The sequence below is a fragment of the Meles meles genome, chromosome 12 (assembly GCF_922984935.1).
Source record: "Meles meles chromosome 12, mMelMel3.1 paternal haplotype, whole genome shotgun sequence".
Taxonomy (NCBI): Eukaryota; Metazoa; Chordata; class Mammalia; order Carnivora; family Mustelidae; genus Meles; species Meles meles.
Window position 1 is genome coordinate 49,369,367 of NC_060077.1, and position 144,179 is coordinate 49,513,545.

At 43.6% G+C, this 144,179-nt stretch overlaps 1 pseudogene; it reads right to left on the reverse strand.

Moving 5' to 3' along the window:
• Positions 1–55,152: 55,152 nt before the first annotated feature.
• On the reverse strand, positions 55,153–55,880 carry LOC123954534 (annotated as a pseudogene).
• Positions 55,881–144,179: the final 88,299 nt, after the last annotated feature.

Genomic DNA, 144,179 nt, shown 5'->3' on the forward strand with positions numbered 1-144,179 from the left:
TGCAAAATCCAGCCTAGAAGCACAGATGAGCTCTGTGTTCTGGGGTGCTCCTGAAGAGATTAGCACTGTTGTCCGTCACAGGCATCATGATCGAATCTGGGGAACTTTGGGGAAGGCGCAGGGGAGGGCCAGCTGGCTCAAGCAAACCCCTTCTGCCTACTGCCGGCTGCCTCCGAGGGAAGATTTCAGGTGGCTTATCGGAGCTGGCTCGCAGAAACACGGCCCTTCCAGGTCGGCGGCGGAATGTGGGGTCAGGAACCATAAACTGCCGTGTGAGATGAGGGCTGTCAGCTCAGCGGAAGGCAGAGAGCATCCATCATTTTTATGAGGTGCTCTGACCTTGTGGGATAGCCAAAACAACTTTGCAGACCCCCAGAACGTTCTTTACTTACTTATCATCATTCTCATAATTATTCGGCATGTACCAAGCTCTTTTGCTGAAATACATCCTGGATGGTCTTTTATTAGTTACCACACTTAATCATTTCCATTCGGCAGTGGAGTTTAATCTTAATTAATTTGAAAACCTTTGTTAAACACATGTTCCAGCAACGCACTAGGAGCTCTGCTTTGGAGTTGAATAGGAAAGGCCTCTGTCTCCAGGAGTTTACAATCTTATTAGATTTCCCCGTCAAATCCTCTGTGGCCCTCATCGTAAGTACGGAGAAGTTTCACAGATTTCAGAAGAAAGGTGTCCAGAAAAGACAGCAAAATTTGGGGAAGAATGGCGTGAATGTAAGTCAGGGGATGAGCATAGAGGAGAGGGGAGTGGCTGCGAAGTGCCTGGGCAGTGGCTTGCACTGTGATATGAAGCAAATCTCATTTCTCCAAGATCGATGGAGAGCCTAGATCCAGATCCTCTGATCCTTGGCTACAGCTGTTTCAGAATGTTCTGTGGCAGCTGAATTCCCAGACACAGGGAACATCTAATGGATGCAAACAGAAACATACCAGCAATAATTTTGCTTTTGCTTGATATTTTCTATGTACAAGAGAGATTTGCTAAGTATTCGCGTGTCAGTGGATCTCTTGGCCTGTGTGCTCTAAACAATAAGGATCTTGTTCAATCAGGTCATCATGAAGACAAATGAGTCCATTACAAACTTAGTTTTCTCCTTGTTCTATCTACTCTTTTCTATTTGCTAGGATCCTTCAAGGTCAATATCCAATGCCTTTCCCTCCTGAAAGTTTCTGAAATCCTTTCCTGGGAACCCACATTACTTTGTCTTTTTATTACAACAATTATTTCTTTCTATCTTATATTTCATCCTAGATTTTCAGGAACCAGATGGATTAAGTCATATAAATCACCGAATCTGACAAAAATTCTAATGTTTTCCAGCATCTACACTTCTCAGGCTTCCTCTTTCAGCCAGAAATAAAACAAAACTGTCAATAAATGGTTTTTGCTTCTCATAAAACTGTTTCATTTAGATTCCAAGAAAACTGAAGTGGAAAGAAGAGGTGACCCCAAGTTAATCTGTCCAGTCATGAACTGGGAACCCCAAGTCTCTGGCTCCAGCCAACAGGAGCTTTAGACAAGGGCAGGTGGATCCCTCAGGCCACCATGTTTCCCCACAGGGGCGGCCAGCACAAGTGGGGTCCTGTTGCCCCTGGGGTGAAGGTATACAGATCCAGGATCCTGAGGGACGTGGACAAGTGGATGGACCCTCCTATTTGGGCTTTCTATTTAGAGTCTATAATCTATATTTGTAGATATTTCCAAATGTTTCCACTTTTAATTATAACTTTCAAGAGGTGATAGGATTTCACATCTTTTATTTCCTCCCTGTGTGCCTAGCACTTTGCTCTCCCTGCATTTCTTCCTCAGGAAATTTCTGTAATATTGACCGGGGTCTGGTTTATTTCCGTAACTCGTACATTAAACGCACCAAACTCAACAGGGTACACGCAGGAAACAGCTTGCTTTTTCCTCCAGCCTCGCCTCCTGATATCTTCAGGTAAATACCCCTTCCACTGCTTCTTCGCAGGTTCTCTGAGAGATTCTGGGTCCTCAAAGTCACTTTCACAGTTTGGAAAAGTCCCTTTGGTTGGCTAAGATTCACTTTCCGTTATTGAACAGTCCAGTTCATTTATGTTGAAAATTTTGCTTTCACATCTAGTGAAAAACTTCTCCCCTCACCTTGGCTCGGGCCTAACCCGTTTTGGGGGCACCTGCAATGGACCTTTGGGAATTTAGCCTCAAATCTGAGACAACAGAAGTCCCATCCTACATCTTAATATACGATGACCCAGTGGAGAAGGGAGGGACATCTTAGGCACATAATGTACTGCTCTTAGGTCTATTTTCTTCATGTGGGCAAAAACCAAGATGAAGGTTCAGTTTTCAGTATTTTCAACTGTTAAATTCTTCAGGGGTTTATAATGTGCTGATGACTACAGCAACCTTTAAGACTAATCACCCAGGCACCAAATCCAAATATTTTTCCAGCGCAGAGTAGAAGTATTCTTTGCAGAGAAGAGGCTAATAAAACTTTTGCGTTGCATTCTGAATTTAGAATTAGCATCTGACAATCCCCTTGGAATTATAACTCTTGCATTGTTACACACTAAATAGCTACACTTGTCTTGTTAATAAAATCATAGTAATTGAGTAGCATTTTCATTAAGATAGGAGTGTGGTTCATTTTGTAGACAGATGAAAAAACAACCTGAGATTCCACAGAAACTCTCTTTTTCCACTCACGTTTTGCAGAGCCCATATTAGTGGGAAATTGTTTTGAATAAACACATCAGCAAATCACATACCATCGCTCCTTCTGGGGTTGGTGATATGAGTCCCTGCCATGGGGGGTTGTCAGGTGTTCGTCAATTTCTTGGCTCTCTCATTAGCTGGCAAAGTGGTTACACATGGCCATGTTAGAGACCCACTTAATATTCCCCTGGTATATAGGTAAGACTGCCCCCGATCTAACAGTATCTTGGGGTAGAGGTGGACCCAGACAGAGCTTCACGGAAGATGTTCTGCCACTCTCACTGCATAATTTAAGACACCCCACATGTGTACACCATCTAAATTGAATCGTGATCTGATAAAACTCAATGTAGAAACCAGAATCCAGGTTGGGCATAGACTCTTCATCCATGAGAACTGGCAGGATGAGTCAACTGATCTACTGAGATCAGGAGGAGATCACAGCCACCGGGGTGCACCCCAGTACCACCTTCTGAGATGTGCTTGAACTCTGGGTGTATTCTCTGGCCACTTGTGTTGAGGAACAAAACTGAGTCTTACAGCTATGGAGCAGGGTCTGAACAAAGACAGTGGAGCATGCTCGCAAGCCGTCCACATCTGAACAAGGGCTCTCTGGCCAGAAAATGTGGAGAAGGGTCAGGGGTAAACAGTAACTTGGTATCCAAATCAGAGCCCACAGCCCAGAGCCTCAACTTAAAATACTATTAGGCAGATATAAAAGGAAACCAGGTTGTAGGCCAGTCAGTATTTCAAAAAGACTGGAATACCATTCTAGAACTCTATCCCATGCTTCTTTGAGCCGCAGAAGTCATTAGTGCTTTTGGCAGCATGGCTGACCCCAGGTACTCAGCACAGTGTGAAAGCTATAAGGGAGAGGTCACACATGCCTAAGTCATAGTCCCTACCCTGCAGAACTTTCAAATCTCCATTTTAACTATTTCCTTGTCAAATATTTATTTGGTATCATAAGAGGTGCTGAAGGGATAAAGAGAGATAAATCATATTCTGAAGGTACAAAATTCTGGTTCTAAATTCCAGAATAAATCATACAGTGTGGTGACTAGAGTTCACAATCCTATATCATCTATTTTAAAGTTGCTACGAGAGTAGATCTTAAAAGTTCTCATTACAAGAAAAAAAGCTGGGTAAACCGGTGAAGGTTAAATAAACCTAAAGATGCCAACCATTTTGCAGTGTATGTAAATATTGAACTGTCATGTTTTATACCTGGAGCCAATACAATGTTACAGGTTGATTACACCTCAATAAAAAAAGAAGGATATGTGGTCTAGATCCTGCTTTCGCAGTGTGATGGAAGAATTTTGGTATTGGACAGGACAGGATTTAATTGTGTCACTGCACTTACCATGTGTGTGGTTTTTAGTAAATTAGCCACCCTTTCCAGGTCTTAGGTGCTTCAGCTACATTCAAGATGTAGGCTCACCTTCCAAATTTGGTGAGGATTACGTGAGTCTATGCACACCACCAGGTACCTAGCTTTGTGCCCAGCATGTAGAAGGTATATTGTAAGGAGCTCAGATTCTTCAGGAAACAGACGTGAAGATTCCGCCCTTGGCTTGCAGAGGTGTGCTGGGAGTGCTCTCCGGGGAAGCCCTGCTGGGGAGGCAGGGTTGCTTGAGGGAGGAGCTGACCTGTGACAAAGGGCTAGTCCCATCCCTTGGGAAGCTCCAGAGCTGGATGGCCCTTTGGAGACATCCTGAGTCCAGGGTGCCACCCACGTCTTTGTCCTTTGTTCCCTTGCACTGACTTCCTGTCTCCAGGGAGGAGGTGGAAGTGTGGGCGAGGCAGCTTCCAACTGCCAAGGGCAAGTCCGGGGGAGGCCACAGTGGCGGGCTGTTGGCAGGCAGGTCCCCCAGCAGCTGGGAGGATGTGCGAGCTGTCTGCTTGAAGGTGGGATTTTGGTGGAGCACCACGGCATCCTCTCGAGCTAACCCATAAATCTGAGCTCCCTTCACTCTTCTATATAATTCAAGATGTCTACAGCTCAAGGGAGGTGATGAAGCTGAGTAGGAACACTGTGAAGTCCCAAGTACATGTGTCTTAGAAGAAGCTCAGATACATGGGGTGGGGGTTCAGAGAAATGAGACAGGGCTTTTGGTTGGGTCACTCACAGAAGGCTGGAGAGAGATGCTCTGGAAACATAAAAACAAAAACCAAACAAAAGAAACAAAAAACAAAAAACAAACAAACAAAACAAAACCAACCCAAAACTCAAAAAACCAACCAGCCTGAGAAACTCCTTCTTCCTATGTATCACAGACTAGTGATTTCAAAGGAAAAGGGGATCCGGAAAAGTGGGAGAAGTTAGGGAAAGTTTTGTGGCTGTGTGTCTGTGGACCAACTCATGAGACTCCTTGGTCATGCTCACGAGCAAGGAAGATCCCAGGATCCAGTAGCCCATATCTGCATTGGAAATATACACTTTTAAGCTCTTGAGACAATATCCTGATGCACCCCAGAAGTTTGGGGAATCCTGATTTGCAGCTCCTTGTTTGTTCCTTGTCTTCCTAACAGAGCTCTCTGGAAATGGAAGTATAGAGTTGACTATATGAAGTCTAAGTTCACATAGTGAATCCACTGAAGAGTCAGGATAAAAGACCCTCCAGCCAGGTGGGAAAGATTACTTCCTTCTCATCATTTTCTTAAGCTGATGGTACGTTTCCCAGTCTGACTTCCCCACAGATTATATTTTACATAGAGGCCCTGGCAGCATCAGTGTTTCAGACGGTAAAGTACAGTCAGTGAAGAGCGAATTGTGTAGCAAAGGGACCTTCCCCTTCTCAGGAAGGCATTTGTATCTACACTGGGCATGAACACATTCACTCCATGACTGCAAGCTTGTGGAGGGCAGAGAGAGGTTGTGTTTATCTCTGCATGCCCCCCACAACCTGAAAAATATCTATCTCACTCTAGGTGCTCAATAATAATAAGCAAATATTTCACTAACTGGAGTTAGTCCCTGCAGTCAGCTTTACAGAATCAGTGTCTGGAGAGCTGTGGCCAGGTGCCCCTGTCTCTTTGCTCCCCTCAACCCTGTGTGTGGGTCTGAGTAACAACCACGTTAGCTCTGAGATCTGGTGTGGCCCGTCTGAACACTCTGGCATTCCCTAGCACGATCTCCAAGGGAACACTCACCTAAAGAAGAACTTTCTGCTTCCTACATATCGGATCTTGGGATCTTCCTGCCTAAACTTTGGCTGAAGGCTTAGTAGCTGCTCCCTAGAATGGGAGTTCCGTATTCCTTGATCCCTCCCTCACCCCCATTTTCTTTCTTGATTTTGGCCCCCTCTCTTACCTTATATTCTCCTACACATCTATCTCCTTCTTTCTCTTTTTCCCGAGGCCATTTTAGAAAAAGTCAGGTGAGCACTGCCCTTGATGTCTACAAGCTTGAGTGTCCCTCTGTCTCTTCCCTATTGTACATCTATGGGGAAGTTGATTGGCTTTTCTAAGCCTCATTTTCTTCCTCCACTGAATGGGATCATCCATGTTGGTATCCAATTATACCTTCATTATCTACAGAGTGATTGTGAGAGTAAATAAGGTATTTGTGAAACTGTGCAGAGAGGAGGCATGCTATGAAGCATGAAGGATCATTGTCACTTCCTATGTTTATTCTGCCATGTGCTTTTCTCAGAAAGTGTGCTTAAGGATAGTAGAAAAATACACAAAGGAAGGACAGAAATGAGAACATTCACTCCAGAAAATGCTTTGGATCTCAGCAATAGACTCAGCTTCTTTGGCAGGCGGAATCCGAGTAGGATCTTTCCGAAATTTGGTCAAGTGATGCACACTTATTGATGTAACATTAAAAAAAATTATTTATACTCAGTAGCCTAATGTGTCCCATATCTGCAAACTATTAACTTAGTGTAGTTCATAGTATGTCCTGGGAGGTGCAGAAAGGATATAAGGAATATATATATTAGGATATAAGAGAATATATAAGGATATAAGAGAATGGAAGGAAACTGAGAGAGGAAAAGGGAATAGAGGATCATGGATGGTTGATGTGGAAGCAAAAGAGAAAATGAGGGACAAAAGAGATGGGAGGAATGCCACAGGCTCTGTGAGAAGCAGTGGCAGGATTATCAGCCAGTGATTGAGAATGAGTCCTTGGGACTGATAAGAAAACTGACTTAGGGGGCGCCTGGGTGGCTCAGTGGGTTAAGGTCTCTACCTTCGGCTCAGGTCATGATCCCAGAGTCCGGGATCAAGCCCCACATCGGGCTCTCTGCTTGGCGGGGAGCCTGCTTTCCCTTCTCTTCTCTGCCTGCCTCTCTGCCTACTTGTGATCTCTGTCTGTCAAATAAATAAATAAATAAATAAATAAATAAATAAATCTTAAAAAAAAAAAGAAAACTGACTTAGTGTTGGGCAGGGGCATTTGGGCTTATGAAGTATATTAGATAGTCATAGAGTAAAAATCTCCAGACCTTCAGGTCCAGACTTGAAACACCTGGAGGCCTTGTTTTGTTTGAGGCGATGAGAACTGGGCTGAGGGTCAGGTCAGCATTCTCTCTTATAGACAGCTCGGGAGTTGTCTGGGATCTCAGGCCACTGGCGATCCTCCCTCTCCTTTAGGCATTCCTGGAAGAGTTCAAATCAGGGACTTGGAGAATTACTCAGTAAGAGTAAGAGCCTAAGCCAGGGAAAGAGGGATAACACCCCCACTTCATGTATCTGCCGAATGGAATGATTATAAGGCTGCTATTTAGGTGAACAACTCATAATCGTATGAGTTCAAGTCTCAACTCTACCATGTTGCCAGACCTTCAGTGATCCACTTCTCTCAAGGTCTGGGTTTCTCTGTCTCTAGAGTCTCAAGCCTGTGGTTCCCTGCGGTTCTCTGGTCTGGTCTTGGAATTGGTTGTGCCAGTGCTTATGGAGTATGAGATGACCGTGCACTCTGGCTTGTCCCCTCAGTGATAAGAATGATGACTCTACTGATGTCTCAAGGAGAAATGCTTTTGACTGAAGGATTGAGAAAATCCAAAATGTCTTTAGATGTTAGCACATTATCGATGGTTCATTTGTACTATCTCAGGAGTCCGACTAAAAAGAATTTATTAGGTGATGTTGTGTAATACACTGGGATTCCACATTTAAGAGGTGTGGGCAATACATTTATTTCTCTCTATGTGTCTGTCTTCTATGTCTCTATATATCTATCATCAATCTATTCACTCATCTATCATAATCTTGCACTTATTTGTATTATTGTTGTATTACTGTCTGTCTCCCCTACCACATGGTAAACTTCAGGAACCATATCTGTCTCATTCACTCTAACTCAACACTGTCGGGAGCATAATGTTCAGCACAGCACATGCTTATAAAATTTTGTCAAATGAATGAGTGATCTATGGCACCCCATTCCCTATCTTTGTTCACTCTTCATTTCTGATGTCTCCTTGTCTGACCTTCTCCTTGTCTGATCTACCTGTACTGCAATGGCTTTTACATGTTTCATTTTTTATTGGGACATAATTCACATACCATAACATTCACCCATTTAAAATGACAATTCAATGGCTTTCTGTTTATTTACACAGTTGTGCCACCATCTCCACCACCTAATTCTGAAACATTTCCATCACCCCTAAAAGAAACGTTGTAACCATTGGCAGTCACTAACCATTCCTCCTCTCCCCCACCTCTGGTTATCGCTAATCTACTTCCCGTCTCTGTGGATTTGCCTGTTTTGGACATTTCAAACCAGTGGAATCATACAGGATATGGTCTTTTGTGTCTGGCTTCTGTTACTTGGGGTGTTTTCAACGTTCAACTGTGTTGTAGCATGTATCTGTACTCCATTCCCTTTTATCACTGAATAATGATCCATTGTATGAATGTACATATTTCATTCATCTATTCATCAATGGATCGACATCTGGGTTGTTTCTCTTTCTTGGCTCTTGTGTACAATGCACCTATGAACATCCCTCCGCCAGTTTCTGTGGGGACATATGTTTTCAATTCTCTTGAGTATATCCTAAGAGTGGAATTGCTGGGTCATTGTTTCACTTGCTTTTATAGCTGTCACTCTGGTTCTTTATTTGTGTTCACTCTTACTTCTTTCTGTTTTCCCTTGATGAGAACATTTTGTTTTCATTTTGCTGTGGAGAGGAGAATCTCAGTCATCACCTGATTGTGCCTTGCTGTGTGTGTGCGTAGCCGAATTGAGAACATGAACTCACTTAATTATGGAAGTTCTCTTCCACGGGCAGCCACCTATTTCAGTCGGGGCTATACCTGGGTATTGGGAACAACATAGACAAAGGTAGCCATTTCACTCTCTGCCACTTACTCTTACCTCATTTGTTTCCAGAAGGTCCCCAAAGAAGCATCTTGAAGATGGTTCAGAGCACCAAGGCTCCTTGATGGCACATTAAGTTAAAAGCCCATGGACCAGCCTGATTCCACAAGATAAGGCTAGAGATGTTTGCTTTTGCATTGCGAAGAGCTGATCTGGAATCTTGGAACTTCTTGCTCATTAGACCAAGAATGGAGGAAATAAGGGGGGAGTTTGAATGAGTGCACGGACCATCAGAATACATCTTGGCTGTCAGCAAATCCAATGCTGTGCTAGGGAATGATAATGCTTGATGCCCAGCTAAAAGGTTCCAATCAATGACAGGAAACACGTCTATGCAATGGAAAACCTTTCACTGTGTCTGACAGAATCAGGAGTGCAAAGTCATAAAGAAAAGAACAAACATTTGCTTGCCAATTCCCTGAAAGATCCCTTTTAAGCCTTGAGATTTCTAGAGCCAGGGGAGGGGGTAACTCAGATGTCATCAGATAGATTATTAATGTTTCAAGGATTGCAGAATCAGAAAAGTTAAATATGGAGAGCAGCTATTAAGCTTTTCTAATGCCTCAGCTGCCAATAATCTGCTTCTTCCTCCTTCCTCTCCATACATTCAGGTAGGTTGTCGGGTCTGGCTTAAGAGGATACCTACAACTGAGCTTTTTCCTTTGCTCTCAGTATCTCTCATGAGATTTGACAGGAAGTCGGCCAGAGGGTTTTCCTCAATCAGGAAATGAGAGGCGGAAGTGAGAATGTTCTGGTGCAAAGCTCAACAGCAAGGCAGTACCTATTGGGAGAGGAGCAGCTAGAATCTGCTGCTTTGAGAAATCATTAAGGTCAGGCAGAGAACCAGGGTCTTTAATGTATTAGAAGCTGGTCCTAGCATTGGTCATAACTGGAGTGGGTGCCTACCCACAGGGCTTGATTTGAGATATGCCAGGAGGCCTTTCCTTCCTTTCTAGCTTGTGCATAACTATCTGAAACCTACCAGTAGCAATTCTTTCATTTGGGTGAAGATAGGAGTCCCTATTAAAAGGAAAATCCTCCTGAAAAGAAGACCCCCATTGACCCTGATACTCCTTTACCTTGATAGATATTCAAGCAATAGCTTCTTTCTAAATAGCAGCTCTCGAGGACAAACTCGGATGGGACTAGGGTGAGAGCTGGGTAGTACCGTGGAGAGGAAAAGCCAGCTTTGCAGCAGAGGCACATTCTGTGGGAAGCTTGTGTCTCTGGGCAGCAGAAGGTCCTTATGGGGCAGGAAAATTCAACAGTGTCAAGGGCAAGTCTGGTTCACCTTTGGCATCATATTGACTCTAGCCAGTTCTCAGCAACCCCCAAGATCACAGCCACTGCTGCCAGCTGGTACAAGATGTACCCTGAGGCATGTACCAGGGCTCACCCTCCACGGGTCCTTCTCTCCTGACCCCCTGGCCCTCGGCCTAGCGCAGAGCAGTGCAGAGATACTGAAACAACTCTGCACCTCATTTCACTCAGAAGCCTGAGCTAATGTCCAATCGACTTCACACGTCTGACGGTCAGGCAGGACTCTGGGTCTGCAGACTGTCAGAGGCCGCAGGCAGGGTCTTTGTCCCAGTGTGTGACAGGCAGGATGATGGCTGCGGGAAGCTGTCTATGGCATCCTCATCCCTGGAACCCGTGGATAGGCATTTTACACAGCAAAAGGACTCTGCAGATGTAATCAAGTTAAGGATCCTGAGACAGGAGGATTATCTTGGATGGTCTGGGTAGGCCAGTGTCATAAGGGTCTTGAAGAGGAGAGATTTTTTCCCAGCTGTGGTCAGAAAGAGACATGATATGGAAAAATGACTCAGAGAAATGGGAGGCTGATGGCTTTGAAGATGAAGGAAGGGGGCCACGAGCCAAGGAACGTAGCAAAAGGAGCAAAAGGATTCTCCCCTGGAACATTCTAGAAAGGTATGCAGCCCTACCGACACCTTGATTTTAGCCTACTGGAGATTCATGTTGAATTTCCGACCCACTGAACTATGAGATGATATCTCGGAGTTATTTCCAGTCACTAAGTGGGTGGTAGTTTGTAACAGCAGCAATGGAGAACAAAATAGCATTCCAAAGCTCTGGATGAGTTCATCCCTCCTGTTCTCTCCGTCACTTCCAGAATAAAAACCCTCTTGCCATCTCCTCCCTTTTAGCCATTCATTTAGCCCACTTGGATCTCTACTTCCTCACCCAACCCACCCACCCAAACGTTTCTACTCTGTGCCTTGAAACTCTTTTCCATGAATAATAATAGATACCATGGATCAAATACTTATTTTAACATTATTTTACTTATCTTCTGTAGATTATGAAGCACTTGGATCTTACATATATGGAAACTAAGACTGAGGGAGGTAAAGCAGCTTGCCTGAGGCCACTCAGCAGGGGGTGCTGGAAGAGGGGTTCACATCCACATCCAAGGCCGATGTTCTTGGCCTCTACTCCAATGCTTCCCCAAGGGTCTATCATGGAATGATCGTGAAGGGTATATGAATACGCATTGGGAGGAAAGTGGCTTCCACAGCCTGCTGTCCAATGCTGGCTCTCCATTTCCTCCCTGCTGTCAGCTCAGGCCCAAGTCACCTTTCAGGTCCCTATTTTCAGAGTCTTCTCCACCCTGAAACTACTGTGCTCTTGGGGCTTTTATGTCTGTGCAGAGGATTCATCTGATGCCCTTGATTCACAGTCTTCTCCTCTGGCTCCTTCATCTACCACCCACATCCCTAACCTACCCAAGCCAGATCCATTTCTAATATGCCAGCTCCGCTCTCTCACTCCAAACTGTGAAACACAGAGACTCCAAGGGGGTAGGCGGGCACGGCTGTGAAAACCTCCCCAGGGGAGTCTGATGGCGGAGGTGGTTGAGAACCATCGCTCAAGAGTAACCTGGACTCTTGGGGGATCCCCTGAACCTCCCTAAGCCCCGTCTTCTACTGCTTTCTTCCTCTCATATTTTTGCACTGTGGTACCTTGCAAATGCCCTCAAATCTGGGTAAGTCTAACCCTGTCTTCACCCTTGTTTTCATTAGGAGTCTTGGCATAGCAAGGAACAGAAACCATCTTTAGCCAAGCTAAGAAGATTTTAGAAGAAATTTTTTATAAAAGGCTGCAGGGATGCCTAGAAACAGCGGCTGGAGTACTGAAGAAAGTCAAGGTCAAGGCGGGGGTAAGTGGCAGGAACCACCTCCTTGCTAAGGAACTCGTGTCCCCACCTGAGTGGAAGGGATGAGGTAGAGGCAGTTCTCAGGAAACTGTAGGATGGGAGTGAGCACAGCCCAGACAACAGCAGGGTTGCTGACTATCCTGGAGGAAACGTTCCCGAATATGACCCGTGGTACCACGCAGATTTTGTGTCCGTGATAGAGTTCCACGACTCTCTTCTTCACGTGCAGTCAGTTAATTTCTTGGTCATCAAAGCTAATTCCAAGCCTTCCTGTAATCTTTTCTCCTGTCTTACTTTATGGAAAAAGTAGAAACCACTGGACACAAACTCCTCCCAGTTTTTACTGGGTGAGAAAGCAACGCACACCCACACCTTCAGTCTCACGAGCTTTCTCCTGTCCCTTCCTGCTCCCGCAACCAGTCCTCTGTCATGTGTCTTTATCTGCTTGTCCGGCAGCTTCTTCCTCCCCCACCTGGAATTAGAGCCACCCTCTGTCACAGCCTTTCCTGGAAATCTCCCTGGGACCCCAGCTTTCTCATGCTCATCTCACGGACTTCTGCCTTCAGATTTTAATTTCCCATTTCATCCTCCATACACTCAGTCTGGCTTCTGCCTGGCCCACCCCTCCCCACACCAGTGCCCAGCAGCCCCTCCAGCAAAGGTCGCCGATGACCTCCTCATGGCCAGACTCAATGGGTGACGTCCAGCCTTTTTCTTAATGTGCCTTGTTGTTGCCTTTCACACGATCTTCCAAATATGTCTCAAATCATTGCTTTTCTCTCTGGCCAGGCCCTCTTCAATCTTCCCTGAACTCTTGTAATAGCGACCTTAATGTTTTGCCCAACTCTTTCCCACTACAACTAAAGCTATTTTTCTAGAGCAAAATCTGATCAAGCCAGCGTCCCATTAAAAACCCTTCCATTGCTCTGCGTAGCCCACCATATGGGTTCAAAATCCTTCCCAGGGCACGTGAGGCTTTCCATGCCATGGGCCCCACCAACCTATCTGTCACTTGGCCGCTGTGTCTGCACACACCTGGCTGCTGGCAGCTCCCTAAACGAGCCATACTCTGCCCAGGCTCCTCCCTCTGCCCCTGTGCCCTGGCACGATTCTCTATTTTTAATTCTCAGTTCAAAGACCCCCCTCTTTAGTGAAGTCTTTCCTGACTGCCCCAGGCAGAGTTCATTGTTCTCCTCTTCGAGATTCCCATGCCCCTGTCTGTTCCTCCATTGTAGGGCTTCTCGCATTGCATATTTATGATTTCTTGACACGTCAGCTTTTCCCACAAGATCACAAGTTCCTCAAGGGCAAAGGAGGGAGTTTAATCATTCTCAGTCAATAACTAGGCAATAAATGAATAAATAAATGGGAAGAGGGGTATCCATGGAGACTGGGTTGGAAAGCCGAGGCAACAGGAGTTGACCTGGGAGACTGGGCTGCGGATCTGTAGACAGTCGCTACCTCTTGCACTCGATATTCTCTATTTATATTCAACTTGTTGGCTTCTCTTGCGCGGTCCCTGATCCAGGTCCACAGTGCCTCCCTCAAATCGGCATCTGCTTCATTTGGTAGCTCATACCCACATATGACTTGACTCCTTCTTGCCCTCCACCTCTTTACCTTTCTCCTGAAAATCCAATTTCAGAAAGCAAGTCGAGGATTTCCGCCACTGAAAGATGTTCATTGATTTATTCTGCCTTCCTTATTTATTAATGGAACCACTTTCTCCTTGATATTTCTTTTCCCCCCTCAGATGTATTCGTAAAAGCTCTGCTCCTTCCTTTTAACCCCTATGCATTCGCTCACCCCAGGCTTCTCTGGGTTTCCTTCTCTTACCTTTTCGCATCCATCCGCTCTGACTCTAGCTGAGGAAGATCTGTGTCTTGTTCTGGAAATCCCTGTGTCCAGCAAGATTCTCCAGGGATCTTAAGTCTTCCCACTGCTCCCTGAAGAAGTCACACTGCGGACTGTCTCATGGTTTCTCTTTCTTAAGTTTTGGCTCTGGAGGAGTAGAGCGGGGAAGAGCGTGATCTTGGAGCCAGACTGCTGGGGTTCAAATCTCAACTCTACCAGTTACTACGTGTAGGATCTTGCTCAAATTTCTTAAATTATCTTATTTTAAAGATTTTATTGATGGATTGATCGACTGATTTAGAGAGAGTGTGAGAGCAGGGGGAGGGGCAGAAGGCAAGAGAGAATCTCAAGCGGACTCCACACTGAGTGCGGAGCTGGATGCCAGCCTCCATCGCACGACCCTGAGGTCATGACCTGATCCGAAACCAAGAGTCAGACACTCAACCCACTGAACCACCCACGTGCCCCTCAAATTCCTTAAATTCTTTGCACCTTAATTTTCTCTTCTGCAAAAATGGGCTCAATAAGAATACCTACTTCCCGAGGTGGTTGTGACGATTAAGTTCATTGAGGGCTGTAACATATCTAGAAGAGTGCCGGGTACAGAGCGTGCCCCCCACCCCGGGGTGGGGGGCTTTAACGCTCCACTGTTCCACCCCCACCTCCTCGCTCCCTTTCCCGTTGCCGCGCGGAGTGTGTTCTCTGGTTGGTTAACGTGAAGCGTTCCGGTCGACTCCTCTGAGCAGGACATTTTCCTAGGCACTCTGGATAAGGAGCAGGAAAGCCAGAACCTCATTACGGACCTTGGGGATTATAACCATAGAGAACCGGAAGTGACCTTTCATTAAGTGTGACGGGCACTTCATATCGTTCCTGATGTACAAACTGTACAACAGTTTGTTGATGTACAACAAACAACGCACCCCTTGTTTGGGGGGGGGCATCATGATCTCTGGATTGTATAGAGGCAGGAGTTGACCTACAGCGAGGTGAAGGTTCTTGGTCAATGTCACACAGCAGTCGGGGGCAGGAGCAGGGTGGGAAACCAGACTGGGCTGCCCCTAGAGCCCCCACGCTGCACCACATGACTGCACTCTGTTCCAAAGGAAACTGTCATTTTTTTATTCTGGGAGGAGAGGTAAGGGGATTGCAAGAAGGAGGAACCAGGGCCAGGCACGTGCTTGTTCCAGTGAAAGTGTGAGGAGGGAGGCCCTGGAGGTAAGTGTGTAAGTGCCCCAGTGTTTGTTTTGTTTTGCTCAGGACAGGCGGTGCGGCGGGGCACGCTGAGCACGGGGCTGTGATGTTGACTAGCGTCCTGGTGAATGCTAGTGGCATGAAATCATGAATGGAGAGCATGGCCAGGGCAGGGCTGTGACAGTTCCCTGGGATCTCGCTTGGGCTGGTTGTGGGAGGGGAAAGCTGGCAGGAGGTCCCAGGCCCAGTGGTCCTCTGGGTTAGAGCCTGTGCAGGGCACCACGGTGGTGGGGACACCATCAGGGAACAGAGTTGGATGGGACACAAGGTCCAGGGAACCAGTTGGGGGCTGCCTACTGTGACTGGTTGCTTTGGGAATGTTTTGGCTCATTAGGAAAATCTCAGTGAGGCCATATCTTCCCCTTCCTTCCTCGGTGATGGTTGGCCTGGGGTAGCTTTATTTATTCCTGTGTGTGCCCCACGAGGTCTGGAGGGAACGCTGAAGGGCGGGTGGCTGACCTGGGCCAAGCCACATGCGAGAGCACATCTGACCTGTCCAGGATTCAGGGTGACCCGTTGGAGGTGGCCAGGCAATGCAGGGGAGGCCTTGTGGTTAACAAGGGATCCCTTCTGGAATCCACACTCCTTGCTATGACCTGAAGACCAGTCTGGACTCTGACTGGAAACACATACCTCCCCATAAGCCTCCTTTCTGTTCCTCAAGTGAAGCAGCTCATTTTGGCCTCAGGCCTTTACACTTGCAGCTCCGTCTGCTTAAAATTGTTTTCTCTGGCTCCTAGAAGGGCTGGCTCCTTTGTCTAAATCAGTCTGTGGCCCCATAACTCCGCCTCTGGTGGGCTCCCCTCACTGGCCCATCAGATACAATGACCCGCCCAGTATCATTGTTATCATAAGGCTCCATTTCATTTTCACTCATTGCTATTCAAAGAATCTGATTGGTTTGTTCCTTTGCTTAATGGGTCTTCCCTAGGAGTCTGAGTTCTAGGGGAACAGAAGCCTCATCTGATTTGTCCATTGTTAGGGCCCCACTTCTTAGGGAAGTGTGTAGCACAAGGTAGATGCTCAATAAACATCTTTGGAACAAATGAATGAATCTGAGCATCACTTTTAATGTACGAAACTTGGCTTTGCATGAACGCTCAGTCTCTATTACCAGTAAATTTCACTGATTTCTTCAACATACTAGTGCACAGTTTTGTAACTACGAAACCATGGAATTTACTTGAATGCAATGCCAGGAATAGTGTTGGATTTTTGTAAGATCACAAAAGGGAGAATAAACCCAGTGATCTTAAAATACCACAATATGATTTACTGTAAAATGAAAAAAAGCGGGTCACCAAGCAGCATTTTTATAATATTATGTTTTCTTATTTCTCCATTTAATAAAGAGAACAGCCATCGTAATGCTCGTTTGGGGTTCAGCACTTAAAAAGTTCAAAACAGAACCAGTGAGGAAATTCAATCCTGCCTATTCATTTGGAAATGTTCCTCTGGAGAATTTCCTGTTCGTGTTTTTACTGGTTAGAACACACTTTAGCTCTTTCCTGAAGCAGCTTTCCTTTCTCTCTTTTTCCTGATTTTAAGGAAACACAATCAGCCCAGACAGTGTTTCTCTGATGTCTTGGTGGTGTGGTGTCACCAGGAAGGCCTGTTCATAGCTGGTTTTAACCTTCAAACTGCCTCACAGTCCTTCTCTCCCTTATCTTTCCTGCTCTGACTTGCCATTCTTTTCCTAGTCCCCTTTTTTCTCTTGCTTCCAGAACATCTTTATTTCAAGGTCCTGCCTACACTTGAAATTTAGCATGCCAAAGCAGTCCAATATCTAAAGTCCAGAACCAAGAGGTCCTCTCCAATTTCCAAAGGGCCTTCAGAATTTCCACTTGCTGTGTTAACCCCTGAGAAGGGATTACTTTGTACTTCTTTTCCTACAGGAGCATCTTATAAACAGTGTCCACAGTCTCTAGTCTTCTGTGGCAGTCTTTTTTTTTTTAAGTAAACCTGTGTTTTTTTTTTTTTATTAACATAAAATGTATTATTTGCTTCAGGGGTACAGGTCTTACACACTTCACAGCACTCACCATAGCATATACCCTTCCCAGTGTCCATCCCCCAGGCACCCTACCCTCCCAAACTCCATCCCTTCCAGCAACCCCTCAGTTTGTTTCCTGAAACTAAGAGTCTCTTATGGTTTGTCTTCTCCTCTGGTTTCATCTTATTTCATTTTTTCCTCCCTTGCCCATGATCCTCTGTCTTGTTTCTCAAATTCCTCATATCAGGGAGATCATGAGGACCACCTGGTTTTGCTTGGGTCTTGGGCAAGAGGGCAGTGTTTCTAGTGGGGCTACTGATATTCCTGCTATCTCATTCAGTGCCCCTTGGTATCTGCCTCTCTTGTTCACAGAGTGCAGTCAGCCTCTGCATTTGTGTTGGTGGATGAAAATGCGTCTTTTCTCCCATGCCCTTCTGCCCCGACACTGCTCTCCTCAGTAGGAGGGTCTGGTCTTGGCCTCCCAAAGTAGCAGTTCTGCTGTGAATGGAGATGCCAGCCCTAAGATTTCTCAGGAGGCCCCTCCCTGTCTCAGGTGCATGTGTCAGTGACCCCTAGGACAGTGGTTGCCCCTCCCCCAGCACTCACTTTTCCAGGAGCACTCGAAGCCAGATACACACTTGAAACTTATTACTCCCGAAACACTTTGCTTTTAAAACAACTCTTTTAAACAGAACAAGGCTTGCAAAAATTCCTTTAAGATGTGCCACTCTTTAAGAACAATTTCTAGGACAGGATTAGGCAGTTTCTTTCGTTCAAAAATATGTGTTGAAAATCTAGAACATACAGGCACTGAGCTATACCCTTGGCAGTCCAGATGACATGAAGCCCACAACTGTGAGGAAGGCAGGGACTGATGAAACAATCCCCCGAGGATGTATGCTTACCACGGTGGTAAGTGCTAAGAAAGGAAAGAACAGGGTGCTAGGAGAGAAACAACTCTCATGAGTGACCCTGTTTACAGCGTAGAGCCAAGAACTCACCGAGGAAGTGATTTTAACCTGCAACTTGGAAACTGAGTTTCTAGGGGCTAGAGAAGCAAAAGACTGAGATTATGGGGATAAGGCACAAGGTTAGAAAACTACATGCAGAGGATGTGAAGAGGAAGGAGTTTGCTTCTGTGCTGGAATTTAACGAATGCCAGGGCTGGTGGAGAGAAAGTCAGTGCAAATGGGGGATATGAGGTGAGGTGGGAGAGCTTTGTAGGCTGTGTTCAAACTGCACATTTTGGTGTAAAAACAAATGAAATCTATAGATGGAATTTAAGCGAGTAAGTTAACATTGGCAATCTGGAGACTGGATTGGAAGTACAGTGTGGCATTAGGGAGACCAGTTAGAATTTTATTGCAGGGGAGGTGGTAGTGGTGGGGAAATGTGGATTGATTCAAGAGATACTTTGGAGATAACCACGAGGGGCTTCAGTGTCAGATTAAGTGTGTGGCATGTGGTGGGGGAGTGTGTCCAAATAAGCCTTGAATTTCTGTCTTGAGTGCTTGGTTGTGTAGGGATGTTAGTTAAGATCTGGAGAGGAACAGATTTGGGGGCTGGAGGTCAAGACCTGAATTTGGGACAGGTTGGTTTGAGATATCCTAGATATCCAAAGGAGATGTCATGTTGATGGATTGCTATATAGAAATGAGGAGGAAATAAATATTTGGGGATGTTGGCATAATGATGGTAGTTAAAATGACAGGAGTGGATGAGATTGTCTGGTAAGAGAGGAGAGAAAAGAAGGCTCTGAGCACTCAGTTCGCCCTTGTCTGCTTACACTAAATAACTAATCAATTATGTCAATAAATCAACAATTTCTTGTTGAGTTGAAGTGTCTGTTTAACTGGATTGGTCCTTTATGTGCAAACCTTAGGAACCATGATATGGACATGGTCGAATAAATTACCATTTCTTATTCTTTCTTGGGAATCATCTCCCATAGCAACATAGAGAAAGAAAATTAATTCAGCAATTTCTTGCCCTCCTCCTCCCCCACCTTTTGGGTGAAAATGAAAGATAGAAACAGTCTCCGGACTCCAAAATATGTGAAAGCATTTGAAAGGAGCTCATATGTAGCAGAAGCCATGGTTCAGAAAGTGAAGAGAAGAAACACAGCAACTAGAGAGAGAGTGATATCACACTTCAGAAATCTCCAGAAAGAAAATATTTCTCCATGGCAAGAGATTCCTTCCGAGAACATACATCTGTTTTTTTCTCCCTAGACGTGGTTTGGTTCAGAGAAGCAGAGGAAGTGGGACCATACGAAGACTCACACAGACACACCATACTGGCAGGAAACCTCCGTCTCTGTGGCAGTAGAGGAGAGAAATTTCTGGGTTATAAAACCTGTCAACTGGAAGACTACCCTGACTTTTCTCTTATCTCCAGGAAACTCCTGGATAGAGTTGATCCGGGGTAATCTAACTCATTCAATAATGAGCAATAAAAACAAATTAGCACAACGTTGACATAAAGATACTGAAAGAAAACAGAAGAAATGAGTAGCAATAGAAAAAGGACCTACCCAAAATATGTTACTGTAGAGTACATAAAAGTTATGACCAAAACATACAAAATGATTTTTAAATTTTTTTTATTTTTAAAAAATTTTTTCATTTTTTAAAAGATTTTTATTTATTTATTTATATATTTGACAGCCAGAGATCACAAGTAGGCAGAGAGGCAGGCAGAGAGAGGAAGGGAAGCAGGCTCCCTGTTGAGCAGAGAGCCCGATGCGGGGCTTGATCCCAGGACCTTGGGATCATGAGCTGAGCCAAAGGCGGAGGCTTTAGCCCACTGAGCCAACCCACCCCAAATGGCACCCCAAAATGATTTTTCTAAAAGGAAATAATTGCCTTTTAAAAAAAAATTATTTATTTATTTGACAGAGAGAGAGCGAGAGCACAAGCAGGCAGAGTAGCAGGCAGAGGGAGAGAGAGAAGCAGGCTCCCTGCTGAGTAAGGAGTCCAACATGAGGCTTGATCCCAGGACCCTGGGATCATGACCTGATCTGAAGGCAGTTGGTTAACCAACTGAGCCACCCAGGCATCTCAATAATTACCTTTATAAAGGAAGCCCCCCCCCCATCACTAAAATGTAGGAAATCAGGGGAGATAGGGCAAGGAGATGAAGTATGGCTTAGCAGGAAAGAAGTGGAAGAAAAAAGCCAGCATCAACTAAATGAAAGCCAAGTTGAAAGAAGCATAATAATGGACACCAGTGAACACAAAGTAAGGAATCTAAAAAGTAGAAGGGAGAGAAGATAACAAAATAAATGGAAACAGAATGGAAGTTTAAAAGGAATAAAGAGAAAAAAAGATATATGGAAGACAAAAGGCAATCCAAAATTCACAAAATTAGAGTCTCCAAAGACAAAAACCCAAATAACCAAACTCTGAAAAACTGAAAACATAACATAAAATTATATGACAGAACTGAGATTGCTACATCAATCAATATAAATGAGCTTAACTCTCCCACTAAAGGAAAATATTTCCAGCTTTACTTAAAAAGAGAAACCTCACTCTGGACAAGAGCCAACCCTAAAATAAAGTGACTCAGAAAGGTTGCAAATAAACTAATGGGCAAATGAAAACAGTAAGAAAGCAAGCACGAAGACGTGAACATCAGCCAAGGTAGAATGCAAGCCAAAAGGCATTAACTGAGTCAAAGAAGGGATTTATTTATAATACTAAATTATGCAATAATGCACAATGAAGATATCACAGTCATGATAGCTGTACACCAATCCCCATAGTGTTGCTATTCATAAAGCAGAAATAACAGAAAATAAAGGAGAAAAAGAAGGAAATGCAGTAAAATAGGCAACATGAAGGGTTTCTCCATTGGACAAAGGGGCAGCCAAATAGGAGACAGTGCTGAAACACAAAATTAAAAACAAAAAACTTCCATTAGAAATTTTAAAGCTTGCTCTTTGACAGCTCTTGGGTCTATAAGGAAATGAAAATTCCAGCAAGAAAACACTGATAATTGGGGCACCTGGGTGGCTCAGTTTGTTTAGCAGCTGCCTTCGGCTCAGGTCATGATCTCAGAGTCCTAGGATTGAGCCCAGCGTTGGGCTCCCTGCTCAGTGGAGAGTCTGCTCCTCCCTCTCTCTCTGCCCCTCCCCGCACTTGTACTTTCTCTCTTGCTCTCAAATAAATAAAATCTCTTTTTTAAAAAAGAAAACATTGATAATTAAAGCATTCCATTTCAGAGTCTAATGGATACAGCAAAGCAGTGTTCAGAAGAAACTATATATATATTATATATATATATATATATATAATATATATATATATATATAATCAGTCAAAAAGCCAAAGAATAAAATTGAGCCAGTTAGGGAGTGGTATCTGGTGGCCCCGTGAATACACACTCAGTCTTCTTACCAACCAGAATGAAATCCAGTCCACTCGGAGTGTGGAAGTGAGAGCCAATTTTGCTGTCCCAGAGACATTGTCTCAGTGCACAGGTATCCATTTTTCATTTGGAAATATTTGATAGTCTGTCATCCCTTCTTTTTGGAGACATGGACTTAGGATAATATGAGGAGCTAGCTTAGCACTTCTGTCTTCCTTTGTCCCCTGATGAACAGAGATGGAGAGGCAGAGGGATGCTTGCATCAGGAAGGAGATGGAACACAGAAAAAAAGATAATTGGAGGAAAGTTTATTTATACAGATGTGGATAAAGGGCAGTGATTTTCAACCTTGGCTGACATTAGAATCGCCTGGAGAGCTTAAGAAGTATCAGTGTCCCTGGCCTTTCCTTTTGTAGTGCCATATAACAATCTGTGTTTATTTTATCAATGTCTGTCTTCCTCAAGACTTTAAGTTTCATAAGAAGAGAAACCTCTTCCCTTTGGATCCCCAGTGTCTAGTTCAGTGCCTGCTCAGTCATTCCAGAAATTTTGCTTTAATTGCTCTTAGGTAAAGCCCATTCATTTGGAAGAGTGCTCAAGGAGTCCTAGGAGCAGCACGGTTGGGGACTGCGGGTGTCACAGGTCTCTGAGGGAGACTACAGGAACCAGGGCTCCCCGGAAACCAGCTGTTGCTTGTCCTAAAGCTCAGAGGGATTAGCAGAAGCCATGGCTCTTCGATCCTGGACATGTAGACCAGTTCACCCTGAGAAGAGCAGTAACGTTTGATCAAGACACAGAACCAACCCGAGGCAAAGTTGCAGTACTGGAGAATGACGGGCTTCCATCACAGATCACAACATACTTGATTTGCCAACAGTTCAAGGGCCGTGACTGTAGATACACATGCATTTGCCCCCATCAGTTATATACAACATGCACCTATAGGTACAAAGCAATGCCAGCGTTCACTGCCTTGGTCACCTTACAAACACAGCTAAGAAGGACTGAGGCAGTGGTTCTCAGCTGAAGAGTGAGTAGGTCTGGGGCGGGGCCCAAGTTTCCACATCTCTAGTAGGTTTTCAGCGGAGGTAGAAGCTGCTGGTCTGGAGGCCACACGGCTGAAGTGAAGAGACAAATCTTTTCCGGTTTTGGTCTTTGGTCATTCATTCTGTTTGTGTCAACTCTGCTCATTCACACTCTGGCGAGCTACATTACCTTCGTGTGCAAAGTGCAGAACAGCTTCCGTGCCCTTCACAGCCATGACTCTGAGTCAGTCTTTATCATGGGAACTTCTTTTACTCTACATAGTTCTATTCCTATCAGTTTCTTGAAGGTCCATTTGTTGCCAGAAGGTAAAGAAGCGTGACCGTCCCATCCATCACCAAACATTGCCACATGCAACCGTTGGCCATCCGCAGCCTCAATTTTCTCCCCGTACAGCGGCTCTTGGTGGAGCCACGTGTGACATTAGCCTCTGACTGGCCCAGAAGCAGGCTCTGGCTCTACTATTTCCTGCCTATGTAGCATTGGAGAAACGATCTGGACGATTTTCTCATTGGAAAAACGGAGGTTAATACCTTTCAAGAGTTGTCATGAGATCACGAAAGGATAAGATGTACAAGAGAAAAAAAGGTCAGGTTCAATAACAGTAACTGGTGACAGATCATCCAAGATTTTGGCAAGCGAGCCAACAAACGGGAAATTTCAGGATGAATGTTACCTGAAAAAAATGTACTTTTCTGGGGCGCCTGGGTGGCTCAGTGGGTTAAAGCCTCTGCCTTCAGCTCAGGTCATGATCCCAGGGTCCTGGGATCGAGCCCCGCATTGGGCTTTCTGCTCTGCAGGGAGCCTCCTTCCTCCTCTCTCCCTCTGCCTGCCTCTCTGCCTACTTGTGATCTCTGTCTGTCAAATAAATAAATAAAATCTTAAAAAAATTTTTACTTTCCTTCTTACAATTAATTTACTTTTGGACAATGGTTCTCAAACTATGTGGACTTAATGGCTAAGGCCTCACAATCTAAAGTTGGCATTAGAATCCGGGCTCTGGCGTGACTAGCTACACAACCCTGGGGTGTAAGTTACCCTTGGTTTTAGCATCTGTGAAATAAGAATGGGACCACAACCTTCCTCAGAAGGTTATATGAGGATTAATTAACACAACGCATACGTAGGGCTCAGGCCACCCTTGGACATTTCCTAGGCATGTTATAAATGTTAACTATTATTAGGTTTTGGAGAACAATGGAGTCTGATGAACTTGATCTAGATTTTACACTTCAAAAATAATAAAGACAAGTAATAAATAAAAGATTCATAAATAGAAGGTTGTTTTCCTTCATTACATTTTTAATCTTCAGCGATGGCTACAGTTTGTCTTCAGATGCGCTCAGAGGGAAAAGCAGTGCTGATTCTGATGGTTTATTTCCTCAGACTCCCGCACTTGCACAGTGTTTTCTGGGTGAGGTGTGTGGGGAGTTTGACTTTGTTGAGAGAGGCATTGTGCTAAGTATTTCATAAACGCCGTGTTGGGTATATATCACACTTACCCCACGAGGCCAGTATTTCAGGTCGATATTCAAGCTCTACAAGTCTGTGCCTCTATCACCTGTCTTCCAATAAATTGTTCCAATTAATATGATAGAATAAAAAGCTTGAATATTTTGTTGCGTTCACATTTTGTTTTTCTCTCAAATGGGTGAACACACTGAGAATCCTTGTTTGATTACTTCCATGTCATCCTGTTAACAAACCCATCACGGCAATTGAGCCTGAAATTTTGCTATTATATTTTTTTACTTAGCAATGGGACACACACACACATACACACACACACACACACACACACACACACAGAGGAATGTAAATCTCCTAAATCTATTCATAGTGAATGACCAGAAATTTTAGAGGGCTTGAATGAAGGTACTGTTTCCTCTCACCATCCTACTTGCCTTTAGCACAGTTCAGTTGGGTCTGCTACTTGCTTAGCGCAATTCCCGATAAATTCTTGTTGAACCAAAGTACATCCTCTTGAATTCTCTGACCCGTTTAGTAGCCTAACAGTTTGATCCCTCCAGGTTTCTCCTCCTTAGGGTTCTTCTAAAAAAATAGCTCAGGGTCACTGACCCATGTCTCCGCCTTCCCACCATTTCCTCTTCCAGCTCACTGAGCTCACTTATTTTTTCCTAGAAAGCCAGTGGGTCTCCCAGACAATGCATGGTAGGCACAGCCGTTAGGACTGAAGGAAGTATCCAGCCTCCTTTGTTTATAAGCTGCCTGAGCCTAACAGGTAGGTCATGGCTTTAAAAATATTTTCTCCATTCCGAAGAGTGGGTGGAATCAATCCAGTTTCTGGCAGAGGCCTCCAGGGGTCATGATGACGCCACCTGTGGCTCCGAAGCCGAGTTTGTCTGCCGAAGAGGGGCCACCGGTCCTGCTTCCCCGAATCCGACCAGGGGTTGTCTGGTGATAGGTCTGAGTGCTCACGCCATGTGGATGAGAGCTACCCCCGTATTTGCCACCGGTGAGCCATTTGTAATTAACGTGTGCTTTGTGGTTTTAATCTTTCTTTAATCTATAAAGCTATAAAAATTTACGGCGCAATTTTAGAATCCAGAAAAAAGCTCGGTCCTTAAAGTTAACCTATTTCATCAGATCAAAACTGCAAGGAGGGGGTCGGCAGAGAACCTTCGTGCGCCGTCCCCATTATCTTTTCTCAGTGGTCCTGTTTTCTCCCTCACCCAGAAGTCACCGGAAGCAGGAAAGCCACCCCTGTGTATGTGTCACACAAGCACGCACAGCGCCCAGAAAGAAGCAGCCGATGCGGTACACGGTATATAAAAGGAAGGGAGGGAAAGAACATCTTAGGTAAATACCAGACTACTTATTTTATGATTTTTAAATGTCATTTTTGCTCCAATATTGACTTTTTTATGGAGGATGAATTATAGATCCTGCCACACTGGGGGATCCAGGCTTTCCTTTCTTCGGCGCAGCTGGTCAAGTTCAGAACTGAAGTCATGGTAATTAGTTACGAGTTTCTTAGCGCGGAAGACTAGACCGCTGAGAAAACTCTGCAAGGTGACCCCTCCGGGGAAGACAATACACCCGGGAGAGAGCCAGAATGGGCAACAAAGAAGCAGAAAACAACTTCCCAATCTTGTTGCTACACACAGATGTTGCCGCGGGCACTGGCTTGCAAGAAGGAAATACAATACAATCCTTCATTTGTCTGACCGGGCTTCTCTCTCCAAGAACTGGTTTCCAGGCAAAGGATTTCAGGGTTACGCAGACTGGTAAAAGGCGGTGGAGTTGGAAGCACTCCGTCCTGGGTGACCCGAGGGCTCTGAAATGATGCTGTGAGAAGTGAAAGGGGTTGAGCTGAGGTCACGGGGAGACCCAGAGCCAGAAACAAGGTCACCCGGGAAGGAGGGGGGCGGGCAGCCAGACTTCCAAGAAGAAGTTTCGAGAAACAAGCTGGAGGGAACGGGTGTGAACGGAGGTTTCTGGAGGGAGGTCACGGGAGGCTAACGGTGGGAAGGAAAGAGAAAACTGAGTTCGTGCTACTGCTGCCCTCCTCACAGAGCAATTTTGATTGTTTGCTTCGTGTCTACACAGACCCAGACATACAGGCTTAAAGACATGTAGACTGAATTAGGAAAATTCCATTCACAGAAACAAAAAGAACTTAATCCAAAGCAATGAGGATAGGACCTGTTGGGAGGAAACCCCTTTGTTTTGTTTGGGAAAGGTGGTTTTGTTTTGTTTTGTTTTAAACCATGTTGTGTGACTTAACTGGCCTGTTTTCCCACGTGCTTGAGGAGGCTTGTAGTTTCAAGGTGCCTTTTGCCAAAAACCACATTATTCTAACAAAGAAGTGAAAGGCAAACGCTGCCACAAACTTACACTTCAATCTTGAAGTTGTTGCTCTCCGTCTTCCTTCATCCAAGGGCTTCTGTAACGGTGTCATTTTGTGTGCAAGCCCGGGGACTGACAATCGCTTGCATTTAGCGCAAACCTATTGTCAGCCTGGCACACGTTCCAGCGATAATAGAGGCGCACACTTACATGGTGCCTCTCGCCATCGGGAACGTTTTGAACGGTGTGCACCTGTCATATCCCTGGATCCCACAACAACCCTGTAATACCTTCTCTTTACCCATGAGGAAACCAGGGCCCCGGGAAGTTATACGAGTTGTCCCAAAGCTATGTAGCTAGTGAGCGACAGAAGCAGCCTTGGAGTCAGACTGTCTGATCTCAGAGTCTGAGCTCTGAATGGCGGTGCTAATTTCATTTCATGCTAATAAAGCTCTTTGAAGTAGGCAGCTACCGTTGTCATCATTTCCAACTTACACACAAGGAGATTGAAAAGGGGGGATGAAATAACTTAAGTGAGATTGTCTGGTAAGTGGGAGAGCTAGGGTTCAAATGCAGGTTGGTTTAAAATCCCGCCTTGACCAAAGGAAGAGCTGTGGGTGGAAACTTGAGATCTGGGCTTTTCTCTCTTTTGTTTTCATGTTTTTTATTGAAGTATAATTAACATAGAGTGTTGTATTTGTTTCAGGTGTACAATATGATGATTTGACAATTTTGTATACTTCTCAGGGCTCATTGAGATGAGTATACTCTTTTTAAAAAAATTTATGTATATATGTTACATATATATTTTATATATATATATATGCATAGCACTATTCTTCATACAACTATGGATGGACACTTAGGTTGTCCTATATATATATAGGACATTATATATATATAGGACTTAAATAGCATTTAAGCTTAGTAAATAATGAGAATAATTTATAAATGCTATTACAAAAACTCAAACTTCAGGTTAAAAAACAAAGAAGCACCCCCCACCCCAAGAAAAACTCTCCTAAGAGAAAAACTTATTAAAAGAAAAATTGTGTAAAGTATTTATTACTGTTTATATAACACTTTTTTTATGGACATCTGGATTTCACCCCTACTTTTCTTATGTTTTAAATAATGAGATGTATTCAATTTGTGGATAACAATGTCTATTTTAAAAGGATTTTTTAAAGATTTGTTAATTTATTTTAGAGAAAGAGAGCAGGGGGGAGTAGCAGGGGGGAGTAGCTATATATATATATATATATTATATATATAGAAAATATATTATATATATCATAGCACTCTTCTTTATCTATTCATCTATGGATGGGCACTTGGGTTGCTTCCATATCTTGGCTATTGTAAATAATGCTGCAACAAACAAGAGATGCATATATCTTTTGAACTAGTTTTTTCATATTCTTTGCATAAATACTCAGTAGTGAAATTACTGGATCATATGGCAGTTCTATTTTTAATTTTTTGAGGAACCTCCATACTGTTTTCCACAGTGGCTGCTCCAGTTTGCATTCCCACCAACAGTGTACAAGAGTTTTGGGTTTTTTCCCCCCACATCCTCACCAACATTTATTTCTTGTGTTTTTATTTTAGCCATTTTGTCAGGTGTAAAGTGATTTCTCATTGGAGTCAATATCCAAAAAGTATATAAAGAACTGATCTGATACAAATCAACACCAAAACCAAATAATCTAATTACAAATGGCGGAGGACTTGAATAGACATTTTCCCAAAGAAGACTTACAGATGGCCAATGGACACGTGAAAAGATGCTCATCATAACTCATCATCAGGGAGATGCAAATTAGATCTGTTCCTGACAAATATTAATGTACACATGAATCACCTGGGGATCTGGTAAAATATAGGTTCTGATTCCACAGACCAGGTGGGGCCCAAGATCTTGTATTTTCAACAAGCTCCCAGACAATGTTGCTGGACCATAGACCACACTGGGCAGTAAAGCTTTAAGGGTTGGGGCCCGTGAAACCCGAGATGTTTCTCCGCTGCTCCCCACCACTCACAAGGGTATGTCAAGAGGATGTCTCTGGAGGTAACCAACTTAGCTTGAGATTCTGCCATTTAGAGTAAACTTGCTATTTTCTTTCCTAAAGCAACACAGTGATCCATTGAGATTCAAGGAGTTTCTTGATTCCTTGACTCTTTTTAATTGACTGAAATCCATGTAGTTATCAAATGTCATCTTTTAATTTCTTTTACATACGTTACTTCTTGTTTTACATTTATGTCCTTTTGTTCTGCTCTACCTAATAAACTCAAAGCGATCATCAAACAAAAATGTATATGACATATGGAGTTTAATACTTCATTCAGATCCCTGCCAGGCACCTACTTTCAAAACTAAATATGGAATCCTATTTTAGTCCCTTTCTCTTCATTCAGAAGATCCTCCGTTTAATTCATTACCTTGAATTTCCTGCATTATTCTTACTCTCCAGCTTAGGTCTGCCTTTCTTTTCTTTTTTTCTTTAAACACCACTAGATTCTGAACTTCCAATCTATATGTCAACAGTGGCTTACCCAACCCTCTAGAAGGCTATAGTACAATATCCTGGAATTTATGATTTATGCCAAGTTCCCTCGTCAGCCTCACTTCCACTGCCAACTGAGCTGAAAATTGAAATGCTGGCTCAGTCTGTAGAGTCAGACTCTCTTCTGTTGTGTTAACTAATTCATTACTAACCTTAGCTTGAGTGTTTTGCTTACCCAAGAGCACCTCATACTGAAGAATTAAAATTTCACGTGCAATCTCTTTATTCCTTTCCCTCATTGATCAAACTTATTCAGGGCAACAATTACCTCCCTCTGGATACTAATTTTCTCCCCCATTTCATGGCATCCTTGAACAAAGCTCACAGGCACACTGCAATCCTTCATTAACTGAAAACATGCAAAGTGCACAAGTCTTTCCAATGGAAAATTCGATGCAAAAGCCAAATGAGGTAAATTGTATTACTTGACCCGCCCTGGGACAGTTTAAACAGTGTTACATATTAATACACTGCCAAGTCTCATGATGTTGGGAAGATTCTCATCAGAGCCCGAAGTAGTCAGTGAAGGAGGGAGACCGCCCCTGCCACAAACAGATGCAGTCCTACTGATCGTCGCTGATGGGCCTCTGATGAGGAATATTCAGAAACATTGTCCAAGTGGGCAGAAAATGACAGAACTGGTTAACCCCAGGTCACTGTGACTAGACATCTTCTCAACTTAGTATCCAATTAATGCATTCACGATCTTTGTTCATAGCCACACATTTCATTTTATAATTTAGTATGTACTTATACATATGTTCGGTATATTCATTTTTTAACTTAGTATATGTAGAGTTGTTTGTATCTGAATTATCACTCCTTCTATTTTCCATGTCTTACTACATTCTGTCACCTAGGAATACATTCTTGCTACAATGTATTTTTATTCCTCTGGCCTTAACCTATTTGAATTACAGTTATTCTAGGGAGTTTCTTTTGGCTGTGTGGACAGGAAGGGGGCAGAGGTATTTTAAGACGATCTCAGTCAAAAGCCACAGGGTTTTCATCTAACCAAGATGACTAAGAATAATTTTGAGTATTCCTGTCCACTGACTCCTGAGTTCCATAGTTGTCACGTCGTCAGTGCCTGACTCAGCTTTTCCTGGACTTTGGATTCCAGACTGCCCTTGGAAAAGTGAAAAATTCCCATAAATTGGTAACTCCCAAAACTAATTGCTCGACTCACGGTCCAAGTGGCTGACTTTTCTGCAGTGTAGGGCAAATGTGATCACGTAGCCCTCTCAACAGTGTTCATGCCCCTGGACTCTATCTTCATGCCATTGAGCTCTATCCAGTCTCGGTGATCCCACTGGGTGCAACAACCTGAATATTTTGATACTAATATGTAATTATAATATTGATATTAATAATAATGATGATTATAGAAAGCCCCTCTAACTTCAAGATTGGATGGACTTCTACAATATTCATTCACCTTCATTCAGGATGCTTATTACATAGTCTTGCTGTGTTGAGATGAGTCTTAGTTGGGTGCTTCTGGCCTGCAGGAGTAGTCTGAGTGACCACCAGCCTTGGCCTTCAACTCTCTGAGTGATGGATTCACATCACTGTTCAGCACTTTCTGCATATTCAAGCCTTGGAAAGGATTCCCAATGTCAGGACCTACACATACATTAAATGGCTTCATGGGGCCAGGGAAGAGTGGTCAAGGTTAATGTTCTCTGGTCTTGACCTCTTTTCATGTGCCTCTTCTCCATTGTGCTGCATGAATCATGTCCGCAGGAACATGTCATGACCAGAATACAAAATATGGGTCCTATAGCAGGTGACTGGCAACCTCATTCGGCAAGTCATCCACACGAACCTAGGCCAGGCATCGTGGCTGTTGCTTCTGAATCAAGAAAGTCCTTCTGCAGAGGTCTCACAGGGGTTGTGAGCTCTGCCCTGCAGAGCCCGGTGTCCCCTGTGATCAGAACCTGCTACTACCTTCATGTCTCCGAGTTTGGCAGTGACAGAGTACTGTATCTTTGTCATCACATACTGGCTGAATTTTTTTTTTTTTTTTTTTTTTTCCTGCAGAGGGTCTTTCATGAGCTGGAGCGGCTTGCTGGATGGTTTCTTTGCCGACATGGGTGACGATGGTTAAACCCACACATGAGCACCCGGGTTACACTTCCCACTGGGGAGACATATATGCAAACACATTAATGTATATACTTAATTGGGTTATAATCTATTGACCATAGATACTAAGGCACTGAGCAAGCAATTAACAAAACAGCTTTGACTAAATATAGTTAGCACTAAATATAGTTGGTTAATTGGTATTTAATATGCTTATTAAATGTCAATTAAGTATCTTTAGCAATGAATTGGTACCTAATTAACTTACTATAGCTATCCTGTTACTTGACATTTGAACAGCTAAATATTCTCTACAAGTTTAATGTTTTAATAAGAAACAAATTATCCATGTATTGCTCATGAATTTTTCAGTTAGTTTAATGGGATTTAAATGTATCTCTCAACTTGGATACATGTTTTTCTTATAATCAACTGGTATTTTATATTTCAGATCACTTTCAAACTTAGAGGGCTGAACACATGAGAAGAAAGAGCTTTAGAAGTCAGAAATCTGATGATTTAATCTCGGTTCCACCAGCAACACCCTCTGTTATCTTAGCTATGATATTTCAGTGTTCTGGAGGTTTCATTCTCTCATATGCAACATAGCATTAAGAAGAAAAAGTGGCAATTACTGCAAAAATAAAGTTACCTAAAATGTATGAAGGTACTTAAATAAGCAAGACATTCGCTTAAAAATGATGAAAAATTCTTAGAAAGGTTGTATGTGATCATTGTATTGAACAAATCTTCATGTTCATGTTTAAATCCTTAAGATAATTTATCGTTGGCCTAGAAATCCAATGGCACCATTTTCTGACTTGCCCCTAGAATAGATTCGAAACTTGGTTTTCTTGAATCTCCAGCTGCGGAGATACCCAGGCTACCCTTCAAAACACACATGCCTTCCTGTTCTGGCCATTTACCCCTTTATCTGCTTCTGCCCATTTACTTTATGGGCTTGAGCTTGTAGCAAACTATTGGTGTTTTATGCAAAAATTGTTGGGTTTTGATAATGGCTCTATCTCAGTGTGCGTGTTTTAAATATCTTATTTACTTACCCAATTTATGGTCTTAACTGAGCTCTGTGTTAATTCTACCACGTAGAATTTTAAGGCTAGTTGCATTTTAAGGCTAGTTGATGATTGATCATCTTAGCAGCCTTCTTATATCTGACGGCAGCACAGAGCAATGAAAGCATTGTGTCTCCATTTATGTTCACTTGTTTTACATCTCCTGCACTTCATAAACAAGGCTTCTTTTATGAAACGCTTGCAATAATTTCAGTGCCGATTACCCTATCTTGGTTTGCTACACCAGAACCTTCACACCCATCAAACATTTGCTTCGCTCATGCTATAAATGACAAATTAAGTAGAAAAGAGGTGCCTGGTGTGTCTACTTTAGAATTTGTTATTGAGTCTTTTCTGAATGACTTCATGGCTTGCATTTTTTCCTACTTTTTAAAGTTTTCAAGGTTTCAAACTATGCCCATTATTACTGACTAATTTATAGAAGTTGTGGTCTGCCTTGTCTTCTTGGCTTAACCCAGTTTTGTTTCCAGGGGCAATATACACTGTGGAAGTTAATTGTTCCCTAACCACTTCTTCCATATGGCAGAGTGAGTCTCTCTGTAATAGCTTTGGAATGATTTATCCAACGTTTTGTCATGATGCCTTGGATTTTGCTCGAGAAGTCCTGTGGATCTTTGTTGGGCCATAGCATGCCACCAAGTGAGTATATGGAAACTGCTACCTTAAACCCACCGATTGCCTTAATTTTATCGTCTGCATGGAGATTAGTTTATAATATTTTCTCCACCAGTGAACTAAATGTATTATCTTTATTACCATTGTTGATGCTATTGTTAGACAGGTGCAAAAATCTTCCTATCTCTGCTATTTCTGAATCTTCCCCTCTGGACCTGCAGTTAGTGATTAGCACTACATTAGTCATTCATTGACATAGATGGAGTTCCTGATTCATGCTGGAGAGAATTGCAGACTTTCAGTTGGAAGTCAAACTTCAGATTGAAGCTAGAAGAGACAGAGGATTGTGTGCGACCTCAAAAGGCTGAGACAGTATAGTACGTCTAAAGCCAGACTCAGGTCAGAAAGTTATAGGCTCTTATCTCCACTCCACTAGTGTTGGGAAGTGACTCTGCTTCAATTTCTGCATCCGTAAATAGAAGAGAGAGAATAATACCTACCCCGTAGGGCTGGTGAGGATCATACGGGATATGGTATGTTTCAAGTGCCTAGTAGGATGCCTTGCAAATGATAAGTTCGCCCCAAATCAGCTGTAATTGAAATAGAATGCTTTCTAAAATACCTCAACATCAAGTATGATTTAAGCAAGTGGGTGAACAAGGAAACACTTTTTAAAGTATGCTATGGGGGTGCCTGGGTGGCTCAGTGGGTTAAGCTTCTGCCTTCAGCTCAGGTCATGATCTCAGGGTCCTGAGATCAAGCAGCGCATCGGGCTCTCTGCTTAGCATAGAGTCTGCTTCCCTCTCTCTCTCTGCCTGCCTCTCTGCCTTCTTGTGATCTCTCTCTGTGTCAAGTAAATAAATACAATCTTAAAAAAAAAAAAAGTATGCTATGATTTTGTTAACACCCAAATGAAAAAAAGGTAATGAATGACAGCAAGTCTGTGGGCTGGGTGCATGTGCCGTCCCTGAACACATTAGCCATCAGAGTACTGGGCTTTTTTATTGGTACTTCCTTAGTCAACTGAAGAAAAGCAAAGAGGGAAAAAGCATATTTTTCTCCCCATCCCTGTTTAATGAGCTGTTTTGCCTCAGTGTTTGAGACACAGTGAAGAAGTTTTGGTATTTGTAGAACATATCATGTTTTGAAATAGTTGGTGTATGTATTTTAACTTGTCTATCAGGCCATTAGAACAAAGACATTCCAGTTTCCATGTCAGGATGATCACTGGATCATGTAGGTGTCAAAGTACAAGATGTGCATTAAACCACCTTCTGCCTCGGTAAAATGAGATTCTGCATGGGAGATGTATACACACTAGTCCTGTGTAAGTCAAACAAACGAACGTGATCTGCACTTGGGCAATAGAGCAGGAGAAGCACTGATGAATCGAACACTTGTGTTCAAAGGAGCTGGTTCCCCAGAGCTGACTACCAAGACTCAGCCTTTGCATGTGCACTTAAACTAGCATGTACCACTGTGTTCCCTGGGGCTTTGCATTAAGGAGACAACTCCCTTGTGAAACAGGCCATCAAGCAGAATCTATGTCACTGCATCACTCTGAGTTTGTAACAGAAACACACGCACACCCTCACGCACACACACACACACCATCCTGGGGGTAACGGTAACCTCGAGGCGATTAATGACTGAATAATTGAGCATCTACTATGGCCAGTCAGGCCTTGTGCCAGGCTCTGGGGAGCCAAAGATGAAGAAGACATGGAGCTTGTGATTTAGCAGTCAAGACAGAGTGTACACATATTCCCCTGCAGTGTGATGCACACAGTACCAACCAAAGGGCTTGGGGAGCACAAAAGATGTAGCAGGTAATTCTACTACGCCCTTGGGGACAGAGGAAGAAGGGAACATGCTGGTGAACAAAGTCTATTATCCAGTTTCTAAAACACGATGCTATTTATGTTTCACAATTTATGGAATTCCAGCACCAACACATGCAGAATTGAAACCCTGGGTTTATTCTGCTAGATGTGCAGGCGTACTTGCTCTTATCGCCACCAATGATAACTGTAAAATTACAGTGAGGATTGAAATTGGATGAAAATGAATCGAAAAATGATTTGATGAAACTCTACTTTCTTCAAAGTGGTTGGCTGTTACATCTAAGTGAGCGGTTATTTTGATGTTAAGCAACGGGATTTGCAACTAAGAAAATTACCTGGTATCACATGCTTGTTATAATATTAACTAATTTCTCACAACTGCCCTGAATATTTCATTAGCATTGACGTGTATTGACAAAGTGCGGCCTTAAATCTTCTCCCTCTCAAAAATGATCACAATTATTAGTATTAGTATTTAAAGAGTACAGTCACATAGATTATCTAATTCAATCCTCCTGTCACCCTGGGGTTTATCAAGTACATAAGTTATTATGATATCATACCTATTTGTCACCTGCTTCCCAATGTTTCCATCACATCCATTCACCACACCACTTTCAAGGTACGCTTTCCAAAAGACAGAACTGTTTATGCCGTCTCTTGTTTGAAAACCTCCTGTGATCCCAAATGTCTAATGGAGTAAAACCTAGACAGTTTGTCTAGATATTCAAGACCATTTATGAGTTGACCCCAACCTAGCTTTCCTGTCTCACATTCTTCCAATCTTGGAGATGCTCGCCAATTATACCTAACTACTTACTGTTCTTTGAGCCTGTCTTGCCCTTCTGGGCACCATGCTTTTGGACATGCTTCTTTATTCCAAAGCCCTCTTGTCTCATTTTCTGCCATGTGAACTTGTACTTTAAGACTCAGTTTAGTTGTTGCCTCTGTGAAGTTTTTCCTGACCTTACTCTTAAAAGTTAATGTGATGCGACCTTAACACATGTATGTATTTCTATGGAAGCCCATGTACACATGTCTATTGATGTGGATATCCCATTGAGTTGCAATTACTCATTTAGGAGTATCTCTCTGTCCTTAATTAGAATCATCATATAAGTGTCTCCAGAACAGAACAATGTCATTCATCTTTATATACCTTGTACCTATTGGAGGATTTCTTCAATAAATATATAGTATATAATCAGGTATCATTATCCTCATTTCACAAAAGAGGGATCTAGTGCTCAAAGAGGTTTGCTATCTTGCCTGAGGTCATAATCAAGCATGAGCAGAAGAACTAATGGTAGAGTCTTGGCCATACTTTATAGTGTCAACGACTCACCATAATGTCTACAGATTTCAGGTTTCCTAAGAGTCATCATTTTTTTTTTCCCCATTTAGCACATGATTATAGGTATTGTATTAGTTTACTTGGGCTGCCATAACAAAGTACCACGGATGGGGTGGCTTAAAAAACAGAAATTTATTTCATCACAGTTCTTGAGAGTAAGAGTCCAAGATCAAACTATTGGCAGGAAGGTTTCTTCTGAGACTTTCCTGCTTTGCTCATAGCCATCTTCTTCCACTGTCTTCACATAGTTTTCTCTCTGTGTGTCTGTGTTTTAATTTCCCCTTCTTATAAAGACACCATTCAGATTGGATTAAGGTCCACCGTAATGACCTCATTTCAACTTAATTATCTCTCTAGAGGCTCCACCTCCCATAATAGACACATTCTAAGGTATTGGGGGTTATTATTTCAAGATATAAATTGGTGGGGGATCCAATTCAGCCCCTAAGGGGTATGTAATACTCAAGCTACCTTGGTGAGTGCCAAGCTGGACAAGCTGTGACACTGACCCCCCTGATGTTCCCAAAGTTTGTAACCCATCATACACTACCTTTTTCACCGACTCATTCATTCATGGTGGGTGAGGAGACAAAAGTGGAACTAAACACATGGTCTCCTAGGACAATTAATTAGCCAGGGGAGATTATTTATTCATCTCATTTCCTCCTGTTCACTGGCAATACCTACAATGACTTTGGGGTCTTTTGCTTCAGTGAAGTCAAAAAAGGTGTCCTATTCTTTTTTTTTAAATTTTATTTATTTGTCAGAGAGAAAGGGAGAGAGTGAGTACAAGCAGGCAGAGTGGCAGGAAGAGACAGAGAGAGAAGCAGGCTCCCTGCTGAGCAAGGAGCCCAATGCAGGACTCAATCCCAGGACCCTGGGATCATGATCTGAGCTGAAGGCAGCAGCTCAACCAACTGGGCCACCCAGGCATCCCCAGGTGTCCTGTTCTAAATGTTGGCATTCTTATATTAAAACGTCTTGTCTAGCCATGACAGACTGTGGACTCTGAGAAACAAACTGAGGGTTTTGGAGGGAAGAGGGTGGGGGGTTGTTGAGCCTGATGATGGGTTTTATGGAAGGTACGTATTGCATGGAGCACTGGGTGTGGTGCATAAACAATGAATCCTGGAACACTGAAAAGAAAAGAAAATAATAAAATAAAATAAAATAAAATGTCTTGTCTAACATTTGGATGACATCATAGAACAATGCCACAGACATGCTGACCACCTCAGTACTTATGACTTTCCTTATCATTTGTGCTCTGGCAGCAAATGGTTAATATCATGAAACCAGTGCTGTAAGGAAACCTGCCAAAATTTACAGGGCAAACCAGGAGTGCAGCATGAATTCAAAATCCCTTCCCCTGAGTGCCTAAGTCCTTTCTTAAGGCTGTGAATCATGGGATAAAGGATTTTAGGTAAAAGCTGGAAAGTCTTCTCTTTATACAGTCAGAAGCCAAGATTTCTCATGCTTTTCTGAAGGAAATATATCCTGTGAATGATGACAATCTCGGTCACAGCCTTAAAGCCTGTAGAAAAGAGCGATGGTGAGACAGACACCTTCCTCCTGTCTTCTCTCTGAGTCCCTCGAGTGTCCCCACTACTCTTAAATCATCATGCCCTTTCTTCTCTGCGGTCACAGTGAGCCCGGAAGGACCAAACATCTAAAGCATCTTCTCCCAGCGGCTTCTTCTAACTCAATAGGAGAGTTTAAAACTCCTGACAAAGTCTCCTGTCTTTTTCTCCCTTCATGTCCCCTTCAGCATCTTCCTTTTCTATTTTCCCTCTGTGTTGCGAAATATTACAAATTCAGAAATACAGCATTGTATGAATCCTGGGGAACTCAAAGACCAAAGAAACAAGGAGCAAACACATAACACACCATCTGAAACAATGGAGAACCAGACAAGGCGTTAAGGTCTGACCTTATCTACTTGGGTTCAGAGTGCAAAGATCAGGCAAGGCGAAATTTTACCAGGGGAATCCAGGCATAAATAAATAAGGCCTGCAGTGTTCCGGTAACATCTAGCCATACTCCCTGCATCCTGGCTTGAACCTTGGCCCTTGATCCTTGACAACTGCATCTACCGCTTTCTTTTCCTTGGACTTTTTTTCATGTGTTCATTACATTTCAACTTACATCAAATCATTCTGTTTCTTGAATGTCTCTTCTTTATAAAATATTGTATTTCTTTTTTTTTTTAAGATTTTATTTATTTATTTGACAGAGAGAGATCACAAGAGATAGAGAGGCAGGCAGAGAGAGGGAAGCAGGCTCCCTGCTGAGCAGAGAGCCCGATGTGGGACTCGATCCCAGGACCCTGAGATCATGACCTGAGCCAAAGGCAGCAGCTTAACCCACTGAGCCACCCAGGTGCCCCTAAAATATTGTATTTCTAAGTAGACTTTGGCCCTTTGAGTTGTTTGAAGAATTCCTTGATTTTTCCATTCCTTTTCTCTACTTCCTGTATTAGTGAGAGTCCACTTATCCTTTTGGTGTAAGGGGGGCCGTGACCCAGGAATTGGGGACTGGTGATTGGACCTTCTGGTATCAAGAGAAGGCTGAGAAGAGGGGTGGTGGAGATAAAAATAGAATTTATAAGCCTGTTGGGGGGCTACTTTGGGAGAGGATAGGGAGGCTTGGGGAGGGGGAGAAGGGCAATAGGAGAAGCAAAAGAGAGATCTCTGTGAAGCCCTCCTGCCTAGAGAATGTCCCCATGGGGATTTCTGGAAAATCTGAGGCTCAGAGTTCCTTTATGGTACAAGGGGATATGTTGGCATGACCAGGGGGATATCACTCCCACATTTTTATATTCCCTCCTCCTCCTTCCTCTGGTTCCCCTCTCCTCTGTGGTGTTGTATCTCTGGAAACTTTGACTCATAAGCTTCTGGTGGCTTCTTTGTGGTTCTCATTCCTGCTGTGCTACAAACCACATGTTTGATCTTGGACAAGTCACTTTTATCCCCCATGGTTCCAGTTTCCTCATTTGTAAAACTGAGATGACCATACCTACTTTGCATGTTTGTGGTGAGAATTCAATAGAACACCAGAAGGAAAGAATCTAACAGCTAGTCGTGTATACAGTGGGCACTCAGTGGGTGTTTGTTATTGAGAACAGAGATGGTTTTTCTCTCAATCCTATAAGTACAGCATGTAGAGCAATCCCCTGTACACAGTAGGTGCTCAACAAACGGAAAATAGGGACACCTGGGTGGCTCAGTAGGTTAAAGCCTCTACCTTCGGCTCGGGTCATGATCTCAGGGTCCTGGGATAGAGTCCCGCATCAGGCTCTCTGCTCAGCAGGGAGCTTGCTTCCCCCTCTCTCTGCCTGCCTCTCTGCCTACTTGTGATCTCTATCTGTCAAATAAGTAAATAAAATCTTTATAAAAACAAGCAAACAAACAAAAACCAAACGGAAAATAAAAGAAGTTATAAAGTTGTGCCTTTGAGGAACTGACGAGCTCCACACATGGGGTGTTCTCTGCTCGCTGACTCCCTGCTGGTCCCTGCCAGACGTCACATACCTACACCCTTCCCTCTGGCCACTTGAGAACAGCTGTTTATTTGAACTCGGCTGTGGTTTCATTCCTCTATGATGCTCCTCTGCCTACAACATCCTTTTTCTTCTTTACGCAGTTAATTCGTCCCCTTTTCAAATTCAGCTCAAAGGTCCCTTCTGCTGGGAAGCTTTCCCTGTCCCCTGTGCTGTCACACCACAAATGACGCCTTGTCATTCCAGTCCAGGGAATGGTCTTTCTGCCTGTTAGCCTAAGAACACACACCCCTTGTGCACTATGGTGTCCCCAGGACCTGAGCGAGGGACCAAAGCCCAGAAGGCACCCAATAAAGGGTTTGGAGACCCAAAGACAGGGCTGAATGAATAAATACAACAATGTGGCTTGAGTCACAAGCTGAGTCATGTATCAGTCGATTGGGCCATGACCACAGCCTGCTGACCCCAGGGCCTGAAATCTGTGGCCACAGGAAAATGAGAGAAGGATTCTGGAAAGGAAATTCGCCTCTTCTCACAAAGAGGTAATGTGACAGAGTTGCTCAGAAAACAGAAATGTTCCACGTCTTGCCCATGGAAGAAACTCTTGGAAAGATATTCTCAGTTCCACCCAGTACTACCTCCCTTAGCATTATTTGTGGGGATCATGGATGTGGCACGGGTAGAGTCAGACAGATGGGTCCCTAAGGGAGGTGCCAGCCTGACTTGGGGTCTACAAGTCCCTGGTTATTGAGAACCACCCGGGGCATACCTTGCTTTCAGAATCACTACAAATAGAATGTGACTATTGTGATAGTCAATGCATAATCAATTAGTTTAGTCATCTTCCCTGGTAGAAAACCTGCCGAAACAATGATGAATCACGCAGACTCCACCAGGCCCAGAAGATTCTAGAAGGGAGGAAAGGAGCTTTGCAGTTTAAACACACACACAAGAAAGAAAGAAAGAAAGAAAGAAAGAAAGAAAGAAAGAAAGAAAGAGGGGGAAAAAACAACTTAGAAACCATATCCCCTAGTGTGGCTGTCTCTGGAAAATGAATTCCACAGGCACTGACTCCAAGATGTTTTATCGAATGTGCTTTAGACTTGCAGGTGATGCATTGTCCCTCAGAGTCATTAAAAGGAACCCAGATAGCTGTAACGCAGCTTAGCTTCCAAGAAGTGCACACTGTCCACACTTGTACTTGCACACAATATATGGTTATTGTTAGATGTGCACATCCCCACATGCTGCCTGGATGGGGGTCTCTTTGTCCTTTATTCAGATGTGGGCTCAGGATGCTTTCAGCACAGCAAGATGAAGCCATGCCTCCCCACTCAGAGCAGCCCCCCAGCCCAAGCGCGAGACAGAAGCGAAAAGTTCCTTTGTTCCTAATGCAATGCTCCTCCTTTGTCACACAGGCCCCCAAAGCGCAGAGACATGCAGACCATTTTAAAATAATTTTGATAATTTCTGGAAAACGCCATCTCTACTAATTTTGGAGTAAGCAATGCCATTAGGAAAGCTTCGTAATCCATTGTTGTGGACACCATACACTGAAGGCATTTAGGAAAAAAATTATCCGTGTGGGTTGGCGTTTCATTGAAAACAGAATGGTCATTATCCAGAGTCCAGATGACGCCTCCCTTTGTGACACTGCGTTGGGGGTCCAACAAAAACCGTGCCCTTTCTACAAAAGACACTGGCGGAGAAATGCTCCAGGGAAGGCGGCCCTGGGACCGCCTGGGCTCCAGGGAAGCAGCTTCGGGCCGTCCGTGCTCAGGATGCTGAGCCTCAGAGCAGGCTTTAGCTTCATTTTTTGGCAGCGAGGGCGGTGAACATTGAAAATCGCAGGTTTGCCTGAACGGAAGCCAACAGGGTGGCAAAGCATTGATCCCATCGAAGCCCTGGCCCCCGGGGAGGGCCTGATTACATCTTAATGTTTTTCTAATGGGACTTAGCATCACAGCCGCAGACATTTCTTTACAGAGAAACTGTGCAAGGCGTTGCGCGACCCGGGCAGGGAGGGCGATTTGCGTGCCCCGGAACCTCAGCTTCTCCTGGAGCATCTGAAGGGGAGTCGAAGATGCGGAGATACTTTTGAGTAGAACTCTTTCATTGTGCGCACTCAGCTTCTTCTCCAGATGCTGCCTCTGTCTGCGGTGATGGGGGTTTGGGCCCCTGCGTGTTGCCGCGATGCCATAAGTGGTCTCTTCCCCTCCTCTTAGGAACAATCGCAAAGTCAATAATCTTCACCTTCTACTCCAAAGACTTTTGTTTTCTCATTCATGACAGACCAATTAAATCGCTTGAACTTAATACATCTTTACATAAAAGCACATTTTAAGGATTTATTTTAAGCATGAGATTATCATCATTATTATTTCCTTCCACCACCCTTTTCTGGGGATGCTTCCACCACCTCTATGGGAGGGACCAGCAGATGTCACTATAGTTCTGTTCATTCATCTTTTTTCTTGACGGGATTCTAGTTCTATCCTTTTGGGCTCAGCAGATCGCGTTTCTTATTTAATCAAAGCATAATGCATCATAACATTTGTAATTCATGTTGTTGTTATTCTTTCATTGTGTGCGGAATTGGATACATATCTTCGTGAACAGAGACACAAGCTAAAAAGTAGCTCAGACACCCCCCAGTGAGGTGTGGAAGTCAAAGGCTCTGCCGGAGAGCCACGGTAAGACACGGGGACAAAAGAGCAGTGCGGGGCATCTGCACACGGACTCTTCCTTCTGACGGACAATCTTAGGGTTAAAGACAGACGCGTTTCCTCCATTCCTATGTAGGGCTCTCAGGGAGTGTCAGCCGGGGGACAGTGCTAGGTGTGAGGGCAGATCCCGTCAGGATGGCAAGAGACTAGTCAGTAGGGAGGAGGACAGGAGGTAGGCCGTGGTGAATCTTGAGGGATAAAGTCCCTGGGGTACAATGTTCTCTGCATTAAAAGAATCACGGCACTCTTGGATGAAAAGAGAGACCCAATGTGTTAACTTCAGCATTTTGGTTCAGCAGAACGTATAACATAGTTTCTGGGAAATTTCATGTTTTAGGGTAAGAGGTTGCTCATGAAATGAAGAGAGTTGGACAGTTTGCCTGCCCGTGCCCTCCACACTGAAAGGAAGTCAAGGTCATATTGAAAAACCAAAAAGGGCTTCTTTTGAGAGATAATCACATCAATTGGTTGAACGATAGAACATTTTGTGGTACTTGTTTGTGGTAACTTAGGCAAAGAACATGGATGAACAGTTATATGTCATTTAGTCAAAGGTCACCCAGGAGTAGGTAAGTGAAGCCCCACAGCTTGTAAACAAAGCCATGCCAATGGAATGACCTGTTTGGTTTTTTTTTGTTTTTTTTTTTTTTAATTTTATTTATTTATTTGACAGACAGAGATCACAAGTAGGGAGAGAGGCAGGCAGAGAGAGAGAGAGGGAGAGAGGAGGAAGCAGGCCCCCGCCAAGCAGAAAGCCTGATGCGGGGCTCGATCCCAGGACCCTGGGATCATGACCTGAGCGAAAGGCAGAGGCTTTAACCCACTGAGCCACCCAGGCACCCCTGGAATGACCTGTTTTTAACAGAAGTTATTATATCCTCTCTATGGCTGAAATCAGTCAGCAACCCATGAACAGAAGATAGAATTTTATGAACTAGTGTCCTTTTTAGATGGACGCATTTGATGGAAAGGCCATGTCTGGGAGGAAGTCTGCGTGCTCAGCCCTCCTACCAATCAGCACTCCCCACACATACACCCAGCCGCTGAGTTAAAAAGTTGGATTATTCAATAACACAGCCAGTCTTAGTTTTCCTCTACAATTTGCTATTTTGACTTTTTATCCACGAGTTCAAGCCAAAGTCACCGTCAGAAAATCAGACTCCCAATTAAGTGTTTTTATTTCCCTCTCTTTCCTTTTCCTCTTTCTTTGTGGTAGCTAGTCTTCTAAATGGTTCCCAGTGATCTGTCACATTCATTTCTTTGTGTAATCCCCTCTTACACTGTGTCAGGCTCGGTCCGTATGGCCAATGGAATGTGGTGGAAATGAAGGTGTGTAATTTCTGAAAATAGATGATAAAAGACATTGTGGCTTCCACCTTTCTTCCCTGTGTCTTGCTTGGTCTGGGGGAAGTCAACCACCATGTTGTAAGGACACCCGAGCGACCGTTGAGAGACCCGTAGAGAGTGAACTGAGGTCTCCTGCCAGCAGCCATCACCAACCTGCCAGCTGTGGGAGTGAGCCACCTGGGAAGCAGCTCCTCCAGGCCTAGTCAAGACTTCAGAAGACCACATTTCTGGCCAACACCCTGAACGCGGCTTCATGGGAGACCCTGAGCTAAACCTTCCATCTAGCTGAGTTTCTCCCAAGTTTCTGTGAAAGATTATACATATTTTTGTCGTTATTGTTGGACTATGATGAGACAAGCCAGGTGCGTAGGGTACAAAATTTAAGGAGATGCACTCACTCTGGGGGCCGTGCAAGTACATCATCGCTAGCATCCTGGACCCATTGTTTTAAGTCATTCAGTCTTGGAGAGATTTGGTACTAAGCTACAGAGAAGCGCTACATTCTTCTCCTTCTTCTCCTTTTCCTCCTTCTTGTCCTTCTCTCTTTTTCTTTCTCCTTTGTGGAATTGCATTCAAAGACGTTCATTCTGGCCTCCTAGACATTTGTCCCTGATTCCTCTTTAGGCTTCCTGTTACCAGAAACTGTGCTGTAACTAACCTCTGAGAGATACTTCTGAGTCCAGTAGTGTAGTCCTTTATGCCATTCAATTAATTTAGAAAACAAAAGAGCCACAACCATCATGCATACACTGTTTCTAGTATTGATACATGATAATGGCACCTTTATCAGATGCTATCATATCAAGATGATAGTAAAGCCTCTCTCTTACCACAGGTTGTAATAACGGAGGAACATTTTTCATGAAACAATGGGTTTGTGGTTTAGAGCACAGCCTGGAGTTATGGTGGGGGGTGGGGCACGGTGGGATGAAGTAATAGCTAAGGTTAATGTAGGTCAGTAAAAACCAGAGGCTTTTCAGTAAAGACAGGGTGACCAAAGACAAAGACTTAAGTGAGAGGATGAAGGGGCAATATCTACTTGAAAACTATAGAGAAGCTAATTTTGAGCACTTGCTCACACTTCCTGAGCAGAGACTGACAGACGCTGTCGTGTGACTTTAAACTTTCTTGACCGCTTCCAGAATCTATCATCACACCCACCGATGCCAGGAATAACAACACACGTCCTCAACCCCAATTTTTCTAATATTAGAAGATGCGTGGGACTATAGAATTTTAAATAAAATGCAGTCCATTTATTTTATTCTTTTGCCTTTTGGCAAGTTCAAATTTCTCTGTATTTTTGTTGTTGTTGTTGTCAAAGATTATACTTTCACAAACCGAATACAGTTCAGAAGTCCTTTTAGATCCCATTTACACCACTCAGGTGTTATGGAATGTACCTAAACTCTTATTCATACCAATGATTCCTTAGACCATATAGTGCGTAAAACATATTTTTAAATTAAATTCTTCTCAGATGTGTTAAAGGTTGATGACAATCAAATTAAGAGGACCAGCATGTGCTTTCTCCATTTCAAGGACTTTGTACTAGTGGTGCATTATCAACTCTTAAGACAAAGGGAGCTCCTAGGATACAGTGAATTAGATAACAACAATAACAACAACAAAGTAGAGGAGGAAGAATAGATGGAGGAAAGGGGAGAGGGAGGAGGAGGAAGGAAAAGGAGGAGAAGGAGAAGAAGAACCAGCTAACATCTACTCACCATGAACCATCCAGACACTAGTCTCAGTGCTCTTTACATGATTAACTTGTTTAAGTCTCACAAAAACTCTAGTGAAAAATCCTATTGTTATGCACACAATACAAGAGAAGCTGAGAGACACATAAATTGAGTCATCCAAGATCACATGGCCAATAAGTGGCGTACTCAGGAAGGTTACCCATTCTTGAGGTTACCAATACAGCATTGTTAGTCTCCTTAGATGTTTTGTTCATGTTCTTCAACACTATTGTTGAAGTCCTGGAGCATAGTCACTTCTAGAAGTGATGCCCTGCTCAGCACAACTCAAGGGCCCAGAGCAGCTATAACCATGAAGACCAGAGTGGGGAGATCCTGAAGGGCCTCCACTCAGTATGGGTAGAAGAAAGCGAGCCCCCTGGAAAAGTACGTTGACAATAGCTTCAAGTAACATGAGATGGCTTAGAGAATTTGGTCATTAGAGTCCGCAAGAACACTGACTTGTTTTCAGAAATACTTTTGATGGAGGAAAGGACACAGTGTCCTTTACCCCCATAGCTACAGCCACCAATAACAGAGTCCTTGTAGGTGACAAAGAGCATGGGGAAGAGGCCATTCTTTGAGTCTCTTTATGTACTTAATGACTACTTCAGTGTCTATACTTGCATGAATAAGGTGTAAACTCTTTGAAGGGAGGGAACATCTGATATTTGACACCAAACACAGTGTCTAGCATCTAACAACCATTCAAATTTATTGACCTGACATTCGAGTAGGAGGAATGATTATATACTCACGGCCAATGAAGTGCAATGGATACAAGAAATAATATCCTCTTCTGGCCTCTAGGCTTTGGTGCTGGAAAGAACTGAGATCAAGTCCAGGCTCTGCCACTTCCTGGCTATGCATTTACAGAAATGACTTAATCATTCTGAACCTCACCTTGGTTACTCTTACAAAGAAAGTAATTGCTGTATATATCTCATGGAGATAGTTTGAAGATGCAATTATGAAGTAAGAGTTGAGAACATGACTTAGGAACAGACTGGTTGGGTTTGAATTCTCGGGCAGCCTCTTAATTAGATATATCACTCCAGGCAAATTTTTTAGCCTAGTGTGCCTCAGCTTTCTCATCTGTACAATGTGTTATTAATAATACTTACCTCATGGGATTTTGTGAGGAGCAAGTTGTCAACACACACAAGATGCTTACAACAATGTCTGGTAAATAGCAAGTTCTACAGAATGCACTATTAGAGTTAAGAATGCTTTTATAAAGCTCATGGTGTAGTGGCCGGGACACAGAAAATGCTCAATAAATGGTTGTTATTGTGTATTTTACTGGCAATAGTCAATATTAGCTGGAAGGAGGGGGTGTCTAATGTGGAATGTGAGTGAATTATAAATTGCTACACGGTTGCAACTTAACCAAATGATATTGTCTATTTCTTATACGTGACATTCTAAATTAAACTGCTCATGAGGTGGCTGTTCCCTGGGACTTTTGAGTCTGTTTTAACATCCAATCACTCTTCTGGCTAATGTCACATGTTGATTTGTTAGTGGTGACCATTTAGCGATGATCAGTGCTGAACCTTAGCCATGGTACAAATATCCTCTGTGTTTTATGGTCTATATATTTGGAACTTTAGCAATACTTATCTGGGGGACTCTTCCTTAAAGGCACACATTCCGATTTTATTGTGCCCATTTTTCTCAAATGCAATTTTTTCCTACAGAGCCAATGCTGGCAGAGGTATTACAGACTCAGAATGGCGGGAGACCTTTAGACCCCACTGAAGAGCCTGTGGGGCCAGAACTTTGTCTCTCCTTCTGTCTTTCATAGGCAGGAGCCATTTACCAGATCCTTGTCCTCGAAGGACTAACTGGGGCCAGGGCTTGCTCTTGAAAGCAGACTCTCCTTTTCACTCTCACTGTCTGTCGGAACGCCTCACCCCCAGTTGCTTGTCAGGTGCAGGCTTTTGGCAACCTGGAGACAGGCTCAGCGGAAGCTCGTGTTCCCAACCATGGCATAGCCATTGACAGGAAGGGCTGGCATGTATCTCCTCTCCGCGGCCAACCAGGTGATTGCTTCCCCAAAGGTGGGAGCAGGTGCTTCTCCTATGTCTCCACTGTGCCTCTTTTTCTCCAGTCAGGCTGTTTGGTGGGTTGCCCTTTGGTACAATCCACTTAGACAGGGCCTGGCAGACATTTTATGCCACTCTGCGGCACCTAGGAGTGCTGGTCGTTGTGTAGTGGAACAGATCGCCAATCATGCTGGTCTTTTGGCCTGCACAAATCTTTCCCTCAAGCTAGCCCACATTTAGAGGAAGTCCATCAGTACAGAATTTTAAAAATACGTGACAGAGTAATGCTCAGGAACACAATTTCCTTTGGGAGGGGAAATATTTTTTTAAAAAGTCATGGGTAGTCATGGAAAACTACATGTGAATTAACTTGTCAGTGTTACGAGTGTGGCCCTGGACCAGGCCAGGATTTGGCCCTTCCTACTTATGTACCCACTGAGGAAGTTTCTGAGGGGACACATGTTCCAGGAAGCATGGTGGCCTTGCATTGAGGTGTTATCATTCTGCAGCTATTCAGGAGGCCATGTTCCTCCGAGACCACAATGCAGGGCCCAGAGCCCAGGCTTAGGCTGCCTCCTTCAGTGAGGCACATCATGGAAGAGAGGACACACATTGGCCTTGTGCAAAGTGGGGTCAGAGGAGAGGGTTTGCTTGAGGAGCTCACCCTCCAGAAAATGAAAACAGGAAGGCTTTGGGTTTGGAATCCAGAGCCAGTGAGAGTCTTGTAAAATTCTGAGACTTGTATGATGTCCCCACATGGGCATGCGTTGATCACCCTGACCATTTCTACTGAGTGATTTAAGAGCTCTTCAAATGAAGGGCCTTGTGCTTGTGCTCAGGTTTGCAAGGAAGAGGGTTATCCCTCTTCCTATCCCTCATACCCTGGGAAGGATGAAGGCTCATCCTTTGTCAGCCATGTGGCTGTGCAGTGTGTGGCTCCAAGGGGCAAAGCATGGTGGCAGCAGAGGTTGCGAAAAGCAGGCGGCTGGTAGGGAGGGGTAGAGACTCAGGTTCTGCAGGAAGGAAGGTGAGTAGGGAGCAGGCCCCGCCCACAGGGGATCCAACACCCCTGCGGCCTCTCGCTCCTTACTTTTCTCCATGAGGGCTGCCTTCCTCCAAAGGACCAGGCTGTCTTAGCTATCTGAGATGCAACTTCCCCCTTCTCTTCAGGGAAATTCACTTGACATAAAAGAAATGTATATACATACACGTACACACGCACATGTATTTATTAAAAATACATGTCACTGACATCAGCCATTTTCTTTCCCAGGGATAACTGCGATTTCAAAGATTACTAGGTAAGGAGGAATGCTACAGTCTGGGGACTAGCCCTGGCTAGAGACATTTCAGGCATCCATTAAAGGTCTCAGAGAAACTATTTTATCTGCAGAGGAATCGCAAAGGAAGAAGGGGAGAGAGGGGTTGATTTGGTGAATTCACTCTCTAGAAAGTCAAAACCTGGGCCAATACAAAGCTGTTGTGTCGAGTTTATCCTCAGTACCAGTTGATGGATGTTGTTACGGTGACCTCCTAGACCCTTCAGAAAGTACAGTGGAGGCTTCTTTTCTCTTTTATCTCTAAGACCAGCCTCGTGTGAAGCCGGGCTGACCATGAAAAACTAAACATCCTTGTCAGATAGTAAATTCCACGAAAGTAGGAACCAGACCCATCCTTGAGCATAAATTCTGAATGTTTAGTTCAGAACTCTGTTCTTCACGGTCACTTCATAAATATTTGCTGACTTGTTGACACACTGCTTAGAAAAGATGTGTCCGTGAAAAGAAGCATGCTCAGCATTTATCTGTAAGACCTTGGGCCAATACTCTAGGCTTTTTGGACGACTGTTTCCTCATCTGTAAAAAATACAGGGCCAACATTTATTGGGTGCTAACCCTGTCCAAGGCATTGAGCAAAGCAATTTACAGTTATGATCTCATTGAGTCCTTGAAACATATCTACAGAGTATGAGCTATTATAATTTTACAGATGAGAAAACTGGCAAAAAGAAGCCTCAGGCCTCTGAGAGGTCGAGCGGCAGAGTGACAACCTGAACACAGTGATCTGGTTCCAGAGTCCGCAGATTTCTCGCTACCCGTAATGGAAGACAACAATGATGTCTGTCACTGATTTCTTCATGTACTTACCCAACTTAGCTCTTGGGGCTGTCCTCTGCTCTAGGCCCCTGGAGCTGTGGTGTGAATTCAGTGGAACGAGGAGAGGAGAGCCTCTCTCTCATTGGGAATGCATTTGGCAGCAAATAACAAAATATCCCGCTAACCGAGCCTGGCAGGCAGTCGGCTTTCCAGGAGTGGGGATTCGGCTGTGCATGCTTGGGCCTTCACCACCTTTGGAATCTTTGGTCAGAAGGGCTATGCTTTCTCAGCTTCTGCATGAGCTTTGATTCTTCACCAGATCCACGCAGGCCACCCATGTGAGGCCTTTGTCTGCTTCCCACCTCCCTGTGCAAAATGCCTCCTCTTGTGTGGGGGATGCAGTTGCCCTTTGAGTGGCAGAATTAGAGAGGTCTTCCTATAATAAAACTTCATTTCCTGTAATGCCTGTGGCCAGTTTCTGTGAAACCAGGCCATGAGTAACTAACTAGAAGAGCAATAATTTGAGATTCAAAAAATTACTTTTGGTGGAACCCCCTGATAGTTCCCTTCATTATTTAAAATTAACTTTTTTTTTTTTTCCAAATGAGCAATTGAAATGGGGAATGTGGCAATTCAATGTTTGGCTACCACCACTTATGAGGGTCTATGTTTTTCATTATTGTGTCTATTTTTTTCTATTAGGGGATATCCTGAAATGAGGTTAAAATGTCTTATAGACCCATACTTTCTGCTACATTTTTATTGTCAGTAATAATGCTTTCACTGAGGTCCCCATCACTTTGTGGACATTGCAATCCCGACTTTTCTCTCCTCCTCTGATCCCTCTGATCCGTTCCGTTCCTTACCACCAAATTAATCTTTCTGAAATACTGCTTTCATCACATCATTGCTCTGCCCATGAAACTGTGTGGTTCCTTTCTACCCCATGAATAGACTCCAGTATGTCCGGCCTCCACCCTCAGGTCCCCAGTGTCCCTCTCTCCCTCTTCATTCCCCAATGAGAACTCATGTCCCCCATGAGGCAGCTCCTTGAACCATCCTACCTCCTCCCCACTCTCCACTTGGAGTTCTCCACTCTGCCTCTCTAGCTCCTCCCAGTCACCCTATTGCCAAAGGCCCTCTTCAACCATGCAGCCTCCTCTAGCCAGATTTGCCTTCCTCAGCAATCTCTCTTCCCACTACTGGATATTCTGTCTTCCTTATTATCCCGAGACATTTTCACAACTTGTGAGGATTGAGCAAATGCTACATGAACTATTACTTATGGCTCCAGGACCTGACTCTACCCTTCTCCCTATTTATTGCCCTCAGTAGATCGATGGTGCTTGTTACAGCATAATGAACAACTTCTGGGATGGTAGTCTTATGGTACTTACTTACGGTAGGCCATGTTAGTTGCCCTTCCAATGTCTCCCTTCTTTCTTACCAACAAGATCTCTATTTTATTCAGCACAGTATTGTGACCAGCTGTAGTGGTTTAATCTTAAATAAAAGCAAATCAGGACACTCATGGCTCAGCTTCCATTACAGCTGGGAGTGGCTATGTGACACTCTACAGCCAAGTACGTGAGACATCTTTGAGAAGTGTTTTGTTTCCCCATAAAAAGCACAGTATTTGAAAAGAAAGCTCAGGATACTAAACCTTTCACTTCTTCTTGCTTTAAATATCATTAGGATGTACGAGGCCCATATCGAACATTTTGCAACCATGAGACAAGAGAATGAAAAGTCAACATAACTGAGTATAGTAAACAGAAGGACAAGAAGAAGCTGGGGACTTGGTGCCTTTGCCAAATCACTACGTCAACAGGCGACTATCACTCAGCTTCCTGAATGTGAGATAATCACATGTCTTTAATACTTAAGCCACTGTTCGTTGGCTATTCTATTACTTGCAGCTGAAATCATCCCCAACTTGTTCAACTCTATTCGTACTTCCAGAGCCCTAAAATGCACGAGTTTAATCAAATTCTTTCAACCAGTATGGGAGCAGATGTTGTGATATTTCATAAAAAAAGGAAATCTTCAGGAGATAGCATTGTGTGCCTGTGTAGCTAGGTAGATTGCTTTTATAAGAGAGATAAACTCTTTCAACAACAAATGTTAAAGTGTGAATTTGTAGCCATAATAATCAATTCAGTAACACGACTTTTGCGGAAATAAAAATGAAGGAAACAGTCGACAGAGTTCACTAATCCCACTAACAAGGAAACCCTATACTTGCACTCACTTTTTAAAATAACCAAGTTTTTAGCTGTGAATAAGGTCCCACTAATATTTATCTGCACTTTTTTGTCTTCACATTTCCTTGAGAAAGCTTCCTCCAAAGCAATATTCCTGGCCCTCTTTCCCCTTTACTCATTCTTTCCCATGAGAATAGTGAGTTACTGTGTAAGAAAGTTCGGAAGAAGGTTCCGGGCCTACTCCAGCCAGCCTCTCCCTGGCTTTCCAGGCGCTGGTGGTGCTGCTTGACCTCTGGATGTAAACACCTCTGCTAATCCATGCAGTAATGCAGTAAGCGTCACGGGTCTTGATCTGCCCCTGCATAGGTGATACCAGCCGTTTGAAAGGACAAGTTCAAATCCAAGGGGATGTATTAGGAAACTTGATTGTGGCCATTAGTTGAACACAGCTCTCCAACTCAGATTTATTAGTAATTAAGTTGATATTTTGATCTCCATCAGTCTCTCTCTTGTGTCTGCTTCTCAACTGGTTTCAGATATAGGAAGGGAAAAGACTTTATTGTTGGTAAGCTGGAATGCTGACTTAGAGCCCCGGGTATGGAATTCTTCTGGGATGCTTCTTATTTGAGTGTCAGAAAATCCAGTCTTATCATTTTTGGAATAATAACAGCACTACTTTTTCCTGATGAATTATTTATTTATTAATTTATTCAGTGACTGTGTCTTGAGTGTAATATGTTTTATATAGACACTGGCTGAATACACAGTGGTCAGCAAAGATAGACATGACTCATAATTACTAATCAAATATAAAATTAGATTATTCTGAGTGCTACGAAAGAGAGGGACAGAAGGTCACCTTCCATGAAAACTGATAATAAGGGGATTTGATGGGGAGATTGACAAAAGCACTCTTAGGAAACAATTCATAATCAGAGGAATGAATTGGTGTTGACCAGTTGAAGGGAGAAAGAAAGAATATTCCCGGCACATGCAAAGGCCCTGTGACAGGAAGGAACATGGCAAGTACAAGGGAATTAAAAGAGTCCAGAGCAGATTAAGGAGGAGGAAATAAAGTGATATTTTAGAAGCGATTAGAGAGATAGGTAGGGGCCAAATCATGCAGAATCTCAAAAGCCACATTAAGTAAGGAGTTTGGTCTTTATCTTCAGAATGGTGTTTTAACTCCCCAGGCCTTTGAGACTCCCCAAATTCCTGCCCTGCTTCTCAGTCTTTCAGCGTGCTCAGACCACCAGAATCAATGAGAGGCTTTGCTATGGAAGATTTCCGAGTCTTACCTCAAAGTTTCAGATTCAGCAGATCTGGGGTGGAGCCTGATTATTTGTAGCTCTAACAAGGTCCCCTGTGCCATAGCTCCCTCCGTGTCCGCGCTTCGAGAACCACTGTTCTAGGGGGAAGACGGCTTTCAATGGTCTTCCTGCCTCTCTGGGATATCGACAGCATGATTTTGCACAGCCTTTGTGACTTCCCAATGTCCTTAAACTGACATTTCTTTTTGTGTGTGGCATATGCCTGGAGAGAGGGCTGTTCTGGGCCACCTACCCTGCTGTGGCCAGAAGACGATCTTCCAGACTAACAACGACTGCTAATGCTTACAGAGAAAGCATTGTGAGTCACACTGGGGTTGGCATGGCTGTTGATTGGGCAACTCTAGGGGGCGTCATTCATGCCGTGTTTTAGATGACCGGTGGCAAAATATTGGTTGAGGTGTGCAGAGCAGCCGCCTGGCAGATCTGCACACTAGGCACGGACCTGGATGCATGATTTCACGCACTCCGCAAACTTTCTATCATCCTTATTTGCAGAGGAACAAACTGACACTGTGAATGAATCACTTTCATTCTGTGGTTTGTCAATGGCTGAGACGATTTCTCGGCACATGGGTAATAAAGACTGCATTAAGCCTCTGAACTTCCCACCATCCCCATCTGCAAAATGGGCACAATCGTATTTATTCTCCACCTCTGAGCTGGGTAGACTGAATTAATAAGGAGGGGGTTGAAGCTCCTGAGAGTTTTGGGGAGAAGAGAATTTCCTTTCATTATCGGTATCCTGTTCAAGAAAGTGATTTTGTTACGAAGGTATAAATGCCTCCAGTTGTTTAAGCAAGCAAATGAAGACAACCAATGAAGCAGAGTGAAGGCCAACGCAGGTGTTTCCAATAGCCCTGCAGAGTGATGGTAAGAGGCAGTCACTTCTCAAATGGCACCCTGCTTTAAAAAGCAACAGCTTTCCCCACCGAGGCTGTAAGAGCAAGTTTCCCCTCCCCCAGTTTTCCTCCTTTCCTTAAGGACAGCAGGTGTTCAGTTCATTCCTTCTTTCCTTTCTTCTCCTTCCTCAGTGACTAACTACAAAGTGCTAATTTAAAAGGTAGGGATTTGGAGAGCACCTAGACCCTTCAGGCATTGTTATTGCAACGTAAAACTCTTTACTTAGGGGTCACAGGTTCAAATCTAGGTTGGGTCAGTAGTGACCACACGTCTAATGGCTGGCCATCTGCTGGCTATTTCACGGTTCATGTGAGATGTACTGGGGGCCTCAGCTCGCCCGCCAGGACGCATCAGAATGGGCACTGCCAGACATCACTTGGCACTTGGCACAGAGGCCAAGACCCCAATTGGAAGCTCTAGTGCTCCGAGGTTCCTTCCTAGAGAATGTGCACATGGGGGGAAGGACAGGAGCTGGCTGGGGGAGAGAATAAGAGTCATTGTCTTATCCTGCCACCTGCTTGATTAAAAAGAAGAGGCTTCTTTTCAGACCTGGAGAAGGGATGAACTTCAAAAAGTTTGTCAGAAACTTTATCCAGCAGAAGAGAGCAGTGATTGCCAGTGGTAAATGTGCAAGTAATGTTGTTGAGGAACACTCCTCTTGCTCTCTTGACTAAAGAGAGTAGCCGGACTGGAGAATATGCAGGAAGGTGATAGGACAGAAGACTGGGCAGGAACCTCCAGAAAGGTAGACACCTCCATTTCTCCTTCACACGCGTAAACAATCCCGTGAGCCTCAGAGGCCCAGAGAAGCAAGGAGGAGCATGTTCTGTTGCTTCTCTTTTGCCTGATTGTCTCCCAGCTGGAGTCATGCTCCCTATAGCAATGCCAGGTCTCCATCTCCTGCTCTATCTCCCACAGGCTCAATGTCAAGGACTGGTGTGGACACGGACACCCCCACTTTCTGCTGAGGGGTCCTAGTATTACCATCTCTGGGTCTAGGCATTCCAAGACGAGTTTTGGCTCAGGAACCAGACCAAAAAAGAGCACTTGAGTTATTGTTGTTGTTGTTGTTTTCAGTATGAAACTAGTTATTATCAAATGATGAAATTACAAAAAATAATCACAGTAGATACCTTAGTTCATCCTTCTAATAATCCTATTGATCTGGTCCTCTCTGTTGCCAGCATCTCCACTTTCTACAAGATGGGTGGTCTTTTTCTTCATACCCCCTCATGGAGGAGATCTTTTGAAGGGCCACAAGAAGTTGTTTGCTTCTTTGAAACGTTTTCCAACAGAATAGACCTCGTGAATCAGACTCTGTATGCAGATGATGCCATATTTACAAAGAGATGGGGCAATCAATGTGTTTTCTGACAGGGCAATTTGCTTCATTGTTGATTTTGCCAGAACCACACTTGTAGATCAATTCATTCACCAACTTCAGGTCTGGGTCCCCCTCACGCTACGTATGGTTCCACAATCCTTAGCATGTCAACTGAAGCCTTGTTGAGTTTAACAAAGGTGCCACTGAGGATCTGCTCAAGGCAAAGAAGTTACAACACCCACATTCTGAACCTTTGGGCTCACTCCACTGATAGCTCTGATCCTGACGACAAATGCTGGTGTGGTCTCTGCAGGTACGTAGAAGTTGCCAACTTTTCTTGCCATTGTCACCATTTGAAGCTCCATTCTGTACATCTGCCTATATTTCCTGTGGTAATGCTTAGCTTTTCATAGATAAGCTTCTTCCTTGCCTTTCGAAGCATCTTTAGGGCAAACATCTTTCTCAGAGGCTTGCTCTTCAACTCTGTGAAATTCCTTTGCTTTCTCGTAAGGGTTTCTGGCACAGCCGGAAGCTTCTTTTTCTTTCCGTATCCTCCTTGGTTCTATCCAGAAAAGAGGGAGGGAAGTTGAGTTTCAAGCTCCACTTTTTGTTTTCATTTACTACATTATCCCTATTACCAAAGTCCTGGCCTGAATCCAAGGGCAATTTACTAAGAACCGGGTCCTTTCCTGACTTTTGTGGGAGTGCGTGGATCACACTGTCAATAGAATCTAATATGGTGGGATCTGAATATCGGGGGCCGGTCAAGTTGAGGTGGTTGTAGTGAGGGGCATGGGCTATTCTGTCCAGCAGCCTGGTAGTGGAAGAGAAAGACAAGGTGATGGGGTAGGGGGAGGAGTTTACAGGGAGGTTTGTTAGAACGAGGGGGGAACCATGCATGTGTTTTTAGTTTGAGAGATTGTGAAGAGGGAGAATAAAAATGCACAAGACAGAAGGGAAAATACTTTTTTAGCCAAAAGCCAAAGGTGGGCAGAAAGGAAAGGAATCAGCTGCATAAGAAGAAGAGGAATTCTTGAAGTTGAGGGTTAGAGGGAAGAAAGAGTGCCATTATGGATACACTTCAGATGTGGAGAGAGCAGCCTTGAGCCCTTCATCAATGATGTATTCTCTTTTCTTTGCTCAGTAGAAGACTTTTCCCTGAGAGGTGGCTGGGAACCTGAGGGGTGTGCCAAAGACGTGGGGAAAGGGAAAAGAGGCCACAGGGGGACAGAAGTGGAGGGCTGCTGGCCAGGCAGGGCTCAGATGGATTTGCACCCTCTATCTGTGTATTAGTATCATCTTGAAAGCCGTCCACCATGGCTTGACTTTCAGTCACGCAGCAGGGACCATTACTCTGTATTATAGAAGGAGGTTTGACATGAAAATTGTAAAGAAAGAAGACTATGAAGAATTCCACCCAATATGTATATGGAACAGGGGAAGAAAAGACCAAATGAGATTGTCGAAAAGTTTTCAAAGAACTTTCCAAAAAAAAAAGAAAAGAAAAGAAAAGAAAAAAACCACACAAAACAAAACTTTTCCCTGATTTAAGTCAAACAGCATGGGAAATAATAATATGGTGTTCAAGTCCCATTGTCTCTGTTGGGGGTGATGCTTGAAGAAAAAGAAAGTGTGTTCTGTTGTTAGTCATATTTTAATTGGTCACAATGTGAGGCAAAAGTTCAAAACTAAATGCTGGAAATACCTCCCCTCTGGAACATTCAATTAAAATCTGTGGGGGAAAAAGCTTCAAAATGACAGCCAGAGACTAACAACAACAATAGCAAAAGTCCCTGTTAACCCGGGCTTGAGGGAGGCAGATGATTTGAATTGAGTCAAGTGCGTGTGTATGTGTGTGTGTTTGAGGGCGTTGGTGGGGGGCTGGAGGGGTTGTCTGGCCACTTCCGGCTAAGACTCAGAAGGTATTTAGCATTATGAGTCCTGCAAGCGTGTTTTGCTCCAGGTGAAAGTATGATGTGGACAGAATTCATCTTTATCTTCTGAAGTCTTGCCTTTCCACACTCTTTCTTACCCTTCAAAGTCCCTGCTTCCACCCCTTAGGAATATCTGGTATCTTCTCCCATGCCTTCACTCAAACAGGATTGGAAATGCATTCACACTAAGGTAAAAATAACTGAAGATAGAAAAGATCAGTTACTTACCTCAGGAGTATTAGCACTTTAATAAGGCAGGTCTTGGGTAAAATAAATGTTACTGAACTCTGAAATAGCATCACATGGATGGGAACCTATTCTGCTTATTTATAAAAGGCATTTTGAGACCATCCCACACTCCTGCTGGCAAGAAGCCTATGTGGGATACCTCCTAGAATTACTTGAGTCCTAGAGGGATCTTAGAAATTTTAACATGTTGGATTGCTTAAGATGATGTCAAAATCACCATGATAAAAACTGGGGGTTATTATAGACAAAAGGATCTATGAATCCTCTGACATTTAACATTGCACTTGACAATTTCTTTTTGTCCTCAAAGGAGAAAATGTGTGCCTTACAGATGGACTCAGGTGTGCGTACATGGGTGAACACGGGCACATCTGTGCGCCATGTCACTGTGCAGCCCACGATTCCCCCGAAACCCATGCACTTGTGAACTTGCTCAGTCCTCAAAGCCACCCCATGAAGAAGGCTCTATTATCGCAACATTAGAAAAAAAAGGGAGCCAAGACATAGAGAAAGTGAGTGAGTTCCCCGAGCACGTGCAGCATGCCGGTGGTGGAGCTGGGGTCTGATCCCCTGGATTCATCAAGGGTACGGTATCTGGCCTCTAACCACTCTGCAAGCTGGCTTTGAAGAACTCAACATGAACTTCACAGAACCGTTGTTTCTGAAGGGGGGCTGAAGAAGGAGTTTTCCAGGTTGGAGTGAGGAAGGTAGGGTCTGGTCAGTCTGCCACATACGCGACACAACATGGTAGGACACAGTGGCTCAGCAAGGTGGACAGCATAGTCTGGACATGGAGGTGGCTCGTGCGTCCGCATTACCCGTGCAGGCTGGGTTTTTTTTTTTTTTTAAGATTTAAAAAAAAATTTATTTATTCATTTGATGGACAGAGATCACAAGTAGGCGGAGAGGCAGGCAGAGAGAGAGAGGAAGAAGCAGGCTCTCTGCTGAGCAGAGAGCCTGATGCGGGGCTCGATCCCAGGAACCTGGGATTATGACCTGAGCTGAAGACAGAGGCTTTAACCCACTGAGCCACCCAGGCGCCCCGCAGGCTGGGTTTTCATCTGTTTTCCCAGCATTATTGCAAATGGCACTTGCTTTTATTCTCAAAAGACTATGGGTTTGGCTGGTGCTACGTGGTGCCCTCACCCATGGGGGAACCGTTCCCGTAGAACCTTGGATGGCCTGCTGCCGAGGTTGCATTTTATTCTATGGAGTGGAAAACTATATTTGGTGCCCAGAATGGCTTGCAGAAAGGACAGGCAGGAGTGACAGAATGGAGACCCATCCTTAAGGTACTCAAGGACCTACTTTGTAGGATTGTTGAGAAAACGAAATTAAGCGGGTTGAGAAGAGCATGATATGTATCAAATGCTCAGCCCATTCTCCATCCTCTTATCCCTCCTTTCCCCCCTTCTTTTTCTCTTTGTCCTCTTCCTCCCCCGGCTTCTCATTCCTTCCTCCTCCATTCCTCCTCCTTCTCATTTTTTCTTCTTCTCCTGGTCATGCCTGGGAGTCACAACCCGCCCCACTTTCTCTTCTGCAAATCTTCTCTCCAGTCTTCTCCTGCCTGGCTTCCTTCCTTCAGCAACCAGCAGGGTCTGTGAGTTTCCGGACAGGCAGGGCCCGGGTAAGGATGGTGAACGCAGCCTAAGAAACAGAGTCCAGGGAGCACCTTGTAGTAGTCTGGGGGTGAGCGGGGGCAACGTGAGATACGAGGATTTCCCTACACCCCGATTTTTGAATTTTAAGAGTTCAGCGCACTCAGCTGAAGGCTGTTACATTGGCTGCTTATTCAACCTCATCCTGGCAGGAGGAGGAAAAAAAGTCCAACAACCACTGAAAGCCCACATTTTAATACTCACAGCTGGGGATCCGGTCAGGGTCATGTTACCAATATAAACAGCACAAAGCCGGCAGTCTAATACTAATATCTAGTAGATCGAGGATCACACATCAGCCTGATACATCAAATGCAGCCTGCTTTTGAAGCAGATATCAAATAATGTTTCCACTCTTGATTATGTTCCCTTTGTTCTAGGGCACTAAAAAAAAGAAATGAGGGAAGAGTCCCTGGTCACATTATTTGGGGATTTGGTAACAGCAGGCCAAAGAGTGAGTAAGGGAAGGGCTGGAAAAACGTTATTTTTAAGCACCCTCCGTGCCCTAGGGACTTGGTATAACATTTTATTAACCCGGCAACAGGCTCATAAGAAGGGATTATTATGCCCATTTTACAGGTGGGGAAGCCAATGCCCAGAGATGACAGTAAGTACTAGAGCTGGGATGCAAATACCAGTGTTTCATAAGAACGGCCCCGTTTTGTTTGTTTTGTTTTGCAAGGAATAATACCCTCATGACATCATAATGTGTATCCAGAGATAATTTCACCGTTTCAGGCTCCTGATGTCACAGCTGCTTATGGCTTATCTTCAGTTGTTAGGAGGGACTTAGACACCATGAATGAAAAATGTCCAGAGAGGAACGGTGTAGCCGGACACCAGTGGCTAAAGCGGGAAGCCCGGCAGAAGTCAGATCCCAAGCAAAGTGAGTAAGTGAGCGATGAGCATATAATGGAGACTGATAAGTACTATGGAGAAAAATAAAACAGGAAAGGGTTAGGGAGTTTGGGGAGAGGTCTTGGTTTTATTTGAAATTAATTAATAGCAGAAATGTTAAGTGAATCTCTGGTGCCCCATGGATTTCTTGCTGGCCTGGAACCTCATGGATGCTGCAGAGTAAAGTGGCTTTGAATTCTGCTTCTACCTGCAAGCTGGCTGACCTTGGGCAATGTGTACAAGCCTTTGTTTCCTCGGCTCTCACAGGGAAAGAGCAGTGTGCGGCCTGTAGCGTTGTTGTTGGGGTTCGGTGAGTTACTGCACATCGGTCCTCAGAGCGCCCGGCATAAGAGGGCGGGCCCTCACTACCATTTTTATGATTCAGCTTGTCCAGCTTCCCGTGGTGGCGTTTGTGGCCCACCCGACGTCCTGGTTGTTATTCTGTCATGGCTTTAGAAGTGACTGTCCCCTCGCCTGGTCATTGGTCCACATTTGGAACTCAGTTTAACTTGACTTGGACTCAGTCTCCTTTTCCTAGGTCTTTAGTTCTCTGGTTGGTTTGCTTTCCTGCTGTGTGCTGTGATTCTTCAAACCTTCTCTTCCAGCCTCCTCTGTTCTTAGAGCCCACAAGCACACATACGCACACGCTCCACAAACATGACACACACCAAACCTAACTACCCTTTCACTTCTGAGAAACCACAGGGAATCAGAAAGGAGTTCCTTCGAGGTCTTGCCAGTAGATCCATAAATTCCCCTGAGTCTGTCCGTCTCTCTTCTTTGCCCCCCACTGATGTCAAGGGAAGTACGCCTCCTGCTGAGGATGGTACCCACATCCCCCACACTGCACTCGGAGTCCCATCTCCTCTTACTTCTGCCAAATCTTATATCATCACTTCTCCTATTTTCTTTTCAGGATTATTCCTACATACAAGTTCAAATTTAAACATCTCCCCCCTTCATCTTCTTCTTCTTGTTTTCCAATAAACATCTCGGCATCCGTGTCAATGCTTCACTTCTCCCATTTCCCCACCTCCTCGCTCAGCACTTGGCCCCAACTGCCCTCACAAAGTCCCCAGTGACTTGTATTGTGCTAATTCCAATATATACTCTTTGGCAGGGACCAACCTGCTTGACCACTCTTTCCTTCCAGAAAAACATGCTTTCCCTGATTCTGGTTTCCTGATCTTCTCTTTTTCTGGTTGCTTCTCAGGCCCCTTTGCTAGTTTGTCTTCTCCCTCAGGAAATTTTCACATATATTTTTTTAACCTGCCCACTTCTCTCTGCCTCCAGGGCTACTACCCCAGTCCAAAGCATTGACTTCTTCCACCTTGACAGTTCAATAGTCTTCTGAATACTCTTGGCAGGACCTCATTTCAGATGTCTGCACTGCAGGGACCACGCTCGCATTTGCACTCCTTTACTGGCCTCTCTGTTTACCTAGAAGAAAGTATTGTCATAGTAACAGTCTTTATAATGGCCCAGAAACCTTCTCATATTCTCCATGGCTGCTCTTTCCAGTTTTGTCTTATACCCCTTTATCTCTCACTTTCTGCTCCCAATACACTGGCTTTCTCTTTATCCTTCAAGTGGTCATGTTTTTGTTTTTGTTTTCCAACATCAAGACTTTTGGGTGAGCTCATCCCTTGGTCTGAATGCTCCTACCCCATTCTTTGCAGAACTCCTATTTATCCTTCAGAAATAAAACTTCCCTAGGAAAGTTTCCCAGAATGTCAGAGAACTAGGTCGAGTCTTTCTGTTACAAGCTCTCCTGGTACCTTGTACTTCTTCTTATAACAATAACAATTATAATAATTATTATAATTGACTGTGTAGTTTGGGGTCTAACTTCTCTCTCTGACGCTAGTTTGTAAGTCCGTGGAGACATAGTCAAGTGTCTCCATTTTGCCACAGTGCTTCCAGCACCTAAAACAGTACCTGGACCATGTGTAATAAATGAATGAGAAGAAAAACAAACTTCAGTTTTCAAAACCATTATTTCCAAGGTAGACCTGCAAAGTTGTTGTATTTGATATCTGCATACTTCTAAGGGTTAAACTCAGAGCTTCTGCCTTCCCTAACCCCTTCATCATTCCAACTCCCTCTTCTCATTGAGTTCAGAACTCCATTTGGATATCTACCATCACCACCACTTTTTTAGGCCCTGTTTTGAGTGTTTCCTTGTTAAACCTTCCCTGGTTCTCATCTTCTCCATTTCGGCTATTGGTGTCACCATTTCCTTTACTTTTGTAAAGTCAAAACTAGGAAGCTTAAAAAAGAGCATTTAGAGTTGTTTTTTTTTTTTTTAAGAATTTACTTATTAATTTTGAATGAGAGAGAGAATGGGGGGGAGGGACAGAGGCAGAGGGAGAGAGGGAATATCAAGCAGATTCACACTGAAGGCAGAGCCCAACCAGGGGCTTGATCTCATGACCCTGAGATCATGACTTGAGCCAAAATCAAGAACTGGATGCTCAATGTACTGAGGCACCCAGGCACCCCTAGAGTTCTTTTTTTTTTAATTATAAAAGCATGATATATTCACAGTAGAAATTTGAAAAATATGTTTATAAAAAAAACAAGAAAATAAAAATCAAGCATTTATCTAAATAGCAAATTCTAACTATTTTGGTATATACTGTTTCCAAGTTTTTCTATGCATACACATACATTGATTTTAAACTGTGGCTGGGTTCTGCCTACCTCCTTAGATTAACATTTTCATTATGGGAATTTTCAAAATAGAGAGAACTATATAATTAATACTTATTAACATTTTGTCATTTTTTTCATTTAATTGTCTTTATTTTTTAGTACTGTAAAGCGAACTCCCTATAACACTTTTGTATGTATCTCTAACACTAAAAGCTTTTTAAAACCATAACTAAACTGTCACTATCATACCTGGTGAAATTAACAATAAATTCTCAACTTCATCTAATGAGACCATGTTTGATTTTCTGTCTTAAAATATCTTTTTACAGCTAGCTTGTTTGAATTAGAATCAAAATACACATATTATTTATACACACAGATTTTTAAAAATTAGGAACATATCATGCAAGCTGTTTATAATCTGCTTTTTAAACTTAAGAATATGTTACACACATTTTCCCATGTACTAAAGATTTTTCTTCACTGATTCCAATGTCTATATAATATTCCATACTTTTTATATCCAACATCTTATTATGGACATTTAGATTATTTTCAATTATATGACCTATGAATAAGGCATTGATGTATATACATGAGACACGACTCATGAGAAGTAGAGAAAACCGGGGCGCCTGGGTGGCTCAGTGGGTTAAAGCCTCTGCCTTCAGCTCAGGTCATGATCCCAGGGTCCTGGGATCGAGCCCCGCGTCGGGCTCTCTGCTCAGCAGGGAGCCTGCTTCCTCCTCTCTCTCTCTCTGCCTGCTTCTCTGCCTGCTTGTGATCTCTGTCTGTCAAATAAATAAAATGAAATCTTAAAAAAAAAAAATTAAAAAAAAAAAAGAAGTAGAGAAAACCTAGGCCCAAGATGAATAAAAATATTTGTAATATTTTTGATATTGCCAAATTGCTCTCCAGAAAGGATATACTATTTACTATCCCATAAATAATGTATTCCTTGCAGACACTAGGTATTATAATTGAACAATTATCATTATTTTTACCCAAATCAGTAAGCAAAAATAATATCTTGGGTTTTTTTTTTTTTTAATCTTGCATACCTTAGTGTGGTTAAGTATGGCTTGCAGTTTAATAGACCTTTTGATTTCTGTGGAAATGTTCCTGTTCATGTTCTTTGTCCATTTTTCTAATTTGTTCTATTTTACTACTGACTTGTGAGGCTTTCTTTCCTTTTTTATTTTCTTTGGCAAATTTTACCGACATTATGCTATGAATGTTGCAAGTTTTGTGTTTTGGGGGTTTGTTGTTTGCCCTCTAGACTTGTTTTATTTTACCTTGTCATATATGTCCTTAACCAATCCTAATTTATTATTTCTCAATGTGTCAATTCCTCTTTCAAATCACAATGCTGTGACTCTAACCGAACATATCAACAGCTCTTTCCTCTGATGGGTTTTTTTAAAAACTCCATTCTCTTTCCTAGTTCACTGTGAAGGCTGCTGTCTAATGAATATTTCTATGGCTGCTTCTCCATCCATGACTTGACTAATGTCTTTTTATTGCATAGCAGATGAAACCTGAACTTCTCAGCCCAGTATTTAGTAACATCTACAGTTTAACTTAAACTCTCTTTTCTAAACTTCTTTCTTTTTTTTTTAGATTTCTTTTCAGCGTAACGTATTCATTGTTTTTGCAGCACACCCAGTGCTCCATGCAATACGTCCCTCCCTAAAACCCACCACCTTGTTCCCCAACCTCCCACCCCCCGCCCCTTCAAGACCCTGAGGTTGTTTTTCAAAGTCCATAGTCTCTCATGTCTAAACTTATTTCTAATTCTTTTTGCACAGGAGCCATCCATGGCAGCCTGAATGATGTTCTCACTCTTCCCACCAGACAACTCTTCTGACCATGTTCTTGCTCGCCCTTCTTTCTAAGCTCACTGATGTCCAAACCTCTCCAATTTCAAGGCCCATCTTCCAGTCTGATATGCCTATGAAGTCTGCTGGGAGTTGTTTCAACCCAGGGATCCCTTCTTCCTCTCTTTGCAAATACTTACTATTAGTTCCATATGTCTTTCAACCTCACTATTAAATTTTGGTTTTCTCAAAAAAAGTGTGATTCCTTTTATGAGAGCAGGTGCTGTGTCATCCTGTTCTGATTCTTCTGTGGTTCATGCGCTCCACCCAGGTCTGGACACCTATTAGCACCAAATTCATGATGACTTGACTGTACATAGGAGAATGGCGCTACTCACCTGCCAAAGGCAGAACAGGCACTTGGAAATAATCTTCCCTGGTGGTGATATAAATGGTCACAGAACATCTACGATCTTTAACTTTACCTTCCTTTTGACTCCTTTCACACAGGTAAACACGAGTGATTAAAGTACATCTTCATTCAGTGGGAGTGGGATGGAATTTTCATCTGTACTCAAAGCTAATGGATTCACTGAAAGCAATTTAGTGTTCTCAGTGGATGGACCTGCTGTATGGAAAGGCCACCAACAGATGGGGAGTATCCCTATCTTAGCCAGGGGAGGGGAAATATATGAGATTCAATCTGTTTCTTTAAAAAATGATAAACTCAAGATGATGTTCACAGAAGCTTTATTTCCATGGTTAGGGAAAAGAAAAAAAAAAAAAAACCAGGACACAGGAACTCAACCCTCATGTTAAACACACATGTAAAAAAGAGAATCCATTTGTTTATGCTCATGCTGGAGGAGAACATTGAAAGTCAAGGGTGTATGTCCAGTGTTTTTGCAAAGAGGTGCCTCCTGGAGACCATGACAATCAGCGTTATCCATGGAAAGTCACTGTCTTTGCTATGCTGAAGGACAAATCGTTGTCTCCCACTGGTTTGCTTTTCAAGACTCCATGATGAACTCTACTCCTGGAAATGTCTGAACCAAAACAGAATCTTAAGGACTCTAAATACAGACTTAAAGTATGAGATAATTTCCCTGGCTGTATGGCAGGTTTTCCAGGAAATTGTTAGAACCATGTATTTTATCAGAGTGCGTGTTATTTTGTTCACTGATGTATCCCCGTACTTTAAAAAGTGCCTGGCCATTAGTAGGTGCCCAGCAAATATTTTTTTAGTTTAACTGAGTCCAAGTATTCTCAAATTCTTGGTCCTATGGTTGGGTGGGTACATGTGTACATATGTATATTAATGGAGAGAAACAAAAAGAAAAATCACGTGCTTGCTCCCTGTGCTGTAATGTTCCAAATAATAACATAGGATAATGATGGTGGTTTTCCACTCTCAAAGTTCTTTCACCACCCATCGACTCATTCAGTGGATATTTATTGGGCACTGATTATATATCAGTATAATCAGTATATATAATCAGTATATATATATATATATATATACTATATAATACTATATAATACTATATACTATAATATTAGTAGTATAATAGTATTATACTATAATACTATATAATACTATATAATATATATATATATATATATATACTGATATATATATATCAGTATATATAATCAGTATATATAAACACATATAGATGTGTTTACTATCTAGGAAAAATAGACAAAGAAACAGACCAATACAAAACATGTGTCAGAGACAGTGCTAATCAAAGGGGGCTTAAAAAGGACAGCCGCACCAGTCACAGGGGCTCGGGGATGGTTTCCCCCAGGAGGCATGCATGAGCTGAGACTGGGGGAGAGCGGCCCCACTGGAGGCACTGGCCCAGAGGGAGGAGGAAAGAGATGTTCCTGCTCTAGAGCCTGTCTAAAAAAGATGCTCATCCTGCTCTTCCTCAAGCATCTGCCCCCACCTGCTCCCACCTGGTGGTGAGATGGGGCTGGTCCGCCATGGGATAGGTGGATCCCAAACTGTTGACACCACTGCTATGTGGGGCTCCCATCCCTGGGCAGGGGGGTGCACCTGATGGGTATTGTTCCTCTATAGAAACTAGTCTGTCACCAACTTCCCACCGGTGGCTTGCCAAAAGCCCAGTCCATCAATCATGGGCTGCAGGACTCTGCTGTGCGCTGGCGAGCATGCCGCTGTCCCTGCCCAAGAACCAACCCCTGAGCTCTTGGTCACACTGCTGCTATCATTTCTTCAACTATATCATTTGCTCCCTGCCCCAGTCTCCTGAGTAACTGCAAGCAGGCCAGTGTCACTAAGGGGGACTATCATCCTTTTCTCTACTTCTGGAAGAATGGGGGAGAATAATGTGCTGTGTAGAGCCCAATCCCCTGAACTTGAGGGGCCCAGAGTTCTTTCCTGGGCTCCCCTCCTCTCGGGGGCCAATTGAGGTTCTCTGGTTCCCTCTTGTCTCAGCTTGCATCTGGAGGAGTGACTCTGTGAGTACTGTAGGTGGGCCCTGAGTCACGGTCTGTGGAATCGAGAATGTATTATAATGAAGGCCATTACTGAGTACTTACCATGTACCAGGGATTTTGCAATCATGATCTCTAAGGCTATCAACAACCCTGCAAAGTATCAATATTAGGTAAGAAAACTGAGACTCAATGTTTAATAATGTGCTCAGGGTCGTAGTAAGGTATAGACTTAGGATTCATATTCTGGTGCACCTCTCTTCAAAGCTTTCTAGAATGTCATGTGACTACCCACCCACCCCATCAAACTCCTAATTCCTTATTTCTAGGAAATCCTCTGATGGAGACTTTCACTTTCTATACCATCCATCTTCCTGCAGTGGCAGGAAAGAGGTTTCTGTCTCCAGATTGTCCTATACAGTCCCTGACCCACAGTGCCTGCCTCTCCAGGACACGGGCGCATGTCATGGTCAGCTTCTCCTCCCACCTCCTAACTCTTAGAAACAGAGGTGGATTATAGCTTTGTAATGCCTTTAAACCCTTGGGTTTATTGGTTGTGATACCCTAGTCCCTAGGAATGCAAAGAGATAAACTCCACCCTCAAGTCCAGTAAGAGAGCCAGACTCAGGGTCAAATAATGGCAATGTTGTATCCAAAAATGCAACAGTTGAGTTACATATAAGGGACAGTGATAAGAGAGAGTCTAGACCAACTCTGCTTAGGGAATCCAGGAGAATTCACTAGGAAGGTGACACTTAGGTGGGCCATGAGGTATGATTAGGAGTTCGGGGGGCATGTAAGGGAGGAGCAGGACATCAGAGACAGAGGAAGTTAGAGTCACTCTCAGGGTCCTCAACATCACTTGCATGTGCAGGGATAAGACACTTGGACCCTCCAGGACTCAGTCTCCCCTTCACAGGAAAGACATGTTGCAGAAGTTATCGATTGACTGTCAATAAGAAAGATCCTTTCTGCATAAACATGTGATTCTACAGCAGAAAAACCTGGGCGAGTGTTCTTGCTTCCTCAGAAACTCCTTAATTTAATGCTCTCTGCAGTAGAAAGGGCGTTCACCCTTTCAAGCCCCTGGGAGTCTGTTCAGTAAACGAGCTGCGCGAGTGGCGTTGGGACTAAGTCACGGCTGGCTGTTGTCATTGGTTCTGTGCTTGTCCTAAGGACACATTGGCACCCAGGCCACCCAGCAGCCAGTTAGGAGAAAAGAGGCAAGTTTTCTTTCCCTCTCTTCCTCCGTTACAAGGGTTCTATCAATGATGAATGTGAGAAAGGTAGCCAGGCAGAAGGAAGCATAATTTAATGTTTTTAAGTAACATTTCTGTATCTAATTACAAAGGTAAAACATATCCATTGTAGGAAAGGTTGAAAAGTAGCAGGGAAGAAAATAGTACTGGTCAGTTCTTTACTAAGAACTAGTTACGTCACTCTTCTGTCCTTCATGCATGTGTCTTAGCAAACCAGACAGAGAGTGAGTAACCGTGTTCTCCACATACTCTTTGTAGCTTTCTTTCTCAATGACTGGTGTGATGAAACCAATCTTTAGCCCTTGTCTGGTGTAATTAGAAGCCTTCCTGCTTCTCTTCGGAGGCCTTGATAAGTGGGTCCTCAGGTCTGGCGTATTATTTTTAGTGGCTTCATAATATTCTCTACATTATATGGCTTATTCATGATTTATTTAAGCAACCTTTATCACTGAGCATGAAGATTATTTTTTTTTCAACCATAAACAGCATTGTGATGAACATCTTATGGCTGGGTCTTTGTGCACAGAAATGATTACTCTAAACCCAGGAAAGGTGTTACTCAGGCAGCCTGGATTTAGGAACAAGCCTTCTGTGAGTCTGCATGGACAGCAGCTTTGTTTAGAAGGATTTGCCTCCCCAGCTGCCTGGTCAATCCGAGATCTTATGGTGGGATAGGACCGTCAGAGGAAGAGAGGTCCTCAGTAATTTTTCATGGCACCAAGCGTCTGCTCAGTGCTTTGGAAAATTAAAAATTGACCCCCACCCAGGGTGCATCTTTGGTCTAAAATCTACTGTGGGTGGATTCTGGAATTGGCTCTTGAGGGACAGAGCGAAGCACAGTCCTCTGGAATGTGTACCCGAGGTAGGGAAATGGTCTCGAAAGTGTTGTGCGGAGACAGATTCTCGGCAGGCCAGGCTCAGCTTGGTGACCTCATAGGTCCTTCCCATCTGTCATTCCAGTGATTAGTGTAGCCGGCTTTAGAGTGTGACCAGACTCAGAACACAAACATTTAAGAACGAAAGCAGCCCCTGTGGAGTTTCAGGCCCATTCTCCTTCTCTACATTGTCCGCCTGCAATCCAGCTCTGTTCTCCCTGAGGTCTGGGGGTGGGCTCCTTTGGTCCCCTCGGCCATGGGAAGCTCTGGCTTCCCACAGTAACTACAGAGGCACATGCTGGAGCCCACCCTGCCCTGGTGACAGAGCTCCTTCCCGGAGTCCTGCCAGGTCGCAACTGAGAGGGTGACATCACGCCCGGTTGCTGCCACCTTTTATTAACTGGTTTCCCATAGAACTGGGGCCCTTAGGATGGGTTCACAGTCTTCCTGCTTCTCTTCAGAAGCTCTATAAGTGGGTCCTCAGGTTTTTGGGGGGTTCTCGTTTGTTTCCACTTAGAATGAAAACATTTGGCCCCAAAGGCACACATATCAGTGTTGCTACAGGCCTGGCCTGCATTTGGCCAGACTTCATGCAACACACATTCATTACTAGAATGGGGCACAGTCATCCGCCTATCACTAACCTCTTTGAAGGCAAGGATCCTTCTCTAACTTGTTTTCAGCTGTATCCTCAGGCCTGTGGTATGCCCTCAATAAATACTTATTGACCAAAAGAATGAAGCACCCACTACCTCAAGCTAATGTGCTAATGCCAGGAAAGCAACATTGTATTATGGAAAGGCCACTGGATTGACAGTCACATGGCTCTGGGTTCCCATCTACAGTCTGGCCTCCACTTCCTCTTCTGAAAAATGGGACTCACTATGCCCACCTCTTGCAGAGATTGCCTTGATTAAATCTGTCGGTCAAATGCCCAGCCCAGCACCAAGACACGGCAGGTCCTGCGTGAGTCCTTATCATGCTTTTCCTTCTGTGCATTCTGGATGGTGCTTCTCCCTGAGGACCGAGCCAGGCTGGGAAGATGCTGGAGAAGGGAGGGCTGGCTGTTTCTGTTCTGCTGTCGCTCCCTTGTACCTGGTGGAGGAAGCTGGCCGTGTCTCCACTAAGTCATCAATCTCTGTTCCGGCCCCACACCTGGAACTGGGAACTGGAAAGCATCCGCTCCAGCGGCAGCTGGTTCGTCTTATGGCTACAGCCCAGACACACAGAGAATTTAGGAAAAAAAAAAAAAAGGAGAAGGAGATTTTTGTCCCTCTTCACGAGAAAAGAGTGAAACCTCACTTTTATTATGTACTCTGGCGCATTGGCTTGGCAGCTGATGTAGTCCTCTTATGACACTGCTTTGCATAAGACCGCATGATTCCAACTTACCGTACACCAGAGTTTGCTTATACTTAAAAGTCAAAGATGGAAGATGTCCATTGTCCACAGCAGAGAAGGCTAAGCAGTGACACGGATCACTATTCTTTGTACACTTACATTCCCCCAAACTTATTGCTTATATGCTTAAATAAAAGACTCCACGTCGAGTACGAGTCATTAGCAAAGCCAAGCTGATTACATTTCAGAAGAATGTCTGAACTTCCCAAGACTTATATTTCACACCAGAAATCGAAGCTGAGATATTTTCATGTGGTAATAGTTTTGATAGCGGCAAAATAATTTAAACAAATAATTAGCCTGGAGAATAAAAGTGTACACAAAAGCACAATTAATGAATTTACTAATTGTTCTTCCCTGCTGTGGACATTGCTCAAAGTTGAATTTTAAGCTATTATATAAATATAAACTACTGTACCAAGCCACAAAGCCAGATGACTCACCATTAGTCATTAATGTTGCCTTAAAAACAAACTTGAGCTCTCAGAGAGAAAATGCATTCACCTAGGCAGACCAAGAAATGAAATCATGCCATTTGCGACGACGTGGATGGAACTAGAGCGTATCATGCTTAGTGAAATAAGTCAATCGGAGAAAGACAACTATCATATGATCTCCCTGATATGAGGACATGGAGAAGCAACATGGGGGGGTAGGGGGATAGGAGACGAATAAATGAAACAAGATGGGATTGGGAGGGAGACAAACCATAAATGACTCTTAATCTCATTGTTTTGAAAATAAAGCAAGACTTAGATGCTCAACTGTTCTTTGAGTCTTTGGGAAAACACACACACACACACACACACACACACACACACACACACACACGAGAGATTTGTGGGTTTTAATGCCCTATATAAATATCAGACAGGCAACATTTACCTTATTTGAAATTCTCCATTAGCTGAATAGGAATGAATTTGGTCTGTCCTGCCCACGTGGCCAAATGAGTCCGCGGTCCCTCTCTATCCCACTCCTTACTTAAATGGAATCAAAATGTGCTCTAAAGTGCCTTTTGTGTTTGATGTTTTCTGTATGTGATCGGAGGCAGCTTTCTCCTCCTCTCCATCTCTCTTCTTTTCAAATTCATCTTGTCCTCCTCCTTTAATTCCCAGAGAAATAGTGTTTTCTAGATTTTCCTACAAGGCTGCAGACTCTAGAAACTGTAAAATGGACACTGTTCTCATGTTTTTCCAGCCCGGGAGCAAAAAAATGGGAGAGAGGAGCAGAGGGATATGCGCGGGTTAGATAAACTCTTGGCAGAACTGGTGGTGTTTCTTTAACCAGAACAACCACGACCAAAGGTCTCTGTATCCCTTAGGTAGTGGTTTTTATTTTTTTATTTTATTTTTTTAAAGATTTTATTTATTTATTTGACAGACAGAGATCACAAGTAGGCAGAGAGGCAAGCAGACAGAGAGGAGGAAGCAGGCTCCCCTGCCGAGCAGAGAGCCCGATGTGGGGCTCGATCCCAGGACCCCGGGATCATGACCCGAGCTGAAGGCAGAGGCTTTAACCCACTGAGCCACCCAGGCGCCCCAGGTAGTAGTTTTTAAATATAGTTCCAAAAGATTGTTATTTCTAATTTTTATATGTATATTAAATAACAGGACAGCCCTCACCTATAAACAATGTGCTTTAAAGTAAACCTAGTTGTATAAAGAATTAATCATTTATATCGTGACTTTGTCATCTTAAGGGACCACGTATGGCTTGACATTAATTCATAAAGTAGAACATTCTGACACCCATCCCACCGTGGGGTTTTCTTTCTTCTCATCGACACTCTGTAATGTGATGGATTGCTCTATACCATTATGGTCTGATCTCAATAGGGACAACAGCAAACTGTAAGAAGCTCCAGGATTCTAGAAGGGTTCACAGTGATGGGATATTCTAGGGGTCAGAAAAGGAGGTGATTGGTCTGACCATGGGGTTCAAGGGTTAAAATGCCTTTGGAAAACTGCTCTATGGCATTCCACAGGGTGGGAGGGTAGAGGCTGTGGAGACGCAGGGAATGGGGGCCAGAGGAAGGGTGGAGAAGAAGTTCTCTTTTCCAGCAGGAGCAAATGTCCATGATGTCTGACATGTCCTGTTTCTAGGACAGTGAACTGGTTTTGTGGTGTGGCTAGGGCAGGGACGGGGGCAGTGTGATGATGTCATCTTGGGGCTTTATGCGGGGTCGTCTCTCCCCACCAATGTTAGGTTTATATTGTAAAACCCCATCCACCTCCTCTCCCTATCCCACCCTTTACTGAGCGCTGAAGGAAGGAGACTGCAGGGAAAGAGGGGTGCCAAGTGGGGGGCTGTGGCCACTTAGGTCATCGTTACTGCTGGTAGCGTTGACGAGGTCATGATCTCTTCAATTTTGATCAGACAGTACATTTCTGATGATGATGATAATTTCAGCAGGAAAGAAGGCCTTGTCTATGTGTGTGGGAGGAGGTGGAGAGGGAAGGGAGACAGTGGGGAGGGGGGATTTGACTTTGAGGGGACAAAGGACACAGAATAAAGATGGGAGATGCAGGCAAGCCAAGGTATTTTTCCATCTTTATATTTTGCCCAGGGCCATCTGAGTCCACCCGTGCCAGCCCCGGCTCCCCTGAGACCTACTGGAGAGAAATTTCTACAGGCAGAAAATCTAAGCGATGAAGCTCTTCTCCGCCCTGCGCAGACGGGGAATGCACCTGCCGCAGAGGTGCCCGGTGGGAGGAAAATGTCCTGGGGCTCAGCTGGGATGGTCAGCCTCAAAGCGGGGGCAGGGGTTGTGTTTGCCGCTCTCTGATGACTCCTTTATCACTGAGTTCTGTACTCAGAGTCCCAGAGGAGTGGCTGCGTGCCTAGGTGCACTTGGACACTCGCTCAGTCACTTCCCACCTGGGGGACCTTGGGACAGAGTCTTTGACCTTTCCATGTCTCAGTTTCCTCCCCTCTAAAGTGGGAATGGTAATAGGACCTACCTTCTAAACCTGCTGTAAAGATGAAATGAGATAATGCATAGAAAGTCCCAGAACAGTGTCTGGTACCAAGTGTCATGAATGTTAGCTAGAATCCCAATTGCTTTTCCCTCCAAAGAGTGCAAAATCCACCCCTGTATCCAAGAGAAGAACGAATCAGAAATGCTTTGAGTTGGGTTGGTTTTTTTTTTTTTAGTCCTGGAATGGTTTCCAGAATGATTTGGCTTCTGGAGAGGGAATTATAAGGCAGCTGAACTTCTCTGGTTCTGTCTTCGACTCATTATCGTGCAGGAGTAACACAGGTTAATCGCATAGCTAATTAAGAGATAACATTAATGGAATCTGAGTTGGTGCCCTGATAAAGCCGAGCCCTGGCAGATAAATGCCGAGGTGGAGCCAAGCCATTTATTTGAGGAGCAGCAGGGTTCCTATCAGGGCACCAACTCCAGTTCCATTAAAGTTATTGATATTACACCCCGATCTGAAACTGTAAGAAAATTCAATGCGTCTTTTTTTTTTTTTTTCCAGGTTTCTTTCTTCTGAGGCAGCCCAGCATTAGCTGTACCGGCTGAACAAATGCAAGGGTAGCTAGGTAATAGGAGCTACTATAATTGAATGACGCAGTTCATAATGAATTAACAAATAAATGAATGAATGAACATGAAGAAGTTCATTCAGAGCAAACGTGGCTGGCAATTAATATGCTGCCAGGTGAAGAGGGACGTTGACAGGGCACCTAGCAGAACCGATCCCTCCCCGCATTGATCAGTTGTTTTCTTTTGTTTTGTTTTTTTTTCCCAGGGCTTTGCCTCTGAGCAAATCAATGACGGACCTAAAGTACCATTTCTGTATTTCTCCTTGTCTCCTTGCAGTTGACCTGATGAACGCATTTTGGAGATTTCTTCTCCTCCTTGCTTTAATAAATTCTCTCATGGTTTCTTTAATTGTTGCCTTTTTTTTTTTTTTTGAACCTTTCTTGGAGAGTGATGATCAGTTCCTGCATTCAGTAAGCTGATGGCTGACAGATGCTATTTGACATAATGCAACCATGATTTAAAGGAAGAGCCATCCTGCTAACTACATGGCTGCTTCAGGGGGAGCAATGGCAATTGCACAGGACCCTCCACAGAGATTGGGACATTCTGCGATTTGCCAAATAGGTTTCTGAGAGCCATCGCCCGTTTAAAAGATAACCTGACCCCGGCTCAGGTCGACGGCTGCAGAACGCTGCCATCGATGGTCGTAAACTTAGTGACATCCTCACAACTCACCCCACACAGGCTGCTGCCGCCCCTTGCCTCTGTCCCCTAAAAGCCCCCACTGGGGCGAAGTCCCTTCAGAGTCCATATGCTCCAGCAAAGACGTTGGACTGGGAGAGGGGTATCCACCACTGAAGTAATGTGACTTCGCTTGGCTTTCCTGTGCTGAGAATGTTAAACACCAATTCCATAATGAGAAGTACACATTGGGGCTGTCTGAGAATCACACATCAGCGGGAAACGGCCTCCTCCCCAGTAAAGGCATAACGAGAAGCCAGTCCGAAGGCCGGCTGGAACACAGAGATACTCCACAAAGGGTAGTTCCTCTTATTATCGTAGCTGGGATTGCTGATACGGTCCCATCGCGTGTTTTATACACCGGAGGGAAAGCCCAGCGCAGAAGTAAAGTAGAGGAACAAAGGCATTATTCCATCTCGGTGACTAACCGGGATCACAGGATGATTCATTCTCGACTCTTGGATTTTGACATCCTGTATTAGGATTTCAAGAGGGAGGGAATTTGACTCCGAGAAAAGTTCTGTCATTTTCTCAGCTATCTAAATTTAAAGCAAGTTGAAAATCAAATGCTGATGCACTTTTGTGCTCTTCGAAATTCCCCTTTCCTGAGTCTCGAAAGCAGTTGTATTCCTCTAAATCTGGGCATATCTGAGACACCGAAACTCAAGAGGGACAATTCCTTTTTTGTTCCCCTTCTGAAATTTTAAGCAGGATCTTTACAATGAGATTAAATGTCATAATTTTTATGAAGGTCTATCATTAAGCCTGATAAACATGTGATTACACTATTTGTTTCAATTGCCTCATTAGACAAGCAACTCCTAAGTATGTAAATATACGTTAACAAAAATAGTCTATGAAAACTCCACGCTAAAGGTCCTCATGGTGGGAGGGGGAGTTGGCAAAGTAAAGAAGCTCACAATTAAGAATTAAATCTCTAAAATCTACACACAAAGCAAACCAGAGTTTTATGGAGATGGTGACCTACCGCGCCTATGTACTAAAAAGTAAATTCTATTCTGTTCAGTCCTTGATAAATACACACAATTTCCATGTCGAGCTAACTCTAATTACCGACAATGTCAATATGAGGTACGTGTGTAGGAGCACAGAGTAGTTGCTGGACATGACGATTTTCTTGATTTTTTTTTTTTTTTTTTGGTGGGGGGAGTGGTAAGATAACAGGGCACAAAACTTGTGTTTTTGAACCCCAAACAAGTCAGTTGCCCTTGGTGTACATCCTTCTACATCTCATCCCATTGGGAACAAGAACACCATGCATAGATGTCTCGCAAGCTGCTGTGCAAAGAGGTCTATGTGCCCAGACAGAAACATCCAACTCTGTTCAATGTTCCAGATGCCTCAGAGCCAGAGTGAGAAACTTGCTCCAGTCCCAGCCCATCTCACTCTGCAGAACTAAGCTTCTATTTTCTGTTGTTCTCTGAAGTCTTCATTATACCCAGGCTTGTCCCCGTCTTCTGCTTTAGTTCCTCTCTTTTTCACACCTTGACTTCTACAATATGTTATGCACCATCTGTATTCTTTCCCCGAACTCTTGGTGATTCCTTTAGACTCAGTTTTTATTTACTTCATGAGGGCAGAGATGGTTTCATTTGTTTCTCCCTATTCCCTGAGCCAGATGCACAGTCTCTAGCATATAGAAGGTGTTTCTGAAAGTGTTTATTGAGTTACTGAATGTGGTCCTCTGACCATCCCCCCTCATTCCTATTATATTGGTCTCCCTTGGGATTCCTTCATCAAGTGACACTCAGACATCCATTCTCCTCATGCACCCATGCTCTCTGGCATAGCTTTTAGGGGGTCAAAGTCTTTGGCTCTCCTGAGGTCTCAGAAATGTTCCTGGGGTTGGGGACCTTATTCTTCCCTTCCCTGATATTTTCTCCCTGGAAGACTGCCTCTGTTTCTTTTGCTCAACAAATCACATGAATGGCTTCTGGACTAGCCTTGCCTTTGCCTAAGCCCACCGTGAGTGTGAAACAGTGAGACACTGAAACCCTAATATGCCATAGCCATGGAGCATTTTAACAGCGATTCACAGGGGAGGCCATTGATTCAATGCTTCTGCCCAGTGAAGGATGCATTTTGAACCTCGGTCCTTGTTGGAAGATATTCTTCCAACAAAAGGAGCAATGTAGCCCCATCTTCACTCAGGTAGACACACAGGCCATCTGTGAAAGTGGAAAGCCAAAAACCTCTAGCCATAATACCTCTCTGGTACTTTGAAGTGGGCATTGGAGAAAATGGAATGCTCTTGAACAAGAAATTAGTGTAGGTCCTAGCTTTTTTAATTGAAAAAACACACGGTATCTAATCATTTTCTCTAAGTGGCCCTGAGTGTCTATATAAGCCAGAATTCAGGCAGAAAAACAGAGCTTGATTCTGTTCAGTGGGGGGACTTTTATATGGGGTGCTAGTTACAGAGGTGTGGGGAGAATTGAAAAACAAAAATAAGAAACAGGTGGCAGAAAGGCAGACCAGAGGTTTATAAAAGCAGGAAGCCTCTAGGGCCTGAAGATCCCAGGGAGGTGTGGTATTTGCAGGGTCCAGACTTCAAGGGCAAGTGGAGTCACAGAGGGAGGGCCAGACCCAAGATCTGGGACCACAGAAGAGGTGGCAGAAATGCCACCCAAAGCAGAAAGAGAGGGAAGAAATGCCTCGGATTCCCAAATTACCCAGATTCATTTAGAACCCAGTGTTTTCCAGTAATTCCAGTGCAGACATCTATGGGCTCAGAACTGCATGGGGGACCTCTAAGAGAGGTAGAACCACTTGGACGAGGAAGAAGAAAAATCTCAACTAAATCAGAACAAAGACCAGCCTTATCCACAACCATCTATGAGGGTGGGTTTGCCTTTTTTTTTTTTTTTAACTATTTCTTTCATGAGGAAGAGATGGAACAATGATAACAGACCTCCAGAATAGATTCATTTATGGTTTCTTGCATATAATTATACTTTACAGATTACCACACGTAGCTCTCATTTCATAGCATATGTTCAGCCGTTTCAATTAATGTTTTTATTGTCTTCATAAACTCTAGCATTGAAATAAAGATTCATCCAGGTATTGTCACGGATGGACATTGGAGTAGGGTGGCCCCTCCTTGACCATTATAGGAAAAATATTGGTGCCCAACTTAGACAAATGGGATGTGGCCTTTGTGGTGTTTATTTTTGACTGGAAAAGTTACAAGTTACACAAACACATTTTTCACTTGTCTTTTAGCGCAGGACATCTCTGACATTTCGTTTCATTAGACAAGACAAGTGGAGAATTTTTTTTATTGTCTCTTAAAAAATCTTACCCCTCAACATCTGAGACACCAGAATGTTCGCATTCCCCTAGAGGGTGCCTTACATCTTCAAGTCCCCCTCTGTCCTTCTCTCCCTCTTTCCTCCTCTTCCTTCAATGTGTTTCTCTTGTCACAGCTCAGCCCTTATCCCAGGCTCTGACATTCCTGTTTCTGAACTTTGTTTTTCCTCCAGAAGCTTCCTTTCCTTTTCTCTAATCCATCAGAAGGGAGTGTCCTTCTCGATCAACCCATCATATTCAATACCCGGAATAAGCAGCCTGAATGGCTTTGTTGCAACTCTTCTTCATTCATCCAAGGGAGGCTGTTCATGGCCTCGCTTCTGCTCTTTCTCTCCTGACCCAAGAGCAAACCCAAAGTACAAATCAGAGCAGCAAATTCAGGTTAAAGCCAGCTCTGTGGCAATCTAGAGTCTTACACCAGACCCCAAACTCCTCCAACCCCCCAATCCTGGTAGCTGAGGAAGGGGAGTGCCTATCATTTCAAGGGCGGGGACCCTCTGTGGAGATTTCTCAGCCTCTCCTCTTAATGAGTTTAACTCCAGAGATGGGCAGCTAGAGCGTTCCTGCTGAGCATAATTACCATGATGGGGCACCTGGGGAGAGATTGTCACAAAGATAACTGGGTCTCAGGCTATTTAGCGCTTTACAGATGAGAGTAAGGTGGTGACTTGGAAAAATGAGGTCTGGTTCGGATAGGAAGACTGCTATGGTTCATTTTCCTCCCTCCTGTAGAAGCGTAAACTGTTGTGTTTCTAATTGATGTGCATGAGCCCAGGGCACAAAATGGACTCAGGTGAGAAATCATAGAATCCCAAGGCCGGATGGGACTGGAGGGGTCATCCTGTCCACCCCGAGTCTGCAGGCAGGACTGCTTACAAACCGTCTCGGGAGGAGGGCTTGCTACCCTTTTCATCATGACCTCGGGAGGACTGAACACGCAGATAACCAAGGGCTACCTGGGCACCGGCGCTCACTACAAAGGACACTTGTATGTGTTTATTCTGGCTCTTCTTGCTTAAAAGCCCTACCCAGGGTCAGGGGCAGGTCCCTAACATGGGCAGCTGAAAGCAGCGCACTGAAATGTCAAAAATCCACCTGGCAGTACAAATATACTGAAGAACACACAAGGAAAATATATTGAATCATCTTGTGCAAATTCACAGCTCACGGAGGAGCTGAAAGAGAAGAGCGATCTCTTAACCGTTGGCAAACTGTGAGTGGCAGGATGGAGGGGCTTCTGCTGTCCCCCAAGAGAAAGCCCATGGAGGACCTAAAACAGGGAAGGGTGGAGGCGGTGTTGAACAGGTCGTCCCGAGGCCGTTAGGAGCTGAGATTCGGATGCCTGCAGAAAGCAATCTGCTAAGTACAGATTGGGAGAGGTAGAGGGACCTGCGATCCCCTCTCTGGCTTTAGTGCCTCCCTTGCTGGTATGAATGTGACAGCGTTGAGAGGACCCAATGTGAGGGAATCAAGAGGTGTGGGTCCCAGGAATGGGCAGAGGGAATCCACTGTTCCATGGGGTAGGTCAGACCAGGTGACGTCCACCAAGAAGCCTGGACATGGTCTCAAGGTGCCAGGGGACAAGGGAAGGTTGTAGGGCCAGTAGGCCCTGTACCCTCCGAAGGGCAGAAGCGGAGTTTTCTCTCTGGACTGGCCGCACCTGGAGTCTTTGGGTTTTACATGTCTCTGAAGACTTTAGAGGAGATTGAGGAATCTGTCCTCTAGGCCAGAGCTAGAAAAACTACCATTCATGGCCTGTTTTGATAAAGCCCACGAAGTAAGAATGGTGTTTATATTTTTAAAGGGTTGAATTAAAAAAAAAGAAGAACATGCAAGACAGACCATTTCTGATCCACAAAGCCTAAATTATTTACTGTTTGGTCCTTCACAGAAAAAGCCTGCTAACCTCTGCGCTAGGCTACTGGTTCTCAAATTTCCATGTTCACAAAAAAAATAGAAAACAAAAACAAACACCCCCCCAATTTAAAAAATTAAATATTCAGATTACCCCCTCTAGACAGCTGACTTAGCAGAGCTTGGCCCAGGACCCCGATATCTGCATTCAACAACCACCAAAGATAATTCTAGTGCAGGTGGGGATGAGCTGACCTCATGAAATGTTCTCTTTCAATTAACCAATAAGTATATATTTTACAATTTCTATGTGGCCAGCTCTCTGCTGAGTGTAGTGGGGGTTACAAGTGGTAGAAGATAACTCGCCCCCTCCATGTATATCAGGAGAGGGGAGCTTCTCAAGTGAACCTACTGGAGATAAGTTAGGGACAAATGGCCTGGGGCCGATTCCACATGAACTGGGATTTTAGGGGCCACCATCCATGGTGGTGTTCACTTTCCTTGCAGTCAACAAGGAATGGAGTGTTTGCAAAAGAATCAGCCAAGTTTGGGATGTGGGGAAGGTATCATTTGCAAAGGCACAGGGCAGGAAGCTGCTTTGAGAATGAAAGCTATGAAAGCATGGGCAGAAAGCACAGTGGTCTGACCCCTAAAGACAGGCTGGAGAGCAGAACCCATGGGCTTCCTCTTCAGGGCAAGAACTACTCAGAAGAAGAGCCTGTTCTTCTTCTCTCCTTCTACAAGTCTTATTAGATCCTAAGCGGTGCCGGTCAGGATTTTTGTGGATCTTTCCACCTAAAATGATCTTTGCCATTTCCCACCTACTCTCCACCTATATCTATATATATTCTCTAAGTTCCTATCTCACTGAGATTTTTTTCCCTATGCACTACTAATTTATGCCTATGGGTTTTTTGTTTTGTTTTGTTTTGTTTTATTTTGTTTGCAAAAGCCATGCTTGTAGACTAATTTCTTTCCATATTGTCTTCTTGGTTATAAAGGAAATTTTGTCTCATTTCTCAAGACCCAACCCAAGCTTTCTATTTTCATTGAAGCAAAACTTTCTCTGATCTGTTTCCTTCTTGGGAAGAGCTAAGCAATCTTTCATTTTGCACCAACCTGGTCGCTTGAAAAAAGCAAAAATATAGGGCTTGCACTGTATTAGAATTATTTGTCTTCATTCTATCTCCTATACAAGATCATGACCTTGAGGTCAAAAACCATATTAATCCATTTTCATTTCCTTGGTGCCTACAACAGTGCACGTAGTCATGGGCAGTAGACATTTCTTCAGTGGATGATTAAATGTTCACAAGCAGGGCATTTTCATTTTGTGGAGGGCTCTAAACATCAGAGGAGTGTGGCCTTGCTAATATCGTCATTGAGACCCATTCAGACCTTTAAATAGTGGGTGACATTATGATTCCATTTTAAGTAACTTAGAAAGAAAACAGTAGTGGAAAGTAGGAATCTAAAGACGATTTGTTGAATAGGTAGGAAGGCTGGAGATTCTCCCTGGAGGAAGACCATGTCTTACTTCTTTGATAACTCCTTGGCATCTCAGCACTCCTAAATTCAGTAAATAGCTGCAGAAGAAGATTGTGGGTAAGATCTGAGCTGGGCACTGCTGTACACAGCATGTCTCAGCTGGTCATCTGCTCCATGCTAGCCTGGGTTTTCATAAGACGTATCAGAAAACCTCCTGGTGCTCTGGAAGACCAGGATAAGTGAAAAATAATAACTTTAATATCACCTACAATTCCAAGCTCAGGAACTTTGTTAAAATAAACAATGTGAAACTCCTCACAATGGGAAACAACCGTAAGCAAATGATTTACCTTAAGGATAAGATCCAACCCTACATGCATAGCAACTGGAGGAATTACAGAGAACAACAAAAAACGTACAAAGTAAAAGGAAAATAGGTCCTCTGAAGTTTAATGAAAATTAGACAACGAGGGGCCAAAGATGGTGGAACAGGACGAATTGGACTGAATAATGGTTGGCTTTCTGCAGCAATAAAGGAGAGGTGTATAGTAAGTAGGAACATAGAAACATCTCGGATCAGTGGTCTGTAATTCTGAGTTTTACTTGTCAGAGGATGTGAGTATTATTTGGTGGAGAAGTGGCAGGGCCAACTATCTGAACCCCAGCTATCTAGCCAGGGCATTATATTTTCTTGACTCCTCACATCTATCTACATGGGACCAGATGACACATAGAAGCTAACGGGATGTCAGCCGAAGTAGCCGAGTGTCACTTCCAGACCAAGAAGGGTAAGTACCCAAAGTGCCTTCCCAGGGCTCTCGTCTGTTTCTACAAGCCCGAGATTGAAGTTGGAAGCATCTCAAGGTGGGAGAAGCCTAGATCCCTGTGTCGTGGCTTGGATGAGGGCCACCCAGGAAGACTGCCAGGAGAGGAATGTCCACACTGGCCTCTGTGTGAGGGAGAAATAAGCTTTTACTGTGTTAATCCTTTGGGATTTGAGGTCGCTCGCTACAACGGTTGGCCTATCGTTATTAACGCAGGGTGGGAGGCTAGAGTTCCAGGAAGTTTTGGGGGGATGATCATTTGGGGCAAAGCGCACACGGTGTAGGAAGAGTTCTGGGTGGTCTCAGGGCAGATACCAATCCGGAAGAATCTGGACCAGCAGTCCTTTTCCCCCATTGATTTTTGCTGGGGGCAGCCAGCCTTGGACTCATCGATTCGAGCTGCTGATTAAGCCATGTTCTCCAGTCTGTCAGCAACCACTTCATTTCCTTTCATCTCAGGTTTTCACCTGCTTGAAGCTCCACAACAATTGGGATCTTGAGTGTACAACGGAACATTTCAGGAGGGCTTTAAAAATGGCTCCCTTCCCTGCATGGCAGTGTTCAGCTTCATCTCTTCCTCCCTCCTCCAAAACAATTGTTCTCAGGGCTGTTGCCTGTTAGACAGAAAAAAATGCTAAAGCTGGAGGCAGCTGATCTTCACGGAGGCTACAGCAGGGCAGAGTTCCATCTGGAGGAGGCTGGTGACCTACTGGGAGTTACCTCAAGACCGGAATGCTCCTTTCTCTTCCACAGAATGAGCTGTGAAGATGCCCAAGACCCAAAGCAAGCTTTACAGCAAACAGGAACTAAAGAGCATACGGCAGGTGGTAGCTTAGATGCCAAAGCAGACCTCATTCCTGTTGAAGAGGGGGCACAAAAATAGAATCTAATATGGCCCCGAGTGCTTGGAGTGGGAAAGAGGAAAGAGGATTCTAAACCTCAAGACAGATCTGCGAGAGAGAGGGGTGGAAATTCCCTCTCTCCCTCTTCCTCTCTCTCCCCCTCTGTGTGTGTGTGTGTGTGTGTGTGTGTGTGTGTCTCTCTCTCTCTCTCCCATCCGTGGTTGCTTAAACAAACAAACAGAACAAGATGGCTGCTGATGGATAGCTCACTCCTGAATGCCGGCTGACACACCTACGTGCCAGGTTTGCCCAGCTGTACAGATGCCACAGCTGATCGTCTGTCGAGCATGCCGCTCACCACCGCTGATCCATGTGCCAATTACCTGATTTACAACGGGCCGGGGCTGGTGTGCAGAGCAGGGAGGAAATCGCTCTTGGGTTCTTCTCTGTCCCACCCCCCAGCCCTGCTCTTCTTCGTCTCCTCGAGGAGAGTGGGTGATGGTGGGGGCCGACCCTCCCTGCACCACACCATCACCCAGGGAATGCCGGGGACCAGGTTGGGTGCCATCTCCACCCCGTCTTGGAAGAGGGCCTGGAGAACCAAAACAGATTGAAAGCTTTGGCTAGGCAGGAGACTGGGCTCCCCTTTGTGGCAGATGCAAATTCTGTCACTAGGCTGGGGGAAAGCAGGCCATTGTGCATCCTTGTTAGGATTTCTGACACGAAGAGGTTTGTTTCTGTGCCCTCTCTTTTTCTTCTTCCCTAGAACAATAGGCACACCAGAATATTAACTCCCTGCACTGCGGGCTAGAATCTGCTCTCCTCTCTTCTCAAGGAGGTCAACTCCCCTGGCTGCCCAGCCCCAGGCGTGCTGATGGTAGAGCAGGTGGGGGAGGGGCCGGTGTAGTGCAGTGTGTGTGTGTGTGTGCGCGCGCGCGCGCGCGCGCGCGCCTGTGTGTGTGTGTGTGTGTGTGTGTGAGTGCGCGCGTGTGTGTGTGTGCTGGGCACAAATGGTGTGTAGTCAACATGTCTTCTGGATTTTTCGTTACCAGTTTGAATAGCCATCTGAGGGACTCCCAGGGAAAGCCGGCTGGACCTAGCAAATAACAGGGGCGGTAGGGTCCAGACGGCAGTCTGCAGAGTGAAGAAGCCTGGAAGTTGCCGGTTGTGCGTCTGGGCCGACAGAGCAGCACACCCCCGTGCCTTTCCAGAACTCTCAGCTTCTCCTCTCCCAACCAAACCCTGGACAGCAATTGCAGAGGTCTTCCCATCCTTCTTCGACCCAGCTCTCCACTCCTCTCCCTGAGCACTGGGTCATGCCTCACACCTACAGCCCGGAGCCTATCTTGCCCTCCGAATCTCCTCCCTGATCACCTTAGCCAGAGCGCCCTCTCTTCTCCCTCTACGGAGCTTACTGTCGGAGTATCTTGTGTCCTTCTGCTGTACGTCAGATGGTTTGCGAATGCCTCTAGAGAATTAGTGCAGTGGGGGCCGGCGCCTTGTCTTGTACAGTTTGGCATCCTAAATAGTGCCAATAATAGTGCTCTTCAACTATTTGGCTTCACATAAATTTTGGCTCAGATGAGTGTGTCCTTAGGAAGCAGTCACTTGAAGAGTTACCCCTGCAAATTAGACGCCCCAGGAAAATATTAACAACAAAGACCCTTACATATATCCCATGCTTCCCCCCTACTTCCCTGCACCAAATCTTCCACTAGAACCAGGAAGTCCTGTTGACCAATCCCACAGTACTTTGCTGGCCATTGCCCTGCCCACCCGGAAACCATTGGAAACTTCCTTCATTCGCTATCATTTATCACAGGCTCCAAAGCTAGGAAATCACTCATTGCTAAGTTTTGGTTGTCAGGCTCATGCAGAAGTCTTTCCATTTGTGTCCTTTTCTGTCTGACTCTCAAACTAATCCTTCTCAACTTTAGATCTTTGTACAAACCTCCCGTGTCATCACTGGGGAGCTCTGGGCCCAGAGCAAAGGTAGGAGGTAAAAAGCCCCAAATCTGCACGTTTTATTTCATTGGTACATGTATTTAATCCATCCGCAAACTGTTCATTGGATAGCATCGCGGGCTTCTCTCTCTGGGAACACTAAGGTATGTGTATTCAACAGTGGAAAATAAACATAAGATTTTATTACAAAGTGCCACCGCCACTCCTGGCATGAGTAATTTGTGCACCTGCATTTTTAAAATGTTTCAAAGTTTTTCCCTCGGTGGATTCTGTGGTAACGCACATAAGCTTCCCGGCTGTCACAGCCTGGTTCTTGTAGGCTCCTGTCACTTCTGCCCACACTATCCAGAAGTCATCGTTTGCCGAGCAACATGATGACCGCCCATGGAGGCCCTTGGGAGTTCAGGTTCCCGTTCTGTCCCAATAAATGCCTTTCTCCCGAGAACGAGCAGAAGTGCAGAGTGTGAATTTCAAGTGCCAAGGGCTAGAGGACAGATCAGCAAGAGAGGAATGAAGGTCAGGACCTGTCCTACTGAGACATGGGAGTGATTTCTGGATACGAATGCAGACTTGATCCCTCAGACTCTCAGCCTGCTTTTCCCGAAGCTGAGAAACCAGGGTAGCTGTGTCTCTTCACCCAGGTTCTTCAGCACATAAGGCAACCCAGTATGCACCAGATGGAGCCGAGACGCCCGGTCAGTGAGAGGAACTGGAAAGTGGTACAGAGGCATTGGAAGGGGAGGGCGCTATTATATCCAAAGGGGGTACAGCATTCTGGCTTTATCTTTCCCTTCCCTTTCTTTTGCAATGATTCTGTTCTTTGCAGGTGTCTGAAGTCAGTCTGTGTGCACAGCGCTAACTAACCATTTCCCCTGCGATGCCTGTAATCTCCTGGAAATGTTCGTTGATTCCTTCCAATGTCCCCACAACAACCCGGAAGGCTGGCAATTCCGAGTCATCTTAGGCACGTTAATACTTTCTTAAAGTCATATGGCAGCCTATTGCACACTTCTCCCTCGAACAGCAGGTCTCAGAGGAAGACGGTAATGACCTGGTGCTACACCAACGTGATCGTTAGAATCTCTGTCTCTGTAAGCAACATCAGGCAGATAACTTGATCTAAAGAGTATTTATCTGTCCAACGCTGCAAATGGAGACAGAGGGAGCTCCACTGATGGAATCGCTGGGTGTGAAATCTTCATTGTTCAGTATGATCGAGAGCAATGGGATGCTTGTTTCATTTAAATAATACCGAGTTTTCAAACACTACACACCATCTGCCTTGGGAGCTGCCTGGCCCAGGCACAGAATTGAATGTATGTGGCATTTTGAATCATTTAAATGCATGTGGGTTGTGGTTTTTAGTTTGAGGGGTGGTAGAGAAGCAGTAGGTGTTGTTTTACTACCGAGGATCAAGTCCTTATTCTTGCTATGGCCAACTGTCCATTTCTGAGCTTGGCTCTTCAGGAGAATAATTTTATCATTCCCTCTCAAAAGAATAAGAAGAATTATGCTTTGGCATCCTCTAGGATTTTTGCACACCAATGCCTGTAGTCAAGTCCTAAATCGAAATCTGGGGAAAGATTTCTCAGAGCATCCCCTAGAAGTAGCTTACTGGCCTCCCTGGGGAGTCCTGCTTTCAGTGAATGTATGAACCTTGGCCCAAGGCAAAGACTCTGAATGGCAGTTAAAAACCACATATTCACATGCGTGTGGGTGCACACACGCACACACACACACACACACACACACACCAGCTTATTTGGAGAGAAATCTAAGACTTATTTGGTGTCGTTATCTGGCTTGTTTGTTTAGGGCCCAGGTTGCTCATGTAATGTGACTGTGTGTGAGAACAGTAGAAGCACGCTGAGTAAGTCCTAGAAAGTAGGTGCCATTTTCATGGAGCAGCCCTTGGTAAATATACCTTGACTTGGATCCAATCTCTCTTAGACTCTGTCCACAGTTTTAGGCAAAAGCGGCTACTTGAATTAATTATCTCATTGATTCCAGAGGAGGATGCTGTATTAGGATAAGTGACTGTTCAAATGAACCCTGCAGTTTCAGCACCTTAACCTAAGAAAGATTTCTTTTTCTGCCCATCATGGTCTCACAAGACTTAGTGGGTAGCATGAGGCTTTGCACCATGAAACCATCCAGGTATCTCCCGTCTCTTGTCACCTCCATCTCTAGCACATAGTCTCCAAGAGGACCATGGAATACAGAAGAGAGAAAAGAGAGTGTGGAACATAAGCACCCGCTCTGACCTGCCTTGGTCCCGAAGGCTTTCCTCAGTACAGAAGGGCCCGGGATTATAAGGGCACTGGGGCCAAGGAGAGGGGCCGGTCTCTGCCACTGATAACTTTGCCTTTATCATCTGGCTACTTCTTGTGAAAATATCCAGTTCCAACCACAGATCGTCATTCCAGCTCTCTCCTCGTGTCAAGTCAAGTCATGGTGCTGATGGAAGGAACAGTTGCCAAAGTCCCACATCCCCGGCGTTTTTCCTTCATGGGTAGGAATCCAATCTCTTCCACAAGACCAATGACTTCAAGAGGAGTTGTTTGAGTAGAGCTGATGATAATTACTCTTGACCTGCTCTTATATCATCTCAAACTGGGAAGTCTGGTTTAGCTATTCCTTGCAGTAACAAAACTTCTTTCGTTCACGATCTGAAATGAGGCACTATACAATTAAGCTATAAATATCATTTTATTATGCAGTTTTAAAGATGTTGTACTTTGAAGCATTGTAGCAGCACAGAATACCCAAATCATTCCCATTGTCCATTATTTAAGTACTTAAACTCGCTTTTGACATTAACTGCTCCTCCCACAATGCCTCCGACGTGTTGGCCCACGTTATCAAAACGTTAATATTTTTTCAGTCCTTCTAAAATATTTCTCATATTTGTGACTTGCCCTATCTTTAGAGTTGCAACTGGAAACAATAGAATAATGAAATTATTTTTGGAGTTTTGTTAAGTGGGACTTGGACCACTTGGGATAGAAGCTACGTTGTTCATGGCCTCAGCTTCATATGTTTATACGCTTCCACTCTCGTGTGCCTGAAGTAAATTTGCTGTAGTCTTTGTCTCTGCTCTATTCTAAACACACTGTACAAACAAGGGCCTGCTTCCCAGGAGAATAACCCAGCCAAGGATGTCATGTTCCATCTTTATGATGAAATGCAGATTTGTCATTAAAAGGCAAATTCTTCATTTCCAAAACTGCATATAAATGATGCTTTAAAGGATTTTAGCTAATGAAATTTAGCCTTCTCACCTCCCCCGCTCCAAAGAACAACTTAGGACTGTTCTCTGGAACTTAGCCCAGAGTATTTCATTTTGTTTCAAAAGGCATACATTTTGCTTTACTTCAGGATTTTGCCTTGTGGTATTTTGTTGTCTAGAGGCCAGTAAGCAAATGTCCATAACCTTGTTGAGCTCAGGAACAGCCTCCTTGGCTTACCTGACTTCTTTCCATGCCTCCTGGGTGATTAAGCGTAACCTGTGCGGTTTCTGGCTTCTCCAGCCCAGGAAGATGGTGCTCGGAACTTTTGCCCTCACACTACAACCTTCACCATGGCCCGATCATCCATCAGGAGGCTCCCTCTCTGCCTTGCAGCCCATTTCTTCAGCCTCATCGAAGCACTTTATACAAGAAGGGAGGACAGACATGCCTGCCTCTTCCTCTCCAACATTTCTTTCAGTGGAGGCTGATTTTTCAATCTGGACACCGCGTAGGGGGTTTCCAGATTCTGAGGGGTTTTAAAGACCCTTTCTGAACTCATCTGTTAGTCCTTGTAGACTCCCGTGTCTCACAGCCTCAGTCCGCATGTCAAAAATCTCGCTTTACTCCCTTGTTTCCATTCCCATGGCTTGGAGGGGGCGCTGGACACAGGTTGCCGCTGCGGACTGACCAAGGAGAGCTGAATGAAGGAAACTCTGTAATTCCATCCGGTGTAGCTGCCCTCAAATAACCAAAGGTTCCTACAGAGAGGTGGTAGCCCTGTTCAAAAGGAGGTTCCATGGGGGAAACTGCCAGAACTTCAGGAAGATGAAAAAAATTCAGTGGTTGAAAGAAGCAGCTCCTTCCCCTCCTATGGGGTGCTGGGGAGCTAGGCAACAAACACCTTTTTTGTGTTTTTTGTTTACTTGTTTGTGTAGGTGGGGGGGGTGGCTTTTTTGTTTTGTTTTGTTTCGTTTTGCTACAGCTCCAGTGTGACTTTGGGGAATTCAGTTTCAAACTGCCCCACACATTCCTCACCCTTGAGACTAGGAGTTGAGAAATCAGACCCATAGTTTCATGAATGGGCTGACAAGAGTGGTTTCTATGTACCTGTGGCTCCTTTTTTTTTTTTTTTTTTTAGGATTTATTTATGTGAGAGAGAATGAGAGAAAGCGAGCACGAGAGAGAAGGTCGTCGAAGGCTGAAGCAGACTTCCTGCTGAGCAGGGAGCCTGATGTGGGACTCGATCCTGGAACTGCAGGATCATGACCTGAGCCGAAGGCAGTCGTTTAACCAACAGAGCCACCCAGCGCCCTACCTGTGACTTCTTAATGACAGGGGATGTAGTTAGACCCACATGGCCGTTTCCAGGGAGCCCAATGACCCACGCATACCATGGCTCTGGGGAAAAAAAAAAAAAAAAGCCTGCAGGAGACAAGTGGCAGTGACCCCCACACCCCAGGGGCTCAGTCTCGAAGCCAGGCTGCATGGCTCACCTTTGATGCTAACTTGGATGAAGGAAGGAACTGAATGACATTCACAACCTGAAGTGATTCCATTTCATCATTTTGTACACATACATCCATGATGGGCTATATGTTATATATAATTTACTAAAGCATGCTTTTAAAAATAGATTTGAGGAGCGTGGAGCCCCCAGAAGCGTATGTTATTGTACCGGGCTTGAGATTCCCTTTCCCTCCCACAGGGGACCTCCGAGGGTCTATTTGAGGGCATGAATATGGAAAATTCAGCTCTGCTCCCCCATCTCACTCCCCAAACAACGCTGCAGAACTAAGCTAAGCTCTTGTGATTTTGAAGGAACAGATGCAAGAGACAAAATAAGTATAAAAGGAATTTGGGGGAACAGGTCCTAAGAATCACCACGTTTCCTATCACTCTCAGAAAATGCCTCTCTTTTCAGGGGCACCGTACATCTGCGTGGCTCCAAACTACCAATTATTTTTCCAAGCAACATAATTACAGCCTTCTCCTGAAAACGCCAAACACTTGCATGAAATACAGCTTCAGAAAATTTCACTTAAGTTAATTGGTTCCAATTACTCAGACCTGTCTTGGCCCCCCAAAACCCGTGAAAGCCAAGTTTTTTCTTTCTCATCCTGTTCACTTTTGAGACAGAGAGAGAGAGAGAGAAAGGAGACCTACACCTGAATTCTACATATTTTATTAGAACCCACAGCCCGATGAAGACAGGAAGTATAATGGCAGGAGGCAAGGAGACCACCACCCCAGCAGACATCTGCCTCCTTTGTCTGTCTGGGCACTGAAAGGCCACAGATGTCACAGGCATTCCTCCTGAACCACTCTGAATGTAATCTGTTGGGTTTGGTTTGCTGAATGTATGTGCACGTCAGAGATCATGGGCATGGATTATTTATAAGATGTTCACTTCCAATTAGCCCTGCTGAAAACACGGGCGCCTACTTGGCGAGTGCGGCAGCAGGCTGTTCTGAGCCGGCATGGGTCTGGGGCGGATGGGTAGGTAAGCCTCTTGCTGAGCAACTAACTGTGAACATTCGCTTAGGCTTAGGTACCATTAGGAAGCAGCCCTATGTGTGTCTCTGATTAACAACACTGTAAATGATGCAATAAAAGACACACTTTCAGGGCACACTTTCAAAGGCTGTCCTGGGAGCAAGCTGTCCAGGCCCAGAGACCATAATGGTCATTTGAGCCCATTGCTCCTCAAGTGAGCCCCTGGAGAATTGACCGTGTCTCGTTTAGGACCTGTGCCGACCTCCGTGGAAACCCATTTTATAACGTGGTGGAGACTCACAGATACTGGTTCCTAACTCTAAGCTCTGGTAGGGTAGGAAAAGCGACTGGGGGAAATCAGTTCGATTTAGCCATTTTAACCAATTCTAGTTAACCAAATTTAATTAACCCATTTGCTGAGGTTAATCAAACCCCATTAACTTGAATCAGAAAGAGGGGGGAAAGGAGGGCCTTATTTAAGTGCACGTCCCTGGTGGGGCTCTGTACCCAAGGGAGCCATGAACTTGTCAAAGACAGGGCACTAGGTATGCCTTGAACCTTTGCTCAGGAAGGGAGTCAGGACAGCACTCTAGTCTCTCCTAGAGTTATTCAAAGCTCCAAACTGTTTAATTTAAAACATGGGGGATACTGGGAATCAAGGATGTACCCCACTAACATTGCAGCATGACAACGCAATGCCAGCTGGAAGTGACTCGGGGTCCATCCACACTGTCTAGTAGCTGATCAGAGGCTTCCTGTTGGCCCACTACCTCCTTCTCGTCAGTGGCATTCATGAGGCAGCCATACAGACCCGGAGATATGATTCTCCTGCCTGGAGTTTAGCACGGGTGCAAAGAATTGACAAGCTTCACCTGTGCTTTAGTGGCCAGGTGTCACTGTCGTAAAACTCCCCGTCATCTGGCACTGGCTGAGAGCCCCATCAGCTCACCCAGCTCAGAGCATTTGGACACAACCAAGGCTGGTGCTCCTTCCTACTTTGCGATGGTATTTACTGAGTGGTTCTTTTGGTTTCCTGAATCTTGGGGGACAGTTAGCTCCCTAAGCCTGTCCCCAAAAGGAGGGTGGCTCATTCCTTTTCTGAATGTCAAACTTCTTCCTGGGGGATAAAGAATGGGGAAGATCTTTGCACTCATGCAGAAGGAAGGGGCAAAATAGGAACTTTCTACAATCAGAGAACAGTCTCTTGAGACACCAGGAGCTGGAGAGCTCCAGAGGGCAGAGTATCAGGAAACCATGAGGATCTTTTCTTCTAGGTTCAGATGGTGGTATGATCCGCTCAGGACTGACCTGGCCAACAAAAGAGATTTGGGCACGTCACATGTCATGGAATGCAATGAGCCCAAAGTCTAGGGTTGAGAGAGGAGGGGCCCAAAGTAGCACAAGATACACTTTTTCCCTCCCTTAATGCTGTTGCTTCCAATCAAGCCTTCTGTGTCAGTGACCTGGAGGTAAAGGAGCTGAAAGACAAAGTGAAGCATGTCTGTGCTTTTAAAGGGACACTTTCAGAAAGCCCCTACCACCTTCGGTCTTATATGAAGAATGTGCTAAATGCTAGGTGAACAAATTTATTCCCCCCAAAAGGGAAGGGGTAAAAAGCAATTGAATGCTATAGAAAAGATTTCCGTAAAATAGGACATCAGTAGGAAAACACAGTGACAAGACTTGGATCAGATTTATAATAGGAGCAGAGGGTGCTGGGTGGCTCAGTCAGTTAAGTGTCTCCCTTTGGCTCATGGCATGATCTGGGAGTCCTGGGATTGACCCCCACATCGGGCTCCTTGCTCAGCGGGGAGCCTGCTTATTCTTTTGCCTTTCACCATGCTAGAGTTCTCTCTCTCTCTCTTCTCTTTCTCAAATAAATAAAATCTTTTTAAAATATTTTAAAATATACAACACAAGCCGAGGCTTTTCTTTATTGATTATTTTGAGTCTTTTTAAGAATAATTTTCCTGGGAATTTGGAAAATCTCAATGAGAAGGCATCACTTATTCACTTATGGATGATGATGGCACTTTTTCTAAGTTAGAAAAAAAAAGTGTAGTAAAATCTAATATTACTTAACATGGAAAAGTTTTCACCATCTCTCTCTCATCCGTTATCCAGGTAAATGCCTGTAAATACATTTTAGCCATCATTCTGAGCCAAACTTGGTTTAGGTGTGCCAGAATTGAAATGATGCTGTGATACTGATTGAATTGATAAAGAGGTATTCTTTGTGAGGTCCTCTTTTCATTTCCCCTAGAAGGCCAGCAAGACCAAGAATTCATTCATGAAACAAATATTTTTTTCTACTACTGGGGACACAAAAGAGTAAACGTCATGGATTTTGCTCTCAGGAAGAGATGAATTCAGTTAGTGAAATAAGACTAACCCACACACAAAGGTTGATAGTAGTAGAAGTTCTCACGCATCACCAACCACAGGAAAGCTAAGTCAGTATTGGCTTCATTATTCAAATTAGTACCAAACTGATCACTTTTAGGAGTCTGACAACATGGAGGGAAATCAAATACAGAAAAGTGCCAAGCACTGGGATGACAATCCCAAGACAGTCCTCATCGATGGGGCTGATCCCAGAACTGAGAACCATGAAGGTAAGTGACATTCTCAAGGTCACAGAACTTCTAGGTAACAGAGCTGAGCTCAAACATACATTTCCTAATTCCAATTCTAGAGATCATAGTCAAGTTCATAAAAGTACTTCCCCCTCAGCTTTCCCTCACGACATTCCTGCATGTGCTAGAAAAGCACTGGAACATGCTTTCTGGTATCATCTTTGCTATGTGTGTTTCAGCAAGTCCTAAGACCTCTCTAGATTTCAGATTTCACATCTGTAAAATTAGGTAATGAATCTTTTTCAGTGTTCTCCACAGTTTTCCATCCAAGTACCCCTCATAGCAGAACCGAGGGGATGGTAACTTAGGGTAGAGGTTTGGAGGTGTAGCAAGAAATGACCCACTGCCAGCAAGAAATACACTTGAAATATTGGAATTTGTTTTAATAATTTATGGGACTTAGGCAGCTTGCTTAATGTCTATCTGCATTTGCTTTCACATAGAAATAATGTTTGAAATTTCTTGCCATCAGTTAATAGTTGATCTGTCCAGGGGAAGTTTATCCTGTTTTTCCTGGGGGTACAGGACAAGGTGGTTTCTGAGGCCCCTTCCCTTCTCCTTGATGTCATGTTCTTTGTCTGTATTTCTAACTTTACCACACATTCCTCTTCCCGGTTCCAAGAGTACAGTAGCTCTCTAATGGTAATAGTCAATAGCATTTAAGAAAGCCTGGTTGTTTAAGAGTTCCTGAAGGGAAAATTAGCAACATAAGCAGAGAGTCTAGAAAGGGACACAGACATTTTACAGATGGAAACAGGAAGGCTTTTCTTCTAGAAAAGTTGAGGAGTGGCTTACCAACCTGGTCCCTATCTGAAGAGGATCTGCTTCGGTGTTTAGCCAAATTCTGATCTTTTGCTTCAAAGCTTTTCTGGAAAGAGGTGGGTGACAAACAAATACTTAGATTTAGATTAAACATCTTTGAAAAATGCAACTTTACATCTTATTCAGGTATGAGTCTTTTGAGTACATCAGAGTGCTTTGCCTTCTCTCTCTGTCAACACTGAAGCTGAGGGCCGATCTCTAGCTTTGCTTCACTCCACCCAGCTCTCTGATTATGGTTCCCATTGCCTTTTGAATCTGGGAGGGCGACCCAAAGCAGAAAGGATAAAGCTGAGGGTACGAGTGGGAGATGATTCTCACCCAGTGCCTGGGCAGTTATCAGCAAATAGAGGGAGGCCAGCCAAATTCCTTGTCAGCTACAGGAGCACAGGCCTTCTCCCCAGTGACTTTTCCAGATGGAAAAGTACTCTGAGCTTCTGACCATTTCCCAGAAGATTAAGTGAGTTGGACAAGGAGAAACTTTGGCTCTTTCAAGCAATTGAGTCTGCGTGAACCAAACAGCCTGGTGGCATTTCCAAGCACCCTGAGCATAGTGGGCACACTGGAATGAGTATCAGATGCACAACGGAATGCTAATTCTTTATCAAAGGGGGAAAGTGGGCAGATCTTATGAAAAAGAACATTTTGTGACAACCAAGATATTATACAACCCAGTACACAACCAGCTTTATTATCAATGCTATAGGTATTGAGACAGTAATAGATTTAGATTAATCTAGGTCATGGAATTATATCTAACCAAGTGGTTTCAACCCTGGCTTCATATTAGAATCACCTGACAGGCTTCCCCAGAATAAAGATGTCTGGGCCCCAGTTCATAGTCATCAAATTGGAGACTTTGAAGAGGGGCCCAGAAAATGGTATTCTGTTTGTAATTCTCCAGAGGATCCTGGGGCATGAGAGTATGAATGAGTTATCTAGCCAGGCAGGTGAGGTGGGTTTCCGAGGATCTCACCAGCCTGGTGGCAGAGCTCGGAAGAGAATCCAGGTCTCCTCATCCAGTCTGTGCTCTTTCCCACACACCACATCAATTCTCCTTCAGCCCTGTGGCCCGTGGGATAACTTGCACTTTTCCACTGGGAAAAGGGAGCAGTCGTTGACCCACTAACCCCCGGGAAACAAGTGTTCCAGCACCATGGGAATTTTCCTGGTCCTATTTGTGGAAATCGTCCAACCTTGGATGTTTCTCCAGGAAAGGATATTATGAGCAGGCCCCCTTGGTAACTGCCTATAAGCATTATTTGCAAGGCATGGGAAGATTCTAGCCCCAAAATATCCCCTTTGCCTTCAGTTACTTATGCTGAAAGGCATCTCAGGAATATCTGGGGGTTAAGATATATTATTCATTAGAATATAAATGAGCCTGTGTGTGACCTCTTCTCTTCCTGCTGGTCTAAATGAAGAATTGGAGACTTGTGTACCTAGTGCAGTGCTTGGCCTTTACAGTTTCACAATATATATATGGTAACTACCTCTTATGTTCTTACTATGTATAAGGAAACCATGCTGGGCCTTATGTACATTGTCTAATTTAATTATCGCCCTAAACTTGGGAGGCAGTTATTATTAGCCTTTTATTAAGGATACACAGCCTGGGGCTCACATTCTAATTCTAATGCCTACAGGTTTCAATTAAACTGGAAAATCTTCTGAGCTTAGACTAACTCCTCTGCTTTACAGCTTTACATGTGAGGGAAATGGAACTTAGGGAGGGGACATGATTTTCTCTGGGAATATATAAGATAATCAGTTGTTTATCAAAGGTTCAAGCCTTGTAGAAATTATCTCGTAGAAGCTATCTCGTAGAAGCTACCTCGTAGAAGCTACATCAGCTTCTTTCAAAACTGGAAAAAGGCCGGCCTTTGAGTCTCTCAGTTTGGTGTTCAAAACCCACTTGGACAAATGATGGGATGGGGGCCTGCTTGCGCTTCACTGAAGGACATTTTATGCTATTGTAGGATATTTTGGAGTTGCTTTCTAAAGTACACTTCTTTCTAATCCAAGATCCCGAGCAGAAGACCAGGACCCATTGCAAGAAGGAGGAGGCTTGGAAGAGAGACAAATCAACAGAGGTGGGGTGTAAGTCAAGGTTTCTACAGAAAGAAGGCAAAGGAAGAACTGGATTTGCTCCAGAGAAATTCAGTGACAAGAAAGATGTAGAGAGAAAAGACAAGTATTGGGTCATTGAAGGTTCTGAAGGGCTGCTCTTTAGGACTGAATTACAGACATTATAGGAGTCAAAAGCATGAAACAATATTTTCCACCAGAAGAATGTACTTCTTTGAAGTGGACCCCACCCCCCTCCCCCAACAAGTGTGTCATGGACTATAGCTTTTGAAGAAAGGAGAAGGGAAAAACTGGTTGGAATAAATCAAAGAGAGGGATAAATCTGTCTGTGACCCTCTCCTGAAACAAAGCACATGGAGCTTAATTAATGCACTTAGCTACCTGACCAGAAGAGCCTCAAATTCAAGCCTACCTTAGGGGCCTCTTTCAATTCGGGAGTTCTTGGAAGATGAAAAGCTCTTTTAAGTGCTGACTCTGACGATGACCATGAGCCCCGTGAATTCCATGGGGAAAGAAACAGAAACACTTATTCAATGTGTTATAATACTTACGAGCGCCTTGTTGAAGGCAGTGTACCCACTAAATGTAGAAAAAATCTGTCCTGAAGTAAAGAAAGGTAAGTAAGGGAAGAAGGAAGGTGGGGGAGGAACACACAGAACCAACACAATTGTTCTTAAACGTCAGAACCTGGACAGGGTGGGGACAGAAGGCTTGAGGCCGAAGTTGTGGTGGAAGAGGACAAGAAAGACCTGAGATGACCCGTGTGAAGCTCTGAGAAGAGAAAACACTGGAGGCGGTGGGTGGGGATGCGAGAAGAAAGGATTTGTGTCACACTGAAGTAGAAGTCATTACATTTCTATAGAGGGAACCTTACCTGCATGCAAAGGCATTGAGCACCAAGCCTTACTACTGGCCTGGGAAAACAGCCAGAGAGTATGCCAAGGAGCAATAAATGGAAAGGTGGAATATTCCTCCTGGATCTGTATCCTCTCTGTGTCTTCCTGTCTTCTGTCTCTCTCGTGTTGCTGCCCTCGGCGGTGGAGGGGCGGGGGGTGGTAAGGTGGAGGGGGAGTCTCTTTCATCTAGGTTAGGTGAAGTAGCAGTAGAGTTACTTCAAAATTTAAAAAAACAAAAAATTACATCATGAACAAAAGTGGGAACTGGTTGACATGGAACCATATCAACTTATTTTTCTTCACTCAAGGAGATTTCTAAGATAATGCATGAATCATTGGAAGATTTAGAAGATGATGACCAAGTAGATGAATAAATGGCAGGAGCAGCAATGCTTGCCCTGAAATGCAATTCTTAATTTCCTTCTTCTCATTATTTGATTTAAGAATCAAAGAGCATTTCTGAGCTTTACTCAGAAATTTGGGGGAGACTTCAGCAGCTCTGCCAACCCTGTAGAGGAGGGTGAACAGAATCCATGTGGCATGGTACAAAGAACACAATAGTGGGGGTCCCAGCTCTGGATTTTTTTTTCCCTTTGCTCTTTCTGGAATCTTCAGCCTGGGCTTCTCACCAAATCTGGGTTTCAATTTGTTTTCCCATTTGTACCAGGACAAGGGTGTCCCCAAGATCTGATTACAAAAATATATTTTTCTAAATTGGTCTATTATCAGGAGCTTGCTAATAAAAATTTGGAGGTTTGGCCTTTTAATTATCTCCTGACATCGGTTTCAAAAAACTGCTTTCCATGAATTGGCTTATGAATCCAGAAAAAAAATTGGTTGTACTTATGCCTTATTTTTTGCTAACTTCCTGGTTGAGATGGAGTTGAGACTTGTGTTTTTTTTTCTAGACAGCCCTGATAACAGTCTTCCTGGGAAATGTATGCTTCAAGGCACCCTCTCTTCCCTGTCCTGATAGATGAAGGGTAAGGAGGTATCCATCAAGGGCTCCTGGGCCCCTTCTTTCTGGGTACTTAGTTGCACATCCACTGGGATCCCAGTAGAGATTGGTGGGCTAAGGGCTGAAGCCTGTCTAGGCTCACTTCCTCACCAGCTGTGTGACTGTGCCAGGTCATTTGCACTTCTTGAGCCTTGGTTTTCCCATCTTTGAAATCAGGATAATTGTTCTTCATAGAGTTGAGTTCACTGAATTGATTAATATATTTAAAAAAAAACAACCCTTCAAGTTATTTACGGCATAGAATAAAAACAATAGATGTTAACTGTTATTATAATGTCTTTGTCATTAATATGATTACCAGGAACTTTTCACATAATGAGTAGCCTCAAATTAAATTCTGCTCACTGCTCTGGTGTCTTATAATTCCTATGGTTTTTCTCTCCCCTTTCTGATTCTTTCGCCAGGTGGTTTTTTCCATTAAAAATCTGCCAAGCCAAATATGGCTTAATAATAACAGTTAAGTCAGGACAATTACTTTCTCTCTCTGTTTTAACACTTTAATTCATTCTACCTACATTTCTGTTGGGGTCTTCAGGGTTAATTAGGAATGGCTTTGTACTCAGATAGTTGGTTAATCACCAAGTAGAATGTTGGGAGAAAGCTACTCAGATGCTTTTCATCTTTGCCTCCAATTCCCAGGAAACCCTGGGAAAAAACCATTTTCCTTGTCTGAGGCCACTTACAGTATTAGGTAGTTATTAAAGCCGATTGCATATCAGAGCCGAAATACAGTGTTATGGAACGGTTCTTTGCTCACACTCCCCTCATGGCAAATGAATCAGAGGTACTGCCATGTATTTTTGAAGAGTAAATCTTTGTGCTAATTAATTATATTAATATCAACATGTTGATATTGATATAATTAGCACAGTGGATGACACTGATATAATTAGCACAAATATTTACTCTTCAAAACTAAGTGGCAGTGCATATGCATATAATAACCTTAATAATAATACTGAGCAGTTATACCACCACTTTCTCTAAAGAGCTTATAAAATACATAAATAGCAAATAACTGAAATTCAAACTGCATTGAGAGCTGTGATAGCATCATTGAGCAAGGTTTATGCAGTCAGAGAAAATCCCATAAATATATCCCAATGGGGGTATATTCCCCCAAATAGAAGCGCATCTCCAAGTTGCTACCGATGGGCCAAAAATTAAGAGGAATTCCAAATTATGTCGTTGAAATTGGATAGGGCTCCTTCTCTTTCTTTATTCTGCTCAAATCACAATCATTTGATTTTAAAACAAAACAGAATTGGGTAAAGGCAGGGATACTGGAGAGTGAGAAAGAAAACAGATTTGAGCCCCCTACCTCCAATGTCTTTGCTATGGAAAAACCATGGGCCCACCGTCAAGAAGCTCTGTCCCTAGGTCATCTCTCTCTTGTTGGATGGTGCAGACTCCATGCCTCTTCATATAATTGTCACAGGAAGAGAGGGTTTGGGGAAAATGTATGTGGTATCATGAGAGGAGAAGGTGGGCATGGTGCCTAATGGTTCCATTGGCACTCTGCTGTCAGGGGCCTATGAGAACCAACTGTCCCACTGTGTTTGTGATGGGTGATATTAATCTCAACCAATTTCTTATTTCTTTATTTCTGAGTACAGGCTACTGGAGTTCTACATTTTCTTACCATAACAACTGCATTAAAGCCACCATAGTTTCGAAGCCACAGTAGCAAACATACGTAGAGACAAACACATACAGAGCTACACATACAAATACACAAACTATACATGCAAAATAAAGCATTATTACCTTTAGCTCATTTTCACCCACCGAAGAGCATGAAAGATATAGGCAAAGAGACTTTAAAATATGTTAGATTTTAAAAAACCCTGACCTACTGGCTAACATCTGAAAAGTAAGTCTGGTTTTATGGACTGACAGAAAGGAACATTAGTTATTTTAACCCTCTTTTGTTCTGAGCACTAACTCCTGTAATGGAACATCCCAGATGTTCGGCTTCTTAGTGCCTCTTTGGATGCAAAGATTGCACAGCAGGAGACAACATCTGGGGGAAAAGGAGAGACTGTGAAGGAAACAAAATATTGGTGTGCGCCTGGTTGTGATTCTTGGGTATGTTTCAGGCATTTTTTTTTTTAAAGGCAGCCTCTTCTGTACATTATTGTTTATAATTTCTGAGTACAATAGCAGAAGAAAATGTCAGTATTTCTTCTTGAAGTTTGAAGTTTTGATTTTTCTTTTTTTTCTTGTATTTGTGCAGTTTTAGAATTCCAGCTATAAACTGACCTGCCTCCTTACCATAAGCCATCATGTTTTGCAACTTCTTATTATGTAAGAGAGCTTTAGTCCTTCAACAAAGGGCTTCACTGTTCTCATAGTGAGAAGAAGTAGAAAGTCTCAGCATCTCATGAACACCATGGCACAGACAGGGTGGAGTTCAACAGGGTTGAAGTTCAATCCTAATGCTTATGATTGTCTCATTTCATTTTGACATTGTAATTGAGACTAATCGCCACCAATTTCTCTCCCACCTCCCCAACATGTTCTTGCTTCAAACTTCAATCTTCCACTGGAGTGGGTGCCTTCTCAGAGACACACCCTGGAATCGTTTTGCATTGTAGCCTCAGTTCACAATGGTTTGCAAAGCAGGTATCCAAAGGCACACACTGAAATCATTTTGCCAGCATAAGCTTGCCTTTTAATAGCTTCCTAACGGGGTATCCAAAGAAACACTCTGGAAACATTTTGCCCTCCTAATTTCATGTTGTAATGACATCAAAATGTCATAAAGCAATTACCATCCCAAGCACAAAATGATCTTTAGAAGTTACTTTCTCCATAGGCTCATTAACTTCTTTCTAGCTTTAATATCTTGATTGTTTAAAAAAATGTTCAATGCTAATTGAGAGATTTCATTTAAAACTGAATACCATTTATTTAGCACAACCTTCCCCCCTTCTCCCTCTTTCTCTCTCTCTCTCTTTGTCTCTCTCCAGCTCCCTCTCCTTCCCTCCCCATCCCAACCAAATTGCACTAGGCTGACAGAACCCTGGATTTATACACACACACACACACACACACACACACACACACACACCCCTTTTGACCTCTGCAGTTAAAATTCTGAGTGCAATTGATCTGAGACAAAGCAAAAATCGGCATGATGGATAGATTTCTTTGGGGACAAAGGGAACAGTAGATACTGGAGGCATCCTTGGCAGCGAGCATGCCCCAAAATTTCTGCAGTACCCCCAAACCACTAGGCTGAGTACTCATTATGAAGCCTAGAAAAAATGCGAGATGCTTAATGGAGAAGTTCTACATGTCAACACACCCATCGGATTTCAACTACCTTCATTTCTAATGACTGAGATCTGCCAGGTGCATTACTCCAAATGAAAAATGTAAATCAAGGGAATAGACTATAACAAATTGGATTCAGCCTCAGTCTGTGATACAGGTTGTGATTTGTCGTATCTTCCTGAAATATCTATGGGAAGGGTTCAAGCTTATGTTTTCCTGTGAGATATCTGAAATGAAGAAGCAATGGCAATCAGCCTCAACAACCTTTTCTTGCATAAGCATAGGAGCCAATCTGCTCATCTCACATGTACCAGGTAATGTTTATAGCTTTACTTTTAAATCTCTGAGAACATTCTTTACCTGGGTAACGGAAGGTTTGGAAAGGAGCTCAACTGACTTGCACAAAATAATGCCAAGGACGTCATGGCTCCTCTACTAAAATCAAGAGGTAAGATGGCCTCTGCTTTCTCTATAGACTCCCTGTCCATGACTAAATAACACAGTTATGTTCTTGGTGGGTATTTTTTTTTCTGTTTAAAGTCCCTCAGAGGTGACCTATGGAGCTACCAGCAACTAGCTTGATCATTTGCTGATGGTGAAAAGGCAGAATGATTGGCTCAGATGCTTGAAAATAAAGCTAAAACTGGGAGGAGCTATTTGGTTAAGAATAAATAGCAAGAAAGATATATGAATAAAAATAAGCATCTTAATGATTTACCATTGCTATGAAACCAATAGACTGGTGATCCAATCCGATATCCACAAATTTGTATAATCCTCAGGGTAAAACAATTTAATGGGCTGTCTCTTTTATAGTTACAAAAGGCTTTTCATGTGATCAATTATACATGAGAGTACAATAAATGTAACTTTCTTCAAACTAATCACATCTCACTTAAATTCTCTTGTTGGTCTTTGGAGTGTACACAGCATTCCCAATAAAGTTTTTAGTTCTGACTCTTACCAAAAGTTAATCTGCCCAGAACTTCCAAATAAACCTTCAGTATGAGGGACTTTTTTTTTTCTCCAAACTAAATAAAATTGTTCAAACAACACAGTTGGTTAGGAAACTGCCACCTCCTCCTGTTCTGGCCTCTTCTTCAACACAACAATCCCGCTGCTTCAGTCAGCCAGTGGGCAGTGGGGGGTTGGTTTGATTGTTTTTCTTCTGTTTGGTTTTTGTTTGTGTTTTGTTGAAAAGGCAGCCTAACACTGTGTTAACACCATCACCTGAGGCTAACAAAATTTGGCTAAGAGATGGAGATTTCCAGTCCTCACTCAGTGACAGGTCCCAGGAGACCCTTAGACCCTCAGATTCCTATAAAGTCCAAATTCCCATCTGTTTTATTATAGGTTTAATTGGTTTGCTCTTCTATGGAACCGGAAAGTAAAATGAAACCCCTCATCATATGCCACTTAAGTCAGGGGTAAAGGTCACATTGATTCTGAAAGTCAGTGTGAAAAATAAGAAATGACTAAATTTTCCAAATTGCCTCAGCCAACATTTTGATGCTTGACTCTGAGTTAGTTGATTCAATAAATATTTTTGTAGCCACTACTTAGTACCAGAAGCTGTTCTAGATGTTACAGTCATGAGTAAGAATTAACTCTGCGTTTGCTTCAAAGAGCAGAATGAACTTTAAACCATCCCCCTGTTCCTATGTACACACTAGATGCAATTCATTTTGCGGTATGAGGCATCTCAAGACCTAAAAGATAGGACTGAAGAATAGAATAAGGAAAGGCAGTGGGTATTTTTCTTCAAGATTCCAAAGAGAAAACAAAAGATTTCTGAGAAAGGAGATTTTTTTAAAGTCCCGATTGGGGGATTAGTTAGTCCCTTGAGGATTAATTTTGGGGCCGTGCATCCTGAGAAAGTTACACGCATGTGAAAATTTAGCAAAATTCAGGCACTTTCCCTCTAAAATAAAAGATGGAAGAGTGTATGTGTTTGTGTGCATGTGTGTATGTGTGTTTAATTAGCTTAAGAGTATCTAAGAAAACACATTCTGAAGGCTCATTTTTTGCCGCCTGCTCCATGATTTTGGCCTCTCAAGTGTGGTTTGCTAAAGAAATCAGGCTGCCAGCAAAGTACAGCAAATTGGAAAAATGAACGGGAACATCATAATCTGTTTCAGCTCTAGCAAAGAAAAAGACATCTGGTAGACCACTTGGAAGCCAGCCAATGATGAAGACTTCAATTAAAATAAAGAACATGTCCTCAGGAGAGCATCTCGGAGCTCAAGAAGTTATAAGTCCAGTGTGCTACTTGAAAGCCAACTACTAGAGAAAAGTCATTTTCAAATAAAGCAAGACAGAGAGAGCAAGGCTTGAATTCTTGGAAGAGACACCTTCCTATATGTCTCGTTGTAACTGATGACTTAATAGGGGCTAGAGGTGCCACCACCCAATGCTGGAAATGAGCTATCACACAAAGTGTAGCTGTAGTTCTGCCCATAGTGTTTCTGGGGGAAATTCAGATGTTAGCACAAAGTACGGGGGGTGGGGGTGTTGCCATAATGTAACTAAGAGTATGCTAGAGCAAAAATCAGCCAGCCAGGATTCCACTTCTAACTCTACCCCTTTTGACCTATGAACCTCAGGCAAGAAACTTCATCCTTGTGCGTTTCAGTGTTCCCAGGTGAGAAATGAAGATACTAAAACCTATTTCCTAGAAATAAGGGAAGGAGTGCATGAAACATTCTGTGGGGTGGCATTTAATACAATGCCTGGCATACAGCATGGCTACAATATGTTGGTTAAATAGAACAGACCAAACAAAGAAGAAACTCATCTTTGCTAAAAATCCAGTATGTATTTTTTATATTAAAGAAATGGAATCCGATATAAACAGTATCTATGAAATATACACCCTGACCCAAAAGATAATGTTGCATTGGGTTGAAAAGAGTCACATGGCTATGGAAGAGATAAAGCAATTTTTCAGAATCCCAAAAACAGACTGAAGGACTGAACATACAAACAAAGGCATTGAACTTCCACTCATGGAAAGGAATTGACAGTCTGCGTCTGCAAGGTGGTGAAAGTTCTGAAAACAGTGGTAACATAGACATTCTCAATAGACATAGTCTACTTAAGGTTTCATGGTAGATCAGTAACAAAGTGTTTTTGTTAATAATCTTGATATCAGATTTCTAACAAGATCATTTCTATATTGTCATTATTCCCAGAAATCCTGGATAAGCATGGAATCAAATACCCTGGTGAATTCAAGAGAATGAGCATAGATTATGCCCCAAACCCTTGAAAAGGTTAATTCTTCAGTGACCAATTGATACCCTAGAGAGAATTTATTTATTGGGCCTTTCTTATTTTATTAAACCCAGACAAAACGCAATGTTACAGAGCCTTTTTGTAATACTTTGTTATAGCATTTATAATTAATCTGTGTGTATGTCTTTCTCTTCTGCTAGTCTGGGAGTATCTTGAGAGTAGAGGTTGTCTCTCCTTAAGACCCACAGCTCCTATCACAGAGACTGCACATGGTATGTGTTGCATGCGTGTGTGTATGTGTATACATATATATGCATATGTATTCATATATGTAAATACACACATATACCTACATACATATACATGTGCATATACATATGAATGAGTGAAAAAATACCTCAAAGGATTCACTAGGAGCAATGCCTATTGGAATGATACATGCAAGCAGTGAGAGCACCAGTGGGGCACCCATTAGGACAGGGAAAGAGGGAAGAAGAGGTTTAGCAGAGGGTAAGTTATAGAAATTAGACTTGCCTTATATCTCAGAATTTAGAGTTGGTCCTTACACACCTTTCTAACTAATTTCAGGTGATGGCTTTGTTGAGCTAGTGGCCCCAGGAAAGCTAAAGTTTAGTAGTAAACACTAACTTCTTATTTGGAAATTGATGAATGAAATCCAAAATGAAGAAAACCATATTATGATTTCCCCAAACTAACGACTGCAGATTACAATAGATGTCCCCTCTCCCCGTCTAACAATGATAGCCTAACACCCTGCAGATGTAGAGGAATTTTATTCTCTCCTTCCTGCCAGCACCCCCCCCGCCCCCCGCCATCTCTCTGAGTCAGAAGGATCTGAAAATCTTTCCAGTGTTGAGAAGCATGACTTGGTTTTCTGTGAAGTAAAGGACATGTGAATTCTGGAAGAAAGGTAAGTCTGTGCCAGAGGACTGGGCCTTTACAAAGAAAATATCCTCAAAAGTGACAGGAGAGAAGAAAGTGAAACCAAAACAAGAATAAATATCACAGAAAAAAATGGAAAAAGAGCTAATTTGGGGCTGGCATTTCTACTGTTATCAAATATAGCTGTGAAGGAATGGAAGAGGAGAAGGAAATCCAGAATCCTCATTCTTTAAGGTCTGTGTAAAAATGTGTTTCTTTGCTTACCTCTTTCCTTTGGTTTTTCAATGGAGATGGCCACAGATAATAAATCAGTTTGCATCGTCAGATAAAGTAATAACATATGGACTGATTTCCTCCTAATTTTCTGCCACCCACCTTTAGTTCAAAGGAGCCTTTTCCACAGGAAGAAAAATCAAAAAATTCAAATAAAGACAACATCCATCTCATTGTCTTGGCCTTTAATAGCTAAGGAACACAAAAATCCCCAAACTTTCCTGTGTCCACACACTGGTCCCCTATCCTGGGAGTGAAGAGGAATGCCGGGGGGCAGGAGTGATAAGACAGCCCTGAAAGTGGAAACCTAAGGCTGCCTCATCACACACACACTGAAATCATCTTTAGAAAATATCAAGAAAAAGGCCTGAGAAATTTACACCAATGAATTTTCTTTTTCCACGAATATCTCCCTTCACTGTATCTGGCCTTATGACCATACACTTAGATCACTGGATAACAGAAAAAAGTATCAGAGTCCTGGGATCTATCCTGGCTTTGCCATTCACCTGACCCATTGTGGACAAGCTGGTCACCTCCTCCAAGACTCTGCTTAATCTTGTATAAGAATAGAATGGAATTATCTAACCTCTCTCAAGGGTCACTGAGAGAATTGAATGAGCAAACCCGTGTGAAAGATGTGGTGAAATCTTAACAAATATTTGTTTTGTCCATGTTCTTGTTCCAGAACAGTACTACTTGCCCACCTGGACTCCTCAGACCTGGCCTCTTTATTCTCCTTTTCTCCCACACCCACAGTAGCGTGGTCCAGGAAATTGCCCAACAGAGGTCACCCAGCCCACACCATTCCTGATCCCATGTCATAGTCTAACACATCTCTTAAGAGGTTTGTAAGCTCCCATCCCATCAGCTAAGTAGGCTACAGCTAAAAAACCCATTGTCATCCATGATTTTGGAATTCTCCAATCTCCTAATGATAATAGTAATAGCAATAATGACCTACTACTTTGATAGCTTGAAATGTGTTTGATACTTAAGAATTATATAATAATTATAACTTAAATGAGTTATATTTTTGAGCACTGGTAGTCAGTGTTTTACTTAAAATGATCATATAAGTAATAATAGCTAAAATTCACTGCACACTTAAAAACTGCCCACTTGTATTTATTTCCTTTGGGTTTCCCCCTGATACAGGAATCTGGAGTTCAGAGAGGGAAGTGACCTGCTTAAGGCTGTAAAGCTCTCGTGCAAAGCTGGGATCCAATTCAGGTCTAAATCCAAAGGGTTTGCTTTTAAACACTATACATACTGCTTCTGTGAGAAATACGAGTTTTTGAGGGACAGGGAGTACTTATTTGGGAGCATGGTATGTCCCCACAGCTATAGAGTAACTGTAGAGATAAAGGGTTGTCTTGGGTCAGACAGTACACACTTTGCCCCACTCAGAATTTGGGACTCTGAATTCCATGTATTCTCCAATCTGAAGCCACCCCCCACCCCAAATAAGCCCCTTAATGGTGAAGTGACTGCAGTCTGAGGGCTTTGTGTTGCTTGATCCAACCCAGAATTAGAAGCCCTGAGCTGATTTTGGACAAACACCCATTCCTACTCCTAGTTTCAACCAACCAACCCAGGGGGCCCAGGTGTATGCCCGGGTGGGACTCAAGTTCAGGAGTGACTCAGTAATGGTAGAGACGTGGTAATTTCCAGGAACTGGAGTAGATCTCCTTTTTCCAAATTACCTCCCCACTGAGGTCTGGCACAAACTCTTGAAACAAGGAAAGTCCTCATTCCATAAGGCACTGGTCCTGAAAGAGAAGATTTAAATTCACAGTAAGGTGGATATACTTGTAGAATTTCTATGTTGAACATTTTTATATTGGGAGGGGGAAGGGACCTACATGCCCGAAGTTGGAAAAGAGAAAAGGATGCATTTCCACAGGAGGCCCGAAGTGTCCTGTGATAGTCCAGTGAGGGACAGAACTTGCCCTAAATACAGTTCGTGTCACCACCTGCAGTGCACGGCTGGGAGCTGTTTGGCTACAGAACATGGCTGAGGTGTGGGAGGTTTGAAAAGGAAACCAGTGAAGTGGTTAAGAACCTGGGCTCTGAAGTCCGATGGGCTTTGAATCTCACTTTGCTGCTTATGGACGGTGTCTGAACATTGGGTGAGTGTTTTAGCTTCACCAAGCCCATCTCCTCCACCATAAAATGGAGGTTATGCTAATAGCTCTCCTCTCTTAGACTTCCTGTGTTGATTAAATGAAAACAAGAACAACAACAAAAACAAAAAAACCCAAACCCAAACATACAGAGCATTTTGTACAATGGCTGGCAAATAGCTGGTGCTTAATAAGTGTTATTAATAATGAAAATATTAATACCATTAACTTTCTCGAACCTCCCAACTTCTCCTAATGCAGAATAAGTAGGAAGGGAAGTTCATCTTCGTGGATTTGGAAATCTGATAAATGTCCTGTGAACTGAGACTGTAGAGAAATGAGGGACTGATGGGGAGGACAGGATGTGGATTCCATAAGGTGTTGGGTTCTACTGGCCATGGGGTCTTAGAGGCACATCTGAGAGCAGCTGAGACTCTACATGCCTTGTTTTCATGAAAGTTCTTTTTTTTTCCCCCAGTGTTCCAAGATTCCTTCTTTATGCACCACATCCAGTGCTCCATGCAATATGTGCCCTCCTTAATACCCACCACCAGGCTCGCCCATCCCCTACCCACCCCCTCCAAAACCCTCAGTTTGTTCTTAATGGAGAACACAAAGACCTCATCGTTTCCCCTGAAAACTCAGTCCATTCTGTTTCCATCTGGTGTGTAAGTATTGTCATTCCCATTTAGATGCCAGAAAGACTCTGGCAAGAGCCTGAGTGTCCACAGCCCGTCCCCGCCTGCTCTGTCTGGGACCAGCCCCAGATCTAGTTGCTCAGGCAAGTCACCTGGTTGTCAGGGTAGCTCATTCTTGCCTCATCCCAGAGCCCTGAGAAAACGATCAGACGTTTTAGAGGGTGTGTTACAGCTCAGTGTTTTTTTTGACTCCAGTAACACATCTCTGCAAAAGTTGCTCAACCTCACAATGATCTTTTCACCAAACTCGATTTCTGCAGGTTGAATTCTTCCTGTGACACATTCCAAGCAGGCTGGAGTCAAGTGGTGTCTCCCTTACAAATTACCCAGAATGCTAGGGATGATGGGTAATCCCGTGCCTGAGCCCATTAGCTCTCTGAGCCGTGGTGATGGAAACCAGGTAGCTGTCTGCTTTCAGTCACACATAGCTCTGTTCGGAGAGCACAGTGCCAGACAGCTGTGGAGAACCTTTCAGGGAAGGAAAGAAATCGCTTTGAAGGAATGAATAGTACTGTAAGGCTGTGGAGCCTGGAATCACAGGGAGTTTTCTTGTAAAACCAAGAAATACAGCACAATCCTCCAAAGAGTGGGGGTGGGGGGGCAGCGCGTGACCTACTTTATTGCTGTGCCTTTGAGCCCGAGGAGTCACCATGTAACTTCGGTGGCTCTTCCTGGCTGACCTGTTGCATGTGTTGTTCATCTCCAAGCGGCTTTGCAGTTAACACAAGGAGTTAGTGGTGTGCACCTGGCGGAGAAGCAATATACAACTGGAGTGCTAGTTTTTTTCTTCTTCTTTCCCTCTGTTGTTCCCTCTGTTGCTTATGCACTGTCTATGCACTCTTTCTGCATGCCACCTGCTGCTTTAGCCAGCATTGTTTCCCACAAATCCTACTAATAAGAAAGAGGAGGCATCCAAGAGAGAACCACTTGGATCTAATCTGACGATTTACGAGGGCCAGATTGTGTTCTAACCTGTTCACCACTGTGTTCATAGCCTAGAACAGCACCAAAATCAGAATCTGAGCTGAATGCAAATTTATAATCAATTAAGGAATCTGGACACTTGCTCCCTGAATGTATGTACTCCCGAAAGGTAGTAGGACCACATCCGGTCATTTGATAGACCAATACAGACACAGGTTGCCCTCCGTGGCAGTAAAGCATCACTTTAGTTAACTACTAGGTAAAGAAGGTTCAACTGCAGCAAAATAACAGGTAGTTAATATTTCACTGCCCAAACCCTGTGCCTATCTCTTGAATGTTTAAAATTAGCGCTCCTTATGAGGATCTTCAGAAGATACTTACCTTAGGACTAGTAGGTCTCCCCTTTCCTCCCTGATTGATCACACACACATACACACACACACACATACACCCCATTCCTGAGTGTCACAAGCCCTCTTCCTTCACCTGAGAACCAGAGAACTCTCCATCTCTGCTGACCAGAAGGCAATTCTGAGAAGCAGCCTTCGTGTAGACTCATGCATGAAAGAAAGTTTGAAATTGTTGAGTAAAAGAACACATCGAGGTTGTCCAGTGTTTTAGGTCGGGTTCCCCAGAAGAAGCTCCTGAGATGAAGGTTTGTGTAAATCCATGTATTAAGGAAAATTCCTCAGGAAACCTAGTGATGAAATGAGGACCAAGTTAGGGAAGGAGAAGAAACCAAGCAACGTGGGATCTCTGCCAGAAACCCACAGAGGAGGACTTCATCCTGATCTCTCCTGAGCCTCAATTATGCCCCAGGGAGGGACTGTCATACTTATGCTCCCAATGGTCATTGACTAAGGGATGCCCCAGGGAGGATGTCATGAATGTGGGCAAAGCGGGCTCTAGTAGCCTAAGTGTGATGTGTGAGCAAGGAGGGTAGGTGTGTGGTATGCAGAATGAGATCCAAGGGGATCTGTGTGGATCACCTATATTATTCATGGCACCCAGCTTCTGATTGGTGGGCATCCTCTCCTATTGCTCTGCAACACAGCTCTGAGTAAATAACAAATATCTTTCAAAATAAAAGTCCAACTCTAAGGTCTTTTTTCCACAGCCTTCACAGAGACAAAGCTGGTATGTTTTTCCCATCTGCCTAATTTCTGTATCCATATCTTAAGCAGTCCATAATTTGAAAATGCATCCCATTAAAAGGTATTTGGGTGGGGGCGCCTGGGTGGCTCAGTTGTTTAAAGCTTCTGCCTTTGGCTCAGGTCATAATCCCACGGTCCTGGGATCGAGCCCCGCATCAGTATCTCTGCTCAGTGGGGAGACTTCTTCCCCCTCTCTCACTCTCTGCCTGCCTCTCCACCTACTTGAGATCTCTGTCTGTCAAATAAAATCTTAAAAAAAAAAAAAAGTATTTGGGTGCCTTCATACTCCAGGACTGTTTTTGCTGACTGCCAGAGCTGGCTAAATTATTTTGTGAACCTGTTCCTCAGTAGTCCTAGACCCCACATAGTCACTGACAGGAATGGCGAGTGAATGTGAGGCTTCTTAATGCAGAGTCCTTCCCACCTCCCCACACAAATGCTCAAAGCGTGCTCAATGCTCTCACACAAATAAATATTATTCCATTCTATAGGTCAAGAAGCTTGTCTCCCTGAAAGATGCACAATTTGTAAGCCTGTATACGGAATCCAGGCCACTTACTGGTGGGTGTACTTCCTTACACTGTTCTGTCCCCTCTATCAGAGGTAAATCCCATCAGAGTGGGTCTTGGTCTACCCTTGTCTGCCATTGTATATCCAAAGGCTGCAGTGGGGCCTGAATCAGAGTAAGTATTCAATAGATTTTCTTTAAATATGTATTTGCTAAATGAATGAATGAAGTCACTTCGAAGTAAGTTAAATTATTTAGCCAATCCCTGTCTAAGTGGAAACTAATTTTTGGATGATTTTCTCTACTTTTCAGTCAACTCAGCACTGTTCTTTAATGATTCATTCTCTTGAAAGTAGCTTCTAATGGGCTTAGTTATTTTATTTATTCTGTTTTGCTCAATCACAGATAAATTTGCATTCGATTGGATCTAAATGGCTGGCAGAGACCCATCCTTGGCTAAAAACTCATCTAAACCATAACAAGACAGGCTGAATTTGGGCATGATTCCACAGAAGTAAAAATATTTCCTACTATATTCAATTATTCATTTACGGGTGGACTGTTCTGCTCGAATATTATCTATATGCTTCGATTTTCTTTTCTTCAGCTTTCCAGCATTTGAGCCTTCTTTTCAATAAATGATTGTAATTGCGAAGGAAAGGAAACACATTTCAAACCAGTTCATTTTTCCAAGTAAAAGTAGCTCCCTTGTCCTCAACTCCTGCCACATTGAACTCTGAATTCTGCTTTCTCCTTCTTCCATGCATGGCCCATGCTGACCGAAATGCTCTTCTTTCATTTATCTAGATGTGCTCACCCCATCCTTCACAACCCAATTCAAGGGCCATTTTCTTCATGAAAACTTTCTGTAGAGAGTGAGGGGCTTGCTCATCTTTCTGCTACCAAGGGCACCGGATATGCAAACCTTGAATCTCTTAGCAGTTAACATTTTTTAATGGAAGTTTATCATAGTGATAGAGCATAATCTGATCCAGAGTCCCTGGTTCACATCCTGGCTCTACCACTTAACGACTCTGTGATCTGAGGCAAATTACTTTATCTCTTTCTGCTTCAGTTTCTCAGCTGTTTTTTTTTTTAAGGCAATAGTTGTACCTACCTCATAGAGTTGTTAACATCCAATGACTTAATACATGAAAAAAGAACACAGAGTAATGTCTAGCATGTAATCACTGATCAATAATTATTAGATTTTTTAAATTATTTTTGTTCTTTTATATGTTTACCTTGCCAACTAGACAGTTATCTCCCACAGGCTTGAGCTATGAATTGGCATCTTTGTACTTCCAGGTCTTAGAGCAGTATCTGAAACATAGTTGAAGTTCTACAGATCCTGAATGAAAGAGTAAAAGATAGCCATTGACTATGGTGACAAAAATGAGAGGTAGGCAGGGGCGCCTGGGTGGCTCAGTGGGTTAAGCCTCTGCCTTCAGCTCAGGTCATGATCTCAGGGTCTTGGGATCGAGCCCTGCATGGGGCTCTCTGCTCAGCAGGGAGCCTACTTCCTCCTGTCTCTCTACCTGCCTCTCTGCCTACTTGTGATCTCTCTCTCTCTCTGTCAAACAAATAAATGAAATCTTTTTTAAAAAATGAGATGTAGGCATTATCTGAGAGTAAGATGGCTCTCTTGGAAAGTCCTGAGGACTATATTGTATTTAATTATGTTGGTGGCCATGGTGAAATAGCCTGCTTTAGGCTGTCCTTCTAGAAAAGACTCACAGTCAGATATAAGGACCAGGCTTCTGGGACCCATCAACTCTCACCTCACTCGAGTAGTGCTGAACTCTAAAGTTATTCCATGCTAACAAGAGGAATGACTTTGTCATGTTGGCCTAACGTGGTTGACATGGTGTTCACTGCACTCACCAAGGCAGCTAATGTGTTAATGTGTATGTAGTCCCAGCTGGTGTTCAGATAGCTTGGGATGGGGAGGAGGGCTTTCCTCTGCCTATACTAGTGCTGACCTCGTAAGTAAGTAGAAGAGTTAATTGCTAGAAAACTGTATTGCATAAGTTATTCCCACCCTCCCTGTGGTAGATCTCCATTCTCTGCTTCTTCATTGCTAATAGAACTGTAATTTCCTTTTCAAGTCAGTGAGCTATTCAACCTAAGACATGGGATGGTGCCAAGACATATGGGTGGAAATGAAAGTTAGTCTGTTCTTACTCTTAAGAGCAGTGATTTCTTTCTCTTGTCTCTCTTGTACTCAGTCCATCTCCATGAGGAGAAATACCCTACTGGCCCCTGAATAGAGGTATGTAGAACAGACTAGAAACCTACTTAAGGCAAGCTGACATGAACACAACCCAGTCAACTCCCTGATCCATACCAGCATCCAGACTTGGAGCCCATCCAGGCTCAGCTGAGTATCAGCTCAAACCTAGAACCACTGCTTGAATCAGAGCCACCCAAAATGACTGCAGAAAAGTGAGTGAGACATAAACACTTCTTGTTGTGGCTGCTGAGATGCTGTGGTTGTTTAATATGGGACTAGTAGAACGACACAGGAGTCAGGAAGGAAGAGTAAGAGAAGCCGTGAACAGGTGAATTTTACCTTCTTTCTACTTTTGTGATGGTTGCCCCATGGTAGGCCAAAAAGTTCTGTGGCCCATGGCTTATAGGAAAAGGGAAGCTGTCTCCTGTCTCTATTTGCATTTGTGGCACATCTGAGACTTAGAGGACACATGTGAATTCTTCATGGTCTTTTCCCACAGAGGTGAGAAGCAAAGTTGGGAGAATCCCTTCTTGATGATAAGTGGCATTTATGATGTCTTTGCCAAATTCTGTCCATGCAAGTTGGAAGTGACATGCTTTGAGTGGAGTGTTGAAGGGGATTGATCACTTCAAGCATTGTGAGTAAAGCCCCAGTTTTCCCCAGAGGTGATGTGGTAGAGTAAAAATCTGAAGGACTGGAATCAATAAGATTTGGTGGAAATCCTGCTTCTAACCACCGCCAAATTATGTAACTTTATAGAGACTCAGCTCTCTCACCAGCAAATTAAGGGTAGCAACACTGACATTGCACAGTTAGTTTGAGGAGTAAATGAGTTAATGCACGCAGATTCTGTGGTCCGTGATAGATGGCCAATAATAAGAGGCAGTGATTTGTATTATTTTTCACCCAGTTTCTCATCTTCCCCTTTCTACATCAAAAGAGTATAATGGATCTAATAACCTAGGAACATAAACGTGTAAGTTCAATGATTTCTATTTAAAACTTAGAGGTAATCATGGTAGGATACATCCAGTCTTCCCAACAGTGGACTAACCCCACTTCATGTAGATGAGTTTAGCTGGAAAGTGTGAGTGATGCTTCTTTCTTCTTCACTTTGAGTAGCACGGTGGGAGGGGAGGACCTTGGGGAGGCTGGCAGCTGAGTCCTAAGCTTCCCAAGCACACAGTGGATTTGGCCAAGGCAAAGCACACTATTATTAAGATTAACAGTTTTCAGATGGAGTCAGTCTTTTCAACTAACTGACTGACTGGTAATGATGTTCATAAGATGCCATTTCCTGCCAAACAGTAAGATGCGGAATTTGTTAAATTAAGCCATGTGATGGGTCTGAAATGTATTAACTTAATCCATAATGAATGTCATTCCATTCCTTTTAACATGCTTCCCCAATTAAGTTATTTAGGCCTCAGATATCTAAAGAAATTGAGCTGTCCCACTTGTTGCCAATTGGTTAATTCCTTGATGATGGATAAAAGCTACTAACTGCTTTTGATCTGTTTTCTTCAGTAATAGCAATCTTTTAATCAGTGGTTACAAAGAAAATGCTTAATACTCCATAAGAAATGCCCAAGAAAGACAAAAGATTAGGAAGACGAACACAAAGAGGCCTTATTCAGCCTGCCCAATCCCCTCCAACAGGACCCAGCATAGCTGCCATTGCAGCCAACATACCATGTGAAGGAACTTGGTAATCATTTTTGTTTTCTTCCCCTGTTGGACATACAGTAGATGTTCAGTGTTTATCAGGCTGAACTGAGCTAAATTCAGGAAGACTCAAAGTTTCTGACAAGTGTCTCTCCACAAGACAAGCATTTCTAGATTTCAGAATACCCTCTCATTCCCAGGAGTCTGGGATAGAAATTTTCCACAGGAGTAGTATGCCTCCACTCTACCCATATCTACAGGGAGTGAGGACAATCCTTATGCAGGCAAGCAATGACCACATGTCATAAGTGACTTTGCCACCTTAGGCTGTCCCTGCCTCAGCTGCCAAGGTAGGTACAGTACTCAAAGAATTTCCTGGACAGTGTGTAATTTGCCCACAAATGCCTAATGCAATCTTGCACAGTGTGGCCAACTGACTGATAATTAGGTGTAATATTTCAGTTTGTCAACCGTACCTTGAACGCTAAAACATACCCATTTGAAAGAAGCTTTTAGGCAAAAAGCTGTTCGGGGTAAAATCAGTTCCCATGATAGAAAGAACAAAGTTTGTTTGGTTCTGTCATCTCGGGCCCATTCAGTGTTACCAGACATGATCTATCACCAATGCTCTTATAGAGGAGAAGGAGCCTGGTGGTTTATAACAAAGGTCAGCAAACTACAGCCTGTGGGGCCGACTCAGCCCACTGCCTGTTTTTGTAAAGTGTTATTGTAAAGTTTTATTCATATCCATTGTTTATGTATTGCCTGTGGCTGCTTCTGAGTTACAATGGCAGAGATAAATAGCTGTGACAGAGACCCTATATTTCACAGAGCCTAAAATATTTACCATCTGTCCCTTAACAGAAAAGTTTTGATTTTTCAAATATATTCACTCTTTCTTTGGTAAGACTATAATTTCCCCCACTGATGCTGGCTTGCCCTATCACAGCGAACAGAGTGTATGTCCACACCCCTTGATCTGGGATCCACAGTAGACAGAATTCAGGATTTCTGTCCATTGGCTATTCAAGTACATAAATCTGGGCACAGCTATGAAGGGACTTTGCAGATGGAATTAAGCTTACAGATCCAAAATCAAGAAGAGTCTTCTAGATAATCCAGACGGACCCAGTTTAATCACAAGAGCCCCTAAAAATGAGATATTTGTCTGGCTAAAGTCAGAGAGGTGTGGCAGACGAGATGCAGCTCCAGGGGCTGCTGAAGAGACAAGAAGCATGGGAAAGAAATGAGGTGCCCCTGTTGGCTTTGACGATGGACAGGGAAAGCAGAAAAAGAAATGGAAGAAATGTGGGCAGGATCTAGGCTCACAGGTGGATCTCTGCCTAACAGCCAAAGGGAAACAGGAACTTCAGTCCTGCAACCACAGGGAACTGAATTTGGCCAACAGCCTAAATGAACTTGAAAAAGGGATCCCTCCCCAGTGCTGCTCTCTAGCAAAGAGTACAGCCCTGCTGGCGTCTTGATTTTAGTCCTTTGAGACTCGTGTCAGACTTCTGACTTACAGAACTGTGAGATAATAAATTTGTGTAGTTTTAAGCCACTAGGTTTGTGGTAATTTGTCAGAGCAGCAGTAGAAAGCTAACATAGGGTCTAATATCTTAACTTGCTTTGTCCAAAGTGATGTTTGAATCCACAGGATTTAAGTAAAGACTGGAAAAGTGCCAGGGCTCCTACCATCACCAAAAGAAATGTGTTTGAGGTTTTCCATCCCCATAAGAAGTGTATGACCTGGCTAACCTGCTGATCAGAAGAGGAAGAGAGACTCCTCGAGCACACCTGGACCCAACCTGCAGCTTGGAGTTGAGCCCAGCTGAGCCCACCCTGGATCAGCCAGCCCCAGGCAACCCATGGATGCATATACACTAACATACAGTTGTTTTTAAAAGCCATTAAATTTTGAGATGGCTTGTCATGGAACATCATGGTGGATAAATGTAAATGCAAAAAAAAATTCCACTGGAAATGAGTTGCTCTCATAACAAACACCTAAAATGTGTGGCAGTGGCTGGGAATGAGACAGTGATTGATATACACATAGGGCAGCTGGAATAAAGTGGCAAGAAAAAAATCAGCCTGATAGAGGAGTTAGAAAACTGAGAACCCACGGGACATAATGGCAAACACTGGTAAACTGTCGCCTGCAATAATCCGGAAGGTACCTGGTGCATCTAGTGAATTTGCAAATTTGAGAGAGCAGATCTGTGGCAATATGTTGAAAGCTAAGCCATAGCTACTAGCAGCATTGGAGAAGCTATAAGAAAGAGAACTCAGAAACAAACTATTTTTTGCAAGCAGAATTTTGAGGGAATACAGAAAGTCCAGAAATCTCAATGTTGAAAATAAAACCAAACTCACTAAATCAAAGGTATGACCAGTATGATAAATTCTGTAAAAAAAATAAATAAATAAAATCCATGTGCTGACAGAAAGATATATCTTTAATATAAAGGCCAAATCAAACAGATGACTGTAATACCCTTTGTTTGACTGACAACAGAAAATACAGGGCTTAATATATTGTCTCAGCTGAACAAAGTGTCTTGTAGAAAGATTAGGGCATAGTCCCATTGAAGCCTGATGGGTCTGAAGTATGCATGTTGAGTCCATATTTGGAGAGGCCTGTGTTGGAAATGGTGTGTTTTGGTACATAGGGTTACTGGAATCATGGTCATAGAATACATAGAAAACCCATATGTTTTTTGAGAGATCTGTATTGTCCAAAACATTGTTAGACACGTAAGAGACTGAAATTTTTCGAGCTCTATACAATCCTCTGGGCCCCTCAATTTTCAAGAGTTAGGAAGCAGTCTAAGAAAGTTGCCCAGACTTTAAGACAAAAATATTCCGTCATGGCTTCATTGGAAGTGGTCAAAGAAGATGTTGGAAAAGTAAAGAAATTCCAGAGGATGGAGTCGAGAGTGGTGAGTAATGGATACAAAACAGATGCTTAGAGAAGAGGATTGGGGCCAGACTGAGGAATATCTCTTACCTCTAGGGAAAGGGTACTCCACGTTTCCTTGCAGAATTTCAGACTTGCTCTGATCAGTGATAGCTATATGCTCTGCATTCTTTCCTTTTCAAAGAAGAGTAGTCCGGGGCGCCTGGGTGGCTCAGTGGTTTAAGCCTCTGCCTTCGGCTCGGGTCATGATCTCAGGGTCCTGGGATCGAGCCCCGCATCGGGCTCTCTGCTCAGTGAGGAGCCTGTTTCTCTCTCTCTGCCTGCCTCTCTGCCTACTTGTGACCTCTCTCTCTGTCAAATAAATAAATAAAATATTAAAAAAAAAAAAAAAAAAGCGTAGTCCTAGTCCTGTTCCACTGTTGGGTGTTAGGTTTGGAGGGAGCATAAAAGTTGTTTTTTTTTTACTTCTTTGGTCTTTAAATCAAAAGGAGCTAAACCCAACCTTGACAGGGACCATGAAATCATGGGCTTTGAGCCTGATGCCATAATTGGATGATACTTTTGAGGGGCTTGGGATAGGTTCCTTTCACTAACAACTACATGAATGTTGGGTTTGACCTTGCAATTTGAGTGACAGAAGTAAGACAAATAGAGATGTGAATTGTCCTTATGTGGTTGATCTTATTATCTTACTTTTGTATGCTTCTGCTACTGCCATGATAAGAGAATGCCCTGACTATCCCACTGGTCCAAGGAAGATGAAGGACACATAAAGCAGACCTGAATCCAAACTGAAGTCTGATACTAAGCCCAGCTGAGATCAGCCTGGATCAGCCAACTTCCAACTGATCCACAGATACCTGAAGGTACCTCAAAATCCACTGGGTTTTGAGGGGATTGCTTAGCATTAATATAGGAAAAGCTAATGACATGGGGATTTCTCTTTTTTCTTTATTCTCCCAGGAATTTCATCATTATGAATACCAATGGCTATATTTCTTGTTCTTTGTAATATGCTTCTCAGTTAGTCATGTAGATGACAGACCTTTACCTTGGGAGCCAGAGAACCTCGTTTCTAAATACCAGCCCTGCTATATACTGGATATGTGATCTTGAGCCTGGAAGTTAATACTCTCAGGGTCTCAGTTACCTCATCTATGAAATAATGAAAATCATCTTAACTTCATAGAGTTTTGTAAGGATGAATTGAGATAGCAGATTTGAGGAAACACTGCGCTTTCTGACCTAAAGCAGGGCCTTAATATCAATTGAGCCTAAATAATTGGAATGGGTTAATAGATGTTTCCAAGTTTCTTTCTATGCTAACAATACCTTGGTGCTGAGAGATTCTTAATCTCCAACACAATACCTATTCCCTGATGCATGTTTAATGATGACAAACACTTTTATTTCACTATTTTAGAACACCATCACATTGGGAACATCCCCTAAAGAGTTAACACATTGATTTCAAGTTATACTCAGTTGTGAATGCCTAACATCAGGGCACATTCTAACAGAGATCCACAGGAAAGACACAACGTATTTGTATTTATGATTGGGTTCCTGGTACTTGTAAGGTCAATATGTGGAAATGACAGAGAATATATCTAGTAAGTTAGAAAGGCAAGCGACATTTGTGTATTGCCATAGTCCTGGAGAAAAACACTCAAATAGTAGTATATATTACTGAAAAGGCACCATAACTACTTTCAAGTAAACAGTGTACTGTTGGTGGGAATGCAAATGGGGGCAGCCACTGTGGAAAACTGCATGGAAGTGCCTCAAAAAATTAAAAATAGAACTACCTTAGGATCCAGTAGTTCCTCTACTGGTATTTCCCCCCCGAATATGAAAATACTAATTTGAAAAGATACATGCACCCCTGTATTTATTGCAGCATTATTTACAATAGCCAAGTTGTGGAAGCAGTACAAGTGTCCATCGATAGGTGAATGGATAAAGAGGTGGTATATATACACAATGGAATATTATTCAGCCACGAAAAAGAATGAACTCTTGCCATTTGCAAGGTTGGAGCTAGAGAGTGTAACGCTAAGTGAAATAAATCAGTCAGAGAAAGACAAATATTGTACAATTTCACTCATCTATAGAGTTTAAGAAACACAACAAACGAAGAGAAAAAGAGACAAACCAAAAAACAGACTCTTAACTAGAGAGAACAAACTGATGGTTACCAGAGGGAAGTGGGTGGGAGGGATGGGGGAAATAGGTGAAGGGGATCAAGAGTGCACTTATCATGATGAGCACTGAGTCATGTATAGAACTATCGAGTCATTGTCTTGTATACCTGAAACTAATATAGCACTGTGTGTTAACAATACTGGAATAAAAAATAAAATGTAAATAAATAAATAAATTGAGCTCCCCTCAAAAAAACAAAAATAAAACAAACCCAGTGCAGTCTACAGCATCCATCCATCCAAAAAAAAAAAAAAAAAAACCTAACAGAAATTGACCTGACAACTTATTTAAATTCATTTTTGAGATGCAATGTGTACTTCTAAGTACTGTGAAAAATCTTCCCATCCTGAAACCAGAACTTGAGATGTAGAACTTAAAGAATCTTATTTTTTCAATCTTTTCATCTTTGTTGTTGAACAGGGTGTGTATAATATGCAAATTTGCTCTCTTCTTGTGGGAAATGAAAATTGGTAAGCTTATTTTTAGTTTCACTTGAGAATTCTGGGAGCTGCCTGGCCCCTGGGTCATCATTGTAACAGGACACCTTACAGTACAACACTGAAGCCCTAGCAGGTAGCAGAGGTTGAAATAAATGTCTACTCATTACATTAAATACTGTGAAAATGAACTGTTTAAAAAAAATATTTTATTTATTTGACAGAGAGAAATCACAACTAGGCAGAGAGGCAGGCAGAGAGAGAGGAAGAAGCAGGCTCCCGTGGAGCAGAGAGCCCAATGTGGGGCTTGATCCCAGGACCCTGGGATCATGACCTGAGCTGAAGGCAGAGGCTTTAACCCACTGAGCCACCCAGGCTCCTCGAAAACGAACTTTTTTATTAAGCCCCCAACAGCATCTTATTTTGCTATGACTCTTTCCCGCAAAGTGGAACACAAATAGAAACAAACAATAATAAATAAATTAAAACGTAGTTCAGGATATTTGAGGATTCGTTCAATTGGGTCTCGGTTAATAGCAGTTTTGTTGCTTTTCCTCACAACACCATTTGCCTCACCATAACTCTGTAGATTACCAGAGTGGACTATTTCATGCACAATTTATTGCAGAGACAGGCAGTATTCATCAGTTCCTTCATGGCGAAGAAGAATCATCTGCTTGAAGGCCATCACTCACACCATTGTCAATGGAGTGGGAAAGAGCTGAATAATAAAAGAAAAAGAAAAGATGCCCCACAAACACTGGATCTGTGATAACTTCATTAATTTGTGAATTGGGAGACTTTTCAAAACGGGGGCGGGTAGCATACCCAACCTTTTAGCAGAATATCCTAGATAAGATAGAGTCCAAGCCTTGGCTCATCCATCATTGTTTAGAATTAGCTTTCATGCACTTGACCTTAACCATCACTCTTTTTGTCAAGCCTGGATGTCAACACAAAAGAAATTGGTTCATGGATGAGAGTGCTGAGTGTGCATCTGATCACACTCCTTTCAGGCACTTACCTTCTCACAGTAAGGGATCAATTAAAACCAAATGGAGCAGATTTCTCTGGATATCTGGGTCGTCGATGTGGAATGCTATGGTTTGGGCAAAGAAGCATTTAACTAGAGAAGAGAGAAAGAAGCTCCTGGCCCGAGCACAAACAGGCCAGGCATGTATGTCATAAGCTGCGGGATGTAAACACATTCAGCACTGGACACAAAAGGACAAGGACACAAGAGACCGTCTGTCATGTCATTACCTGACTATCTAGCTGTATTATTTATAAACCAACTTGCGGCAGATGTTGTCTTTTTTAACACAAATCCTCCTTCCAGGGCATTATGCATGAAGCCTAATTGTAAATGCCTATATTGTTTCTTTCCCCCACTGATTTATTGTTCTATAGACATCTACATGGGAACGCAGTGTGGAACTGTGCTGTTTTCTCTATTAATTATTTTCACTCTTTGATTACTAATTTCAGAAGACAAACTTTTCACTGTTGACCTCCTCGGGAGTGGATTGTTTTACAACGAGACTGTATTAGGGAAATGAGTCCCCAGTGAAAGCAGAAGGGCATGAAAACCTTGTGTCTTATTTACATTAACCCAAACACAAGTTTCCCAATCATTTCCCTCTTAAATCTTTATCCACTCGTACGAGGAAAAATCAGAGGTCTGCGAACAATGATTCCACGGGAGTTATGGCACAATATTGAAGCTATTACATTAAAATCAGTCTTCCCGCCCCCCTCCCTCTATCCCCCCCCCCAAATCATTACTGTTAGACACTAAGGCAGTTATCCATATCTCAGCACGGAGGATTCAAAACCACAAGCCACCATGTGGGGCACATAGTAGGTGCTCAGAGATTATGAGTGTCCTTCAAATTCAGAATTTGAGATGATTTTCAAAGTAAGCTTTCAAGATAGAATGAGTTACAATTTGAAGGAGAGGTAGGAATTCTTTTCCTGAGAAAATTTTGAAAGCTTTTGTTATGCTGTAGGATGTAGTGGGTTCCTTTGCCCAGATGCTGATCTGTGTGTGATTTCCTACCCATCTATCCCCACTGCCTCCAGGAAAAAATCCGAATTCCTGGGGAGCACTCAGGGAGACTGGCCTTGCTTCTCACTCTCACTCATCTCCACTCCCTCCCTCTCCCCTCTGCTCAATAAGAGGCTGCACACCATATAAATGAGGGCGGACATGCAGAAACCAATGGCGGCTGGTGCAGTTGTCCTGAGCCCTGCAGGGGAGATAGGGATGGACATGATGGGGAAACATTTGTTGCTTTGGCTACTGGGCTCTGCCTGGGCCCCACATGTTCCTCGGGAGTCCCTGCTGAACTTGGTAGAAGCATGTGAACTTGGACTTGGGAAGGTCGGGACAGAGTGTCTACCTCAAGTCTCTTATCTTGTGCAGCAAATCCTTCTACCCCAGGTCACTTAAATGATCATCCAGCTTCTTTGGAGATGTCCCCAGAATGACAAACACATTCACTCTTGAATTAGCTGCTCATTCTGTTTTATGAGAGATGGAATAGTTAGGGAGTCCTTGGTCGTACCAAGGCTCTGTCCAGAGAAGGCTTTATAACTTCCACAATTCTATCCCTATGGGCTTTCCGGAGCCACATTGAGGAAGCTTCACTGCTTTCCCATGTGTCAGATCTCTTGAATTATTTGGTGACCACATGTAGAGCTATAGGGCCAGATTTCATTCTGGAACACAGGAGAGACAGTCATTTTGTGCCCACCATGCATTGTTCCTCCCCACTTCGTCAAGGATGGTCAGAGGTCCTCCCATTTTGGGCAAGGTTGAGCAGCTGAGCCTGGTTGGGTCCAGCAGGGCTGTCTACCCTCTGGAAAGAGGGTGAAGGAGCAGGTAGGACTCAAGTTCCTTGAAGAGCTCAAGTGCTGCATCATCTTGATGCTTGTTTTTCCCCAAACTGATGTTCTTTATTTTATTCCAGTGAAGTAATTTCATTTCAGGCACTAACAACCTGCCCTGTAGACCTGCTTTGGTTCTCAGGGACAACCACATGCTTATGAAGGTTCAAAGGCCTTTTGTGTGGAGAAGATCTGGTGGCCTTACTCCCTTCATGTCAAACTTCCTACCTGCCCTTTGGAGTGGAATTAGAGAAATGAAAAATACTGACTCTCGGGGCCACAACACTGAACAACAGCCATTGTCATTATAATCATGGCTGATATATCATTAAAAAGCCTGTTTTATGATCAGATGTACCCACTCCCTATATGTGGGGGGTTCCGCATTCCAAACTATGAAGCCATTTTGTGGTAAGAATAAAGGGGTGTGGTTCCCCTGCCATCCAGCTGGTGTGATGGGGCCTTCCTTCCCTCTCACCTTCATGCAATCACCCATCCAGCATCTCTTCTCTGTCATTTGTGGGAAGCCATGCTAAAAACGTATCCTCAGCACCTGCCACCTTAGTGTTTGTTGAGAAGTGTTTATTAAGAAAATCTTGGTTGTTACTGTCCTATTGAAGCCAAAGAGTGGATAGGCTCTCTAAGGAGGTCCTGAATTTCAAACTACTTTTCTGGGAATAGAATGTTTGCTTATTCTCACCACACAATATTTAAAACTGCTTCTTTAGAGGTAATCACCAATTCACAGGAAGTCGTAATGAGGATACAGAAAGGTCCTATGGACCCTTCCCCGAGTTTCTCCCACTGGTAACACCTTCCATGACTATCAGATAACCTCAAAAGCCAGAAACTGACCTTCGTAGAATCCGCATACCTTATTTAAAATCTCACCGGCTTTGCATGTACTCATTTGTGTCACCACACAATTTCTGAGTGTCTGGCATGTGGTCCATGGCAGAAGGCTACCATCTGGCATCTTAGAAGAGCTTACTTAAAACTTCGAGCTGAGCACCTTTCTCCCAAGGGCCCGTTCACGGGAGCTTCTTAAATGGGCTAGCTTCCTCTAGTTCTCAGTTCTTTCTCTTGGGCTCATCTCTAAGAACTGGAAAAACGATGTACCGACTGATATGGGGCAGGGACGACACAAGGGAAGAGGATCGAGGAATGATTAACACCTGTGATCAGATCCAGTGAAAGGGGTAGGCATGGGGGCTGGGGTCATGCAAAACAGCAGGCTTCAAGCCAGGGGATAAGGAGAACCTGGGTCCCTAACCAGGAGAGCAAGACAAGAACACGAGGGTAGATGAGAGCTGATCTGTGACTAGCACATGCTCGGTATTCCTCAGTTTAAGTTCCCAGTGCTGGGAGCTGGGGCAGAGACCTGCCTCCCACGCACACACACGCAACCCCCACCTCACTTCCCAGCGCTTTGAGTTTGAGCGCTCTGCTTGCCGAGTTCCCGGGATCAGGAGGACCTCAGGAAGATCCAGACACTGGGGAGGAAAGGCGGAGAGATGGGAGGCTTCCCAGCCAAAACCTACTTCAATTGATCAGCCGGTCTCTGAATAGCAGCTTTTGACATCTCAGTGGGTTGTGAGGGAGGTGTGGTCATCACAAATGAAACAGACCACAGGGTGTGGAGGAGACCTCTGCAGGGCCCCTAATCAATTACTAAAAACACAGAGAGGGTCCAAGGAAAATGAGTGAAGGAGACAGATACATGCTGACACTCAGTGGTACGGCTAGGCACCAAAGGAGAAGTTGGGGGATTTTTAACTTCACAGAGGAAGAGGTGATTGTTTTCTTTCATCAGACGTTGCCCTCAGAAAACAAAACAGAAACCAGAAGAGAAACATTGCTTATGGGGAAAAAAAATACATATAGAGGCTGAAAAGGATGAAATAGGAGGAAAGGAATTCTGCTTTTATGAAATAATTTAAATAGTCTTGAATGCCCAGAGGGCCCAGCCACTATATTATGTGTTACAGAGAGGTTGGCATCTCCCAAAGGGGATATGAAATGGGAGATGAATATTATTAATCATCCCTATTTGCTACATGTTAGGAAACCAAGGTAAAGTGAAAATGAGTGATTTTACCTCCTGACTCACATGCTGTGGCAGCCACAGAGCTGGGATTGACAGACAAAAGCTGGATGCCCTGCAAAGCAGACTGGTGGGGTGCTTGCTGCTGAATACAGCAATGGCCGGACCCCGACATGCCGTCATGGCCGAGGCTCGCCATATTCTAGCCAAGGAACCCTGTGGCTGTGGCCGGGGACTCCCCTCTTGGGTCACATCCACGGACCATTCATCTGCTTGGCCCAGGCTGCTTCCAGTTCACTCACAGTGACCCCAAAGGATTGAGCTGGTATTGAAACCTGATCGGTGAAGCCACGCTTGCGAAGAATAGACCAGAAGAGCAGATTTGTTTGGACAGGAATCGTCTGTTTAGGTCATTTCTATATCCCTGCAACCTGGACCAATGCCTGGGGCTGAATCCATATTTGTGGGATCATACTGACTGCTTTCTCGGGGCTGGGAAGGGATAGGCACCCCGGAACAGAGAGATTTCCCAAAGTGGTCCTGTGAGGTAGGAGTAGAGGTTCTGAAGGGTGAGGGGTAGGAGGTCCTCGGACCAAGTAAATATGGAAACTGCTATGTTCAGTTTTATGTCGGAAAGATTTCCCTTTGCCTTTTACAAGTGAATATGGTTTGTGAATTTCCAAGTGGGGGATAAGTTTGCATCATTTCTCAGGCATAATTGATGGTAAAAACTGCTTCCCCTTCCTGCACACACCACCAGAGTATGTATTGCTATGGGCACTTTTTTCCTTGGAAAAATTGTCTTCCAACAGTTTGTAATCTCTTGTCCAAGCTCTTCAAAGTGGTAACTCAGTTTCCCATGCTCATTGGTCTTGGCGGTGATTGGGATCCTGAAAATTATGGCTGTCAGTTATTGTATCCGGATGCATTTTGCCCGCTCTGGAGCTTACGTGCATCGCTGGTACCTCACTGGCCTCTAGCAGTAGGGTACAGCTGTCGGATCCCTCCGTGGGGCAGCCTGGGACATACTGGCAGAAGTCTCATCTCCAACACGGACCCCATTCTAACTTCAAGCATAAGCTTACGACCTGATAATCTAAACCAAGAAGGGTCAGAAACCTTAAAGCCAGTTCTGATCAGTAATTCTGACCCAGGAACACAGAGTCGAAATCCTTCCACCATCCTAGAAGCAGAGATGAATAACAAAGGAAACTGCTCTCTTAAGCCGCTTGCCCAGAACGTGCCTCATGAGATGGAGCCCAGAATCCTCAATAGGTGACGATCGGAGCCCTCACATGTCAGCCTCTGTGTCCCACACGATGGGGCGCGCTTTGTCTCAGGCAGCGAAGTCTACTCTCACTGCAGTACGAATAAATCACGGCTGCCCTCACGGAAGGGAGTTAATTGCATTCGGAAATTCTCCAGGTATGGGGGTTCGTTTGGTCAAAGATGTGGGCAGGGGTAGGGTAACGGATGCACCCACTTTCGCGAAGTACACGTTAAGAATAACGGGGCCCGTGTTACCTAATTTATAATGGATCCCACACACACTCCTCCCTGCGTTCCCTTCCAGGCGAAGAATGTGAGAGGAGCCATGGCAGTATTTTTCTTTTAGGTATAACAGTCTGTCAGTATCAAATTCTCTCAGTCAGTGGGGAGCAAATAGTGTTGATTTACTGAAAATCTGGGATTATGTCTGCTCTGTGGTGAGTGTAGATTTAAGAGAGGAGAGGTAAGGGGTCTCCAAAAGGTGAAGAAAAACACAAATGAAAGCTAGCAAGGAAAAAAATAGCTTGACAGTTAAGATACAGTGCAGCCACCATCAACATCTTCTGGAAAGAAAAGCCCAGGAATAAACACACACACACACACACACACACACACACACACACACACACACACACACAGGAACGCGCAGACGCCCACGTCAAGCCCCGTGTGCTGGAAGGTTTGCAACCTTTTCCATTAACCCCTTTCTCTTTGGGGCATTAGAGATGTGTCAATGAAGGCTCGAACACGGTCACGTTTCTCGCTGGAGAGAACTTGTGACAACGGACAGAGTTTGGCTTGAGTTTTGAAGACCTTGCTTTAAAAACAGACTTGCGAGAAGTAAACCGGGAATTCCTCCCTTCAAGGGCCTTCTGACACTTGACCACTTCCCTGGACCTTTTTGTCACCGACATTTCATTATCCCGATCATGTCCCCAGTCTCCCACTCTTTCTTTCCTTTGCCTCAAAATAACTGTCACCTTGTGTTATTTTACCCCAGGAATATTCCCCAGCAGCGCCTCAGACTTCCTGTTTCCCCTCCTTCTGGAACTCTCCTTCCTCTCAATCCCATTTGAGACGGAATACGATAATTAAGTGGAATTAAAATGTGGAGAGGGAAAGACCCAACCTTGTGACAGTGCCTAAGAGCTTTTGAGAAGGCATTTTGGCACCTTTCCTTTCTCTGGGCCAGAACCACAGGCAAAGGTAGTAAGGTGCAGCGGGGAGGGGAGGTGGGTAATGTTGCTGGTGGCAAGTGGCCCAAGTGTTCTACCCCCTCCCCCTCTTGACCCCCACCAGCCACAATAGCTGCTTCGGGTCTTCAGGACAGTTAGCAGGTGAGCAGTGACTATCACCATCATGGGTCCCAACACTGTCACTGTGGGTCAGCAGCTCTAGAAGAATCTGATGAGAAGACAGGGGCTAAAACCCCTAGCCAGCAGCAGGAAGGGGCTACATGGGGTTTTTGTGAAGGTCCCTGAGAGCTACAGAGGAGAGAGTTGCAGGGGATGGACACTGGCATTTACCCCGTCACTATGGCCAAGAGACATGGGCCTGCCATGTGTCTGAGTTAGGGAAGAGAGAGAGGAGGAAGAAGAGAAAGAAGAAGAAAGAGGGACAGATAATAATAAAGAGGTCCCACTAGTGGGGCACCTGGGTGGCTCAGTTGGTTGAGGGTCTGACTCTTGGTTAAGGCTCAGGTCATGATCGCAGGGTCGTGGGATTGAGCACCACATCGGGCTCCCTGCTCAGTACAGAGTCCGTTTGAGATTATCTTCCTCTGGCCCTCTCCCCTCACACACACACTTTCTCTCTCTCAAATAAATAAATAAATCTTTAAACAAGAAAGAAAGAAATGTCACTAGTGTTTAGCAATTCTGGGAAAGAAGGCCGAGCTCTCCAGTTGTGAAAGAAATGCCAATGCGTCTATTTTCTCAACTGTAAATCCTTAATCTCCACAGTTGGGATTCCTGTATGATTTTAGTAAATGGACCATCTTAGCTTAGGATTCTCCAAGACGGGTGTCCACGGTTAGGACAGAGGCCGTGCATGAGGACGTGTGGACTCTGCTGCTGAGGCCTGCGAACTGGCCCTATGTCCTAGTTTGCCTGTGACAGTCCTGGCTTCTGCCTCTTGGCCCCCGGGGGATTATTAGTAACACCCTCTTTCGCTGTTTAAAGTCCTGATCTTAACCATAAATGATGTGGCCAGCCAACATGTAGCCAAATGAAGGGCCTCTTCGAATCGGGCCATCAACCACCCACCTCCGTGGGGAACAAAAAGTGTTGGAAAAGAGTTAAGAGAAAAATGAAACCCCAAGGCAAATAATTTCTCCTTCTCAGAGACAAGAGCAGGTAGATCTCAGAAGAGGCCACACTCATGTGTGCGGGGCTCTGTTTGAACACTGTTTCTTTTCCTTTCCTCCCTCCCCTCCCCTCCCCTTCCCCTCCCCTCCCCTTCCCTTCCTTTCCTTTCCTTCCTCCCCCCATTCTATTCTTTTCCTTTCTTTCTTTCTTTCATTTTTTCTTGGCACACGCATTCAGGTATTCCTTGGCCTAAGATCCTGATTGTGACCAGTGCGGTTCACAACAAAGCAGCCTGACAACTGCCCACGGAGACCCACCTAACACGAGGCCCAGCAGGGGGACCCACAAGGAAGAGCAGGCTGGGGGCTCGAAGAGGATCCCTTAAAAATGGAGCCTAAAGGGCATCTTTCATTTTATTATCAAAACCCAGGAAAAATGCTGAAGACCACAGGAAGAAAACAAATCGCAACTCCTCTCAGATTCTGGTGTCCTGCTCAATGCCACAAAGCCAGCCTTTTTTACATTTCAAAAGAGGCTGCTTTCTCTTTAAAAAGTAGGAGCTCCTTGGTCTGATGCGGCTGCCTTTATCAACCATGAAGTTCCCAGCAAGGTGCTGTTAGTGCCTGATTAAACCTCATACCAGCCCGCGTCCCCCATGGTAACCCAGAGGACATCCACTGAGACCCGAGCGCTGATTCAGTTTAATTGCCCCAGCTCTCTGTGATGGCCGCGCTTCTTGTCTCTCAAGGCCTAGAATGGAAATCCATGTGATCAGATGAACTATCCGGGTGTCTTGACAGATCTGAAATATGAATATGGAGATGGCATTGTGCTCTGCAGCGACTTCCGAAACCCCAATGGTAAAATACTGATCTGCCACAGAAACGATTTCAGGACTGTGCGATTCACGTAAAACTCATTTTCTAATGGAACACTAATTATTAATAAATAAGACCAGAAAGGGGAAAAAATACCTGTGTCTCTGTGTGTATGCAACTATGTGTAGGACATACATGGGCTCGCCCGTGTGCGAGACGTACATATGTAGCCGTAGATATGTGTATCAATATATATGCGTATGTAAATACATATAAATATATAGGGCTCATTTTGGACAATATCTCCCTATATGCATCTGTCTTTGGGTTCCCGCTTTGGGGGGATTTATAGGAAAATAATACCTTGTATTTACAAAGCATCATACTCCAAGGAATTCAAACGCTGAACATACCCAGATTCTTCCCCCTTTTCCACAATGACTGAAGGAACAGATGGTGCCACGTTCTTTTATTTCCTAGAGAGGAAAAGCCAGTGGAGGCCCCAACGGGCAAATTAGAACCGGCCAACTCCTGGAATCTGTACCGCATTCCGGCCCTGTCAGAAGGAGGAATGCAAAGAAGAAATAAGAAGAGATCCTCTAACAGATCCCAGGCTCACTGGATTCCTCGCACAACTTCCTCTTCTTCTGGAAAGGCCTCAAAGACAAAGGCACTGGCCTAGAGAATTGAGCGGTCACAAAGGAGCACTAGACAGCCACGATTCTTGACTTTTTCCTCCTTAAATTCCCTTTTAGAAATTGCTCCTCCTCCTCCTCCTCCCACCTCAGACGATTCTCTCCCAAAATTGTAATCTACCCAACAAAGTAATGGGGCTGGAGTAACAGCTTGAGTTCTACTACCCACAAATCCCCCTGATGACGACACCTTTCCCATCCACACAAACTGTCCGTCCTTAACACACAGACTTGCTATATTTCTAGTCTCTAACCGAATCAAAGATATTTTACTGATTTCTTCTGCAGCCATATTCTGAGTAAATATGTGATTTCCATTAGGCTTTCTGAAATATGTAAAATATATAGACTCCCATTACTACCTTCAGGACCTTTAGGTGTTTGGGGATCCCTTACTGGGAATCACTACGACGCCCAAAATGAGTCTGAAGATGAAAATTATTGCTAAGGGGAAAAGAACTGTTGGTGTAACAAGATATTTAAAAGCAAAATTTTTTCCCACCTGGGTTGGTCAGGGCCAAGCAACCGAGAAAGGGATGTTTTCAAAATGAGAGTAACTGCTAAAGTAAATGTGTAAAACTGAGACGTGAAGCAAAAAAAGGGAAGAGTATTGACTTATGAAAGAAGAGGATTTTATTGTAAGCCGTTTCCCCTGAAATGGTATTTCCATTCGGCTGGGCAATTTTCTGGGCTCCCCAAACTTTATTACGCTTTTGGCAATTACCCCCAAGGAGACCCAAAGAAAGGCAGGTTATAATTACACAACCGACATGTGTAGCATGATAGAAATAAAAGAAGTGGCACGAAACTTTTCATTAACATATTTTTTCCGTCAGTACAATAGGGAAGGAAAGGGTACAATTGTAATTAGGCAGGTCTCTAAGTTTTCCAAGAATGTAGCACTCTGTCGGAACCCCGACTTGGTTCCTCCGTAGGGCTTCAGACGTAGTCATAAATCCTTTTGTATTGATTATTAATTCATTTTAAGACTTTCTTTATTCTAAAACTCCAGGATCTGTCTGAAAGTTGCCTGAATCTGAAGTTTCATGGAGAAAGGCGGGCAGGGAACCAATTCCACTAGGGGTTTGGTAGTGGCTGAGAGTAGGTCATCAACCAGAACCTTCTCCCGTGTCTACACGGAGCACTGCTGGGGGTCCGTTCTGCTGAGGAGGTTTATGGACACCCCACCCCCAAACTATAAGGACTAGTTTCTGGAAAACAGACAGAGGCACCTAGTCACCCTGTGATAAAGCCAAGTCACCCTGTGATACAGCAGCACCTAGTCACCCTGTGATAAAGCCAATTACTTTGCTAATAAGCAGAAAGGAGGACAGTCAGGAGTACTTATTTTCCATTAACTAGTTAATGCAAACAAAGACAGTGAATAGGCATAATTTTGACTTTCATTTATAGAGTTTCTCTACCCCAAATATAAACGTAAAAGCTCCTACACCGAGTACCTTATAATTTTGGCTCACTGAAGGATGATCCCGAAATGCTTCGCATTTCCCCCAAAGAGAAACCACTTAAAAACAGCCATTTCTCCTGCAGGGGTCGCAGTGGACACAGGAACCCAAATCCCCCACTGGGGAGGAGGCCTTGCGTCGCTGCTTGAAAGGAAAGAAAGGAAATTTGATGGCTTAGGAAAGTATTCCTTACAGTCAAGACCATGAGGCCAGGGGTGGGGTGTCTCCCAGGGGGAAGTGGTGGGAACCCCATGAGTAGAGACTCTCCTTCTAGGAGGCCTGGCTGGAGTTTCGGAAAATTAACCATAAGGAACAGTCGTGCCCTGGCAAGGGATGGAGGAGACAAATTTAAGAGGTCTTTCCAGCTCTAATTTCTAAGAATCTGATTAGACTACAGAGAAAACAAGGAAATTTGAAACCAGGATGGGGGACGGGTGGGGAGGTGGTGTGGGGAGAAAGAAACAAAAACCAGAAGAGAGAATAATGCAATCAAGTGAAGGCGCGCAGTTAAAAACACAGCAGGAAGGCCCTGACTCTGAGCCTACCGCGGTCCTCGCTGGGCTCCCGGCTGGGCTGCCACCCAAGGGAGTGTCCTAAGGGAACCCAGACAGGGAGCTGAAGACCCCAGAGGTCGACGGAAGACCCTCTGGACTGACTCTGAATGACATGGAGAACTTGGGGGCCCTTTGTCTGAGCAAAGTGCTGAAAGAAAGGAAGATTGTGGCGAAGCAGCTGCCAAGCCCCCTTAGCTGGTGGGGTCTGGCTTTTCCTGTTGGCTCTTCGCCAGGACAATCCCATCTAGACAGTCTCCTCCCCTATGCAGGTGTGTGTGCCCTTGAGCTCTGGGCTCCCTTTTATTCCTAAAGGATGTCAGAGGCATCGCGAGGGCACCTGATTTCCCTGATTTTCAGCATGCGAGGTCACAGATAACCTGAATATCCAGGGTGCTACTTCCCTCACTCCCCTGCCTTGTGACACTCAATGTCAATCAACCCAGATTAAATACTTCAGTGGTACTCCAATATGAATCCACAAAGCCCACATATTTGTAACAGAGTGTGGTTCTGTCAAGAACAGTAGACATTTCCAGATCATGACATTTTTTTTTCTAAACTGGTCAAAAGAACTGTGACCTGAATTAAGAGTGAAGCAGGTTCCAAAAAGGCAGTTTTCCTGAACATGTACAGACAAAGGAAATCGTTTCCTTACGGAAAGGAATCACTTGAAAGCTTTTAGGCCAGACCCTGCTCCGGCTCAGATTTCTTTTCTTTTAGCCCTTTGATGAACAACTCATATGGAGATTCAAGCGCCTTGTGCCTGGTTTGAATTTACGCTGTTGCTGACTTTAGTGGAAAACTTAGACAAACTCAGCTCAGGCTTTGTTCCTTTCCTCCGCCACCATCAGCCCATTTCTGATAGGTCCTTGGATATTCATCTTGGGTCATCCGTGTCAACAACATGACAGAAAATAATTTTTTCCCTGAAAGACACCATTCTCCTTTCTTCGGGAGCTCAGAGCACTGCCATTCTCCTGGAGCAGGTGGAGGGTGGGGAGGATGTGGAAGACAGCTGGAGTCGGGAAGGCAAGATGGAACAGCGCTGATGCTTGCGGACAACAGCCGGAAGTCGCAGATCTCCATGGCATAGTTGTTAGCAGAACAATGCCACACAGATTTGTCCCAGCACCAATCAAGAAACGTGTTCTCTGCGCACCAAAACCTTTTGGTAGGAATGAGCTGAGTACAGAGTACCACTTTAGAGGAAAGGCTTTGCCTTCAAAACAGTACTCTTCCTTCTGGTCCCTTGACAAAAATGTTCTCAATGGATTTCCCCTCCTCTTTGCTGGGCTCTTTGGTGAGAGCTGAGAGGCTGGGATGCCCAGAACATTCTGTTCAGGAATCTACACTGCCTTCAGGATTGTGTGGAAAACAAGAGCCTTGGAATCTGGCCAGTCTGGATTTGGAACCCAGCTCTGCCACTCCAGTGGGTGACTGTGAGCAAGAAACTTCATTCTCCCTGGTCCTCAGCTTATCTGTGAATATGACAGAGTATCCTTAATTTATGGGTAATCATGAGGATTCAATGAGATTACATTTCTAAAGTTCTCTGTCTTGGCTTCATTCTTTCCCTTTGACCCCACGCTCTTGTTGATAACTTTGCAAATTCTCCTGGTCCTACGTAAGCAAGACACTTTGTGTTCACTCCAAGAATATCCCTAGGGCATGTGGGCCGAGGCACATTACACTGTATGTCCCCACTCCCAGCATGTTTACAAAGACACAATCAGAACTAAGTGGATCTCAAGGGCAGTTTTGAATGGAAGATGACTATATCCACAAAGAAAAAGTCTAAGGAGTATGTGTGAAAGCAAGAAAAAGTGGCATCTTGTTCAGCCTCAAGATGGCAGCGGGGGGGGGGGGGTGCTGTGACAGGACTGTCATGGATTTTCTGTTTTCATCATTGTCCCCATCCCAGCAGCGCTTCCCCCCAGATGGCTCATGCGTGATGTTCAGTGCTCGTTCTCTATCACAGGACACAAGGGCTATTTGGCACACCACGACCACCCAGATTGGTGGAAACCTTTGGGAGTGGCTGACAGAAACGCTTCTCTCTTACATTTTCTGAACTTCACAGGCTCATTTGCCATGGATCCTTTAAAATATTTGCTTATAAATAAGCCCAAGTAGATTTAGGATGATGTAAATCTGACAGATCACTACCCACATACCTACTTCAATTAAAAAATAAGTAATCCAGTTTAAAAATAGAACAGGGAAGACATAAGTACATAGTGGAGGCTTCATTCCTGAAAGTAGGCCATTGGTGTAAAATAATGTATCAGTTTGCTATGGCTGCTATAACAAATAGCCACAATAGTAGTGGCTTAAAGCAATACAAATTTGTTTATTCCCTTACAGTTTGGGAGGCCAGACGTGTGAAATCAGTTTCACTAGTGTCAGCCTTGACATCAGGTTTGCTGCCTTCCAGAGGTTCTGGAGGGAGAATCTGTTTCTTGCCTCTTCTAGCTCTTTGTGGCCCTGGGTGTTCTTTGGCCTGTGGCTGTATCACCCCAAACACTGCCTCTGTGGTCACATTGCCTTCTCTCCTGTAGTCAAATCTCCTTCTGCCTTCTTTCTGCTAAGACAGTTGTGATATCATTTAGGACCCATCCACATAATCCAGGATAATCCCCTCCTCTCAAGATTCTTATTTCAGTCCCAACTGCCAAGTCCCTCTCGCCATATGAGGTAATGTTCATAGGTTCCAGAGATTAGGAAGTGGGTATCTTTGGGGCCATTACTCAACCTACCACACATGATAATTCCCTTTCATTAACAACTGCCAGCAGCTGACTTGTTAAAATGTGTTCTTTGCCCAACTGAATAGAAAAACAATTCTTTGGCACCCTAATTTTAAATCTGTAACACAGCTGTAAGACATATGTCACAGGAACATGATTTCCTGCAACTGCCATTGTCTTCACCTTCTCCAGAAAGGAGCTGAGATGTGGCTTCTAAAGGCATCGATGGTCTAAGACCTTGCTTCCCTCTCTGCCAAATTACCATATGTGAACATCTCAGTCATTTGCCATCTTATCAGAATTGATGAGGTGCTCCAGATCTGGCAAGAAAGCATATGCTTTTTCCAGACACATAGAAACCTACATAAGGGACAGAGAGTAACATATAAGCTGGGAATGGTTGCCCAGTTGAAAAACAGGAGGTCGAAAGTGGGCAGCTATTTAAAAGTCAGTCTGATATGACCTGTTCCCCAAATAATTCATCTCAGGATCACAGCCATTGTTGTTAGGTGGCATAACATTTATTACTGGGCTCCTGGGCTCCTTGGATTGGTAATGGACACATCTATTCCTCAGAGCATGAGCAAAGTCGAAAATGTCCTCTTACCCTAGGCGAGCTGAACTTCGACTGCCAAGATACTGGTTGACATTAAAACTCTGCAACACCTATCATTGTTTGTCGCCTCCTGAGGTATACTCTCTTGTGACGGGTTTCTCCTGTCTCCAGCTACTGATGCCATTTTACTCAGTCTCTTTTGTAAACTCGCTCTTGGGTCCCTGACACTGTTTGCCTTGCTGAGTTTGGTCATATGCTCAAAGCTAGATTCACAGACCTCCAGACTTCATAGTGTGATGGGATAGGAAATAATCAGAGGACCTGGACAAAATAAGACTGTCAGAGAAACTGCAAATCAGCAAAAGAAAGAGAGCCCCTTTGACCCTGAGCACATCTGCCACGTATTTAATTCCACGTTCTTGCCAAGCCCTGAAAGCCCAGGCTGGGGAGACTTGGGAGCAGCATGGGGTTATACAGTTTAGGAGAGCAAAGAGGTGAAAAGCCTGGCCGGTTGCCACTCCTGCAGTCCACTCTCCCGGAAGGAACCAGGTGCAAGGGTGGTGGGGGAGGGGATGCTGTGAGCCACAAGGATAGTCTTGGACCCAAATGTAAAGGGCTGCGGGAATGTCTGGGTGACCAGTTGCCGGTTGTACTGTATTGATTTTATTTGCTTGTTACTTTGCCAGCTGGCTTCAGACGAGAGGAAGCAAATGAGGTTTTAGCTGCTCTTCGGGGTTCTGATCTTAAGGCTACATTAAGGAGATCCTGACATTTGGGAGGAAGTGAGCCAGTGAGATCCTGGATGGATCTTCATTTCTACATTCTAAGGTCAAGTTGAAAATGGGCCAGGTACAGAAAGGTTTCAGTTTGGGGAAATGCCATAAGGACCTTTATGATTGAGCTCCACCTCTTTGTCCAGCCTCGTTTCTACTCGTCTCCACCCCTCCCCCCCGACTCCTGGCCCAAAACACACTTTGAGCTCCGGGAATTGGGAAGATCTACTTTCAGTTTCTCTCTGCTCTTTCCAACTTTTCAAATTCAAATGCCACTGTCTCTTGGATTCTTTTCTGGATATCTTAATCTGAAATAGTTTACCCTTTCCTTTCCATATCTTCTTTAGTATTCCTTAGGGAGTTTATTACATGAGGTGGTAGAATAATTAACTGATTTTTTTTTTTTTTTTTTACTAGACCAGAAGTGTTTTGAAGGTAGTTCTGTCATTATATGCCCAGCCTGGCACATGGTTCATCATCCCATCAATACTTAGTGAGGAGATAGCATTTTTGTATCAGATGCTTGTGGTACAGACGTGAGCCATGACCACTGGGTGCAGTGCCAAGAGTGTGTGATGGAAACACTAGAAGGAAAATGTATGAAGCCTCAGTTGGTTTTTGTTGTTGTTGTTGTTGTCTGTTTTTTAAAGAAAAGGAGGCTTGACTGATTTTTAAAGATTTTAGTTGCTATGGTATTTTCACTTGGGGAGGTGAAACCAGGATGCAGGAGGAGCGGCAAGAAAATCACATCTGTTCTGAGCAAAGGAAGCTTGACTATCCTTGGAGATGCCAATAGGAATTCTGCCTACTACAAGTGTTCCATTCTGACTCCTCCATATTGATATCTATGCCAACCCAATTAAATCTTTCCTTGTGAAGAACAAAAGAAAGTCAAGCCAAGATCAGAAATAATAATGCTCTGAAATATGCCCAAGGGCTTGCCCACATTTCTTATACCTTCATTAGTTAGGTTTGGGCATCTGATTGCTCAGGTCAGTGGACTACTATTAGAAGTGATGTGTCACTTCTGGGCCAGAACATAGAAAAATAGGCATGAGTTCTCCAAACACTCGTTTCCTGGCTTTGGGGATCACAGGAGACTCATGTTGAGATGACAGAGTAAGGGGACCAAAGCAGCCTGGATCACTGAGTCACTGCACACCGAGTAGCCGCCTTGGAGAGTTGCCCAAACCCACAGCAGAGTCTGAGTGAGGGAAATATAAATGTTTATTGTCAGGAGCCACTGAACTTGGGTTGGCAAAATGTCCTATCCCAGCCGGATCAGGCAAGGTGTTCTAGAACATTTTCTTGACTACTTCTGAAGTAGACCGCTACTCAGTGCCAAAAACATTGAAATAATTGTGACACCCTTCTGTTGATTGTCTCTTGTCCTTCATGGGTATGGGGTTGTGCCTTTCCCTGAGAGCTCAAGGAACCTGGCAGGCTGATAGGCTCAGGGTGAATTCAGTGGGTATGTTGTAGAAAATTCAGAAGAGAAGCACTGACATATGGGCCATAAACACGTAAGCACCTCCCTCCCACAAGTTCCTGAGTTACAGCCTCACAAATCAGTCATCAGATGGCAGGGATGGAGATGATGGAGGGTAGTGGTGGGTCAGATAGTCAACACTTTTGAGTCTCCTGTCAGAGGCACTTCAAAGTCCATTACCACACACACCTCCATTTGGTTACATAGGTTCATTATTTAATACTTATTAAATACCTAATAATTACAAATTCTTCTTTGGGGCAGAGATGTTTCTTTGGCCATGCTCCTAAAAACGTCTATCCCATGTGGATATTGGTTAGCACTCATGGGTCACTATTTACTGATTCAAATGCCAGACCTGCAAACAAGGCAAGTGTTCAATACGCTTTGAGTGAACAAGTTCATTGCCTTCCTATCTTACCCCACCTTAGATCTTACAAACACAGAATTCACTAGGCTGAGCTAGAGAAAGCAATTACCTTTTAAGTAAATAACTAGCTGGTTGTCTACCTCAGGCTCCATGAATAATATTCTAGAATTTCTTTTCCTCCAGAAAGAAGGAAGTATCATAGAGACCTAGCAGGGAAAAGGAGTTTGATTTGCAAACAACCTTAAAATACGCAGTTCTCTGTCTCTTCTCTTCCTCTCTGTAAGCACCGTGAGGCATTTTCTATTAAAAATTTCAGCTCTGTTTCTTATCACCTTTGCCCTCTTCTCCGCTCTGACTTTAAATTCAGGAGATGGTTTCCCTAGGGAATATAGATCCTGGGGCCATGTGATCTGGTCTAAAGGGTACTATGACAGAGCGAAACAAAAGGGGATGCTAACCTTGCTTCCTCCCACCCCCGCACACATCTCCCCACTGGCTGCCAGGGCTGTGTGGTGACGGCTCGTTGACGAAGTCTCTACAGTCTCAGGCACACTGGGCAGTTGATACGATCAGGTCCATGGCAAGGCAGATTCGGGGCCGGATAGGTGATATGGAACGTCTCAAATTTCTGACATTTGAAAGTGACTGGTGAAAAATGTATTTTTTAAATGGCTTTTATAGTTTTTATCCTTTCTTAATAAAGAATTAATACTTGCTCCCTGTAGAAAAAGTAAAAAAAAAAAATCAGAAAATGGAAAATGGAAAAATCATTTTTCATTCTAACCATGTAGACACTGTCACTGGCAGGTTGGGTTGAAACCTCTCTCACACTCTTTCTGTGTGTGTGTGTGTGTATAACTACTTACCTATAACTGTATATATATTTAATATTATTTCATAACTTACTATTAATTATTTCTAGAAATCTGAATTTCTCTTCTGGAGGCAATATATAAGTAAATACAGCACAGTTAGGAAAACATCTTGAAATATTGTTCAAAGAGACCAGTGTGACATAAAAGCCACGGTTGACAAGAGACCCATAGACCCAACACATGGCTGAACGGCAGGGACTCAGAGGCTAGAGACAGGTTGTAAAAATGGCTGACAGACACTTGAGACATGCTAAGAAAATCTAACATTATTTTGGATTTTTCTTTTGTGTGGACCTGAAATGTAATTCCTCTTGCTATTTCCCCAGATCTCCAGTGTCTAGAGCGATGCTTTCTGGAGGACATCAAGGAAATATATTTGTGCCCCTTACGGCGTGAAGCACTGGGATGTAAACCCAGAATAACTCCGAGAAGGACAAGATGATTCACTGACCTCCTTCAACAACATGAGCTTTAAAGCCAGAAGAAATGAAGAAAACAGTAAGTTGCCACCCCTTATTCCATGAATGCCCAGATCTCCAGGGGAGAGCATCTAGAGAGAATAAGAGAAAGGGAGAATGTGGAACAGGGCTGGAGTGGATTCCAAAGGGTGCGATGATTTGACTTTCATCTAAATCACGTGCCTATGATTCTAAGAGGGGGTATCATACTATGGGCTGTTACTGTATGCTTTACAGATTTTTGTAGCACACGTATTTTAAGGTCGTCCATGAAAACAAATACTCATAAACATCATCATATTAACATGATATGACAGAGATAGGCTGGTTGATTATGCTACGTGTTCCTAACATTTATCGATACTAGGTCCTCTGTCCTAAGTATATGGAAGACTCCACTTCTCACTTCCTGCCGGTGGTGTGGCCATGGGCCTCACTGTGCACAGAAGCAACAAGTGCAGCTTCTTGGCTTGAAGGAGTGAAAAGATTGGACATATCTCCAGTTTCCCATATGGACTTCTTAGCAATCATGGAAGAGACCTTGTGTCAAGATGATGGTGTCAAAAGATGAGAGTGGTTTGGATTGCTGAGTCATCACATGGAGGAGAGCTGCCAGGTAGTATCATCCAGACTTTGTGTGGGCCAGAAATACATTTTTGTTGGTTAAGCCACTTGAGATGTTTTTAGTTGTCCCGGCAGCATTAGTCAGCCTACCCTGACTAATACATTGGTCACGGAATCCGTTTCCTCCTTTTCCCAGTTACTCAGCTAGATTACCTTTCCCAGCCTTCCTGGCCTTTGTGGCTGGGTTTTAGCTAATGGATTATGAGCAGAAGCAATGCATGCTACTTTTGGAATGAGAGCAGTAAGAAGTGGGTGTACCTTCTCTCCTCTTTTTGTCTTTCTGTTGATGATCAGGAAGTCTAGGAGGTGAAGAAGCCCCAGGTTTTAAAGGATGATGGATGATTTGAGGTACTGTTTGGTGGAGAGACATCCACCATTCAGAAACACTTGTATCAGACTTAAAGTGGGTGAGAATAAATTTCTGTTATTTTTTATATGCTACACACATTTTATGTTGCTTACAGCAGCAACTAGCATTACCTTAACTTTTAAAGAAATTGGTGTTTTGAAGTGGAGTGCTTCTAGAACCAAAACCTAAAATACATGTCATCTGGCTTAGTAGTGGAATGGCAAATGGCAAAGAAAGTAGCTGTCCAGAAGACTGAGTCCTCCATCATGCACTGGTCAGACCTTTGGTAGAATTGTTGCCCGCAATAACTTGGGAGGCTGACCGTGCTCATACAGAGGCTGTTGACTCAGGGAAATTGTTGGAAAGAATCAACATGAGTGATGGCTGCTGTTATCTGATTTTAACAAGGTTTTATGAGGAAAAGATAGGCTGATGCAAGAACTGGCTGGTTTCTGAGCAGAGATGAAAGAGAAAGGAAAGAGTTTATTTCAGATTTAATGTGAGAGTGAATTAAACTTCTATCATGTAGACTTTTGGGGGTTTTGATTTTTCCAACAGCTATCATTACTTTAATATGGCTATATAGTATTTTAAGCATGAAGATATCACAATTTGTTAAACCAACCCCTTTTGACGAACATATGGGATGTTCTAGTTGTTTTGTATTGTGGAAAGCCCTACCTTGAACATCCTGGCACTACAGCTTTATCTATTCATCTGATTATTTTCTTAGAATTTATTTGTGTAATTGAAAGTGTAGGATTAGCGAATATGGACATTTAAAATTTTGTATACTTTGCCCAAGTCTCCATAATGAAGTTGACACCGTAATGAAATTGACACCCAGGATAGTCCCATCAGAAACTTTATCAGTATTTTTATCTTTGAAATAGATGAACCAAAAATATAATGTCCTATTGTTGCTTTAATTATTTTTCCTTTTCTATTCGTGAGGTCTAACACAATTTCATGATTACTGCCACTTGCATTTAGTCATTTCTCTGCCTTTCTCTCTTGAGATTTCTGTCTTATTTACAAGGACTCAGTTTAGTCTGAGAAGGTTCTACTTTCTGCCTCTTCTTCTGATACAAGAATAAAGAGCACCCCCTTTACTCCCAAACTATTTGGGTTTGGAAAATTGTATAGTCACCCTAGGTATAGACCCCTAGTGAGACAAAATGTTGCCATTTCTACCCCAGATTTTCACTGGTTTTAAGTTCGTTCAAAATTTTATGTTGTAAAATTTGTCCATTGCTTTTCTTTCTGCCTTCCAGCTTCAGTGTCTGCTTTGAAAAATTTTCCCCACCCCAATGTTATAGAAACGGCCACCTAAGTTTTCCCGTATTCGTTCTATGATTTCATTATTAAATGGCAGTGCAACAGCTCTCTCCCTCACCATCTTCGGGTCTTTCCTCAAATGTCACTTTTTCCATTTAGATTGTGTCCCATGCCTACCTCTTGGGGAAACACTAACTCTCATCTTTGCTTTATTTTCCTCCACAGCCCTTGTCTCTGTGTAACATATCACATATTTCACTTCTTTCATTGTCTTACTGTCTCTTTCTCCACCATTAGAATTTAAGTTCCATGGTGGTGGGAATTCTTGTCTTTTTTGTTAACTGTTATCTCCAGGAGCTAGAACAGGGCTTAGCATATAGTAAGTGTTCAACAAATACATTCTTGTTGAATGAACGAAATCAAATCTTCAGTTCATCTGAAATGTATTTTGTTGTAAGTAATAAAGTAAGTGTTCTTTAATTATTTGAATCTGTCTTTTTCCTTTAGCATATACTGACTCCCTATTTCAGTGCTCTGTATTCTGTTCTGTTAATCAGTCTTTATTCCTTCACCAACATCACATTCTATATGTGTGTGTGCGCGTGCATGCACATGTGTGCCTATGGATGTCTGTATGTATATTTACATACATATATAGCATTTATGTATTTATATATAATAGCATTAATTTATTTCACAATGTCTTATCAGACAAAGTCTTCAATAAGATTTTATTCTTTAGTTTTTCTTATCTTTATTCTCAAATATTTACTGTTATAGACAAAACTTAGAAGAATTTGTCATGTTCCCATAGATACCCTATTGGGGACTGTGATTGGGATAGTGTTCAAATTATACATTGATATAAGGAAATTTTACATCTCTATAATGTTGAGATTTCTTGCCTGTGAGAAGGTACAAATCTCCAGTTTTCAAGTTTCTTTGTATTAGTTATGCTAACACTAGCTGCTGGAACAGATGGCATCCAAAGGCGGTGACTTAATACAAAAGTCCAATCAGGTGTTCTTAGGGATCCATTCTATTTGCAGGGTAGTTCAGGGATGAAAGCTTCTTTTTTAATGTTTTTGCCCTATCTTTCCCCTTTCATTCCAAAGTCCTTTGCTGGCAAAAACAAAGGACATAACTGTTTCTTAACCACTTAGGCCCAAAATAATGTATTATGTCTACATGAGGTCCTTACCAATGTTCGAAAGAAGTTAAAGGGAAAAAAAAAAAATCAAAGGAGTAAGAACTAGGAAAGAAAAAACAAAGTGTATATTATTTGTATGTGATAGGATCTTCTATTTTAAAAAAAAGAATCCATGGCGTGCCTGGGTGACTCAGTGAGTTAAGCCTCTGCCTTCAGCTCAGGTCATGATCTCAGGGTCTTGGGATTGAGTCCCACGCTGGGCTCTCTGCTCAGCGGGGAGCCTGCTTCCCCCTCTCTCTCTGCCTGCCTCTCTGCCTACTTGTGATCTCTCTCTCTCTCTGTCAAATCAACAAAAAATAAAATCTTAAAAAAAAAAAAAGAATCCATAGACTTAACAAGTATAGGCTGCCTGATTTGAGATCAGTTTATGAGATAGCATTTTTTTCTATATCATTAATAACCAAATATAAAATATAGCAAAAAACAATCTTTCATAATAACAACAACTATTGCAGACATTTTAGAAAATTATCTGCTAACACTTATTCAAATAACACTTATCAAATACCCCATAAGCCAGCAGTCTCACTGCTGGGTTATATCTCAAAGAACTCATAGTTTTACTTTTCTTGTTCTT